Source organism: Saccopteryx bilineata, chromosome 4 (assembly GCF_036850765.1).
Source record: "Saccopteryx bilineata isolate mSacBil1 chromosome 4, mSacBil1_pri_phased_curated, whole genome shotgun sequence".
Classification (NCBI taxonomy): Eukaryota; Metazoa; Chordata; class Mammalia; order Chiroptera; family Emballonuridae; genus Saccopteryx; species Saccopteryx bilineata.
The window spans coordinates 68818999-68938520 of NC_089493.1; the positions used below are offsets into that span (position 1 = coordinate 68818999).

At 40.9% G+C, this 119522-nt stretch overlaps 2 protein-coding genes and 1 non-coding gene across 4 annotated transcripts; 1 reads left to right on the forward strand and 2 right to left on the reverse strand.

The window, feature by feature from the left end:
* The first annotated feature begins 4196 nt into the window (after nucleotides 1–4196).
* Nucleotides 4197–24135, forward strand: LYSMD2 (LysM domain containing 2). 2 transcript variants are annotated; one of them, XM_066273898.1, is made up of 3 exons: nucleotides 4197–5840; nucleotides 21883–22214; nucleotides 23598–24135. In XM_066273898.1, the coding sequence occupies exons 1-3, from the start codon at nucleotides 5565–5567 to the stop codon at nucleotides 23638–23640; spliced, it is 651 nt and encodes a 216-aa protein (XP_066129995.1). In that variant the 5' UTR covers nucleotides 4197–5564; the 3' UTR covers nucleotides 23641–24135. The 2 variants fall into 2 exon arrangements, with proteins under 2 accessions (XP_066129995.1, XP_066129996.1); XM_066273899.1 differs by lacking the exon at nucleotides 4197–5840 and adding an exon at nucleotides 5956–6084.
* Nucleotides 24136–32545: 8410 nt separating this feature from the next.
* SCG3 (secretogranin III) lies at nucleotides 32546–90198 on the reverse strand. The gene is made up of 12 exons (XM_066276896.1): nucleotides 89795–90198; nucleotides 89065–89117; nucleotides 88238–88283; nucleotides 87926–88141; nucleotides 82788–82930; nucleotides 81750–81899; nucleotides 79345–79522; nucleotides 75350–75466; nucleotides 70961–71044; nucleotides 69502–69633; nucleotides 39296–39376; nucleotides 32546–33137 (listed from the first exon to the last, which is right to left on the reverse strand). Exons 1-12 carry the CDS (start codon nucleotides 89883–89885, stop codon nucleotides 33019–33021), a joined length of 1410 nt encoding a protein of 469 aa, XP_066132993.1. The 5' UTR covers nucleotides 89886–90198; the 3' UTR covers nucleotides 32546–33018.
* A 15265-nt stretch (nucleotides 90199–105463) lies between these two features.
* On the reverse strand, nucleotides 105464–105571 carry LOC136337005 (U6 spliceosomal RNA). The gene has a single exon (XR_010731728.1). It is a non-coding gene; the product is annotated as a U6 spliceosomal RNA (small nuclear RNA).
* Nucleotides 105572–119522: the final 13951 nt, after the last annotated feature.

Consider the following 119522-nt stretch of genomic DNA (forward strand, 5'->3'; position numbering starts at 1 on the left):
GCTGGGAATTGAACCTGGGACTTCCACACACCAGGCTGACGTTCAACCACTGAGCCAAGCGGCCAGGGCTAACCTTTGTATTTTTAATGTTGGAACTTAATGGAGCCTGACCGGTGATGGTGCAGGGGATAGAGTGTCACGGGTTCAAAACCTGGGCTTGCCTGGTCAAGGCACATATGGGAGCTGATGCTTCCTTTTCCCTTCTGCCCCCCCCTTAAAATGAATAAATAAAAAAATCTTTAAAAAAAGGTGAAAATTTAAAATTGAAACAGACATCCTAGAGTTGGAAGGGACCTTGAAGATGATCTTGTCTAGTCTTTTCTTCATGCAGATAAGGAAGCTGATACATCAATAGTAAAAGTCACTTGGTAGAAAGTGAAAAATTCTGTGTGGTAGTTATAAAGAAGTGTTTTTGTTTTCACCATGGTAAGTGTAGCATACTTCATTAGAAACATGTAGTAGATAGGTTTTCTTGCTTTTAAGCAGAGAGTTGCTTGACTACTCAACATTCATTCCACCCTCTTCTTCTTCACAGGAGCCAGTACAAGTGTTCACCCAGTAGGGAAGGTGACCCTATTACCATCTCAGAGGTATACTCCTAAATCATGGGCAAGGGGACTGGCTAGTGAGAGATTAGAGGTGGGAATGTGACCTCATTCTGGCCTGGGAGACTGAGGAGAGGCCTGCTGAAGGCCTTCAAGGAAAGGTTTTCTTGCTTTTAAGCAGAGAGAGATACAGGGAAATATGCCACCATCTCCACTGGATGCTTTTGCATATAGCTGTCTCATCTGATACTGTAATAGCCATCCTAGAACCATCAAGGGATCTAGCCTTAGGACGAAGTCAACACACTGGTGATGGCAGAGTAAAGAGATAGAATGAACCTGGGTCTGTGATGTTGTTGTTGAGTCAGTAAGTCAATCAGCCCTGATCTGCCCTACTTCTGGATTTCTTGTTATGTGAGATAATAAATATCCTTATTGTTGAGTCAACTTGAGATGGAGTTTTCTGTTACTTGAAGCTGAAAGCATCCTAAGTGTTACAGATGAAATGTGAAAGTAAGTTCTTTGGGTAGACTGAAAGACTGCTTCCCAGAGTTGATAAAAAACAAATAAGAACCACAACCCACAGGCAAAAGATGGGGATATTATCATGTAATAGAGAGAGATATGGGTTTTAACATTAGTCAGACCTGGGTTTGAACCCAGACATTTACTGCTTGCTTGACTGTGACCAAGTCTCTTTAACCTCTCTATGCCCATTTTCTTCATCTCTAGACTGGGTATAATAATATTATACTTACCATATAGAGTCAGTACACAGATTCAGTTAGATAAATTGTGTCAAGTATGCTACAAAGAATATGGTAAGCACTACAGCATTGGTGACCATGTTGATGAACCATGAATTAAGTCATATTTATAGTGTAATTGGCAGCAAGCATCTAAAAGTGAATCACTATATCATGTTAAATGATGTCACAGTAATGCAATCAGCATAAAACCAAAATTGAAGAAGGAAAAATAAATATACAAAAAATTCAATATAAGACACAAAATGTAGATAGTAACTTTTATTTTTTGGATTAGGGAGAAATCAATATAAGAGTCACAGGAAGACTAGATATTTGGAAACAGCCTAGGTATCTAGGGGGATACAACTCACAAAGAACCCTAACTATAAAATATCAACAAAGTATTAGTTCAAGCTGATTATTTTCTTAGATTTAGAGAAAACTCCAGTGAAGATCACAAAAAGGAATTACGGAGAAAATTCTGAGAACCGTGTAGGATTTATTTCAGAATGTTTTATAATTGTTTTGGGTATGTTTTATGACCCAGGATTTATTATGACTAGAGAAATTGAAAATAACTAGAGGCAGCTTAGAAATTAGCCTAATAAAGAAATGGGATGGCTTTTGAGTCTCTATACATGTTTGGTGGTAACTTCTTCCTGCACTTTTACAGAGGCCTTGGTCATTTCTTTAAAGGAATTAAGTGACCATTACCTGGACTTTTTCCTACTTGGCTCATTTTCTGCCCCTTAACTTTATTTAGATACATACTGTTCTGTCTTTTGGTAATCTCTGACTCCTCAAAATCACTTTCCTGGTCTCTTATTTAGGCCTGTCTCCCCCTTCCTTTTAATTTAGCATTTCCTTAATTATACTAATTCTGAGGGGGGAAAAGGGGTTCCATGGTCAAATGAATTTGGGAATTAAGGTGTCAAGCAAAATTTAATAGCTTACTTTACAGTAGGACTTCTAGAGCCTTCAGTATTCTTATATGCATTGTGAATCTCCAAAAGGAAAATAAAGCTTGCAATGTTTTACTGAATAGATGCAGTTGTGTACAAAAACCAACTCTGTCTTTGTGTTCTGGCTCATACTGTGATCTTTGTGTTCTGGCTTATGCTGTGATCTTTAACCACCCTTACTGTCCTATGTAAGCATATCTAAAAAGTCTTCTAGTTGATGATTATCTGTGTTCCATACAATGTAGCCATAAATATGTTTGTTAGTAATTGCCAGAATAGCATCAAAACCAACCTAAATATATTATATTAAACTGGTGATAGAATTGATTATAAATTATTCTCTATCATAAGACCACCAGGAGGTATGGCCCCTGGTGCATACTGCATTCTCTGTCCCTTTGTCTTGTCAATCATCAGTACTTGAGTTATATTGTTAAAAATATATATATATATCAATATATATTTATATATATGGCCTGTTTGGTGGCACAGTGGATAGAGTGTTGACCTGGGATGCTGAGGTCCCTGGTTCAAAACCCTGAGGTCACTGGCTTGAGGCACAGGATCATCAATATGATCCCGAAGTCGCTGACTTGAGCTCAAAGGTTGCTGTCCTGAAGCCCTGGGTCGCTGGCTTGAGCAAGGTGTTGCTGGCTCATCTTGAGTGCCCTGTCAAGTCAAGTAAGTCATGTATGAAAAGCAATCAATAGATAACTAAAGTAAAGCTACTATGAGTTGATGCTTCTCACTTTCTCCTCTCTCTTTTTTCTTTCTCTTTCCTTTTTTCCTTCCTTCTTTTCTTTCTTTCTTTCTCTCTTTCTCCCCACCTCTCCTTTTCTTTCTAAAAAAATGTACTGTAATAGGGGTCTGTTAGAGGAGAATAATTTGTACAGAAATGCTGGGTCTGTCTGCTATAACCCTACATTCTTGTATATAAAAATATATTGTACAAATAAATTCTATTATATTTTATGGAGTTGTCTGCATTGTTCTTCAATCTGAAAATACCTTATAATAGCTGCAGAGGCTATTATACCTTTGCCCCACTGTTGGACATTATCCAATTAATTGATCATGAAACACTTTCCAAAGAATACCTAATGACACATCATATAAATAAGTTCATTAATCTTCAAATAAAAACATCAAAGTTCGCCTGACCAGGCGGTGGCCAGTGAATAGAGCATTGGACTGGGATGCTGAGGATCCAGGTTCAAGACCCCGAGGTTGCCAGCTTGAGCACGGGCTCATCTGGTTTGAGCAAAAGCTCACCAGCTTGGACCCAAGGTCGCTGGCTCAAGCAAGGGGTTACTCGGTCTGCTGAAGGCTCGTGGTCAAGGCACATATGAGAAAGCAATCAATGAACAATTAAGGTGTCACAATGAAAAACTGATGATTGATGCTTCTCACCTCTCCATTCCTGTCTGTCTGTCCCTGTCTATCCCTCTCTCTGACTCTCTCTCTGTCTCTGTAAAACAAACAAATAAACAAACAAAATCCAAGTTCTTCAGTAAACTTTTCCTTAGTGGAAGACATGTTATATGCTATCTCACTACTAATTTGTAAACTCTTAAGGCAATTTCTTCTATTTTCTTGAAGTATTACCTTATCTAATCTATATATCGAAACTCTGGGGTTCTCTTAGGTCCTGAGATGGGCTCCCTGAGTACCACCCGAGAGTTGTATGGAAGATCCTTGCTAATTTAGTTTTCATGATCTTTTTACTACACCTCAAGTCAACTAGTTTTGAAGCTTAATTCAAGGCTTTAAGCTAGACACTGCTGAGTTAAAAAGATGACTAAGATCTAGTTACACCTTCCAGGAGCATTATAGAGGCGATAAGACAAGTATATGACACAAAACACAAGTTAAATGCTAAACAAGAGGTACAAACCACCTTGGGATTCAATGGAAAAACCATAATTGAGTAGTAGGGAAAGGGCACAGGTGAGATGGATCGGAAACTTTCATGACGAATGTATCATTTGGGGTAAGCCTTAATTTAAAAAAATGTACACAGAGAACATTGGAATAATAGCATTAGAAGTGGAGGGTATAGTAAATGCAAGGCATGAAGATAGAAAGAGGGGCAAGTCCATGTGTGTTTGGCAGGAGCATATGGAGTGTACAGGATGAGCTGTAGGTTGGTGATGACCAGAGCATGGAAAATAAAAATGTAAAGAATAGCTCGAATGCCACTGAGAATTATGTTAATTCTGACCACAGGGAGCCACTGAAGAACTTTTGCTTGGTAGGGTGATGTGGGGACGACTTGCTCCTTTCCCATCCTTTACTCTGTTTCCTGAGTTCTAGGGCATTTGTCTCTGTCCAGCACTGGAACACAAGGAGACTTCAGCCAATGAAACAAACTTCCAGTCTCCTAACCTGCCTCTGTGTGGAATACTATCGCGTGCCAGAATATTGAGGAGAGTGTGTTCAAGATGAAGGATACAGATAAGAGGTCATTGGTAGATTTGATGATAATACTTTGGGGAAGTTATGATTTCAGTATTAAAGAGGAAAGCAAACCAATGAAAAAAAATGTGTGCAGATAGTAAATTTTAAGCACTGAGCCGGTAAAATAGACACTACCTAGTCAGACTTTAAGGCAGCCCAGGACTAAAATTGGTACTGGTGTGCAAAGACAGGTGAAACCCAAACAACTGGAGGTCTTAGAAGCACTCTCCTCCTGGTGTAATGTTGAAAGGACCGGACCGTCCAGGTTGTTGACATGGCATGGAGAGGATATTTGTTTAATGGAGTTAAGGTTTTCTGAAATATACTTAGAGGTCACCAGGTAATCGAGTGGGGAGAGGGAAGTAACGTTGGCATGGAGAGAGCCTGAGATCTGAGAAAGCTAGCGCCTGCTGGGGAATCAATGAAGGGGGCAGAGCAAAGCTTGGGTTCTTTGCTCTGGTCAGGGCAGGGCTCTAACCAGGCTCAGTCGGCCTGGCGCAGGTTCCAGATGGGGCCGAGGACACCTAAGGATTGGCCGCTCAGAGCTCGGTTTCTTCGCACCGCAGGGCCTCCCGAGGCCCGGCGGGAAGGGTGGAGCGCAGCAGTCGGCAGGGCGCTGCGGGAGCTGGTTTCACCCTTCCCCCCGCAGGTGCGCCGAGGGGAGGCGGGACGCGGGGGGGGGGGGGCGCCCGCCATGCCAGGCCTGCATCTTCCCGCCGCCGCATCCACCCGCCGCCCCCACAGCACCGCCAGCCGCAGCCTCAGTGAAGAGGAAGCAGGGGCGGCCGCGGCAGAGGCGGAGGCACCGCCCTCTTGGCCCGCTTCCCGACCCGGCGGCCTCCGCAGGACCCATGGCGGATTCCTCGCCCGCGCTGGCTCTGCTCCGGGAAGGCGGCCCCCGCGCGCCCCGACCCTCGGCCCCCTTGTCGCCGCCGCCATCGTGCACGGGCTCCGAGCCGGAGGAGGCCGAGCTGTCGCTGAGTCTGGCCCGCACCAAGACCCGCTCGTACGGCAGCACCGCCAGCGTGCGGGCGCCGCTGGGCGCCGGCGTCGTGGAGCGCCTAGTGGAGCACCGGGTCCGCGCGGGCGACACGCTGCAGGGCATCGCGCTCAAGTACGGAGTCACGGTGAGCACCGCGCCGGCCGCAGCGATGGTGGTGCGGGAGCAGCGGGAGGAGGGAGGAGGAGGGAGAGGAGGAGGAAGACAGGCTCGGGGCGGGGCATACGAGTAGTGGGGGTCGAGGAGGCTGCCATCTGTCCCCCGAAGGCTCGGCCTCAAGCGCTGGCCCTGTGCGCGCTGCCGGCAGCAGCAATGGTTCCCAAAGCTGGCCCTGTAGCCAGAGGGGCGGGCCGCCCAGGCTTCCTCCCCAGGTAGGTGCATCGGGTTCTCAAACTCGGACCAGATCTGTCGCGTGAGGAGGGCCAAAGAGGACCGGCGCTTTGGCATCACCGTCAACCAGGGTCACCCGATTTCTAGTTTCATTTATACCACCGCTTACATAGTTCGTTACGTAAAGCTGAACTGTCCTGTGGACTTGGGCAAAGAATTTTGTTTTCTGGTGTAAACAAGCACTGTGATGAGTCACGAACGGTAGTTGTTCCCGCAGGATGCCCTGGTTTTATCGATTATGCTTCTTTATTTAGAAGTGAAATTACACCCCCGGCAACTGTGAATGTGACACCTGTCGCTAAGCAGCAGCCAAGACCTGTGGTCTAGGTGAGCTGGAGAGCTGTGTTTATTATAAATTTATAAGTGTGTGTGTCTTGGGCATATTCCATTACACTTCTGGGAAGAACATGGAAACCTGAGGGAACATATTGTTTCATTAAAATTACTTATAATTAACTCTGAGCTATGTGATGGCCTTTTTGCATTTGAGTTCTGTATCAGTTTTCAATGTTCTTTCCTGAAGCACTTTAGTCAGTGATGGGAAGAAAGGTGATCTTACCTATATCTTTCTCTTAAAGTGAAACTCTTTCTGGCCTTTCACTGAAGTACAGAAACTGAGTACTCGCTTTTGCACATTCAAGCTGGTATGTGTTTACCAAGCAGGTCCTTCCATCATTTAAACATTTTGAGAGCAGGGATCCTGCTCTGCCTGTGTGTACTAAAATTTTCATAGTCCCATTGTACCCTCTTGGGAGTTTCTAAATGTGAACTTAAAACTATTATTCTAATGTGCATTAATGGGGCCTGGTTTGGGTCAAAGCCAGAGGAAAGCAGAGTTGGCAAATAAGAGTAACTATCTTCTGCTGAATGCCTGCTGTGTGCCAGGCATTGCATTTGTCCTGTCCCATCTTGTTCTTATTCAATTTGATTTTCATAATAAGCCTTGAGATAGGTGCAATTAATCTCCTCTTTACAGATGAGATGCTGGATGAGAGGTAAGGATGTTCCAAGTATGCTTATTCACTGAGACTAGCTTGAATCCGCACAGTGCTAAAGCATTTGCTTTTCTCTGGGTATTACTTCTGATTTCCATACATATTTTTATCCTAGTTTTATCAAGGTCTCTCTTAACATCTCAGTGACTGAAGAAGGATCGTCTTTTCTGTCTGGTACCTACGGTCTTACCTATTAGGCCAGGATGACTGCACCCTAGGAATTTATGATATCCAGAAAAGTGATATTTTTCTGGTCACTACCCACATCAATCTCTCTGCCACCCACCTTCCTCCATGGTTTCACTTGAGTTACTTAGAGCTTCTAAACATCTGCTCACTGCAGGTCTCCACCTTAGATCAAATGCTTTCTAACTTATGCTTTTTGTTAATATATTTCTTGTTGTTCATAACCCTATCACCCCTTTCTGTTAAAGTATAAATCAGATTTTTCATTACTTTTATAAAGACTTGATTTTAAAATGTTAAGCTCAAGTATAATGAATTGAGGATTATAATCTATAGCCACGAATAGTCTGTTACAGGGTTTCTCAATTCCAGCACTATTGATATTACAGACTGTATTTATAAATATTTTATGTTGTTGGGGGTAAGGAAGCTGTTCCATGCATTGTAGGATGTTTAGCAGCATCTCTGACCTCTGCCTATAGATGTCAGTAGTCCCCCACCCCCATCCACACATTGCCAAATGTTTTCTGGGAAGAAACTCACTCTTGTTTGAACACTACTGGTTTATGACATATATATGTCATAAACTATATAGTTGATTAAATTTTTAGAGACTCATCCACTGATTATGTAGAACCAGCGAAAGGGATAATACTGTAACAGTAAAGTGATATTCTTTTGGATTAAAAAGCAGTGGTACATATATACAATGGAATACTATGGGGCTATGAAAAAGAAGGAAATATTACCTTTTGCAACAATATGAAGGGACCTGGAAACTATTATGTTGAGTGAAATAAGCCAGGCAGAGAAAGAAAAATATCATATTACCTCACTCATTTGAGGAATCCAAGGAATAATGAGAACTGAGGAATGGAATTGAGACAGAGTAGGGATCAAAGGGACCAGAGGAAAAGAGGACAGAGGGAAAGGGGATGATAGGATGGGATAAACCTGAACGGAAGGGGGGAGGGCGCAGTAGGGAGGAGGGCAAGGAGATGTTGAAGGGAATAGGGGGGAGGGGGATGCATTTGGGGTGACCCTAGAATCTATGTAAACACAATTAATTAAATAAAAAATTTATAGTGAAAAAAGTGATATTCTTTAATTACTATCAGTAGATATTAAATGGATTCACTCATTGTAAATTGAGATTTTAGGTGGATGCTAAAAAAGCAGTAAAGTTTTCATCTTTCACTGAGCAGAAAGAATTTGAGTAAGTTTCTAATATTGACCACCAAGATCATCAATACTGTATATTCAAACTATTGTAAAGAAGTAGGTGGTAAGGTGTTGGAGATTTAGAGACCCAAGGCATTGCTCCTGGAATTTAAGAGTAAGCCCTCCCCCCCCCCCCCCCGACACACATACAAAATAGTGATCCTAGGCAAACATTTGATTTGAACATTTCATGTCTGGCAAGAGCAGAGCACAGCTCCACGATCTTACTCAGTAGAGCAGGAACTCTCTGGGAAGCCTGTCTGCCAATGTCAGCTCCCCAGCCACCCAGCTGGGAGCCCAAGCAGGACCTCAGTCCCTCCATGGGGGAGACTGGTAAAAGCCTAGTATTTTCAGTATAAGAAGGTTCTCTGCCCTGGCTGGATAGTTCAGTTGGTTAGAGCATTGTCCCAAAGTGCAGAGGTTGCCGGTTCAATCCCTGGTCAGGGCCCATACAGGAACAGATTGCTGTTCTTCTCTCTCGTTCTCTCCCTCCCTTCCACTCTCACTAAAATCAATAAGTAATTTTTTTTAAAGTGGTTCTCAGAACAGAGCCTCTGACATGAAGCAAAGATGGAGATGTGGTTGCCAATCCTGGATTATTAGGGAAAAAACTTGGAAACTGGTTCTCTGAAGTAGAACTCAGTGGCTAGCAATGTACATCCGAGATGTGAAAACAGGTGTGTTCCTCAAACTTGCCTGGGAAGGAAAATGCCCTGGGACAGTCTAAAAAGAAAGGTTCTAGTTGACCATGAACATACTGGATCAAAATATCCAGAAAAAGGACCCAGGCATCATGTTTTATATGCGTGGCCTGTTTGCTTTCTTTTGTGAAGGACGGTCCCTTTTAGGGGCCTTTGCATTTGCTGTTCCATCTGTCTAGAATACTCTTTTTCTGAGAGCTGCATGCAGGGCCCCATTCATGGGTGTGTGACCTGTGCAGTCAGAGAGGCCCCATGCTTCCAAGAGCCCTGCACTTGGTTTAATGCTCTGCTGTTAACATCTTGAAATGTTTAATAATTTATGAACAAGAGCCCCATACTTTCACTTTTCACTGGACCCTATAAATCATGTAGCTGGTCTTGGCTGTGCAACTTCCTCCCTCGTTGCCTTCAAATCTTTGCTTAAATGGCTCCTCCATGAGATCTTTCTGACTACTATGTCAGATTGCAACCCTCCATCCCTTCCTGCCCCATTTTCCTGACAGTATTTATCACTCATCTAATTTTTCTTTTCTTTTCTTTTTTTTCCAGTTTCTATGTTTCTGGGGATACATTAGTGAATAAATAAAAACCCATGCCCTCATGGAGCTAATATTTTAGTCAGTGGAGACAGTAAGTAAACAACATATGTTATATTTCAGATATTGATAAGCAAAAAAGAAAAGAAAAAAAATATTAAGCAGAGAAAGGAGATTGGAAGGGCTGGTGGAGGTGGCTGCTGGCTGCAATTTAAAATAGTATGACCGTGCCTAACCTGTGGTGGTGCAGTGGATGGGGCTTCAACTGGGAGTGCTGGGGTCACTGGTTCGAAGCCCAGGGCTTGCCCTGTGAGACACTTACAAGAAGCAACCATTACGAGTTGAGGCTTTCCACTTCTCCCTCCTTTTTCTCTCTCCTGTCAAAATAAAATATAAAATAAAATAATAAATAAGATAAAATAAAAATAATAAAATGCCATGGCAGACCTCACTGAGGAGGTGAAGGAGGAAGCCACACAGATATCTGAACACTCTAGGCAGAAGGAACAGCGAGTGGTGCAAAGGCCCTGAGGTGGGAATATGATTGATGAGTTTCAGGATTAGTTTGGCTGGTGCTCAGAATGCAACAGGGTATCTTTGGACTAGATCACTTAGGACCTTGAAGGCAATTGTAAGAACTTTGGCTTTTTCTCTGAAAGTGTTGAGAAGCATCAGAAAAGTTTGAGCAGAAGAGTGACATGATCTAACTTATGCATTAAAATAAGGTGACCAATCGTCCTACTTTAGGGAGGACAGTCCTTCTTTTGTAAGTTCCATCCTCCCTTGAAAAGTGTGCTCCTACATGTCCTCCTTTCTGATATTGGAAGACTAATCTGTAAATGTCCGTATTTGATCGATGCAGAGTCGACCCATTGCGTGTGAAGTGATGTATTTGTATCTAAATGAGTACTTTTTTCTTACAATTATTATTAAAAATTAATAGACATGTAAGCATAATTACAATATAAAATATTACAAATGTTTTTATTATGCATTTATCATATTATAGTGTATTATTGTTACAATGAATAAAATGTTTCTTTTATTTACGATATCATTTTCTTCTATTTATTTTTGTCTTACTTTTCATTGTAAAAAAGTTTGTCACCTTAATTAAAAGGATCAGTCTGGCTGCTGCTTTGAGAATAGCCTGGATGTGAGGTAACAGTTGGGGTGAGGGTAGCAGAGGTGGGGGCGGTAAGTGCCAAGGCAGGGAGACCAGATAGGACGGAGGCTTTGCAATAATGTAGGTGAGAGCATTGTAGTGTGGACCAAAGCAGTAGGGAACGAAGTGGTGGAAATGGTTGGATTCTAGGTGATTTGTTGCTATACATTTTCTGCTTTTCTGTTTACTGTTTCATTTGAGCATCTCTGCTTCAGAGATGGGCCAAGGGATCCAGGAGACTTCTTTGTAGGAAAGAAAACTGTGGACGTTTAATAAGCTGGCCAGGTATGACTCCTGATAGACACTAGTTCTTCTGCCAGTGACTTAGAAAATATCTTTACGTTTCTTTCCATCGTCCCCTTAAAGTCATTCATAGTTACTAATGACTGACATTCATTATTTTTTTAACCAGCTTTTGTGGGGCCTGGTTTGTCTGAGACCTTGTGCCAGCTGCTGAAGCTACAAGATAATATATGCTGTCCTCTTTTCAATCATAGTGAGTTTATCAGCGATTGTTTTCTCTCAGCCTAGAGCTACTTGAGAAGCCAGGTTGCTTGTGTGGTTTATCTCTGTATATTCAGTCTAGCCTAAGTCTGGCACATGGTGGGCCTTACTCATATGTGTGGATTTAATTTACAGGAAAGCCTGACTGGTATGAAGTCACTAGGCCCTGGAGTTGAGCAAATGCTTAAAGATAGGGACCAGAGTGCATGTTACGTGAGGGGGTGCAGCCTGCTTGACTTGAACTGTAAAGTCTGATGTGAGGCCAGCTCCCTACCCTGCAGACAGGAGGCACTTGGTGCCTCTTTCCTCCCCTGCCCCCCCCCCCCCCCCCCCCCGAGCACTGGGTCTTTATCTTGAATTATATGTGGATTTAGAATTGAGCATCTTTATCAGAGTAAGAGGCATTTGAGAAAGTGGGTCTGGGAAACTGAAACTCTTTGGAGTGAGTTGAGAAACTATTGAAGTTCAGACCTCAGACATGAACTTGCTTGGGCTGGAATTTCCCTGGCTGTGCTTATCTCTACTGAGACATGAAGTCCCCTTACCTAACCTGGGTTTACCTATGGCTTTGCAGTGATCCTACTCTTAGTTGGAGGCAAGCCTCTGGAGGGAAGTAACCAGCTTCATACAGCCACTGAACTGTTTGGAAACCCTGGAAAAAACGTTCCCAGAACAGTACAGAAACTGAAAGTGGGTAGGAGGTAGTGAGGGGATGGACCTATTATTTGCATAAACATTTTCTTCGTCTCTTAGCTTTCCCCTGGCAAGTTGCCAGTCCTCTGCCCTCTCCAGAGGCCTTATTACTTCAATGCCCTCAGTCACTTCCTGTCTCATTTTATTAGCAGAGTCTTCTCTTTCTCCTCCAATGAGCTGCTACGCCCAGTCATTTCTTAACACTTCCTCTAACAGAAATCACCACGCTGAGAAAAGGTGAAATGATGGTCATTTTAGAAGGAACAGTGTTGGGAGTTAGAAATGTAAATGTATGTAAATCTTTCCTGTTTATAACTTTAGCCCCTGCTGCTGTTAGAAATTGTTGATCCTTGCTGGTCAAAAGAAAGAGAACCATAAATGAATAGTGCCACTTGTAGTGAAAGGCATGGTAAAGCAGCTTTTGGGACTTTGGGGTTTTAATAGATTCTCTTGTATTCTTTTTTTTAAAAAAAAACAGCCTTATTGAGGAATAATTTACATAGCACAAAATTCACTCATCTTGCGTGTGCAATTCAAGGACTTTTAGTAAATTTACAGAGTTGTGCAACCATCACCAGAATCCATTTTTACACCAGTTCCATCACCCTGAAAAGATCCCTGTGCCTATTGGCCTTACTCCCTGTTTTCTTCTTCAGCCCAGGCAATCATGAATCTACTTTCTAAACATGTAGGTTTGCCTGACCTGTGGTGGTGCAGTGGATAAAGCCTTGACCTGGAACGCTGAGGTCGCCGGTTTGAAACCCTGGGCTTGCCTGGTCAAGGCACAAATGGGAGTTGATGCTTCCTGCTCCTCCCCACCTTCTCTCTCTTCTCTGAAATGAATAAATAAAATAAAAATAATTTAAAAAAATAAACATATAGGTTTGCCTTTTTTGGATGTTTCTTGTACACGGAATGCCATGTATTCTTCTGCAGTAGCATGGAGAAGATATAAATTCTCCTCCCCATTAGCACAGGTCAGTGGATGAGTCTGGTTGCCACCAAAACCTAGAATTTAACAAGAGACAGTGGGTTGGTGAACCTAGCACTTACTAGAAAATGACCTGAGAGAATCCTATAATATTTAACTCTGCTTTCTTTTCTATAAAATGATAATCAAATGAGAGTTGTATGTAAATGAAAATAATCTGCAAGCCACACATTTACATAGTGCTATCTATGTAAATGTTAGTTATTCTGTATCCTGAAATGTCTTTGGAAGGGTGTGTCATTTTTAAGAAATGGAGAGTGTTAATCTAAAAACAAAAAGGCCTTTCAAAATGAGAGGCGACATGCATTTACTTGAGATCAATAAGAATATCTATTATATTTGGGAAACATTAGGCCCTAATAATGTTTCAATTAGGAGACAGAAGCAGTGGGTATTTATTTATGAGAACCGGAAGAGGAACACTAATGTCAGTAGGAGGAAGGTATTCTATTGATGCAGAAAATCTAACATAGTGATGTTAGTCTAAAAAAGTTATAGACTTTTAGTCCAGTGGTCATCAGTCCAGTAGTCATAATAATCATAATAACTGCTTTCTTGTTATCTTTGCAAACGGTGTTTTAGGAAACAACATTGCTTTAGGCTCAGTCCAAAGGTTATTTGGCCCTGTTTTGAACATTCTAAGGTTTGAGACATACGATATGCACAGCAGTTTCTCTGGCATGGCAGTCCCCAGCTCCACTTTAAAGTGGCCCTATGCATATCACTGTTTACAACAGGAAGAAAAAGAAATTGTGAATGTGGCATTCACCACTAGGCAGGTGGACTGATGACGCCTACCAGAGTTGCTTTTGGGGAGAGAGTTCTTGGCTATGCTCAGCAGCTGCTGATAAGCTACCTTTTGTGGGGGAAATCCATAGTAAATTCACCTTTACCAAATGCATTCACAGGAGAGTCATTTTAAATAAACTGTTGTTAAGTTGTTGATAGCACTCATTCTACCTAATTTCATCATGGCCGATCTTGTGACCATCCTGTTAGCTCTCAATTATCCCATAATCTGTTTCTTGATGACCAGACAGTAAACTTTATTGAGTCATGCTATTCAATCCTTATGAGAAAAGTGTTTTGAAATGAAGGCATTTGATTGCTAGACCTCACCCCTACTCATCTGCCCCCAAGAAAACAGAGGCTAGTTCTGTGTCACCTTGAAAAGGTCATACTTTCTATTCCCTGCATTGATTGAGTATTAGAGAATGTTGAGCCTAGAGCAGGTGAGACAGCTATAGAGGTTTCCAGGTCTTTCCGTGAATTGGGTCATGATTTGTCTTCATTTTTGTTTAAGTGAGAGGAGGGGAGATAGTGAGACAGACTCCCCCGCATGTGCCCTCACTGGGATCCACCTGGCACATACACACCCCCCCCCCCCCCTTGCTGTCTGCTGCCAGTGCTCGGTCTGCTTGGACCAACTGAGCTAATCCTCAGTGTCTGGGGCCAACACTCAGACCAACTGAGCCACTGGCTGAGAGTGGTGAAGAGAGAGAGAAGGGAGAGAGGAAAGGGAAGAGAAGCAGATGGTTGATTTTCATGTGTGCCCTCACTGGGAATTGAACCCAGGACGTCCGCAATGGCTTTTCATCGTTTTACGTGAGGTGAAATTCCCAGGACATTAGACCAATCTGAGCTCGGATAAAAGTATAAAATGTGCTACTGCCGTGTCCTCCATAACTGGGCCTCCTTGTTTCCACTGATGCTGATCCATTTTCCACAAAGCTGCTGGAGTGATCTTACCTAGGATCAGATCATGTCACTCCTTTCCTTCACCATCCAATGGCTTTCCAGCACTTTTAAAAGAAAATCCAAATTCCTTACTTTAGCATCCACGGCCCTGCATGGCCTGCAGTGTGTTGTTCACCAGCACTTCAGCCACACTAGTTTTTCCTGCTCTGGGGCATTTGCAGTTATTCTTTCTGGCTGGAATCCCCCCCCCCCTGCATTTTGTAGGGCTGGTTTTATTCCTTCGCTTCACTATAGGTAACAGAGTTTAGAGCCTATGTAGTTGGTTCAAGTCCCTGCTTGTAAAGGAGAACAAGTTAAGATCAAATTAATTACCTTTGAAAACAAACAAGGTCACACCTCAGGGCAGTGACAACATACACTTATTCATCCAGGCTTGTTTATATGAAATTAAAATTTTTTTTTTTTACTTTGTGGGAGAAATATTTTTTATTGGGAGAAATTATTACTTTTTTCTCATTTGGTGAATATATGTTAGGATCTGCTCTTACCTGTTGCTTTCTCACTTTTAACCAAATTTAATGATAATAGTTGCTAACATTTTTGAGTGTTTCCTGTGTGGCCTGCATGCATTGCTCTAAATGCCTTATATGAATTAAATTATTTAATCCTCATAATGATCATTTTGTGTGTGAGGTACTATTATCCTTACTTTACAGGAAGGAAAACAGACATAGAGAATGGTTAGAAAGTAGCAAAGCCAGGATTTAAAACCAGGACGTGTGTTCCCAGCACCTATGTTTCTAAGACTCATTTACCCTTTTCATCTTCAGACTCAAAACTGCCCCTCCTTAGATTGGTTCCTACCTTGATGCTAACTATGTTGGATAACTCTAATGTACTTGATGTTGGTATCTCATGTGTCATTTTAGAATCTAGATATAAAGGTCAATATGGACCTTAAATGCTTGCTGACAATGTTGAGATGATGCCAGTGCAGTCCCCAACATAAAGAAGATTATGGATTAAAGAGGCGATTCTGCCTGACCAGGCAGTGGCGCAATGGATAGAGCATCAGATTGGGATGTGGAGGACCCAGGTTCAAGACCCCGAGGTCGCCAGCTTGAGCGCAGGTTCATCTGGTTTGAGCAAGGCTCACCAGCTTGAGCCCAAGGTTGCTGGCTTGAGCAAGGGGTCACTCACTATGCTATAGCCCCAGGTCAAGTCACATATGAGAAAGCAATCAATGAACAACTAAGGAGCCGCAATGAAAAATTGATGTTTCTCATCTCTCTCCCTTCCTGTCTGTCTGTCCCTATCTGTCCCTCTCTCTGATTCTCTGTCTCTGTCACACAAATAAAAAAGGATAAATCCCTACTCTTTAAAAAAAAAAAAGGCGATTCAATCTGTGAACCAATTGTACAAAACACGCACAAGAGCCAGAGGAGCCCTGCCCTTTGATCCCTGTGGACTCCTTGACCATACCCCCTCCCCAGCCTTTGACTTGGTCATCTTCTTATGCTCCCTGTAATTGTGTCCTTGCTTGGCTGTGAATGATGGATGTATCAGGCAGAATACAGATAGTGGACTCAGAGGGTGTGGCCAAGAGAGTTTAATAAGGGTACATTTACAGATGCATGAGCAGGGTTAAGGAAACCAACCTTAGAATGGTGAAGCATCTGAGACTGACAACAGTAGGGACATACTCTCCCTAGGTCCGAAGGCCAGAGGAAGGAACAGTGTACCAGACACCAATGGACGAGGGGCTGCCTGGCAGGAACTCTGCCACAGAGGGATGCAGCTACCAGAGTCAGGTTGTGGTTGCTCTGCTGGGGCCTTCCTTTGGAACACCAACTGGAATTCCAAGAAAAAGGGGGCCTGGGTAGTGCTGTGAAAAGGTCAGCCTTCTGGGGTTCAGAACAGGCTCAAGAAGAGTAAGAAATATTTGGGAGGTCAGAGTGGGTATAGAGAATAATCAACACAACAGATAACTTACTCTCCCTTTCTGACTAGTTCTCTGGGTTCATCTATTACGCCTTTTCCTCTGACCTGTATCCATCCATCCACCCAGGAATTCAGTTTACGGATTCCCAGCTCTGCCTCAGTGGTCAGATCCTGGTGTTTCTGACTATTTCTGTCTTCCATCATGATTCCCAGACTATTAGCAATTGTAGGTCCCTGCTAATAAACATTTCAAAGGGCACTGGATGAATGAGGGCTCTTTCATTGGCAAACGACAGAAAACCTAACTCAAATTGGCCTAAACAAAAAAACAAAAAACAAAATGGCATTTATTGGCTAATGGAGCCAAAAGATCCTTGGGTATTCCAGCTTCAGGCTTTCATGCAGAGATCTGATTGCTCTCCTCCAAGATGGCCTCCTTGTCAGGTTCCAGGAAGTGAGAAGGATGATTGCTGGCAGCCCTAGGACCATCTCCTTCTAGCAGAAAAAATAAAGGAGCTTTCCCCTGCCAGACCCAGCATCTGTGAATTGTTCGAAGATGGGACTGTGACCTATCATGAAAGCCAAGGCACTGTGACGCACCAAAGGGCAGGAATGAGTCACGTGCTCACCCTGGAGCCAGGGGAGAAGTCAGTGTCATTGGCTAGAGAGATGGAGGAGGTGGATACTAAGTGGTAAATACAAGGGATACTAAAGGCAGATTAGACTATATGGGAACCTGCTGTAGATCAAGTATTCAAGTTATTCAACTCTCAAATCTAAGCCTAAACTAGACCAGAGATACTTAGGATTTTTAGATTTTAATTTTATCTCTAAAATGCAACAGCCCATTCTCCTTCTTTCTTTCTCACTCTTGCCTTCTCACTTTTAACTAAAAACTAGAACACAAAAGACCACCCACCCTTTACAAAAGATACTTTTTTTTTTTCAATCTTTCTGAAGCTGGAAACGGGGAGAGACAGTCAGACTCCCGCATGCGCCCGACCGGGATCCACTCGGCACACCCACCAGGGGGCGACACTCTGCGTCGCTCTGCCTTGACCAGAGCCACTCTAGCGTCTGGGGCAGAGGCCAAGGAGCCATCCCCAGCGCCCGGGCCATCCTTGCTCCAATGGAGCCTCGCTGCGGGAGGGGAAGAGAGAGACAGAGAGGAAGGAGAGGGCGAGGGGTGGAGAAGCAGATGGCTGCTTCTCCTGTGTGCCCTGGCCGGGAATCGAACCCGGGACCCCTGCACGCCAGTCCGACGCTCTACCACTGAGCCAACCGGCCAGGGCCCAAAAGATACTTTAATGTAATGTCTTTAAAAGAAAAAAAAGGCAGCCTGACCAGGCTGTGGTGCAGTGGATAGAGCGTTGGACTGGGATGCTGAGGACCCAGGTTCGAGACCCCAACGTTGCCAGCTTGAGTGTGGGCTCATCTGGTTTCAGCCAAAGCTCACCAGCTTGGACCCAAGGTCTCTGGCTTGAGCAAGAGGTTACTCGGTCTGCTGAAGGCCCGCTGTCAAGGTACATATGAGAAGGCAATCAATGAACAACTAAGGTGTTGCAATGAAAAACTGATGATTGATGCTTCTCACCTCTCTGTTCCTGTCTGCCTGTCCCTGTCTATCCCTCTCTCTTACTCTCTCTGTCTCTGTAAAAAAAAAAAGAAAGAAAAAAAGGCAGCTATAAATGTACTATTTGTGTGTATTCAGCTTATAGTAAAAAAACAGGAGGAACAGAATCCATTTATTTAACTAATTTTTTTTCAGGCTCTTTGAAGTAGAAATCTTTTTCACTCAATCAGTTTGGCATTAAAGGAACTTTGTAATTTGTTTCCATTAGTCATGCACTTTAATTTTGGTGTTGTATAGACCTCAGAGTCAGATGAAAATTCTGGCTCATGCATTTAAAGGGCCATATGCACTTGGCCCTGTTGTAAGGTACCAAAAAGCTGGAAATTGATATTGATATTCTGGGAGGAAAAGTAAGGCTTTCCTATTAGGCTTTCCTGTCCTGTCCCTCCTTTAGGGAGGGGAGGGAGAAGAATGTAGAAGTTTATGGCTTGCAAGAAGAATGGGTCATTCAGTTTTAAATCTAAAATAAAGGTTAACCTAGAAACAACTTCTCTTTTGGTAGGAGGCAGAATTTACATACCACCTTGCATTGATTGTAGTTCCTCCCTCTTCCTGGAATCTTGAGGGTAAAATACCTCTAGGCTAGTGAGGGAAGATGAACCCTGAAAGATTTGTAAACATCTTCCATAGTGTTACCTTGAAAGTCTTAATGTTTCTGTGTATCCCCTAAACAAATGTTGCCTGCTTGTACCGTGAAGTCATACTCTTCCCCGCCCGTGTGTGATCAAAGGGTATATAAGCAGCTCCTGAGCTATTTTTGGGACTGCACGATTTGAGTCTGATGCCCTGTGTCAGCCATATGCGTGCGGCATATTTGGTAAATCTCCTCTGATAAAACTCTTCAAAATTCATCTGGACTGGGTGTCTCTACATGAACTCGATGAAATGAGGTACAGTGCCTTTCTGAATCTGGGGTGCGGTACTTCATAACAGCCCAATCAGTCATCTCTTGTGTGCCTTTATTTCTTCACTGGGAATGGAGAGGAGTAAGTACCATCCACTGCCAGGCGCTCTGCTAAAAAGTCTCTATCTCTATTCTGTCTCTATCTCTATCTATCATCTATCTATCTATCTATCTATCTATCTATCTATCTATCTATCTATCTATCTATCTATCTATCTATCTACTTATCCAACTATCTTCCCTGGCTCGGTAGCTCAGCTGGTTAAAGCATCATCCTTATACATCAAGGTTGCCGGTTCAATCCCTGATCAGGGCACATGCAAGAGTCAATCAGTGGATGTATAAATAAGTGGAACAACAAATCAATGTTTCTCTTTCTCCCTTCCTCTCTCTCTCTCTCTGAAATCAATCAATAAATAAAATTTTTAAAATCTGTCATCTATCTACCTATCTATCTATCTATCTATCTATCTATCTATCTATCTATCACCTATCTCCTCTCTGCAAGTATGTGTATAAATTCTCATTTAATCCTTCCGATACCCTGTGAAGAGTAGATGATACCTATTTTACATGAGGAAACAGGCTCAATGAAAGAAATGACAAACTCATGTTCACATATATTCTTGTTGGTGGAGCTGGGAGTTGAAACCAAGTCTGTCAGATTCCCAAGCCTATGTGTGTAACTATTGTACCAAACTGTCTGAGTTACCTACCTTACAAGAAAGAGTTGTGGTGACAAAATAGATGGTTAAGTGAATGTAAACAGCCTAGCATGGTGTGAGTCCCAGGCTAGTTGGGTGGAGAAGTCTGCAGATACCTTATAGCAGTGGTTCCCAACCTTTTTTGGGCCATGGACCGGTTTAATGTCAGAAAATATTTTCACAGACTGGCCTTTAGGGTGGGATGGATAAATGTATCACGTGACCGAGACAAGCGTCAAGAGTGAGTCTTAGATGGATGTAACAGAGGGAATCTGGTCATTTTTAAAAAATAAAACATCATTCAGACTTAAATATAAATAAAATGGAAATAATGTTATTTATTCTTTCTCTGCGGACCGGTACAGGTCCATGGCCTGGGGTTGGGGACCACTGCATTATAGTATGGTGGGATGGACAAAAGAGTAGGCACTTCTACAAGGTGCTCAGTACCAGCATAGTTTGAATCCTGTGTTCACTTACCAGCAGTGGGGTCTTAGACATGCCACTTAACTCTCTTGACTCTCTGTTTCATTTGTAAAGAGGACAGGCTAATATCTAGATTGCAGAGCTTTTATGAAGGTTAAATCATGTGTTTATAAAAGGGAAATTCCATTTCCCCTTTCACCCCTCAGCTTCTATCCCCATTTCTGTGGTTTGCGGGAGGCAGTCACAGGATATGAAAGAGTTTGAGGGTATAGAAACCTGTAATAAATTCTAGCTTCTTCATCTGCCAGTTGTATCATGACTCCATGGGACATAACCTCTATGAACTTTGTTTCTTTTATTTGTGAAGTGGATCCGCAGGGTAAAAAAAAATGAGATATTGTATGTGAAGTGCTTCCCACCTCCTTTCCTTGCCTGTCTGATTTCTACCCGTTCTTCAAGGTCCATTTAAAGTTAAGAGACTCTAAATCAGAACTGCATCTTCTGTATGAGTCCTTTCTTAATGACTGCAGCCCTAGCCTACACCATTCTTCCAAAATCTCTTCGTACTTATCTCTGTACCACCTCCTACATCCATTAGGTTTACCAAATATAATTCAAGAGGCACAGGAAACACTCCCTAAGCAAAATAACAGCACTAGTAAGATTTTTAAAAATCAAATAATAGAAATGGTAAAATAAGGATGGAATTTATTAAATAAGTGCTAAAAATTCTCTCTCTCTCTCTCTCTCTCTCTCTATATATATATATATATATATATATTTATTTATTTATTTATTTTTGCACTTTTCTGAAGCTAGAAACCAGGAGAGACAGTCAGACAGAGTCCCACATGCGCCTGACCGGGATCCACCCGGCACGCCCACCAGGGGGCGATGCTCTGCCCACCAGGGGGCGATGCCCTGCCCCTCCGGGGCCTCGCCCTGCAGCGACCAGAGCCACTCTAGCACCTGGGGCAGAGGCCAAGGAGCCATCCCCAGCGCCCGGGCCATCTTTGCTCCAATGGAGCCTCGGCTGCGGGAGGGGAAGAGAGAGACAGAGAGGAAGGAGAGGGGGAGGGGTGGAGAAGCAAATGGGCGCTTCTCCTGTGTGCCCTGGCCGGGAATCGAACCCGGGACTTCTACACGCCAGGCCGATGCTCTACCACTGAGCCAACCGGCCAGGGCTAAAAATTCTATATATTTTTAAGGCTGCTTGGTAAAAGCTGCCTTGTAGGGCAACTAAGGTAATAGAGGGAAAACTAGTTTTTCTTTTTTTAAAATTGGGAGTCAGAATTTCTTCACATCTCTTGAAATAACTGGGGGTTTCTGGGGAGATGACAAAACCTGAATTAAGTATCTCAAATCCAGAGAAAGCATCACACACATTTTGCTCCTGAATATTTTTAGTTCTGTGTTGTGTAACAAATCCTACTTTCGGATTTATTTATATGTAATACTGTGTTTCCTCTTTTATATTTTAGATGGAGCAGATTAAAAGGGCAAATAAACTGTTTACCAATGATTGTATATTTCTGAAGAAAACGTTGAACATCCCAGTTATCTCAGAGAAGCCTTTGCTGTTTAATGGACTTAATTCAATTGATTCTCCAGAAAATGAAACTGTTGATGGCCATTTTTCTCATGAGGAAGAGCTGGTAGTGGCGGCAGAAGACCTGTCTCCTACCAGTCCTCAGACATCTGAGGTTCAGCCTGTGCCACCTGAAGAAGTGTCAGCCAGAGATTTCCTGCAGAGACTCGACTTGCAGATTAAGTTATCAACACAGGCAGCCAAGAAACTAAAAGAAGAGACCAGGTAAAAATATGTTAGTGAAACGTCAGAGGCTGAATAAATCACTCTTAAGATGTATTTCACTTGGCCAAATTTTCTTTCCTTTTCTGTCTATAAAAAACTATATTTTACTTCCAGAAAGGCATTTTTTATAAAGTCTATTCAAAGCCACTGTATTCTGCATAAGGCTTTATATGTTGTAATGCTTTGTCTCTGTGATTTATTATAAAAAGTTTTCTTCTTTGATTTAATAGTGTAACTGCCTAGCTAGCAATTCTAGATACCAGCCAAGTAGAGACATCTAGTTGACACCTTCAAAGGAAGCAGTGCCCTAGAGAATACTTTGTAAAATACTGATCCTTATAATATTTGTCAAGGACATTGCCCATTGGTTGTTCCCAGATGTTTCTTACATAAGATCTAGTGTGAGTTTTCTTCTTTGTTACTTAATTTGGTACTGGGGCAAACCTTCCTTTCTTGTATAGAATTAGTTTCCTTCTTCCTTTATGATTCCAAGAATGGCACAGTGTTTACTTTTTTGCCTTGACTACCAGAAAGGTTGTAACTAAAATTGATGCTTGGTTCAACCACAATAATATTTCTATGGTTAATATATTTGTATCCTTCTCTCTCCTTAGTCTCATTTTTTTTTTATTTGTTTGTTTTTTTAGTGAGAGAGAAGAGAGAGAGAGACAGAAAGGGAAAGAGATGAGAAGCATCAGCTCCTAGTTGTGTCACTTGGGTTGTTCATTGATTGCTTTCTCATATGTGCCTTGACAGGGGGCTCCAGCCGAGCCAGTGACTCCTTGCTCAAGACAGTGACCTTGGGCTCAAGCCAGCAACCTTTGGGTTCAAGCCAGTGACCATGGGATCATTTTGATGATCCCACGCTCAAGCTGGTGAGCCTGCACTTAAGGCAATGACCTTGGGGTTTCGAACCTGGGACCTCAGAGTCCCAGGATGATGTTCTATATACTGCACCACCACCAGTCAGGCTGTTTTTAGTCCTGATTTTTAATTTCTATTTTATTTAAATTACTATATGTACCCCTTTGTTGTAGACATTTCAAATTCTTTTGAGAAAAAGGTGAAATATTAAAAATATAAACAGTATAAATAATATAATTTATAATTTAATATAAATTTCATTGTCTTATTTAAATGTAATATACATAAATATGAATATATAGCAAGTACCATTCTTTCTTCCTATAACTGAGACACCAATAAAATGGAGTCAGTAAGGTAGACTTAAACAACTATTTGTATTTTGTGCAATAAGTTGACACATACCTGCACTTCTTTGGCAAGTGGATATTAAGTTGTATAAGCATATGTGTTAGTTTTCTGAATACAGTTTTTAAACAGTGGTTTATGCTATATTTCTTTTATTTTTTTTCTTTCCAGAGATGAAGACAATCCCTATGCACCTTCACTCTATCACAGTTAGATGATCAGGGGACATCATCTTCACCTAGATTAAGAGATGGTTGGGTCATAAAGAAACCAACAACTGAAGGTTCAAAAACATCCCTTTGGATTCTCAGAGTGTGCATCTTTAAGTCACAATTAAGTAGTTCCACCCACTGCTGTTGCATTGAAGTGATTCTTTCCCTCTGGCTTTCTGTCCCTCTGGCATTATGGCATGATAACAAAACTGTATCCTGAAGCTCATCACTTTTGTAGGTGATGGTAGTTTTTAGACTAGCTGACTGACATGCAGCAACGAAGACTACAGAGTCAAGCTAAAAACAATGTTTATCTCTTGAGAATTCCTAATTATGTGAAAAACATGGTTGCTGTTTAAGTGATGCCGATTTTGCTATGTGTTTATAATTAAGTGCGATATATATATTTCGATATGTATTACATATTGTGTATTAATATAAAGAACCAAATTTTGTCTGCTATTTTGTAAAAATAAACTACCAAAGCCTGAAAAAATAAACTATGTTTTTATATTTGGAGTCTCCAATATTTTTTTAACAAATGAGAAAAAATTGATTTTAAGTTATACATTTTTTTATTTTTTTATTTTATTTCATTTATTCATTTTAGAGAGGAGAGAGAGGGGAAGAGAGAGAGAGACAGGGGGGAGGAGCTGGAAGCATCAACTCCCATATGTGCCTTGACCAGGCAAGCCCAGGGTTTTGAACCGGCGACCTCAGCATTTCCAGGTTGACGCTTTATCCACTGCGCCACCACAGGTCAGGCCTTAAGTTATATTTTTGAAAGTGACAGATTTACCTTCACTTGTATGTTTTTTATTTTTATTTTTTATTTTAATGGGGTGACATCAATAAATCAGGGTACATACATTCAAAGAAAACATTTCCAGGTTATCTTGTCATTTAGTTCTGTTGCATACCCATCACCCGAAGAAAGGTCGTCCTCCGCCACCCTCCATCCAGTTCTCTCTGTACCCCTCCCCCTCCTCCTCTCCCTCCTTCCCTCCCCCCACCCCCCGTAACCACCACACTCCTGTCCATGCCTCTTAGTCTCGCTTTTATGTCCCACCAATGTATGGAATCCTGCAGTTCCTGTTTTTTTCTGATTCGCTTATTTCACCCCGCACAATGCTACCAAGACTCCACCATTCCGCTGTAAGTGATCCGATGTCATCATTTCTCCTAGCTGAATAGTATACCATGGTGTATATGTGCCCCATCTTCTTCATCCAGTCCTCTATTTTTTTTTACAGTGATTAAAAGCCTTTAAGAAAACTCTTGGCCAGGCCTGACCTGTGGTGGCGCAGTGGATAAAGCATCAACCTGGAACACTGAGGTCGCTGGTTTGAAACCCTGGGCTTGCCCGGTCAAGGCACATATGGGAGTTGATGCTTCCTGCTCCTCCCCCCTTCTCTCTCTCTCTCTCTCTCTCTCTCTTTTGCACTCTCCGCCCCCCCACCTCTCTAAAATAAATAATTAAAAAAAGAATGAACTATTGCCTAACCTGTGGTAGCGCAGTGGATAAAGCGTCGACCTGGAAATACTGAGGTCGCCGGTTTGAAACTCTGGGCTTGCCTGGTCAAGGCACATATGGGAGTTGATGCTTCCAGCTCCTCCCCCCTTCTCTCTCTTTCTCTTTCTCTCTCTCTCTCTCTCTTCTCTCTCTCTCCTCTCTAAAAATGAATAAAAATAAAAAAATAAAAAAAAAGAAAACTCTTGGCCAATACAGCAAGAATCCCTAAAAGAGTAGTGTCCTTAACATGTTCACCAAGTCCAAGTTGGCCCCATCACCATGCCAAATCCCTGAAAAATGCAACCCAACCACAGTTCAGTCTGTTAGGAGCTGTCACAGGGAGCAGGAGTCCAGGAAAGTTCCCCACAGGAAAAGTCCACATGGCACTGGAATTGTCACCATTCTATACTTTGCAGCTCACGTCCAAGTCCCAATGACTGCTGCTTCTAGCTGGTAATGATTCAGGTAGACTGGAAAAAGCCATTTGCAGCATGCGTGGATATGGATCTTCTGTTCTCCTCTGCCTGGAGAGTTGAGACCAAGTTGCTTTTCCCTGGAGCTCTGTGACTGTGGCCTGGTAAAGAGAACCTTGGGATACACTAAGCTGGGTGGCAAAGGTAAATTCATAATACAAGTTGGCAAAAGGAGGAAAGAGAGCTCTAAATTAGGAGTAGGTCCCAGCCTGAAATATGAGTGGGGCATTGAGGTAGGAGGGATAAAGGAAACACTATATTTTAAGCAAAGCAGCAGAAAATAGGACTATGAACACCCACAACAGAGATCTTTGAGGGAAGAATAAAAAACCTGACTATTCAGGCAAAACATAGTTAAGTGGCCCTTGTGTGACTGAGATCAGTTTACCTGCTTCTTGGAAGAAATACCCTAGGCTCGTCCACAGTGTCGTAGATGGGGCTGACGGCCCTGGGCACCTTCAGCCTTCAGTGGCAAACCCCAGCTTTCTGGGCAAGGTTAGGTCATAGGTGGCTGGAGCAGGGCTGGAAGAGACTGAACCCTCCCTTAGAGGAGCGAGGGAGAAACCCACCTTTCAGTGTCCCTGTTTCCTCACAGCAGAGGCGTGTAAGCCTGGCAGGCTTTAGCTCAATGACCTTCCTTTCCACTATCGAAGCATGTGGAAAGAGTAGATGGCATCTTATGAGACCCCTTTGGGGCGTTGGAGCCTTTAAGGGTGTATCCTAAAAGCTGGTAGTTCCCCTGATCTCTATTGGGCTTTTTCTGCCTCTAGGTATCTTAAAAGCCATTCTCAGAAGATCTCGCTGAGGAGTTTGAGGATCCCCATCCGCCTATATAAATCTTTTCCATATATCTGGAGCTATTTGGAAAAAAGACAGAACAGTGTTATTAGCTAGATCTAATAAAGAAGGTAGTAGTTTGCAGGCGAAAAACATTTGGTGTCTCCTGTTCATCAGCATTCAAAAGAAATGTAAATTTTTTTTTTTAAGTAAAAAGCATGATATGGTAGACCCGTCGGAGTCATTGGCCTGGTGTGCAGGATTCCCGGGTTCGATTCCTGGCCAGAGCACACAGGAAAAGCGCCCATCTACCTCTCCACCCCTCCCCCTCTCCTTCCTCTTTGTCTCTCTCCTCCCGCCCGCAGCCAAGGCTCCACTGGAGCAAAGCCACCCTGGGCACTAAAGATGGCCCCATGGCCTCCGCCCCAGTCGCTAGAATGGCTCCGGTTGTAACAGAGCAACACCCCAGATGGGCAGAGCATTCCCCCCTGGTAGGCATGCCAGGTGGATCCCAGTCAGGCGCATGCAGGAGTCTGACTGCCTCCCCATCCCCATCCTCAGAAAAATACAAAAATAAATAAATAAATAAAAGAAAAAATACTAAAAAAAAAAAAAAAAGTGGGCCTTCCCTTGTGCTAAAGCTCCAAGGAGCATGGAGTGAGCTTGAGTATGTCCTATGAAACATGGAGCTCTATGTTGACATATAACTCTTTGAAGAAGGAGGAACTGCTGAAATAGTTTATCAGAATTTGTCCCTAAGACAGCAGTCTTTATAGTGGGAATACCATACGTAGATATTTGCTGTCTGTCTATAGATTAAGGGGGGAATATGGCAAATGCTGAAAAGCCATGATCTTTGTGCCCCTCCCCTCCCCTTTCCCCCTCCCTCTCCTCCCCCCACCCTGTAACCCCAACACTGTTGTTCATGTCTCTGAGTCTCATCTTTATGTCCCACCTATGTATGGAAACATATAGTTCTTAGTTTTTTCTGATTTACTTCTTTCACTCAGTATAATGTTATAAAGGCCCATCCATGTTGTTGTAAAAGATCCTATGTCATCATTTCTTATGGCTGAGTAGTATTCCATAGTATATGTATACCAAAGCTTTTTAATCCACTCGTCCTCTGATGGACACTTGGGCTGTTTCCAAATCTTTGTTATTGTGAACAATGCTGCCATAAACATGGGGGGTGCATTTCTTCTTTTCAAACAGTGCTATGGTGTTCTTGGGGTATATTCCTAACAGTGGTATAGCTGGGTCAAAAGGCAGTTCGATTTTTAATTTCTTGAGGAATCTCCATACTGTTTTCCACAGTGGCTGCACCAGTCTGCATTCCCACCAGCAGTGCAGGAGGGCTCCCTTTTCTCCACATCCTCGCCAGCACTTATTCTGTGTTGTTTTATTGATGAGCGCCATTCTGACTGGTGTGAGGTGATATCTCATTGTGGTTTTAATTTGCATTTCTCTAATCATTAGTGATGTTGAACATTTTTTCATATGCCTGTTGGCCATCTGTGTGTCCTCTTTGGAGAAGTGTCTATTCATTTCTTTTGCCCATTTTTGGATTGGATTGTTTGTCATCCTGGTATTAAGTTTTACAAGTTCTTTATAAATTTTGGTTATTAACGCCTTATCAGACGCTATGTCAAATATATTCTCCCATTGTGTAGTTTGTCTTTTTATTCTGTTCTTATTGTCTTTAGCTGTGCAGAAGCTTTTTAGTTTGATAAAGTCCCATTTGTTTATCCTGTCTTTTATTTCACTTGCCTGTGGAGACAAATCAGCAAATATATTGCTGCGAGAGATGTCAGAGAGCTTACTGCCTATGTTTTCTTCTAAGATGCTTATGGTTTCACGGCTTACATTCAAGTCTTTTATCCATTTTGAGTTTATTTTTGTGAGTGGTGTAAGTTGGTGGTCTAGTTTCATTTTTTTGCAGGTAGCTGTCCAGTTTTCCCAACACCATTTGTTGAAGAGGCTATCTTTACTCCATTGTATTGTCTTACCTCCTTTGTCAAATATCAGTTGTCCATAGAGCTGTGGGTTTATTTCTGAGTTCTCTGTTCTGTTCCATTGATCTATGTGCCTGTTCTTATGCCAGTACCATGCTGTTTTGAGTACAATGCTTTATAATATAACTTGATATCTGAAAGTGTGATACCTCCCACTTTTTTCTTCCTTTTCAGGATTGCTGAGGCTATCCATGTTCTTTTTTGGTTCCATATAAATTTTTAGAATATGTATTCTATGTCTTTGAAGTAAGTCATTGGTATTTTAATCGGTAATGCATTGAATTTATAAATTGCTTTGGGTAATATAGACATTTTAATGATGTTTATTCTTCCTAACCATGAGACTTGTATGGTTTTTATTATTTTAATTGCAATTTTGAAAGAAGTTTCAATAATCTAAAAGCAGATCAATTGCAGTTAACTGCAATAGTGAGAACACAGAATGCGATCAAAGAAAAAAAGCAATACCATGTGCTGACACATTGAAGAATCCTAGTTTAGAGTTCATTGATAAATCACTTTATAGAGTGTTTTGTAGTCACTGTGCTTATTTGAATTGAAGGTTAGGTTTTTATTCACATAGTTTCATCTTTTATTATCTGTATGGGTCACAGCAGGAAACCTTAAGCAATATATTATTTATAGTTACTGTATTTCCCTATGTATAAGATGCTCCCATGTATAAGATGCACCTTAATTTTGGGGCCTAAAATTTGAAGTAAAATGTATTACATAAAGTTATTGAACTCAAGTTTTATTCATCATAAAATTCATACAACTCAACAAGCACGAAAAAGCGGGAAATGCAAGTAAAAATACTACCACCACTGTATAAGATGCACCCAGTTTTTAGACCCCAAATTTTTTTAAAAAGCATACATCTTATACATGGGGAAATACGGTAAATATTTTTTGGTCTCAATTTCTATTAAAATGCTGGATTAAATAAATCTTTAAGCTTCCACAAAAATTCCTCATATTTATTCTTCCCCAACATCCCCAAAGGGGCCTGCTTTCTGAGAGGCAAAGAAGACCTTTGTTTCCTGTCTTCTTTCCCTTTTTCTCTTTCCTCATCTTTTTCTTCCCATCTCAATCCTCCAGTTATTCCTTCCATTAAGCAGGAAACAAGTGCCCTCAGGTGTTAATGCAGCAGAGCTTGTAGAACCAGAACAGCACGTAGCCAACCCTTGATGCATGAATGGGAAACAGTAGCTGTCTCTCCTTGTCTTGAATTTCTTGTTTGTTCATAATGTACGTGATTGCTTGTGGGTTTTTTGTTTTGATTTTAGTGAGAGGATGGGGAGGCAGAGATAGACTCCTGCATGTGTCCTGAGAAGGATCCACCTGACAAACCTACTAGGGGGTGATGCTCTGCCCATCTGGGGCCCTTGCTCCATTGCAACCAAAGGCATTTTTTTAGCACCTGAAGCTGAGGCCATGGAGCCATCCTCAGCACCCAGGGCCAACTTGGTTTATTGAGCCATGGCTGTAGGAGGGGAGGAGAAGAGAGAGAGAGAAAGAGAGAGAGAGAGAAAAGGGGGAGGGGAGGATTGGAGAAGCAGATGGGCACTTAACCTGTGTGCCCTGACCCAGAATGGAACTGGGACATCCATACGCCAGGCTGATGCTCTACCACTGAGCCAACTGGCCAGGGCCTTGTGAGGTTTTTTTCTCATTTTTTCCCTTCATGTTACCATCTTTGATAGAGGGTGACCTCTTGATCATGCTTTGCTGTTTTCTTGTATCCTATTACCTGAATGATAGAAAGTTAATTGGAAGAGGAGAAAACTAAAATAAATGAATAAATGAAGGAAGGAAAACAGCTGTGTATGTAAGAAAACGCTCAGGCCTCTATAGAGGCTCAGGAACTTTAAAAGTTGTAAAGTTATCATGCTGTTCAACATAAAATTATCTGAAATTTGAGAGTTATCCAAAAGGCATAAATCTAAAACCACTATCCAAAAGATATAACAAAAGCTGGAAGGTGAAATGAAGACCACAACCTCAAACACATTTTTCTGAGTATATTTTATTTTTGCCTGTCTCTCTTAGCAATTTCTAGCCAAAACATCTCTCCCCTTTTTTAAGTTGTTAAGAACTTTGAATTTGTTATGGCCACAGTGAAACTGTCTGGAACTAGATCTCTGGTCCTTGCCTTGCACATGGAATCACTGTGGAAGAATGGATTGAGATAAACCTGGGTTACAGTTTTACCTTTACCACCTCTTGGCTGTATGAGTTTGAGTGTATCCTGTATCCATGTTTGTTTATTTATTTATTTTGTGAATCAGTTTTCATATGTATAAAACAAGACTGATGATCTTTCTTTTGTCTTGGTTATCAGTTGGAGCTAATGAATGTCATGCTCAGAAAGCTACAATAAACTAACTAAATGAATTTTTTATTTTTAAAAATACTGCATAAATATTTAGCTAAATTACAGAAAAGCAAATGGATAAGATGCTTTAGTCACAGCCAGTGTTTTATCTCTGATGTAGAAGCAGCCTATATGGACTACAGGGCATAGGTGAAGTACAGTCAGTCACGTTGCCAAAGGTGACTCATCAAGCCTGACCTGTGGTGGTGCAGTGGATAAAGTGTTGCCCTAGAATGCCGACGTTGCCAGTTCAAAACCCTGGGCTTGCCTGGTCAAGGCACATACAACAAGCAATCAATGAACAACTAAAGTGAAGGAACTACATATGAGTTGATACTTCTTGCTCCACCTCCCTCTCTCTTTCCTCTCTACTAATAAAATCTTAAAAAAAAAAAAAGATGACTCAAAAATAAGTCTGATTCATCATGTTTTGGCTAAGTGTAGTTTGGGCAAAGGTGTTTTTAGCTACTTCCCACCACTTACCAATGAATGCTGGCTTCTCTGAAATTTACTTATTTATCTAGTATTTTTCTGAAGTGAGAAGTGGGGAGGCAGAGACAGACTCTCGCATGCACCAGACCAGGATCCACCTGGCATGCCCACTAGGGGGCGATGCTCTGCCCATCTGGGGCGTTGCTCTGGATTTTTTTATTGCAACTGGAGCCATTCTAGCACCTGGAATGAGGCCATGAAACCATCCTTAGCACCTGGGCCAACTTTGCTCCAATGGAACCTTGGCTGTGGGAAGGGAAGAGAGAGAGATAGAGGGAAAGGAGAGGGGAAAGGGTGAAGCAGATGGGCACTTCTCTTGTGTGCCCTGGCTGGGAATCGAACCTAGGACTTCCATATGCTGGGCTGATGCTCTACCACTGAGCCAACCAGCCAGGGCCCTGGAATTTATTAAGAGTAGGTTTTTTGCACATAAGGCCTTGGTCTTTATTTATTTTTGCAACTCTAGGGAGGATGTGAGGAGCAGCAGGGGTCTCCTACTCATGAAAAAAAGCCTCTTTCATTTTCCCTGTAAGTTCCCAGTCCTTACAGAAAAGTGAATGCCAAGTAGGGGCATTTAAGATAGGTATTAGAAGGTCGTTTGAAGTAGTGGCAGCTAATACACAAAGTGTTATATTATTTTTATAATTTTCCAACTGAAATAGTCAGAAAAATATCTAATTAATTTATATGAAATAACACATTTTCAAGGCGTTCTTTGGTTTGGGAAGATTCCCTGTTAACGTTTCAGAAGGACCTTGTGTGACTGTGTGTTTCCAGGGCTTGTTTGTGGTGGTGGCTGAGGAAGAGGATTTGAAGGCACACCCAGCTGGTTGTCCTCTTCCTGCAGGGAAGCTCCTCTACCAGTGTCAGTTCACAGGGAAGGGAATGGTTTTTATCTGTTTCTACCCTGCTGTCTGGTCCTCTTGCTCACTGTTGAGAAATCTTGGCTTGAATCAAGTCCAGTTTATATAACTCATATCTGGCATACATTTGAAACATACTTTATGTAGAGTTTATGACCTTGTTTTCTGTTTGGAGAGTATGTAGTTGTCCCTCTTAATAAACAAAACCACTGTCTGAAAACTCACTAATAGAAAATATTAAGAGTGGAGGAAACTGATGATAAATCCAGGAAATCCAATGCCCATTTTTCACGTTCTTTTTTTTTTTTTTTTTTTTTGCCTTTGGGCGTGATAGAAAACCAGCAGGAACTGCCTTAAGAAAAAAAAAAAAAAAAAGCAGATAGCTTCCTTCAAGCTATAGAGGCTTTGAGGAAACATGAATTTATTTCAACCAAAAAGGATTGGTAGTGGAAAGGACATCGTGACAGATACATGCTATGAGGTGTTTAAGTAACTGGCCTGTCTTGAAAACAGAACCCCCCCAAATCTTCAGGGGTGCTTATCTGTATGACACAGCGGGAAAAATGGAAGTTTTATAGTCAGTCCATTACAGGTTTTTCCAAAGCAACATATCTCTGATTATAAAATGTAAATCTACTTGGAAATAAGGATTCTATATGCAAAATCTCAGCTTACATACAACTTTACTTTTCAGATGTTTTTACGCCAAGAAAGCTATGTTTTAACCACTTCTAGAGGGTTACCTACAGTAAACCCAGCACTTTCTAATAATTCTTGGGTCAAAATAACTTTAATCACAGAATTAGGTGAGTTTTAAGCTATATCATGTTTTCTGAAGTAGTGGAAAGACGCTTGGACCTCTCTGCATTGTTACAGGCTGCTGTAAATACGCTTGATGGCCTCGGCTTCGTCTTTATCAAGGATGCCTTTCTCCACATACGCATCGGTTTGCTGGTTGATGAAGTCCCTCATCTTTGAAAGGTCATAATCTGGAAAATATCATTATGGCAGCATGAGAAAGATCAGGAAAGAGCAATCTCATTAGGGTGATTAGTATTTACCAAGAAGTGCTTTGTACAACACTGCCACAACCAGCTCCATCTTTCACATCAAGTCTTGGCATTTGTGCAGTTTTGCAGCTTAAAATCCCATGCATATGCATTATATTAGCTCATCTGCTGTGGAGCATCACACTTGCTAGGTGTTCTGGTGGGAAGTACCACCATAATCTGACTACTTTGGGAATGGGCTTGGAGACCAGGGCTTCACAAACTTGACTGTTTATACCAATCACCTGGGGCTCTTGGGAAGTTGCAGATTTGCATTCAGTAGATTCGGGACAGGGGAGCACAGATTCTACTTTTTTAAAAATTTATTTGTTTATTCATTTATTTAGAGAGAGAGAGAGAGATGAAGGAGAAGAGAGAGAACTAGAGAGAGACACATCTATTTGTTGTTCTACTTATTTATAATGTCATTGGTTGATTCTTGTGTGTGCCCTGATCGGGGATCAAACCTGCAACCTTGGCATTTAAGGACAATACTCTCTAACCAAATGAGCTATCCAGTCAGGTCTTTGCTTTTTTTTTTTTTTAATTTAAATTTTCAATTACAGTTGACATTCAATATTATATTAGTTTCAAGTGTACAGCATGGTGGTTTGACATTTATATAACTTATGAAGTACCCCCCTGCCACCACACATATTTATTACAATATTATTAACGATATTACCTATGCTATAATTTATATTCCCGTGACTATTCTGAAACTGCCAATTTGTATTTTTTAATCCTTTCACCTTTTTTACCCAGCTCCCTAACCTTCGCTCTGACAATCATCAGTTTGTTCACTGTATCTATGAGTTTGTTTTGGTTGCTCATTTTTGGTTTTGGTTTTTAGATTTCACATATGAGTGAAGTCACATGGTATTTGTCTTTCACTGACTTATTTCACTCTGCACAATATGCTCTAGGTCCATCCATGTTGTGTGAATGGTAAGATTTCATTCTTTTTTTTAGGCCAGATAATATTTCAGGGTATATATGAATATAGGTACCACATCTTCTTTATCCAATCGTCTATTGATAGACACTTACATTGCTTTCATATTTTGGCTATTGGATATGAAATGTCCTTCTTTGTCTCTTATTATAGCCTTTGTTTTAAAATCTATTTTGTCTGATATTCTGATATAAATATTGTTACCCCAGCTTTTTGTTTTCATTTCTATTTGCATACGGTATCTTTTTCTAGCCCTTTACTTTTAGTCTGTGTGTGTCTTTCAATATCAAGTGAGTTTCTTGTAGGCAGCATATGTAACAGTCTTATTCTCTTTCTTTCTTTTTTTAAACTGGTTTCAGAGAAAGAGGAATGGAGAGAGAGACACCAACACTGATCCGCTCCTTCCTATATCAGGATGATGCTCCAACCAACCAAGCTACCTGGTCATACGAATCATCTCTCTCCTCCTGTCTCTTTCTCTCTCTCTCGCTAAAACAACAACAACAAACTTATGACACATATCCCTCATGGGTGAGCACGTAGGTCTTCCATATCATAGAGTACTCAGGGAGACCCCTCCAGATGTGAGTTGTTTGAGGCTGAGTTCCTTGAGGACAGTACCATTCTCTTGATGGCTGGCAGCCCCTGGACAAGAGCCCCGCCTTTCAATTTGTAAAGGGAAGAGAGGAAAGAATGGGGTAAAAGCTCAGAGCCTTTAACCCCTTTACCTAGCTTGGGTCCCTTGGGCATTTTTAAGATCTTGCATTAAAAAAAGAAAGGAAGGCCCTGACCAGGCGGTGGCGCAATGGATAGGGCATAGGATTGGGATGTGGAAGACCCAGGTTCAAACCGCTGAGGTCGGCAGCTTCAGCACGGGCTTCTCTGGTTTGAGCAAGGCTCACCAGCTTGAGCCCAAGGTCGCTGACTTGAGCAAGGGGTCACTCGGTCTGCTGTAGCCCCCGGTCAAGGCACATATGAGAAAGCAATCAATGAACAACTAAGGTGCCGCAAAGAAGAACTGATGTTTCTTATCTCTCTCCCTTCCCGTCTGTCTGTCCCTCTCTCTGACTCTCTCTCTGTCTATGTCACCAAAAAAAAAAAAAGGGAAGGAGGGAGGGAGAGAGAGAGAGAAAAGGGAAGAAAGAAAGAAGAAAGAAAGAAAGAAAGAAAGAAAGAAAGAAAGAAAGAAAGAAAGAAAGAAACTAAGCATGAAGGACCACGCTACAAGCACCATGTGTTCATCACATCAAGATGACTGAGGCTTAGAGAGCTGGTTTCCACCAGGGAAGGCAGTGGCTCCTTGAGGATTAAAGAGATAACTCTTCATTGAGCACTTCACAACCATCATGCAATCTGCTCCTCACAAACCCCCATGAGGTTAGCATGAGTATGTCCACCTCAGAGGTGAAGAAACGGGACAGAGGAGGTAAGTCCCGTGCTCAGGTCATGGTAGAGTCAGGTTCTGAACCCACGCCAGGCTGTAGTCACTGCTTTGACCACTCTGTGGCCTCTATTTAAGTCATGAGTGGGAAGCATCTACTTGGTGCAGAACAAATGGTCCGTAGGTGCTTGGGGTTTCTGTTTTTGTTTGATTTTCCCTTTCTCTCAGGTACAAAATAGAGAACCAAGCTAAACATGCATTATTATGTGTGCACCTTACAAGCTGATTCCTGCCCAACTCACTAGTTCACATTAACACCCTTCAGACTTGGTTGCAGGGTCAACATCTTTAGTGGGACACAAGGCAGTCTCCCAAGGACAGATATGAAGAGGTTGAGGCGATTGGAATGGACAAATGGAAAAATACTGTGCTTTCTTTTAAGTGGAAAACTATCTTTATGATGCAGCTCTCCCCTTGTGCCAGGAGAACCAGCCTGGGGCAGAGGAAAGGCTGTTGGCTGGTTGTGAGAGTACACAAGTCAGTACCCTCTTTGCTGATCTTAAAACAGTTCTTAAGGATCTTAGGTACAAAAGAGACTGTGCTGTGATTTACTTTTTAAAAAATTTTTTTTATTTTTCTGAAGTGAGTAGTGGGGAGGCAGAGAGACAGACTCCCACATGCGCCCAACCGGGATCCACCTGGCATGCCCACTAGTGGACAATGCTCTGCACATCTGGGGTGTTGCTCTGTTGCAACCAGAGCCATTCTAGTACCTGAGGTGGAGGCCATGGAGCTATCCTCAGCGCCCAGGTCAACTCTGCTCCAATGGAGCCTTGACTGGCGGAGGGGAAGAAAGAAAGAGAGAGAGAGAAAGGAGAGGAGGAAGGGTGCTTCTCCTGTGTGCTCTGGCCAGGGAATCAAACCCAGGACTTCTACACGCCAGGCTGATGCTCTACTACTGAGCCAACCAGCCAGGGCTGGGATTTACTTTTTTTTTTAAAGTATTCTTAAAAAAAAAAAAAAGGCTGCTTAAGATTTTATCATCCTTACTATCACATGACATGCAGCTTTCTTTCCTGGATTTGGGAGGAGATTCAGGTCCTGGGGGCCGCTGCCAAACTAAGGGCATCAGCAGACATTAAGGAAGTCAGAGCTAATACTAAGACTTGCCACTCGGATAGCTGCAGCCATTACATAGGCCTGGGACTTACATCCCCACAGGCTTTGACAGACACCCCAAGTCTAACTGAGCATATACGAAGGCAGTGGAGACAAAGCTCTGTGCTTCTGCCTTCACAAGGGTGTGCTGCATGTCACCCTCACTTCCTGGAGTCAGAAGGGAGTATCAGACTCAACCTTGTCATTCTAAGTCTGCTCGCAGAGCCTTCAATATGCACGTACCATAGTTCTATGGTTTACTAGGTTGGTTGGTTCTTTTTTTTTTTTTTTTTTTCATTTTTCTGAAGCTGGAAACAGGGAGAGACAGTCAGACAGACTCCCGCATGCGCCCGACCGGGATCCTCCCAGCACGCCCACCAGGGGCGATGCTCTGCCCACCAGGGGGCGATGCTCTGCCCCTCTGGGGCGTCGCCATGTTGCGACCAGAGCCACTCTAGCGCCTGAGGCAGAGGCCACAGAGCCATCCCCAGCGCCCGGGCCATCTTTGCTCCAATGGAGCCTTGGCTGCGGGAGGGGAAGAGAGAGACAGAGAGGAAAGCGCGGCGGAGGGGTGGAGAAGCAAATGGGCGCTTCTCCTGTGTGCCCTGGCCGGGAATCGAACCCGGGTCCTCCGCACGCTAGGCCGATGCTCTACGGTTGGTTGGTTCTTGAAGTGAAAGATTGAATTGCAAGATGTTGCTGGTTATGACCAGGAATTTGATTCATATGTTAATTAATGAAAGAAATAACATCAATAGTCCCATTTGTTGAACCATGTAATTTACATTTGTTTCAAAATGCATTTTGGTGCCTACTGTATTATTATACTGATACTAAGATAAACATTTTTTTTTTTTTTTACTTTCAAGTCTTTGCAGTCGTTGATGGCTTGTTATACTTTTTTTTCCTTAATGGGGCATTAAACAATTGTGCATTTTCAAATCAATGACAGATTTGATGAAACACAGTTCATGTGAATTTTAATCGAACTGACAGCTGGGACATTCACACTATGTTGAGCCAAATAAAATGAGTATGTGTTAAGACCTGATCATTGTTTCCATTTTGCTCCACTTAGAAGACCACAGACTAAAGCGGGCTGAAAATACCGCTTCCGCCCCCTGTGCTCTCTCAGTGGTTCTCAAAGTTGGCTGCACAGTGGAAAGATGGGGGGAGGTCGAAAAATTTGGATGCCTGGGTCCTGCTCCAGGATATACAGGAGCTCTGTGTGTGTTTTGAATGCACTTTAGGGTTTGAGAAGCACTGCTCATCTCATTTTTAAAACATCACTTTGCAACTGCTCTGGCCAGACACCCGGGAGTCATACTGGACTCTGTCCACGTAGTTCTGCAGTTTCTTCCTTCTTTATTTCCTCTGCCTTGCCCTGGTTTAAGCCCCATCATTTCTGCCCTAGATCCTTGCCTATCTCTCTCCAGCCTTCTGGGGTCTTATTTTTCAATCTGTAACCACACTGCATGCCAGACAGATTTCTCGGTTCTTAACTGAATTCTCAGGGTTTAAGTAAGCCCTAATTTAGGCCCTCCTGGCTAAAACGAGCCTCCTATGCAAGGTACACAAGCCTGTTCCTGACCTGCCCACTTGCCCAGCCCTGTCCATGGCCCGCCCCACAGATACTCAGTGTTCCTGGGAAACTGAATAGCTTCAGTTCCCAGAGTGCATCACTCTCTTGTGTCCCTTTACTGCACATGTTGGCAACCAGCATCCCTTCTGTCTCCTTTTCTCCTCATTTACCTTTCCAGTGAAGGCTTCTGGCAAGCCCTTTCTCCTAGTGATTGCTGTCTCTGTAAGATATGCCTCCTTTGCAGCCCCTCGCCTGTCTGGGCTAGCACCAAGTAGGACCCACCCTTCTTTACTGAGGCTGAGTGACTTGGAGGGCGGTGTGCTGCATTTTACTGTGCTTCACATTTCTGGCACTTGGAACAGAGCCCCGTTAGTGCCGTGTTTTAAGTGAGTTAGTGACTGCCTCGTATACCCAATATGTGTTCAGAAAATGCCTCTCTTTAAAATACTCCAAATAACGACTGGAGTAGACAAAACAAGATTGGCAAAATGTTGTTTTGGGTTTTTTTAAGATTTTATTCATTCATTTTAGAGAGAGGAGAGAGAGACACACACACAGAGCGAGCGAGAGAGAGAGAGAGAGAAAGACAGAGAGAGAGAAGGGGGGAGAAGCAGAAAACATCAACTCCCATAAGTGCCTTGACCAGACAAGTGCAGGGTTTTGAACTGGCAACCTCAGCATTCCAGATTGACGCTTTACCCACTGTGCCACCATAGGTCAGGCAAATGATGATAATTATTGAAGGTAGGTGAGGGACACATGGGGATTCATTTTGTTATTCTCTCTACATTAGTTTGACATTTTTTCATCATAAAATGTCAAAGCAAGGGGAAGTGCCTTTGCTTGAAAGGCTGGCTTGAAAAATAAGGGAACGGAGGTTCCCTTCTGTATCCGAGAAGCGCTAGAATCTTCTTGGGCTCTGAGAGGAGACTTCAACCTAATTCGATTGTAGGAATACTTATTTAAGAAGAGCCCTGGACAATGAGTGATGTTTGCAATATATAACCACACTAAAGACTTACCTTCTTTATTTCCTTTTGTGTTGTGTTTCTTCAACCACTCAATATTTTTTCTGATGGCTTCCAAATAGGCTTCTGTTTTCCCTGGAAAAGGCAACAGAACCCATATCAAACACTCATAAAATTTCACTGCATCTCTTTTTAAAGACTGCACTTATATTTAAAACAATACACAAAATATTGGAATTATCAGCCCTGGCTGGTGGCTCAGTGGATAGAGCGTTGGCCCCGTGTATGAACGTCCCAGGTTCGATCCCCAGCCAGGGCACACAGAATTAGAGACCATCTGCTTCTTTCCCCCTCCCTCTTCTTCTTTCTCCCCTGCAGCCAGTGGCTCAATGGGTTTGAGCATCAGCCAGGGGTGCTGAGGATAGCTCAGTTGGTCTGAGCGTTGACCTCAGGTGCTGAGGATAGCTAGGTTGATTCAAGCATCAGCCCCAGATGGGGGTTGCTGGGTGGATTCCAGTTGGGGCACATGCGGGAGTCTGTTTCACTATCTCCCCCTCTTCTCAGTTAAAAAAAATTGAAATTATTGAGCACTTGTGAGGTGGTATCCCTAATGAGGTAGGGTGCAGATTTGTGTGTGTAAAGGTGGGGGGAAATGTCAAGGAGAATGGGTGGAGATAAGATTCTAGGAAGCAGGGCCATCAAGCTTGTAAGTGTCAAGGAGCCATTATCCCCCTATGCAAATAACTATAGTTTGCTGTCCTAGTGGAGAAGTGTTTCAATTAAATTCACTAGAGAGGTGGGTCCTTATAACTGTAAGATTGGGTCATTTACGGTTAGGGATGGTTCTTCCAAACCAAGTAGCATTGTCAGGTCAAGACCTGAATCAGAGTTGCACATACTTAAAAGAATTCATCACTGAATAAGTGATGTTATGTAAGTCCAAATATGTGGCTTTGTATAAGCTGTTATGCAAGTCTTTAGCTCAATTCTGGTAGGAACTATGTAAAAATCTAAGGAAAAGATGGCAATCCAAACCTAATTTCAAGGTTTTGATGTAAACTTTATAACTCATTCTAGAAAAACTCTCCTGGATGTAAACCATTCTCTGATGGACCTCAACTGTGGTGGGAGAATACCAGGTAACACCTGCTGTTTGATGGCCTTTATGAGCCTTGGTGCCTGCAAATCGGTGTTTTCATCAACTTAGAGATAAGCAAACTAAGGCACAGAGAGGCTGAGTGACTTCACTGAAGCCACACAGGAAATAACATAGCTGGAATTTGGATTCTGATCTTGCTAAGTTTCTGCTACTGGGACCATTTTGAAAGATTACATCTGTAATCAGACATGAACATTGATGTATCCTTGTCCTGTCTCAAAGAAATCAACCATTCCCTTAACCAAATGAGGTCCCTAATACTCAGAGTGCCTGCACCAAGAGACCAGGGCGTCTGGAGAGTACCACTGAATGGCCTAAGAAAAGAGGCTTTCAAAGTCTAGGGCCTCTGTAGAAGCAATGGGATGCCAAGGCTTAGTGTGAGCACCTATTCTGAGCCCCCTTTGAGCCTATTACCTCTAGTTTATTGCTTAGACTTCTTGGTGAACTACCTGTACTGTGTGCTTTTTATGTGCCAGGGGTAATACATTGTGCTCCAAAATGCATTATCTCTTTTACTCTTCACAGCAACCTTTTGAGGCATTCCTATTTCACCCCCGTTCTACAGACAAAGGAACCAAGGCATAACAAATAAAAAATAATAAGCTGAAGATCACATGGCTAGTAACTAGTAGATCCAGGTTTGAACATAGCCCATTGTAATATTGTGCATCTGAAACCTATATGATTTTATTAACTAATGTTACCCCAATATTAAAAAAAAAGATTTGTCAATATTCTAAACAGAATATACTCATAGATACAGAGACTTAGACTGATGATGGTAGTCAGGGGGAAAGGGGTTGTGGGACTGGGTGAAAAAAGTGAAGAGATTGAAAAGTACAGATTGCTAGTTAGAAAATAGTCGTGGGGATGTAAAGTACAGCACAGGGAATATAGTCAATAAATTTGTAGTAACTGTGTATGGTGCCAGGTGGGTACTGGAAATAGCAGGAGGAACAGTTGGTAAAGTACATGATTGTCTAAGTCAGGGGTAGTCAACCTTTTTATACCTACCGCCCACTTTTGTTTCTCTGTTAGTAGTAAAATTTTCTAACCACCCACCGGTTCCACAGTAATGGTAATTTATAAAGTAGGGAAGTAACTTCACTATATAAAATTTATAAAGCAGAGTTACAGCAAGTTAAAGCATATAATAATAATTACTTACCAAGTACTTTATGTCAGATTTTCACTAAGTTTGGCAGAATAAATCTTTATAAAACAACTTACTATAGTTAAATCTATCTTTTTATTTATACTTTGGTTGCTCTGCTACTGCCCACCATGAAAGCTGGAACGCCCACTAGTGGGCGGTAGGGACCAGGTTGATTACCACTATGGTGTATTCCTGAAATTAATACTAAATAATACAGAATGTAAATTATAATTGACAAATATTTTTAAATTTTTAAAAATTAAAAAGAAAGTTCAGATGTCCTGATGGACACCTTAAGGAACTAAAATATCTGTGACTTCGAGTTCCAGACTATAGAAATTACAAACCTACCACGTGATTAACAAAAAAAAAAAAAAAAGAAAGAAAAAAAAAAAGAAGAAGGTTTGATGATGTTCTAATTGCCACCTTTGCATTTACCTAAATGACTAGATGAGAATCTTTCTTCTTGATCTTATAAACCCAAGCCCTCATCACTGGGGCTCCATGTTATCTGGTCCCTAAAGAAGCACAGAGACGCTTTTGTGCAAAATTTGGACAAAAGAAGATATTTGCCATTTTAAGCTTCTATTTGCTTCAATTGCCAGTGTAGGGAAAGCCTTGGTTTCAGTGCCTTGTTCTTAAGAACATTAGACCATGTGAAACACCGATGTTGCCCGGGTTGATGTTATATAATTACAGCACAATGAATATAGAGATTTTCATTGTCTGTTGTCTATTTGCTGAGAAGGTCAACCAGATTTGGTAATATAAAAACTCTGTTCTCTATTTCAAATTAATTCAGTTAGAGAGGCATTTGAAAGAAATCTTAGTGTAGACTATTTCTAAAGAATGTAGCTTTGTTATTTTTAGCGTTTAAATCAATTTAGTGGATCTCATAGGGCTTGGTTTAATGAAAATAATAATTTGTTATTAGCACATTAGGTAATTAGGGTTTCTGAATCTTTTGAGAATGTGTGAAAATACAGGTAGTCTCATTCTTTAAGTAGGTTTAAGCATTCTTTCCACAATCTTATCTATGATACTGGGTCATAATGTGGAAACTTTATCTGAGAAAGGAAAACCAGAACTTAGACTCTACGTAAATACTGTAACAAAAATTCTGAATTAGGAGCATAAAAAATAAATATAAGGGTTTTGCTACAGTGTAGCAGACATTATTGGTTTCTTACTGTGATGCCTCCCTTATTTACATATGCTAATAGAGAGGTCCTTAATAGATGATGAACACAATTGGTAAATACTCCAGCTTCCTGACTCCTCATAGTCTCTCAAAGGCCCTGCATGGGACTGAGCCCCAACTGTCCATAGCTGAAGACTTTAGTAACATACTTTATATTGGTCTCTTTCCCAGTGGTGGGATTCAAATAATTTATAACATTTTTTTTTTTTTGTATTTTCCTGAAGCTGGAAACGGGGAGAGACAGTCAGAAAGACTCCCACATGCGCCTGACCGGGATCCACCTGGCATGCCCACCAGGGGCAACGCTCTGCCCACCAGGGGGCGATGCTCTGCCCCTCCGGGGCGTCGCTCTGCCGCGACCAGAGCCACTCTAGCGCCTGGGGCAGAGGCCAAGGAGCCATCCCCAGCGCCCGGGCCATCTTTGCTCTGATGGAGCCTTGGCTGCAGGAGGGGAAGAGAGAGACAGAGAGGAAGGAGGGGGTGTGGAGAAGCAAATGGGCGCCTCTCCTATGTGCCCTGGCCGGGAATTGAACCCAGGTCCCCTGCACGTCAGGCCGATGTTTTTCCGCTGAGCCAACCGGCCAGGGCCAACATTATTTTTTTTAATTAAGTGAGAGGCAGGGAGGCAGACAGACTCCTACACGCACCCTGACTGGGATCCATCTGGCAGGCACCCTATGGGGTGATTGATACTCAGCCCAGCTGGAGCCACTGCTCCGTTGCTTGGGCAAATGAACTATTTTAGTGCCTGAGGCAAGGCCATGGAGCCATTCTCAGCGTCCAGGGCCAACTTGCTCGAACCATTTGAGCCATGGCTGCAGGAGAGAAAAGAGAGAGAGAGAGTGAAAGAGAGAGAGAGGGATGAGGTGGAGAGTTGGAGAAGCAGATGGTCATTTTTCCTGGGTGTCCTGACTGGGAATTGAACCCGGGACTTCCACATGCCAGGCTGACGCTCTACTTCTAAGCCAACCAACAAAGGCCAAGGGATTCAAATAATTTAACAACTGGTTCTCTACCCTAATGACTGTTTTAAGTATAAAAAAGTGATATACTGAAAGGTAGTTTATTATTTCTTGCATTTAATACTTAAATAAGAACAATAAAAGAGGTATACAAAACTAAATTGTTATAAGAAAGTCAATCATCAGATTTATATGGAACTATAAAAAACCCCAAATAGCCAAAGCAATCCTAAAGAAAAAGAATGAAGCTGGGGGCATTACAATACCTGACTTCAAACTATATTATAGAGCCACGACAATCAAAACAGCATGGTATTGGCAGAAAAATAGACACTCAGACCAATGAAACAGAAGAGAAAGTCCAGAAATAAAACCACATATATATGATCAAATAATTTTTGATAAAGAGGCCAACAACACACAATGGAGAAAAAAAAGCCTCTTCAACAAATGGTGTTGGGAAAACTGAAAAGCCACATGCAAAAGAATGAAACTCGACTACAGTTTGTCCCCTTGTATTAAAATTAATTCAAAATGAATCAAAGACCTAAATATAAGACCTGAAACAATAAAGTACATAGAAGAAGACATAGGTTCTAAACTCATGGACCTTGGTTTTAAAGAGCATTTTATGAATTTGACTCCAAAGGCAAGGGAAGTGAAGACAAAAATAAATGAATGGGACTACATCAGACTGAGAAATTTTTGCTCAGCAAGAGAAACTGACAACAAAATAAATAGACATCCAACTAAATGGGAAATTATATTTTCAAACAACAGCTCAGATAAGGGTCTAATATCCAAAATATACAAAGAACTCATAAAACTCAACAACAAACAATCCAATAAAAAGATGGGAAGATGACATGAACAGACACTTCTCTCAGGAAGAAATACAAATGGCCAACAGATATATGAAAAGATGTTCATCTTCATTAGTTATTAGAGAAATGCAAATCAAAACTGCAATGAGATACCACCTCACACCTGTTAGATTAGCTATTATTAACAAGACAGGTAATAGCAAATGCTGGAGAGGCTGTGGAGAAAAAGGAACCCTCATACACTGTTGGTGGGAATGTAAAGTTGTACAACCATTATGGAAGAAAGTATGGTGGTTCCTCAAAAAACTGAAAATAGAACTACCTTATGACCCAACAATCCCTCTACTGGGTATATACCCCAAAAACTCAGAAACATTGATACGTAAAGACACATGCAGCCCTATGTTTATTGCAGCATTGTTTCACAGTGGCCAAGACATGGAAACAACCAAAAAGCCCTTCAATAGAAGACTGGATAAAGAAGATGTGGCACATATACACTATGACTATGGAATACTACTCAGCATAAGAAATGATGACATCAGATCATTTACAACAAAATGGTGAGATCTTGATAACATTATATGAAGTGAAATAAGTAAATCAGAAAAAACCAAGAACTGTATTATTCCATACATAGGTGGGACATAAAAATGAGACTAAGAGACATAGATAAGAGTGTGGTGGTTAGGGGGGGGTGGGGAGAGAGGAAAAGGGGAAGGGGGAGGGGCACAAAGAAAACTAGATAGAAGGTGACAGAGGACAATCTGACTTTGGGTGATGGGTATGCAACATAATTGATTGACAAGATAACCTGGACATGTTTTCTTTCTTTTTTTTTTTGTATTTTTCTGAAGCTGGAAACGGGGAGAGACAGTCAGACTCCCGCATGTGCCCGACCGGGATCCACCCGGCATGCCCACCAGGGGCAACACTCTACCCACCAGGGGGCGATGCTCTGCCCCTCCGGGGTGTCGCTCTGCCGCGACCAGAGCCACTCCAGCGCCTGGGGCAGAGGCCAAGGAGCCATCCCCAGCGCCCGGGCCATCCTTGCTCCAATGGAGCCTCGGCTGAGGGAGGGGAAGAGAGAGACAGAGAGGAAGGAAGGGGGGGGGGGGTGGAGAAGCAAATGGGCGCTTCTCCTATGTGCTCTGGCCGAGAATCGAACCCGGGTCCCCCGCACGCCAGGCCGACGCTCTACTGCTGAGCCAACTGGCCAGGGCCTGGACATGTTTTCTTTGAACATATGTACCCTGATTTACTGATGTCACCCTAGTAAAATTAATTTTTTTAAAAAAAGGGGAAAAAAAAAGAAAATGTCTAAAAAAAATAAAAAAATAAAAATCTGTATTATTATAAAAAAAAAGTTAGGATTTTTTTTTAATAATTTGGTTTCTTTTTCTTTTTTTTTTTTTTACAGAGACAGAGAGAGTCAGAGAGAGGAATAGATAGAGACAGACAGGAATGGAGAGAGATGAGAAACATCAATCATCAGTTTTTCGTTGGGACACCTTAGTTGTTCATTGATTGCTTTCTCATATGTGCCTTGACCGTGGGGCTACAGCAGACTGAGTAACCCCTTCCTTGAGCCAGGGACCTTGGATCCAAGCTGGTGAGCTTTGCTCAAACCAGATGAGCCCGCACTCAAGCTGGTGACCTTGGGGTCTGGAACCTGGGTCCTCTGCATCCCAGTCCGATGCTCTATCCACTGAGCCACCGCCTGGTCAGGCTGTTATAAGAAAGTTTTAAAATATTAATAAAAAAATATTAAATAATACCTGACAAAAAAATAAAACTGTTATCTAAGATATTTCCAATGACAGCTTGTCACCCCCTGGTTGTTTGGGACCTTTTCTATTTATGTTATATGTTTGTTTACTACAGTAACAAACACAAGGGAATTAAAATGTAGTATTTCATCAAAGGTATAATGAGTTTTATGAAATTAATAAATAAATATTACAAGCATAATTCCGTCAAATTTTCCTACCTATGGATGGAATGAACATTTCCACGGGTGCTTAGAATATGCTGTTACACAGATGAATGTTAAAAAAAGTAAGGAATGTAAATTTGTGATTTCCACATTGGGCAGCTGCCCAGGCACCCACCTTAGAGAGAACCCTGATTACTGTAGGAATATGCTATGAAGACATACAGGATTAGGAAAGCAATTAGAGACAGCAAGGCATGCTAGGGTGAAAGCCCTGAGTGGACAGGAGTCCAGGAGCCTCTCTGACCCTGTACTGGAAACAGCAAAACAGCAGGATAAGATTCAGTAACAGAAATGTTTAGGGTCTCAGAACAGAGATTAGAAGTCAGCATGTTCCCTGTCCTTTATTCACCCCCTGAAAACTTCTAGCTGCTTGCTTGACTTATTTGTACTGGCTAATAAATATCTGAGTAAGGCTGGGGATGGGGCTTCCATTCTTTGGTCTGCTGATTGGAGCTGTTGCCTCTCCTCGGCCCCTCGAAGCATGACATCTGGTCTCCAAGCAGTTCACTGTTGCAGTGACAAGTGGTTCTCCAAATGAGGAACCAGACGAAATGATCTTTCAAAGCCTGGCAAAGGAAAAGGACATCCGCTCAATCCTTTTGATAAGGGACACATGCAGCAGGGGAAAAGTTTGCAGCAAGGTCACTTTTAGGGAATTTCCCTTTCCTTTCATCTCTCCTAAATCATAGGGAATTCCCTTTCCCCTGAGCAGTGGAGTGTCAAGTTACAGCTACAGGTACTCCTTTGATCAGATCAGAATTTAACTGCCTTCTTGCTCACAATCTGACAATAATGCCCTTGGTATCCAAAGGAGGGAAGCTTAGACTTAGAAGACTGGGAAAGCACTTTCATGAAGGAAATGGTTGAAGCAGTCAGGATGGGATATGAAATGACCCTTTGGGATTAGAAAGGGCTTGTAAAAACTGCCCTCACCACCAAGCTCGAACCTCAGACTAGCCTCTCCCCCTAGACGTTTCATCAACCCTAACCAGCAGGAAGTAGCTATAGAAGAAGAGACCTTCGACCCTTTTCCTTAAACAACAAAAGGCTGGAATGTTAGGATTGGGTCCAGGGTGCCATTAAACTCAAGGCAGTCTATAAAAATGGGAGGAGTCATGCCAGGAGCTCAATGAAAAGAGAAAAAAAAATAAAGGGAACACTTTTTAAATCTAAGTGGCTCAGTCATCCATCCCCTCCCTTTTCTTCAGTCATCCTGGAAGGCTGCCAAGGACAAACAGTCTTGCCTTCTCTGCAATTATTAAAAATACTGTAAAATATAAAGTTATGCCAAATTTTTTAACCAGGTTGTCTAAAGGTCTAGAAAAGCATTTGCTATTACTATTAGTTTAAATTTGATTAATATCTGTTGGGCAGATGGAATGTATTATGCTCACTTTGTTAAAGAGGCCGTGGCCCAGGTGATGTTGATGTGTGTTGGGAATCCTTGTAGCCTGGGGCTTGGTTTTGGGATTGGACCTTTCCCACCCTTTTTGATGTGGGGTGGTACAATCCAATTGGAGGTTGTGAAGCTACAATATAAAATGGGGGCAGAGCGAGAGTTTGCTCTCTTGGTTCCTGGGATGATTAGCATGAGAGAGCAGAGGGAGCAGAGCAGAGAGCAGAAAGAGGCCATGTGGCCAGGAGAAGCAGCCAAGATGGCGGAGAGCTGAGTGAGATGCCAGTTTGTGTAGTGTTTGTATCTGGGATAAGGAAGGAGATGGGGAACTGAGGAGAATAAGGCTGGTAAGCTAGGAACCTTTGATTCTAGGAAACTCGGATAAGTCAGTAGCTTTGTGAGCACTGAATGTGAGTGGGTTTTGGAGCCCAGTGTGTATTTTTACTTGCCCGCCGGGTGCAAGCTAGAATTAAAGACTATGGCCCATCAGTTTTTGGCTCCGCTGTTTCTTTACCGACTCTGAATCCAATGCAAACCTGCATGAGCCGGGCTGCTGTGATGGTAGTTCTGGCTTCTGGCTTTACAATATCTTTTGAAGTTCTTAACAAAAAATATGTTTGTTCTCCCTAGGTTTACAAAAGGTTCCTGTTATCTCTGTTATGTCTTTTAAAATACGTTTGTTTGCCAATGAAAGAACCTGTTTCTAAGTAAAGGTAATGAAATATGTTCATAAAAGTATCAATCTAAAATTGCTTATTACTGATTTAGTTGTCACTGAAACTTAAGGTTTTTAAAAGTTGAGAATTCTGATTAATTAGAAAAACTGCATGGTTTTAATGATAAAAGGTAAAACGTATGGAGGTATTTTTGAAAGGAAAAGGAAGAAAATAGATAAGTTCTGAAAGCTAGTTATTTCTGAATAGATAAGAAACTTTATGAAAGTTGCAGAAGGTTTGTGTAAGTTGCAGAAGGTTTGTGCAGGTTGTAGAAGGTTTGTTCAGAGAGAAAAAGAGAGAAAAGGAACTGAGAATGTAGACAAAGGTAAGAAAAAAGGGGAGTAGGAGGAGAGACTCACCCCACAAGAACAATTGTTTAAGGCTCTTTTGACTCTTTATTTTTTAAACATTTCCTCATCTGGACTTACTGCAGCCAAGGGGCATTTTATACCAGCCTAAGACTCTTGTGTTGTACTGGGATGTATTAGCTGGCCCTGAGTGGCAGAATCCAGTCCAATTACTAACCTGGGGATGAGGGTACGTTCCAATTTTGTCATCAACAGGTCCTCTTTAAATATCAGTGAGAAATATGAAGCCTTATCATGAGTTGGCATCAGCCACTAGAAAGCAGCCCAGTTCCAGAGATCCTGAAGCTGATAGTGAATCCACCTCCAGAAATGAACTCAAAAAAGAGGAGAACTAACTTGCTCCCAAGCACTCAAGGAGCGCCTGACATCACCTGGGATCTTTAAAACATCTAACCAGGAATGCTAAATAAGTTTTGCAGAATGCAGACATGCCTGTAACCCCTAAAAACCTGTTTCTCTCTATGCTTGCTTTTCATCTTCCACTGTAACTACCTAACCTCTCTGTTAATCTTTACTAAAACAAAAAAAGGGAATATGTAGGAATATGCTATAAAGACATGCACAGTTAGGAAAACAATTAGAGATATCAAGGCACCCTAGGGTGAAAGCCCTGAGTGGATGAGAGTCCAAGGCCTCTCTGAACCCATACTGGAAACAGTGCATGCTGGAAACAGCAAAACAGCAGGATAAGATTCAGTAACAGAACTGTTCTGGCTCTCAGAACAGAGATTAGAAATCAGCATGTTCCATGTCCTTTACTTCACCCCTTGAAAACTGCTAGCTGCTTGCTTGACTTATTTGTACTGGCTAATAAATATGCGAGTAAGACTGGGTTGGGACTTCAGTCCTTCAGTCCCCTGACTAGGGCAGTTGCGTCCCCTCGGCTCCTCAGAGCATGTCATCTGGTCTCTGGGTAGTTCATTGTCACAGTGACAGATTGCAAAACAACCAGTTCACCAAACTCAACAAAAAATTAGGTATCGGTTCTGCCAAACCGGTGCAAGCCAGCTGAATCCCACCACTGCTCTTTCCCTTCCCTGTGTGAAGTACCTATACCACCATTAGTGCTTCCTGGGGTCACCTCTCAATTCAGCTACTTGCCCTCAAATCTTTCTTACATGCTTTGCCTTGGAGGAAACCCAACCTAAGACAATTTGAAGTAGGGAAATCAGCATCATCTTTTTGGTTGCTTTTTGCTCAGGAGACAATTACCTATAAAAATAATGTTGAATATATGAATGCATGAAAAGTAATTTATTCACTATGTTGATTGACATTATAAACGCACAACAGAGAGTGAGTTTACTGCAACCTAAAGAAAACTAGACTGCAATTTACAAAAAAACAAAAATGAAAAATCTCCACAAACAAACTAACTTAAAAAATCCACTATCTTGTGGATCAAAACATATCTAATTAGGGAGTATCTATAATTTGATAGAATCACCCCCAAACACCTTCACCCTCCCTTTTCTGCTTTATTTATTTATTTATTTTCCAGTTTTTTGTATTTTTCCAAAGTTAGAAGCAAGGAGGCAGTCAGACTCCTGCATGCACCAGACCAGGATCCACCCGGCATGCCCACTAGGGGACAATGCTCTGCCCATCTTGGACATTGTTTCATTGTGGTTGGAGCCATTCTAGCACCTGAGGCGGAGGCCATGATGTTGTCCTCAGTGCCTGGGCCAACTTTGCTCCAATGGGGCCTTGGCTGTGGGAGGGGAAGAGAGAGAGAGAGAGAAAGGAGAGGGGGAAGAGTGGAGAAGCAGATGGGTGCTTCTCCTGTGTGCCCTGGCCAGGAATCGAACCCAGGACTTCCACATGCTGGGCTGACAGTCTACCACTGAGCCAACCGGCCAGGGCTCTGCTTTATTTTTATTCATAGCACTTAGCACTTTCTACCGTAAAATATAATTTATTGTTTGTCTTCCTCCCTTAGAAATATTTCTTGTTTCCTGATATAGTTCTATGCCTAGAATAACACCTGACTCATAGTAGGCTCTCAATAAATATTAGTGGAATGAGTGACTGGATAAAAGCTTTTTATGTAATAGCCAAAATTGTAATCAGAAAACTGCTTGGTGAGCATGAAATCAGAACTAGAGAAAAAAAAACAATTTTTAAAGTATAACTTGTATCGATTTCTTTCTTTTTTTTAAATAAAAATAAACTTTATTTGGAAGACTTGAAATTTAATGAATTCTGAATTCAAATGAGGTTATAGCAGAAACATTTAAAAAATACCTCTGATTGCGCTAGATATCATAGACATCCCTATGTCAGTGAATCTCCACAGAGCTCTATGAAATACGCATTGTTATTCCCACTTTACTCATGAGGGAGCTAGGGCTCAGAGAGGTTAAGCGATATGCCCATGGAGACACAGCTGAGTAAGGGTCCGAGTCTGGTCTTGAAACAGAATGAGCCTCTAATAAGCAGAGCTGGGGAAAATCCACCTTTTAGACCAATAAGGCAGCAAGTCTCAGACTTAGCTGCACATTAGAATCATTTCGGGGAACTTTCAAAAATCCTCACGCCCAGGTCATCCTTTCCCTATACCAATTAAGTCAGAATATCCGAGAATAGAAACTGAGTATCTTACCCCCACCCCCCTCCACAAACAATCCTGAGATGATTCCAATGTGGGCCAAAGTTGGGGACCCGCTGCTGCTGGTACTGGACCTCCCATTTACAGGATCACGGCAACAATGGGAGTAAAGTCAGGTATTCCTCTGCTCCTGGAGAGAAGTAGTTGGTTCCTATTTACATTTCCTCTTCTCAGAAGCTGGAAAGCAAATCCTTTATTTACACAGTGTGTACTGAAAGCCCATGAGAGTCCACTTTGGAAAGTTGGACTATTTTTTTTCAAATTTATTTCAGCTTCCTTTGGGAAAAAATAGCTCATGGCTGAGGTAATATGGCACAAGCCTTAAAACATAAGCTGAAGCAGATGGGAAGAGGGCCAGAGTGAAGAAGCAGCCCTGCTTCCTGGCTGTTCTTGTTCTCAGCACTGCAAAAGAAATATCCTTTTATATATGAATTTGTTCTGACCCTGATATGCATCCTCATCTAGACCCCTTTTTAAAAACTGGAGAAATCAGTAGAGTTAACTATTGAATACTGGATGTACTAAATATATTACACCTTCTAAATGAGTGTTTATAAAAATTAAGTTTACTAGATGATGCTTAAAATTCATATAGTAAAGATTGTGATTACAGTTTTGGACTGCATTAAGCAAAGCAATTGATATTGGTATTATGGATGCCAACATGGGCCCGAGAGCCATTCAACTCAAGAATTTCTGCACAATGATAAAATTTTTTTATGCTCAAAATATGCAACTTGAGATACTGGGGTGAGCACTGAATGAGGGTCAAGGGATAGGAGTTCAAGGCCCAGCTCTTAGAGTCTCGCAACAGCAGATGAGCGAGCAGGCAGGGAAAACTGCTTTTGTCTCTCTCTTTTTCTCTCTCAGGACTCCCAAGCAAACCAGGAGGTGGTGAGGGACTCCTTCTCTGGCAAACAATAGCAAAAATGGCCCCTCCCAATGGCAGCAGGCAATCTGCAATTTATAATCTGCCGCCCTGAGGGCAAGTACCTGCAGCCTTACATAGACTATACACACATGGTGCTGCCCTGTGCTCGTGCACCAATCAGGCAAAGTACAAGCGAGCAAGACTAACACACTTGTAACACACTTGCTTGTCCAACAAATATGATTTTAAATATGTCTTTAAAAATAAGTACACCCATGTGAGTTAGTCAATTTATTAATTTATTAATTAAGCAGGCTGCCTTTTCTTTTCTGGCTTCTGTAAAGGCATGGTAATGATAAGAGAGGTGAAAGGGCCTGACCAGGCGGTGGCGCAGTGGATAGAGTGTCAGACTGGGATGTAGAGGACCCAGGTTCAAGACCCCGAGGTCCCCAGCTTGAGCGTGGGCTCAGCTGGTTTGAGCAAAAGCTCAACAGCTTGAACCCAAGGTCGCTGGCTCCAGCAAGGGGTTATTCGGTCTGCTGAAGGCCTGTGGTCACATATGAGAAAGCAATCAATGAACAACTAAGGTGTTGCAACGTGCAATGAAAAACTAATGATTGATGCTTTTCATCTCTATTCGTTCCTGTCTGTCCTTGTCTATCCCTCTCCCTGACTCACTCTCTCTGTAAAAAAAAAAATAAATAAATAAAATTAAAGATAGGTGAAAGGTATCTTAGAGGTCACTTTGTAAGCCCAATTTCACTATCTGGCCATAAACTTGACAAACAATAGCACTGGAATGAGTTTATGGGTATTATAATGTTTATTTCATTCCTTAGAGGACTTAAAAAAATTTTCAGTGACTCATAAAGCACAAGAGAATGAGTAAGCATCAAACTGGCAAAAAAAAGAGCAAGCTTAGATAATGGAATAAAGTTTTAAAGTACTTTTTTTTGGTTTTCAGAGAGCAATTTACTTGAAAAGTCAAGCAACTTTATAGATAGCATTGAAATTTGAATAAATTTGATTTTATTGCCACATCCCTAAGTTTAGGAATAATAATTGAATCATTCCAATATCTGCACCAATTAGAAATCAATATTTTTAAATATTCTTGATGTGAGCCTTTATAGAAAACAAAAGTTTAAATAGTTTAAATCAACAATATTCAAAAGTGAATGTGTCATTTTTCATCATTGGTAATTAAGTTGGATTTTTTTACATTGTCTGCCTGAAATTAGATATGTGTAAACATGCTCTGTAAGTTGAAGAGTGATATAAATATAGGGTATTATTATTATTATTATTCCTTTTCCAGAAGGGCCCAACATATACCTCGTATGCTTAATAAATATTTGCTGTCACACCTCACATTGCAAGACCAAAACAGACTCCTTATAGACAATACTGTTGAAATGTCTTGCTTATGATTAATTCCTTAAGTGATTTAACTGCGCCATTACCGCATCCCCTGCTCTGCTCTGTGATGTCCTCCAACTTTTTCTAGAGGGAGCCTGTTCTCATCCTCCTGGTTCATCAATAAGGGATATGACTTGTGCTATTTGCCCACACATGGGTAAAGAACTATCTGAGGTCATTTCAAAGCTTGCTTGAGTCCTCCAAGTCAGGCATTGGTTCTTATATTTCTTCTGTAGCTCTACTTCCTTAATACAGTGCAAGGCAGGCCATCAGAATAAATGTTTATTTGTTGATGCATAATTGCCTCAGAAAACCCAGTGAACCCTACCTTCATCCACATGGATGCTTTTATTTTTCTGCCTAAAAGCAAGCATTTCCTCAATTGGGTTTTATAAATAGTTTTTGAAAAAAGTGCAAATAAAGCATTTGTGAATACAAAGGCATATATCATAATATGTCCTTTTGAGGATTAATTACATTTTTTCAAGAAATGTTTCTGTTAGGTTTAAGTTGGCTCCTTTAAAACTCAAATTCTCCTTACCCAACTTCCACTAAGGCAACTTCTTCAGTAAACACCTCCCTCACCCAACCTCCCCCTCTCTTTTTTTTTTTTCTAATTTTATTTTTTTAATGGGGCGACATCAATAAATCAGGATACATATATTCAAAGATAACATGTCCAGGTTATCTTGTCGTTCAATTATGTTGCATACCCATCACCCAAAGTCAGATTGTCCTCTGTCACCTTCTATCTAGTTTTCTTTGTGCCCCTCCCCCTCCCCCTTTCCCTCTCCCTCCCCCCCTCTCCCTGTAACCACCACACTCTTATCAATGTCTCTTAGTCTCACTTTTATGTCCCACCTACGTATGGAATAATGCAGTTCCTGGTTTTTTCTGATTTACTTATTTCACTTCATATAATGTTATCAAGATCCCACCATTTTGCTGTAAATGATCCGATGTCATCATTTCTTATGGCTGAGTAGTATTCCATAGTGTATATGTGCCACATCTTCTTTATCCAGTCATCTATTGATGGGCTTTTTGGTTATTTTCATGTCCTGGCCACTGTGAACAATGCTGCAATGAACATGGGCTGCATGTGTCTTTACGTATCAATGTTTCTGAGTTTTTGGGGTATATACCCAGTAGGGGGATTGCTGAGTAATAAGGTAGTTCTATTTTCAGTTTTTTGAGGAACCACCATACTTTCTTCCATAATGGTTGTACTACTTTACATTCCCACCAACAGTGTATGAGAGTTCCTTTTTCTCCACAGCCTTTCTAACATTTGCTATTACCTGTCTTGTTAATAATAGCTAATCTAACAGGTGTGAGGTGGTATCTCATTGCAGTTTTGATTTGCATTTCTCTAATAACTAAAGAAGATGAGCATCTTTTCATATATCTGTTGGCCATTTGTATTTCTTCCTGAGAGAAGTGTCTGTTCATGTCCTCTTCCCATTTTTTTATTGGATTGTTTGTTTGTTGTTGACTTTTATGAGTTCTTTGTATATTTTGGATATTAGGCCTTTATCTGAGCTGTTGTTTGAAAATATCATTTCCCATTTAGTTGGCTGTCTGTTTATTTTGTTATCAGTTTCTCTTGCTGAGCAAAATCTTCTTAGTCTGATGTAGTCCCATTCATTAATTTTTGCCTTCACTTCTCTTGCCTTTGGAGTCAAATTCATAAAATGCTCTTTAAAACCCAGGTCCATGAGTTTAGTACCTATGTCTTCTTCTATGTACTTAATTGTTTCAGGTCTTATGTTTAGATCTTTGATCCATTTTGAGTTAATTTTAGTACAGGGGACAAACTGTAGTCCATTTTCATTCTTTTGCATGTGGCTTTTCAGTTTTCCCAGCACCATTTATTGAAGAGGCTTTCTTTTCTCCATTGTGTGTTGTTGACCCCTTTATCAAAAATTGACTATATATATGTGGTTTTATTTCTGGGTTTTCCATTCTGTTCCATTGGTCTGAGTGTCTATTTTTCTGCCAATACCATGCTGTTTTGATTGTCGTGGCCCTATAATATAGTTTGAAGTCAGGTATTGTAATGCCCCCAGCTTCATTCTTTTTCTTTAGGATTGCTTTGGCTATTTGGGGTTTTTTATAGTTCCATATAAATCTGATGATTTTTTGCTCCATTTCTTTAAAAAATGTCATTGGAATATTGATGGGAATTGCATTAAATTTGTATATTGCTTTGGGTAATATGGCCATATTGATTATATTTATTCTTCCTAACCAAGAACAAGGAATATTCTTCCATCTCATTATATCTTTTTCGATTTCCCTTAACAATGGTTTATAGTTTTCATTATATAAGTCCTTTACATTCTTTGTTATGTTTATTCCTAGGTATTTTTTGTTGTTGTTGTTGCAATCGTGAAGGGGATTATTCTTTTGAGTTCATTCTCAAATGTTTCATTGTTGGCATATAGAAAGGCTATTGACTTCTGTATGTTAATTTTGTATCCTGCGACCTTACTGTATTGGCTTATTGTTTCTAGTAGTCTTTTTGTGGATTCTTTGGGGTTTTCGATGTATAGGATCATATCATCTGCAAAAAATGATACCTTTACTTCTTCTTTTCCGATATGGATGCCTTTTATTTCTTTGTCTTGTCTGATTGCTGTAGCTAGAACCTCTAGTACCACATTAAATAAGAGTGGAGAGAGTGGACAACCCTGTCTTGTTCCTGATTTAAGGGGGTAAGACTTCAGTTTTGTGCCATTTAATATGATGTTAGCTATTGGTTTATCATATATTGCCTTTATCATGTTGAGATATTTTCCTTCTATACCCATTTTGTTGAGAGTCTTAAACATAAAATTGTGTTGTATTTTATTGAAAGCCTTTTCTGCGTCTATTGATAAGATCATGTGGTTTTTGTTCTTTGTTTTGTTGATATGGTGTATTACATTAACTGTTTTACGTATGTTGAACCATCCTTGAGATTCTGGGATGAATTCCACTTGATCATGATGTATTATTTTTCTAATATGTTGTTGTATTCGATTTGCTAGTATTTTGTTTAGTATTTTAGCATCTGTATTCATTAGAGATATCGGTCTGTAGTTTTCTTTTTTTGAGCTGTCTTTGATATGAGGGTTATGTTGGCCTCATAAAATGTGTTTGGAAGTATTGCTTCTTCTTCAATTTTTTGGAAGACTTTCAGTAGAATAGGCACCAAGTTTTCTTTGAATGTTTGATAAAATTCGCTGGTATAGCCGTCTGGCCCTGGACTTTTATTTTTGGGGAGGTTTTTAATGTTTTTTTTTTTTATCTCTTCTCTACTAATAGGTCTGTTTAGGCTTTCTGCTTTTTCTTGACTCAGTCTAGGAAGGTTGTATTGTTCTAGGAATTTATCCATTTCTTCTAGGTTGTTGAATTTAGTGGCATAAAGTTTTTCATAGTATTCTACAATAATTCTTTGTATATCTACGGTGTCCATGGTGATTTCACCTCTTTCATTTTGGATTTTGTTTATATGAGTTCTTTCTCTTTTTTCCTTGGTAAGTCTTGCCAAGGGTTTGTCAATTTTGTTGATCTTTTCAAAGAACCAGCTCCTTGTTCTATTAATTTTTTCTATAGTTTTTCTGTTCTCTATTTCATTTATTTCTGCTCTGATTTTTATTATCTCCTTTCTTCGGCTGGTTTTGGGTTGTCTTTGTTCTTCTTTTTCCAGTTCCTTAAGGTTTTAAGTTAAGTGGTTCACTTGGGCTCTCTCTTGTTTGTTCATATAGGCCTGAAGTGATATGAACTTCCCTTTTATCATTGCTTTTGCTGCATCCCATAGATTCTGATAAGTCGTATTGTCATTTTCATTTGTCTGTATATATCTTTTGATCTCTGCACTTATTTCTTCTTTGACCCATTCATTTTTTAAAAGTATGTTGTTTAGCTTCCACATTTTTGTGGGATTTTTTTCCTCTTTTTTGCAGTTGAATTCTAGTTTCAAGGCTTTATGATCAGAAAATATGCTTGGTACAACTTTGATTTTCTGAATTTGCTGATGTTGTTTTTGTGGCCCAACATATGGTCAATTCTTGAGAATGATCCATGTACACTGGAGAAAAATGTATACTCAGTCACTTTGGGATGAAATGTCCTGTAGATGTCTATCATATCCAGGTGCTCTAGTGTTTTGTTTAAGGCCACTATATCTTTGTTGATTCTCTGTTTGGATGACCGATCTAGAGCCGTCAGCAGTGTATTGAGGTCTCCAAGTATGACTGTATTTTTGTCAGTTTTTGTTTTAAGGTCAATAAGTAGCTGTCTTATATATTTTGGTGCTCCTTGGTTTGGTGCATATATATTAAGAATTGTTATGTCTTCTTGATTCAGTGTCCCCTTAGCCATTATGAAATAGCCATTTTTGTCTCTGAGTACTTTTGCTGTCTTGTAATCAGCATTATCAGATATGAGTATTGCTACGCCTGCTTTTTTTGGATGTTATTTTCTTGGAGTATTGTTTTCCAACCTTTCACTTTGAGTTTGTTTTTATCCTTGTTACTTAGATGAGTTTCTTGTAGGCAGCATACAGTTGGATTTTCTTTTTTAATCCATTCTGCTACTCTGTACCTTTTTATTGGTGAGTTTAATCCGTTTACATTTAGTGTAATTATTGACAGTTGTGAGTTCCCTATTGCCATTTTATAGATTGCTTTCTGTTAGTTTTGTGTCTTGTTTGATTCTTCTCTTTCGTTTTTCTATCTTTTGTTTTTATTTGGTTGTATTCCATACATCTTTCCTCTGTTGCTATCTTTTTTAAATCATGTGCTTCTGTGGTGGTTTTTCAATGGTGGTTACCTTTAAGTAATGCAAAGGGTTCCTACCCTGTTAATTGCAGTGCACTATTTTGTGCGTACTTTTGTACTCCATCATCCTTTGCTACTGTTAATCTCCATCCTCTCCCCCTCCCTTTCTTTTTGTTGTTGTCACAGTTTAAATTTGGTTTTATTGTGTTCTTCTTGGAGCTTTTACTTGTGGCTTTGTTTTGTTTTTTTTTTTCTTTGTATCTGATTGGAGAACCCCCTTTAGTAATTCCTGGAGTGGGGGTTTTCTGATGATAAATTCCCTCATCTTTTCTGTATCTGTGAATGTTTTTATTTCTCCTTCATATTTGAAGGATAGCTTTGATGGGTATAGTATTCGTGGCTGAAAGTTCCTCTCTTTCAGGACTTTAAATATTGGGGTCCACTCTCTTCTAGCTTGTAGAGTTTCTGTTGAGAAATCTGATGATAATCTAATGGGCCTTCTTTTATATGTTGTATTCTTCTTTTCCCTGGCTGCCTTGAGAATTTTTTCTTTGCCATTGGTTTGTGCTAATTTCATTATGATGTGCCTTGGAGTAGGTTTGTTGGGGTTAAGAAAACTCGAAGTTCTGTTTGCTTCTTGAATTTGAGGCTTTAGTTCTTTCCACAGGCTTGGGAAGTTCTCATCTATTATTTGTTTGAGTATGTTCTCCATTCCATTTTTTTCTCTCTCTTCTCCCTCTGATATACCTATTATTCTTATGTTATTCTTTTTGATGGAGTCAGATAATTCCTGTAGGGCTATCTCATTTTTTTAAATTTTTGAGTCTCTTTCTTCTTCTCTCTATTGTGCCTCAAGTTGCTTGTCTTCTTTTTTTTTTTTTTTTTTGTATTTCTCTGACGCTGGAAATGGGGAAAGACAGTCAGACAGACTCCCACATGCGCCCGACCGGGATCCACCTGGCATGACCACCAGGGGGCGACACTCTGCCCACCAGGGGGCGATGCTCTGCCCCTCCGGGGCCTCACTCTGTCGCAACCAGAGCCCCTCTAGCACCTGGGGCAGAGGCCAAGGAGCCATCCCCAGCGCCTGGGCCATCTTTGCTCCAATGGAGCCTCAGCTGCGGAAGGGGAAGAGAGAGACAGAGAGGAAGGAGAGGGGGAGGGGTGGAGAAGCAGATGGGTGCTTCTCCTGTGTGCCCTGGCCGGGAATCGAACCCGGGACTTCTGCAAGCCAGGCCAATGCTCTACCACTGAGCCAACTGGCCAGGGCGCTTGTCTTCTATTTCACTAATCCTACCTTCTATCTGGCCTGTTCTATTAGCTAAGCTTGTTACTTCGTTTTTCAGCTCGTGAATTGAGTTTCTCATCTCTGTTTAATTTGTTTTTATAGTTTCAATTTCCTTGGAAATATATTCTTTGTGTTCATTGAGTTGTTTTCTGAGCTCCCTAAATTGCCTTTCTGTGTTTTCTTGTATATCTCTGAGTATTTTTAGGATTTCTATTTTAAATTCTCTGTCATTTAACTCCAAGGTTTCCAATATATTAAATTTTTTCTCCATAGATTTTTCCTCATCTATCTGTGTTACCTCTCTTTCTTTTGTATCCATATTTGATTTTCTCTTCCTTAATGGCATCTGAGGGTGGTTTTGTTGATAGTATTAATGAGATTTAATAAAAAATAAAAAGTTAAAAAAAAATCGAAGAGTTGTTTTTTTTAAAAATTAATAATTAAATAAAGAAAAATAAAATAAAATAAAAATTAAAAAAAAAGAAAATTATTCCCCCCTTCCTTTTTTCCTCTCCTCTCCTCTCCCCTCTTTCTTGAGAAAATGTTGTGAACTGTGAATTATATTGTACTAAATAGAACAAACAATGCCTGTAATGGAGGGCCTGAGTTGGGGAGAAGTAATAAAGGGGCAAAAAAAAAAAAAAAAGAAAAAAAAGGGGGTGTGGACCCACAAAAAGCAAATAAGGAAAAAATTTGGGTCAAGAATAAAATGATTTGCTTTTAGGTGTTGGTTGACTAAGAGTTATGATGAGAGGAAACAGGAAAATGGGGGGACAAATTAAAAAATTACTATTGTATTTAGTGGAACAAGAACTAGATAAAATGAAGAGCCAGGGATGGGAGCACTGCTAGTGAGTTAAAAAGGTGAAGTAAAAAACTCCTAAAATGCCACAAACATAAGTTTGAGTCCCAGATAAGGTAATTTGTTCATTATTGAGGTTTTAATGAGAGGAGACGTAAAGGAGAAAGGAAGAAACTAATACAGAGGAAGAAAAGAAAGAGAGAGAGAGAAAAAAAGAGGGAACCACTAAAAGAAGAAAAAAGAAAAAGGAGGAGAGAGAGAGAGAGTTAAGGGTTTTGGAGTGCAACCCTCATAGAGAGAAAAGAAGAAGAAAGAAAAGATAATGGGAGATGTAACACTTATGGGTAGTGTAGTTCAAGGAGAGGAGAGAGTAAGACCGGCAGAGAGTTAAACGACCAAATTGGAGGATGAAAAAAAAATCAAGAATGAAGATAAGAGAAACAAACGAACGAATATAATAAAATGGGATAGGTTATAAAGTCTGCGGATTATTCTTGATTTTGAGAGGTTATCTTCTTGCTTTCTCTTTTCTCTTCCTCTTCCTGGTTGGTGACTCTGTACCCCGGGTTCTGCCCCTTTGGCACGCTCAGGTGGAGGTTTACAGTTGATAAGTCTCTATGGCGATGTCATGTATTGTGCTTCAGTCTCATTGGCAGTCGAGGCTCATTAGCATTTATAGGCTCCGACAGTGAGAGAGTCCGTGTTCCTGGAGCCTCTCTCCTAGTCTTTCCTTCCTCAATTAGTAGCCTGATAATCCAGCTATGGGGTTGCTGCTGCCCCTGCCTGGATAGTAAGAGGCTCAAAGAGCTGGCAACTCCCCACTCTATTCCCACTCAGCACAGGGCTCTGGGTAAGGCTCAGTCAGTCAGAGCTGTTAGCATAATCAGGCGGGGCTTCTGCCCACTCAAAAACCTCTGGCTCTGCCACTCTGTCCGGTAACACTGGCGGGCACCCACTCCTGGGGCGCTTGGAGGAAACTCTAGCTCACTATCTGCGGGTGCAGACCAGGATATCAGGCCGGAAGATTCACACTCTGAATGAAATCCCCGCCCACACGGAAAAGTTCCAGCGTTGGAATTGGCTCTCACTCCCTCCGCGTGTGTGGCTTTTTCAGGGCGCTGGGGCAGCCCGAGATTTCGCCTTTGGCCCACACAATGGCCTCTGACTCTGCCCCTCTGTGGGATAACACAGGCGCCCACTCCCAGGGCTTTGGAAGGAACCTCTCGCCCACTATCTGCGCACACCGACCAGGAGATCGGGGAAAATGGCTGCCCCACTTGTCTTTCTTTGTCTGGGTTTGGCGCGAGTGTTAGCTTGTATTGCCCGGGTTGCCACAGGCACAGGTTTTCCTCGGCTTGGATCTCCATACCACAGCCTGGTTCGGCTGTTTGTGCCACGGCCTGGATCTTTTCACCCCCTTTGCCCGCCTTAGTTTCTATATTCTCAGTTCCCAGTGAAAGCAGCCCTGTTTAGGTTAGTGAGGAAGGCGGAGCATTTCTTATTCCCTATTTCCTTCGGGGTTTGATTATATATTTAGCCAATTTTTCGCTCGACCATACCTTCGAGTGTATTGCGAAACATCTGGAGGCTCCAAGGATAGGTTTTTCTGTTTCTGGTTGAAGATCTTGTTGTGTTTTGGGGGAGATTTATCGGTATTGCTTCCTACCGTGCCATTACTCTGATGTCATCTCCTCCCCCTCTCTTTAAGTAACTCCCTTTAAGTACTTTAAGCAAATGTACTTGACACAAAGCAATCATGAGGGGCTTGAGGGTTGCGAAAAGGAGACAGTCTGTAACCAAGGCAACCAACCCCGATATGCTAATCTAAGTATGTCTAGGTACAGAAAACCCCATGCCAGCAAATACCTGAACCCCTTTATCTACTGCTCCCTCCTGCAGCTCACTGCTGACACCCTTTTGCTGGCTTAAGCCCACCTGCACCCAAGGGCTTTTAAAATAAACTTTCCTTTTGGAACACACTAGCCTTGTGTTTTCCGTTCATCCCACGGTTTCTGCCTTTCAGTTCGCCCTTGGCTTAGAGTTCAGTTTGGTATTTTCTACACTGTGCTAGGATCACTTTTCCTTATCTCAAAGTAATAGGGATTATGAGTAGCATGAATATATTAAATCTCTAAATAATGGGGTGGAAGGGGGGCTAATTTGAGTCCCAAATCCCTACCCTTGTTTTAGTGTTTCAGGAGAGCCTTCACAAAGAGTAACACTAAATGGATAGTTTTACTATCCTTTCTGCCCATTATTATCTGATGGAAATCTCATCATCATTCTCTAAACAACCACATCCTAAATAGGCAATAGTTGGCTACCAAGAATAAACTCCTTCGTATTCCTTTTTAGCACAATATTTTCTTAAAACAAGCAAAGAGAGCTGTCAGCAACCTTTCCTAGGAGTATTTATTTGCACAGCGATATAAAGTGTTGTCTTAGGCACCAGGCATGCTGCCTCAGCAAATCAAAAGACCTAGATGATTGCTTGCTGTATTCTAGGGAAATATATTCATTACACACGGGCGGCTCTTATAGGAGACGATTCAGGCATACTGGGTTTCTGTTGGGGTGAGCTGGAGTGCTCTGTGCTGCCCAATTCTGGGCTCTATGTTTCAGGCCAGAGGACCACTCTTTTCCTGGTTAGCTATCTTTCAGAAGTTGCCACTCACCTTCCACTTCATATTCATTATAATGGCTACCATCAAAAAAAAAAAAAAAGAAGAAAATAAAAGTGTTGGTGAAGATGTTGAGAAATTAGAACACTTGCACACTGACAATGGAAATATAAAAGTGTGCAGTTGCTATGGAAACAGTTTGTATTGGCTAAAACAGGGGTCCCCAAACTACGGCCCGCGGGCCACACGTGGCCCCCTGAGGTCATTTATCCGGCCCCCGCCACACTTCTGGAAGGGGCACCTCTTTCATTGGTGGTCAGTGAGAGGAGCATAGTTCCCATTGAAATACTGGTCAGTTTGTTGATTGAAATTTACTTGTTCTTTATTTTAAATATTGTGTTTGTTTCCGTTTTGTTTTTTTACTTTAAAATAAGATATGTGCAGTGTGCATAGGGATTTGTTCATAGTTTTTTTTTTATAGTCCGGCCCTCCAACAGTCTGAGGGACAGTGAACTGATCCCCTGTGTAAAAAGTTTGGGGACCCCTGGGCTAAAAGAATTAAAAATAGAATTACCATATGATAATAATTTCACTTCTGAACTATTCTCCCCAAAATTGAATGTAAGATCTCAAGGATATATTTGCACACCCACATTCACAACAACATTATTCACACTATCCAAAAGATAGAAGCAACCCAAGTGTCCATAGACAAATGGATGGATAAACAAAATGCATATATATACAATGGAATATCATTCAGTCTTAAATAGGAAGGAAATTCTGGCACGTGTTACAATATAGATGAACCTTGAAGACATGATGCTAAATGAAATAAGCCAATCACAAAAGAACAAATACTGTATGATTCCACTTATATGAGATGCCTAAATTAGTCAAATTCAGAGACAGAAAATAGAACGGTGGTTGCCAAGGGTGGGGGATAAAGGGAGGAATGAGTAAAGTTTTAGTTTTGCCTGAAAGGAGTTCTGAAAATGGATGGTGGTGATGACAGCACAAGAATATGAATGTACTTTACACCATACTCTGAATTGTACATTTAAAAATGGTTAAGGTGGTAAATTTTATGTTATATGTACTTTAGCACAATTTCCAAAAGATATTAAAGAAAAGTTTATCATTGATCCAAAGTACATCTAAGGTTGAGTAGAAGTGTCAAGACAGTGTGACTGATCTATAGAGCCAGCAAATATGACATGTATCTCATCATTTCGCCCTTCTACTGCCTACAACAAACATTATTATTCAATTATTCCAATATTCTTTCCTCTTGAGCCCAGAAACAATGTCATAATTTTTCTTAACATAAGCTACTGCCAAACAATTAGAGTTGATATGTCAGCTATGCCAACAGAGGAGATAATTGTCTTTGAACCATGCCCGAGAAAAGGAAGGTACAATTATATAAAATTTCATAAGGTAGGAAAAATCAACATGAACTTGATATATTAAGAAAAAATTTCTTTTTCAGCCCTGTTTCAAAAAAGTCCCCAAATAACTGACATTGAAACAGTACCTTTGGGCAAAATCACCACTCATTTGAACCCATAAAACTCAGATTCAGATCTCCATATTTTTACAAAAAGGAACCAGAACACCTTGAAGGGGAATTGATTTCAAATCTTGGGACAGGAAAATTCAAAGTGGGTGAAGAATATTCTATTTTTTTCCAGAGAACAAAGATGCTTTAAAAAACCACTGGATCCTGACCTGTGGTGGTGCAGTGGATAAAGCGTTGACCTGGAAATGCTGAGGTTGCCAGTTCGAAACCCTGGGCTTGCCTGGTCAAGGCACATATGGGAGTTGATGCTTCCAGCTCCTTCCCCCTTCTCTCTCTCTTCTCTCTCTCTCCTCTTTCTCCCTCTCTGTCACTCTCTCTCCCTCTCTCTCTCCTCTCTAAAAATCAATAAATAAAAAATAAATAAAAAAACAAAACAAAACGAAACAAAAATAAAAAAATAAAAACCATTCGATCAGTGCTAAAAGGACAAAACATGAATTTGAGGAGGGGAGACTCTACTGCCCAAGCTATATGCATGTAAACATAAAATTATCATCATCATCATCATCATCATCATCATGATTTCTAGAACAACATACACAAATGGAAAAAGTTAATATAAAGTGTGAAAGGTAGCAGCAATATAAAAAAGAAATTATAGTTTTATTGCTCTTAGGTTGCAAAGTATTGACTACATAGTTAATTTGTTTCTTTTCTACGTAATACACAGGCACTATTAAGCATGGATTTATCAAGTATGAATGTGGGCCTGTTTCTATCTATCTGAGCAGGAAAGATTGGTAACTGTAAGTGGGCCAAACAGTCACTTCAAAATTAAGAGCTATAGCCTGACCAGGCAGTGGCGCAGTAGATAGAGTGTTGGCCTGAGACGTTGAGGATCCAGATTTGAAATCCCAAGGCACTGGCTTGAGCACGAGCTCACAAGCTAGAGTGCAGGGTCGCCAGCTTGAGCGTAGGATAGTAGACATGACCCCATGGCCGCTGGCTTGAGCCCAACGGTCACTGGCTTGGCTGGAGACCCCCCCGCCCCCATCAAGGTATGTATGAGAAAGCAATCAATGAACGACTAAGGTGCTACAACAAATAATTTTTTTTTTTTTTTGTATTTTTCTTAAGTTGGAAACCAGGAGGCAGTCAGACAGACTCCCGCATGCGCCCGACCGGGATCCACCCGGCACACCCACCAGGGGCGACGCTCTGCCCATCTTGGGGCGTCGCTCTGCCGCAATCAGAGCCACTCTAGTGCCTGAGGCGGAGGCCACAGAGCCATCCTCAGCGCCCAGGCAAACTTTGCTCCAATGGAGCCTCGGCTGCGGGAGGGGAAGAGAGCGACAGAGAGGAAGAAGAGGGGGAGGGGTGGAGAAGCAGATGGGCGCTTCTCCTGTGTGCCCTGGCCGGGAATCAAACCCAGGACTCCTGCATGCCAGGCCAACACTCTACCACTGAGCCAACTGGCCAGGGCCAACAAAGAATTTTTTAAAATAGATTTTTTAAAAGAGGAGAGGGAAGAGAGAGGGAGAGAGAGAGAAAGAAAGGAGAAGCAGGAAGTATCAACTCATAGTAGTTGCTTCCTGTATGTGCCTTGACCAGGCAAGCCCAGGGTTTTGAACCAGGCGACCTCAGCATTCCAGGTTGATGCTTTATCCACTGCACCACCACAGGTCAGGCTGCAACAAAAAAATTGAAGCTTCTCATATCTCTCCCTTCCTGTCTGTCTGTCTTTCTCTCTCTCTCTTGCTAAAAAAATAAAAATTAAGAGCTATACTGTAAATCATATAAATCATATACAGGGGTCCTCAGGTTATGACACAGTTCTGTACCTACGGCAGTGACATAACCTGAAGTATGTTGTAAGTTGAAACACACCCTAGCCTAAGTCACTTACCTATCTTAATACATTTGTAAAATCATAATCTAGAACATTAAAAGACAACTAAGCCACAGAAAAAGGAAAAGGACATAAATATACTATATACTATACTGTAGTAACAGAAAAAATGACAAAAAATGAGTGTAAAAAAATTCCTTACCTTTATTCCTGTGGTTGGCTTGCACACTGGTAGGGGCATTGCAAGGTGGGAGAGAGTGACCTATTGGGAGGAGGAAGCTGGAGAGGCAGGAGAACCTGCAGAAGGTGCTGGAGACACTGGGTCAGGTGAATCAGGATTGCCTAAGGAACATGCAGGAGACGCTGGAAATGATTCTACCAGTACAACAGGTGTTTCATCTTCAGAAGATCTGTCACAGGCCTCTCTACCTTCTTAAAGAATTGTTCCAGGCTGGTCAGGAAGGTTGATGACTTCTTCTCTTCCAAAATCTGCCTATAGCATTGCAAGGCATCCATAACAGCTCTGTAGACCTTACTGAGTCTGTCAGCACTGGAGTCTTCAGCTTAAAATTTCACCAACCCATCCTCTACCATAGAAAAACCTTCTGCCAAACCCTTGGTAGTAAATCTCTTGGGTTCTGGGGTTTCTAACTCTTTCTCTTCAATCAGCTGCTTCTCCAGCTGAATGAGGTCCTCAGGAAACAGCTCCTCTCCAGGTGATGCCAGTAGCTCTGTGACACCCATCACGATGGCTTTTCTCTTTTTGGAAGCACTACCATCTGAAGACTCTGACTTTCACTTAGGAACCATGATAAGGGCCCAAAAGTCACCAAACAAGCAACAAAAATGAACACTTGCACTTTTAACCGTCCAACATGGCGTAGATAAGTGTGCTGGAGGACGCCAGCTCCCTCACTCATATGCCGCCTTACTGTGTGTTCCTCCACCATGTGCAGCCAAACTAATTCACCCATGTGGTCCATAAGTATGACACTAATGGCGTAAGCCGAAACACTCAGGTCTCAATTTTTAAAAAGTTTTTATGGGAGTGAGCGCAGTAAACTTGGAACGTCATATGTCAAGACTGTCATAACACGAGGACCCCCATAGTATGATATAAAGTCATATGATCGGCTCTATGACCTCATATCATACTATAGCAAGAAATAAGCAGAGCCCATCACTTTATTGCCCTTAATAATGATACATAATAAACAACAAAAAGAGAACCCAATGGTGTGTTTAAATGATAAATTAGCTGTTTGTCATGCCCACTCCCCAAGAGAGAGCCTTGATCCACCCCTTCAACTTTCAGGAGAAAAAACCTTTAGGTGACCCTACTGCTGAGACACTGAAAAGACATAAGTAAAGTTCTAATTATTCCAAAGAGGTCAACATATCACAGTAATAGAAAAATAAGGTAAGCTTTTGCCATCCATTCACAATTCTTGATAAAAAAACACTGAATTTCGGAAAAAGGATATCTGTCTGAGAGACTGGGCTGTAAATGTTCCATGATTTAACTAGCACACTTTTTAATAATTGAAGCTTAAACTACTGGATTATGCAACCAGATCCTATATAGCCTGTCCTAAAATCAAAGGTTAACAACTTATAACTTGCAGCATTACAGGGTCTTTTTCTTTCAGGGTATGAAAAAGTTTCTAAAATCTTAGGAAGATGTAAATTTTATATTTTGTAGACTTATTAAGGTAGAGTAAAAAATTGAACCCCAGGAACATGGGAGAATAAAGATGAAAACATAAGGTTTGTAATTATTGAACTAGTTTAATATGATCTTTTGCTTAGTAAGATATTTAGCCTATTTAAGGAAATTTGATATAGCGAGCTTATGATTTTTAATCAAGTCTTTAAAAATGTTTTTATTTATTTATTTATTTAATTTTTAAAAAATTAAGTGAGAGCAGGGGAGGCAGAGAAACAGACTCTGGCATGCTCCAGGATCCACCCTGCAAGTCCCCTATGGGGTGATGCTCTGCCCATCTGGGGTGTTGCTCCATTGCTCGGCAACCAAGCCATTTTTAGCCCTGAGGTGGAAGTCATGGAGCCATCCTCAGCACCTGAGGCTGATGCACTTGAGCCAATTGAGCTATGGCTGTGGGAGGAGGTGGGGGGAGAGGAAGGGGAAGTAGAGAGGAAGGGGTGGAGAAGCAGATGGTGGCTTCTTCTGTGTGCCCTGACCAGGAATTGAACCTGGGACATCCACACACTGGCCAACACTCTACCACTGAACCAACGGACCAGGGCCTAAAAATGTTTGTCAGGTTGCAATAACTAAATATACAATTAAGGAAATTTGCTTTGTTAAATCCACAAATTTTAATAACTTTGTTGAATAAGTAGAATGTAACTTAGAAGAGTGTCAACAATTACATTTAAAGAAATATTGTTTAATAAATTCCTAAGATTATAAACTGGTCATTAAACAATACACAAATGGTCATGAATATTCCTCTCCAAGCACAAAAGACAACTGGACACTAAACATCATCAAAAGGATAAAACCAATTTGCTATCCCAGGAGACTCAAGACCATTAAAAAAAAAAAAAAAGATTGCTATTTAAATAAAGATACTACATGCTCAATCTTTTCTATGCAGATTGTGTTAATTTCTCTGATTTGGTGGGATTTGACTTTTGGATCACCCATCCAGGTGTGGTGAAAGTTTTGGCTTCCCCAATTTCATTGCCAGCCTAGAGCTGTCAATTCCATACCTTTTGGCTCATCTGTTTTTCCTCTCGGGTTATCATCTTTTGTGGAATCTTTCAAGGTTACGTATTCCTTTTCCATCTTAGCTGCTTCTTCCTTGGTACTATCTGTTTCTTCATGACCCTTCATTGATGGCGCTGTAATCAGATTATGCACTGTTGTTATAATCCTGAACTCCCTATCTGTTAATTAATTCCTCATGTAGACATAAACACTATTGAAAAGGTACAGTTTGAGCTCAGATCAATTTTTTTGAACTGAAATAGATCTTAGCGATTATCTACTCCAGTTCCCTCCTTCCATTTCACAGAAGAGGAAACCGAGGCTCAGAGGCAGAAGAGATATATGCCAACCTCTCCAGTGAGTTAGGAGAAGAGCTGGGCCAACCCACCAGCTTTCTGGATTTTGGTTTAGTGTTCTTTTTATTGTGCTACACTGTGTCATTACAGCATAGATTACTTTTTTTTTTTTTTTTTTTGTATTTTTCTGAAGCTGGAAACGGGGAGAGACAGTCAGACAGACTCCCGCATGCACCCGACCGGGATCCACCCGGCACGCCCACCAGGGGGGGCGATACTCTGCCCCTCTGGGGCATCACTCTGTTGCGACCAGAGCCACTCTAGCGCCTGGGGCAGAGGCCAAGGAGCCATCCTCAGCGCCCGGGCCATCTTTGCTCCAATGGAGCCTCGGCTGCGGGAGGGGAAGAGAGAGACAGAGAGGAAGGAGGGGGGTGTGGAGAAGCAAATGGGCGCTTCTCCTATGTGCCCTGGCCAGGAATCGAACCCGGGTCCCCCGCATGCCAGGCCGACGCTCTACCGCTGAGCCAACCGGCCAGGGCCAGATTACTTTCTTTATTGTAATTAATGTAGGCAATCAAGTGGGATATGTTAGGTCCCAAAGTAAATTTGAGTTGTGATTCTAAATGAAAATATGTTTATAGTTGCCCTCATCTCTTCTTTATGTTGTATTTTGGAAGAACAGTTTATTACTCAGAGAAGCACCTAAGATTTTGGGACTATGTCCTGGCCAGATAGGTTGATTGGTTAGAGTGTCATCCTGAAGCACAGAGGTTGCCTGTTCGATCCCCAGTTAGGGCACATACAGGAACAGATCGACGTTCCTGTCTTTCTCTATCTCTCTGTCTCTCCACCCCTCCCATTCTTCTCTTGCTAAATTCAATTAAAAAAATAATTTGGGATTATGGCAGCTGTCTGGGGCTATGGTCATCTCCTAAGAATCTTCAGTAAAGGTGTATACATTGACTTTCAATGCTTCTTGGGATCAGATTTCTGTGCCAAGATTGGCCACAAAATAACCAAAGGTGTAGCTATTTAATCCTATGGTAGGATTTCAGATTTTAAAACCTCTAAAATCTATAATTCTTTATCAATGCGTATTGAAGTTAATTATCACTCAAAATGGCTGTTGTGCTAAATGCTAGAAAAATCATTAAATAAGTGATACCTGGGAAAAGCTTGCTTTTATTGTCAGTAACATTATTTTCTAGCTTATTCTTGGTCTGAAGAGCAATCGTTTCATCCAAGTTTTCTGGAGGGAGGAAGGAAAGAAACATAATTTTATTTCTTGAAAGATTATGTCAAACTTCTACTATAAATGTTTAAATTTCACTAGAAACATCACAATAGCAATTCCATAATATTAACACCATTAGAAAGATGCTTTGATGTGGAGTATAGTTCTAGAAATCATAGCTTCTAAGGATAAAAAAGAATACTATTTGAAATCCTCAAGTTCAGCCTCCTACTCAGTTAATTGCTGAAGTTATTTCCTTTTTTTTTTTTTTTTTTACAGAGAGAGAGAGTCAGATAGGGACAGACAGGCAGGAATGAAGAGAGATGAGAAGCATCAATCATCAGTTTTTTGTTGCAACACCTTAGTTGTGTATTGATTGCTCTCTCATATGTGCCTTGACCATGGGCCTTCAGCAGACCAAGTAACCCCTTGCTCGAGCCAGTGACCTTGGGTCCAAGATGGTGAGCTTTGCTCCAACCAGATGAGCCGCACTAAGCTGGTAACCTCAAGGTCTCAAACCTGGGTCCTCTGCATCCCAGTCTGACAATCTATCTACTGCGCCACCACCCAGTCAGGCTATTTCCATATTTTTGTGGCAACTGCTAGTAGAACATGCCCAGGGTTGAAACTAGTAATGGACATGTGGGGTTTTGGCCTACTCAGCACCTTCTGGGAATTACACCTTGATTTCCTTTGGAGAACCCAGGTCTCTCCCACTCCTAGCACATCTGGCTTGAGTGGGGGCTGAATTACACAGGCCTGGATGCTTAGAGTCTTCCACTTCCTAGGATACAGTGATTGACTCAAGCCAGGCCAATGAGATTCAATGCTAGAATCACTGGGAGAAAGAGGTTGTCTTCCCATGAGGATTATTATACTATGAGGATGTGAGATTGGGACCACACTAGCCATCTTGTTCCTATGAGGGAACAGCTTGTCTGGAATGAATCAACACATGGAAAGTTAGACCTGTAGCTGTGAGATGGGTAGGGATAGATTCCTCACACTACTGGTGGACTTCACAAACCTGAAGCTAGACTACCTCCAACTCTGGATTTTTCATGTACAAGAGGCAATTAAAATTTTTTTTTGTTTGTTTAAGCCAAAGAGTTGGATTTTCATCATTTAGGGTCCTCATTAATTCAGGAGGCAGCCAGTTCTGTTGTTAGGTAGTCTTAAGGTGAGAATTTCCCTATTCCTATCAAGATAAAATCTGTACCCTTGTCTTTATTCTAACTTTGTCTATGGAATAACGTCTTATGGGTGTTATTAGACATGAATCTAGACTGCAACTACCTCAAGGAAGACAATGCATTAGACTCTACACTCTTTGTATTCAGCTATTCAACCAGCCATATAGCCATATCACTAATAGGGAAGGCCTTTTTTGCTATTTGCAAACAAGCATTTCTTTGCAATTAATCTGTAAAGAATACATTATTATTTTGCATTATTTCTCCCCAAGTAAACTCCTTGTTCCACCCTATCCCTTTCTCTTTTGAGATGACAACCAGCATATTCTCTTGTGTGATGCATTCAGCTTTGTTTCAGATAATATTTTGGTATATTTTCTTCCAGCTTTCTATACATATATTCATTTTTTTAAATTAATTTATTTTTAGAGAGGAGAGGGAGAGACAGAGAGAGAGAGAGAGAGAGAGAGGAGAGACAGAGAGAGAAGGGGGAGGAGCTGGAAGCATCAACTCCCATATGTGCCTTTGACCAGGCAAGCCCAGGGTTTCGAACCGGCGACCTCAGCATTTCCAGGTCGACGCTTTATCCACTGTGCTACCACAGGTCAGGCCCATATATTCATTTTTTAACACCAAAGTTGAGGTCACATTCTAAATGGCTTTAAGCATTCAACAGCATATTATGAACATTTCTTCTTGTCATATATAACATTATAAACATTATAAACAATATTTATATTGTATATGTAATAAACATACAATTACTAAAAAAGACATTAAGAAGTAAAATTTAAATAGTCTAACTCAGGGGTCCCCGAACTACAGCCTGAGGGCCGCATGCGGCCCCCTGAGGCCATTTATCCGCTCCGCCCCGCACTTCTGGAAGTGGCACCTCTTTCATTGGTGGTCAGTGATCTGAGAGTAACTGAACGAGAACGAGGCACCACGCAAAGGATTATGTGGCTGCACAATGGAAGACGTCCAAAAGCAGCCCCATAGTTCCCATTGAAATACTGGTCAGTTTGTTGATTTAAATTTACTTGTTCTTTATTTTAAATATTGTATTTGTTCCCGTTTTGTTTTTTTACTTTAAAATAAGATATGTGCAGTGTGCATAGGGATTTGTTCATAGTTTTTTTTATAGTCCGGCCCTCCAACAGTCTGAGGGACAGTGAACTGGCCCCCTGTGTAAAAAGTTTGGAGACCCCTGGAAAATTTATTTTAGATACACTCCTCTTGTGGAGTATCTAGGTTGTTTCCATTGTTTTTTTCCTATAAACCAGTATTGTCCAATAGAACTTCCTGTAGTGATGGAAATATTTATTTCTCTGTTGTATAATGTGGTAGCCACCAGGTATGTGCGGCAACTGAGCATTTAAATTGTGCTTAGTGTAAATGAAAAACTGTATTTTAAATTTTGTTTAATTTTGATTACTTTAAGGTTTAATAGCAACATGTGGTTAATGGCTACCATATTGGAAAGCACAGACATAAATAATAGTAGAAATATCTACCTTGTACATACACCTTGTAGCATCTCTAATTTTTTTCCATAGGATAAATGACTAACCTGTAGAAGTTCTGAGTCATGGGATATTGATTTAAAACAATGTCTCTGATCTACTGTTAAGTGAGTAAGTAGGCCATGAAGCAATGTGTGTGACATAAATCCATTTCTTTGTTGTTAAATAAGATAAAAGAAAAGAAAATGACATAGGGATACATACATATGTGCCTGTGTGTGCACAGACACACACAAACAAAATATCTGGAAAGACATAAACCAAAATGTTAACCTGAATGCTGGTATTGTGAGTGATTTTTACTTCCTTTTTTGCATTGACTGATTTTTAAAAAATAAATATGCTCTTTAATAATCAGGAAAAAAAACCCAGTAAAATTCTTATATAGAAAAAAATGGAGTTCATATAAAATAATTCTACATTACTTTGTCTTATGAGATTTTTCTCTTCTGTTTAATTCTCCCTCCTTCATCAGAGATCAGAGTAAAGGGTTATGAAGTCATCCTGCTCAGAGGACATCAAGGATGAATGTTATTTGTAAATTAACTAAACCAAGCAGGAAAATAAAAGACTTTAAAACAACAACAACTTACATGCAAAATCAAAATAGTATCTAAGCTTATTTATAAAGTTTCAGGAATCAATGGTTGATAAACTTTTTCTGTGAAAGGCCAGATAGTAAATACTTTTGGCTTTTCAGGCCATATGGTCTCAACTAAAAACTCTTCCATCGGATCACAAAGGCAGTCATAGACACCAAAACAAACATGACTGGTTATGTTCCGATAAAACTTTAATTACGAACACTGAAATTTGAATGTTACAGTTTTTTTTCATGTCAGAAAATACTACTCTTCTTTTGATTCTTTTCAACCATCTGAAAATGTAAAAGCCATTCTTAGCTTGGGTGCTATACAAAAATAGGTCATGGGCCAGATTTGGTCCATGTGCCATAGTTTACTGGCCCCTATTATAGATAACAAAGTCCTGTATTTAAAAGATGCAGAAACCAAGGCATTTGCCTTCATTCACATGACAGAGCTGGTCTGAGACAGAACTCTGATTTGCTGTCCAGTGCTTTCCTTCTTATCACACACATGCTTCATGAGTTAAAATCAAGACTCTCTTAGCCCTGACCATTCAAGTGCAACTGAAAAAAAAAAGAAGTCCAATTTTAATAAAATTTTCTCCATGGATATTATTAGAAAATGTTAGTAAGACAAAATATAACAAATGTGAAATGTTTGTACTCAAACTAGTCTGTAAAGATCAAAAGTTGAGCCTGACGGGTGACGGTGTGGATAGCATGTCCATCTGGGATGTGGAGGTCCTGGGTTCAAAACCTTGAGGTCCCTGGCTTGAACTGATGCTTCTCAGCTCTCTCCCTTCCTTTCTCTCTCTCACAAAAAACTATTAAATGTTGAGAACTTCTGGGTTAATTTTATTTGTATGCATTATCAAGCTGGGCAATTCTGGTTACCCAGATGATTCAGGCTATTTTGGTGTAAATTATCAGATTAGCGAAATAATTATTGCCAAATCCCTTACTCACTTTGGACGATAAAAACTAACCACAGTAAAAGCAAAAAGGATAGGACTCTCACCAAGGTAGGAAACACCTTCTTCTGGAGATATTGTGCCATACTTGACCATCATCTTCACAAAGTCAATCAGTGTTTTCATGATAGTAATCAGTGTTTCTTTCTCCTTTGCCTCTTTTTCTATGTAAAAGGACAAAATAATTATAAAAAAAAACACTAGTAGAGCTTCACCTTCAATGTCAATTTATGAAATACAGTACTTTATTAAAATATTTTCCCCTAAGTTTATACCTAAAACTACTTATATTTAATCTACAAAAAGCCTTGATTGGGAATACAGGACAATGCACAGGTATACTAAACTTTTCCAGAAATGGACAATTATAACTTCTCCAAGAAGATTTACTTTAATAGAAAACATTTTATTAATGGAATAGATGATACAAACAGTTTAGTGCCTGAGACAATATGAACTCAAAAGGAAAGTTAGAAAATTGTCAACCCAACAACAATGCTCTACTCAGGTTGGACATTTTTGAGGGCAAGAACAGCTTGTTTTCATTAACCAAGCATAATATTTTAAATAAGAACATACATGTATCTTTATTTTTTAAATATAAGGTTTATTATTAACAGTAGTATATATTACTTTCTATATTTTATTTGAAAGAATATACATATACTGTAGAAATATTCCAATAGTACAAAAGTAAATATGGTCAAAGTAACATTCAGTTCCTCCTCCCAACTCTTACTCCCTATAGATAACTACTAGTAAGAGTTCCTTGGGAACACTTCCTACTTGACATACTGTTTTTATTTATTTATTTATTTATTTATTTTCATTTTTCCGAAGCTGGAAACCGGGAGGCAGTCAGACAGACTCCCGCATGCGCCCGACCGGGATCCACCTGGCATGCCCACTAGGGGGCGATGTTCTGCCCCTCTGGGGCGTCGCTCTGTTGCATCCAGAGCCATTCTAGCGACTGAGGCAGAGGTCACAGAGCCGTCCCCAGCGCTTGGGCTATCTTTGCTCCAATGGAGCCTCGGCTGCGGGAGGGGAAGAGAGAGACAGAGAGGAAGGAGAGGGGGAGGGGTGGAGAAGCAGATGGTCTCTTCTCCTGTGTGCCCTGCCCGGAATCGAACCTGGGACTCCTGCACGCCAGGCCGACCCTCTACCACTGAGCCAACCGGCCAGGGCCCATTGACATACTGTTTTGCATCTTGATTCAACAAGATAGCCAATGACTCCATAGGAGTTCAATAGATATATTAATTCCAAAACTAGAAAATCTATTTCCATTTTTGAAGAAGAGGAAAACTAAGATGCTAGAGGAGAGCTCATTTTCCCTATTCTTTTAGCTGCTATGAAGTATTTTCTCTCATACTTCCAGCCTTTTCCCCACCTTTCCATCCTTCCCACCCATGAAATTAGTAGCTAATAGACATTAGTTTACATTTCTCTACCAATGTGGATGGGAACTTTTTCTTCTTTCCGCTCCCCTGGATCAGTGGAAGGCAGAGACTTGAGAAAAGCACCTGATCTGCAGACTCAAACTACCCGTTGGATTGGCTGTTTCAAGAGCTAGAGTGATGGGGTGGGAGCGAGTAAGTCCACCATGGTCTCTCAGAGTGAGCTACATTCTACAACCCAGTCTTTATCACTGTCACAGATAGTCTGGGCTTCTACCTGCTTTATTATTTCTCAATTGGTTCACACCTTGGGTGAGAAAAATGGATACTACCAAAGACCTCAGTATAAATATTTAAATTAAAAGTCTATCAAGCCCTGGCCGGTTGGCTCAGCGGTAGAGCGTCGGCCTAGCGTGCGGAGGACCCGGGTTCGATTCCCGGCCAGGGCACACAGGAGAGGCGCCCATTTGCTTCTCCACCCCTCCGCCGCGCTTTCCTCTCTGTCTCTCTCTTCCCCTCCCGCAGCCAAGGCTCCATTGGAGCAAAGATGGCCCGGGCGCTGGGGATGGCTCTGTGGCCGTTGCCTCAGGCGCTAGAGTGGCTCTGGTCGCAACATGGCGACGCCCAGGATGGGCAGAGCATCGCCCCCTGGTGGGCAGAGCGGCGCCCCTGGTGGGCGTGCCGGGTGGATCCCGGTCGGGCGCATGCGAGAGTCTCCCTGTTTCCAGCTTCAGAAAAATTTAAAAAAAAAAAAAAAAAAAAAGTCTATCAAAATAAAAGCAATGCAGAATGAGGTAAAAGAAACTAGATTAAAAATAAACAAAATAAGGAACATGTCATACAGTGGAATCTTTAGAATACCGTAAAAGTTAAAGGTTGTGAGAGAGGAAAGGCAGGAGAGGTGGTGCGGGGAGAGATCTGGGAAAAAGGGCTGGTAAATAACTCAGCCATCCATCCTGTTATTTGCTCAAAGTCGTATCTATATAAATATTTGGTATCATGCTGATGTTCTTCACTGACAAAAAGTGAATCACCAGGATAACAGAGGTTCTGAGTTGGGCACCTGCCAACCAATGGGGCAAAATGGCTCAGAACGGACCTTCAAGATTACAAGCCCTGAGACACCAGCAGAGGGGCTGGTGCCATGTGGCCAGTGTCTGGAATTGAAGGACAAGGGATGTTCTCTAGTAATGAAAGCTCAACTCTCAGGTTACTTCTTGGGGGAATATTGTTACAATTACAGAAACTTTTATCACAACTGTTCAATCTGGGACTGGATATTTGAATAGGGAGAGGAAAAGCCATTATGACGCTGCGGGGCAGTTGTCTGGACGATAAGGACAACAGAAAATTTGCCCAATACTATCCTCTTCACAGATTAGCCAAAAATAAACATAAAATGAAATCTTCAGTTAACTTATTTTGGTACACATATAACAGAAGAGATCAAGACACATTAAGGACTTTGTTTTTAAAAAACAAATTGCGCCTGACCAGGCTGTGGTGCAGTAGAAAGAGTGTTGGACTAGGATGCCGAGGACCCAGGTTCAAAACCCCGAGGTTGCCAGCTTGGTCATGGGCTCATTTGGCTTGCAGGGGTCCCCAAACTTTTTACACAGGGGGCCAGTTCACTGTCCCTCAGACTGTTGGAGGGCCGCCACATACAGTGCTCCTCTCACTGACCACCAATGAAAGAAGTGCCCCTTTTGGAAGTGTGACGGGGGCTGGGTAAATGGCCTCAGGGGGCCGCATGCAGCTCGCGGGCCGTAGTTTGGGGACGCCTGGGTTGAGCATTAGCTCACCAGCTTGAGTGCCGGATCGCTGGTTTGAGCATGGGATCACAGAATGACCCCATGGTCACTGGCTTGAGCAGAAGGGTTTCTGGCTTGAGCAAGGGGTCACTCACTCTGCAGTAGCACCCTGGTCAAGGCACATATCAGAAAGCAGTCAGTGAACAACTAAGGTGCTGCAGCAAAGACTTGATGCTTCTCATCTCTCTGCCTTCCTGTCTGTCTATCCCTAACTGTCCCTTTCTGTCTCTCTGTCACACACACACACACACACAAAAAAATCCCTTTCCAAGTGTGTTTTGTGCTCCTGACTTCCTTTAGTCCGATGTTATTTCGCTGTAACTCATTTGAAGACTGAATTTGAAAATGTCTAAAAAAAAAAATTCAGAATCATTTTAAAAATAATCAATTATGTTCTACACACTGTTCCCACTAAGAGAAGAAAATAAACAAAGCCTTTAAAAAACATTTGCAATAAGAGTTGAGGCTGAGCTGCATCCGGCTGGGACACTGATTCATCTATACACCTGCACAAGGTTCACTCCAGGACCATGAGTGCAGCTCGTGTTCCATAACTGTGTGTTGAACAAATAAATGAGCCCTCTGCTAACAAGAAGATGAAATTGTCCAGAAACTCCACCTTTCCTGATTACCCTTTCCTAAATATTTCCATGACTATTATAATTTGTTTTTTTTAGAAAAAATTTGATATGAACTATTGTCCCCAAGGCCACACTATACGTCATTGAGGATTGCATTTGGAAACTGAAAACAGGAAGAAAAAAAAACCACCCACACATTTCCTGGAATTACTGTTTTGGTTTGGTTCCACAGGGTCAGAAAAACAGTTCTTACCTGAATCAATACTTTTCAATAGTGCATAGAAGTTTGGGAAATATTGGAGTTCCTCAAAGTTGTCTTCACTGTAGGTTTTAGTTCTCCTTTCTAAGCCATTTGTCAAGGTTAAGGTGTTAGATACTGTTTCATCATTTTCTCCATTAGCGAAGCCATCTTGAGTTGCTGCCAGTGAAGTCTCCAGTGGGAATAAAAAAATCAATAAAAAATAAACACTTTGTTAGAACTCATGGCACTCCAGCTTAATTATTTTACTCTGTTGTGCCCTTGACTGTCAAGTACAGGACTACCTCCTCCTTTGCCTGCTTCCACAGGATCAAACCCTTTTCTAGGTATGAGGGTGGCCATCTAGTCACATAGAAAAGTCATTTAGACATCGAGACCGAAGACTCTGGATCTTGGAATTTCTGGGTTTCTACTCCAGCAGAGTTCCCCTCCATTGATTCTCATGTGTCTCCTGGTAAAACTGCCTTTCACCAAGGAGGGGAGCTTTGAGTTCACAGACTCTACCAAGAAAGACGGTGCAAGGAATAGGAAAGCTTGTTAAAATACCTAACACAAGCAGAGCAGTCACACCCTGGAGATTTCTGGGTGACATTTTAAGGGCTGTCTATAAGAGAGCACAAGACTCTTTTTCCTAGATCTGATCCATGTGCAGGGTTCCTCATGTTAATAATCCATTCTCCATTTAGTGAAATAGACAGAAATGTATGAGCTTCTTTTACTTCTTCTTCTTCCTTTTCTTCCATTCAATCCATCAGTAGCCCTTTTGGTCCTACTTTTTAAATTTATCCCTAATTCATACATTTCTCTCTTTCTCTCTACCCAACTCTAGTCCAAGTTGCCTTCATTTCTTGCCTTCTAACTGGTACACAGCCCACCTCCAATCTATTCTGAACACTGTATTTTCACATCTGTAGCCAGAGTTGTCTTTTTAAAAAACTGATCGTGTAACTCCTTTATTTATACTCCTTTAATGTTTTTCCATTGTTGTTATAAAGATCAGAATCCATGCCTGGCTCATAAGGCCCTGCCTGGTCTGGGCTGGGTCGCCCTCCCCAGTCTCATCTCTCATTGCTCTCTGTGTGCCAGCCACATGGGGCTTGCTTTAGTTGCTTGGATACTCCACACATCCTTATTTACATGCTGCCTCTCATGGTCACAAGCTAACTTCTACTCAGCCTTCGGTTTCCAGCTCAAGACACTTCTTTGACCCTAACTCCAGGACAGGTTCTCTTTTTTATAAGGACTCATAGAACCATGTTTCTCTCCTCAGAGCACTTAGTGCAATTGTACTTAAAATACAAGACTATTTGAAGACCATCTACCTCTTCCATTAGATCTTAAGCTTCTTGGGAGCAGGAATTATGTCTTTTGAAATGAGCATTAAAAAAAAAAAAGAAAAATGAAATGAGCATTGTATCCCCAGTGCTTTGATATATAGTTGGTATCTCAATATTTATTACAAGAATATTATATTTACATTTTATTAGCATTGATGCATTTAGATAACATGAGTGAACAGGTAGAGAACCTGGACATTTTAGAGATGGGGAATAAGGAGTACATAATTGGAGTGAAAATAGTTATGTCAGTGTCAGTTCAAATTGGTAAGCTTGAGTGAAAGTTGTAAGTTCTTTGATAAAGTTAGAATTTTTTATAGTAAGTAGATTTTCAAAAAATGCTTTGAAAGATGACATCTTTTTTTTTTTTTTTTTTTTTTTTAAAGAATGAGATTGGGAGGTCTTCTTTTTTTATTTTTTTATTTTTTTTATTTTATTTATTCATTTTTAGAGAGGAGAGAGTGATAGAGAGAGAGGGGAGAGAGAGACACAGAGAGAGAGAAGGGGGGAGGAGCTGGAAGCATCAACTCCCATATGTGCCTTGACCAGGCAAGCCCAGGGTTTCGAACCAGCGACCTCAGCATTTCCAGGTCGATGCTTTATCCACTGCGCCACCACAGGTCAGGCAAAAGATGACATCTTTTAAACTTTGGGGGCATAGGATATCCACAATGCACAGAAGTTGGATACCAAAAGAGCTGTAAAATGTTTAATTTCAGTATACTGAAATTATACAAATAGTTGTTATGTGAAATAATCATTTTATATAATATAGTATTATTATACTGTGGGGTATAAGATGAAATCTTTACTCTGTAATATATCACATGTATTTCTAAATTATTTTCAAACTAGAGTTCATTTATATCTTTTAACTTATTGGTTTTCATATTTAAGTGGGCTAAAAATTTCACATACCCCAAACCCTTTTGGCAACACATGAGGTAGCAATTATATACAGATTGTATTAATTATATTCAAATGTGAGCATACATATGCACACACACTCATGTACATGTCCGTGCACACACGGCGCATTCAGGTACGTTCACATATACATACCACTTTCTCTGGTATATTTCCAGCCTGACTCTCCGTCTTGCTTGTGGGTTTACTGGGGTTCTCCTCATAACTGTTGGCTTCTTTAGATATTAATTTTTGTAAAACCTCTGCCACTTCATCTTCCAGTGTGTGTGCCTGGCTTTCTGTGATCTGTTATAAAGAGTCAAAACATGTATAACTGTTATTCTCACTTTTATAGTAAAAAGAAAAATCTAGACTAAACTCTGTAGTTGAAGACAAGAAAATCTTCTGATCTCTCTTCTGGACTATGCTTGTTTATGCCTCCATCCGTGCTGGTCCTCACAGGGACTGACCAGCCTCCTGGCAGAAGACTCTTTGGGCTCACTGCACAAGTAGTAGGCCTATCTGTCGCAACCCACAGAACACTTACTTTGAGACACATCTTGAGGATCATTTCTCAGCCCTCAGCTGTCATGGTCAGGTAACCCTGGAAACCTGCAAATTTAGCACCTTTCTAAAGTCTGCCAGGGCTGTGAAGGGCTGCGAGCCAAGCTGAGGCAGGGGCAAATTGGGTTGCTTGGGTTTCCCAAATACTGTGTGACTCCGTTCATGTTACTGCTTTCTCACCTCACACATGTCTTTCACTTAAGTTAGTTAAATCCTAACCATCCTTTTAAGCTCACTTCAAACACCTCCTTCTCTGAAGCATTTCCTTATAACTCCGCTGCATATAATTTGTCCTCTGGCAAACTGAACTGATCTTATAGTTCTTACACAGCTTCCACTATATGTATGTGTGTACTTGTCTAAGCCCTCTGACAGACTATACATTTCTGGAGGGAAAGTATGGTGCCTTACTTGTCCTAGAAAACCGTGGTGCCTGAATAAATAAAATATACTGCTCACAAAAATTACAGGATATTTCAAAATGAATATGAAGTGATAAAATATCCCCTAATTTTTGTGAACAGTGTAGATGCATGATAAACACTTGGCTACTTGAATCAAACGGCTTGGCTTCTTAACATATCCCAAACCTTACTAAAAAGTTGGTTTACTCTCTTGCGTGTGACTCACTAGGCCAAGATTCAGGAGTTTAGAAACAATCTTGTCAAATACTCCTCTGTCGTTTTCCTCATAAATCCTGGTAGCAATTTTCTGCACAATGTCTTCAGCGGTTAAAGGAGTTCCGTCCAGCTGATGAAGACCATCAGGATCATCTAGACAGAGCAATCACGAGTACACATCATGGCGAGAACATAGATCAATTTCTCGGATCATATTAGATTTCTAATCAATACCATGCTCTTGTACACTTAGATATATTTGCAATATGTTTATAGTCGTGCTTGATTCACATAAACTCTTGGTTTGAAATAAAACCAGACTTCAAGTGAAGAACCTAGGATGACAATGAAAATTCTGAAAGCCTCTTACGCGATTATAACAGGCAGGAAAATCTGAAGTCAACAAAAAGCCCTGTCTATTTTTTATTATCGCTAATAATACAAACAATATATTATTATACTTTTTATTTGTATAGTATGTCATATTGTTTAAAGCACCCTTCTACATATTATATAGTGATATTCCATTTCCACGCGAGGAGTAGATTAGCAGTATGCATACATGCACTTCATTTGCAGGCAAATTCCTGGCCGAGGGTGAGGGAACTTGCCTCACAACCAGAATCAGAGATTGTGTACTGAAGATTGTATGACTAACCTAGAATAAACATTTACTTCAAAGTGAACGTATGCCAGAGTGCCTTTATATAAAGCAGTTTAATACGACAAGCCTCTTTCTCCAGAGAATAGGGAACTTATTTTATGTGCCTGGAATTAAAACTTTTAACATGTGACGACAGATTTGCACAAAGCAGTATGTAAATCTATGTAAATCTCTGCAGAGAGGATTGCAAATATATCTGCTTGGCTCTCCTGGGAATACTTTGGGCAGCACTACTTCAGGGAAGAGGGATGCAGTAGGGTTGGTGACAAGGAAGCACTGCACCTCATCCACAGAGAACTCCCAGGAGTCAATCAGTCCTTTCAAGCCTTATTGCATGGAGCAGTATATTCATATGTGCAAGTTTACGAGGCACTTGACTCCCCTTGTCACCTCTAGGCAGATTGGAAAGATCAGAATTTTAGCCCCAGTATATGTCTTGCTATCTATATAGCCTTGGACGGCTGTAGCGGCATATATGAGTATCTATTTCTTGGGATTGTGAGGATAAAATGAAATAAGATGTAAAAGCGCCTTTTTAATTGCAAAAGCATTATGGGAAAGTTAATATAGCATTATTATGACAGTGGATTTGTACCTAAAATAAAAGAACTGCAGTTATCTTCTAGAGAAAATAAACATTGAATCCCTGGCCAGATTCTGCCCAAATAATTCTGACCATATTCACTTAAAGAAGGAAGAACCTAGTATTTCTATTCTGATTCTGTCTTTTCCCCCCTTGGCTTCTGGGGATGCGAACAAGAAATTTCGTCCGTGAACTTTCTTCCAGATTCTATGGTGATGGAAGTATATGCAGCCTCAGACAGATTGTTTTCTTGTTGTTTGGAAAGAAACTGAGGAAAACAAATAGGGTGATGATGTGCAGAGGACTAGAAGTTTCCCGGCACTATGTCGGGTTGCTTAGCTGCGGATCTCCCATGAACTCTGATTCCTTTGAGCCCTGGGAACCAGAGTGACTGACGAACACAAAGCCCTGACAAAATTCCGTAAAACCAGTTCCCTCCTGTCTGACTGAAAATTGGGTTCATCATCATTTTATTTTTTCAGGAGCAGATACTCATTATCAGTTAGGTATGATTTTTTCCATTTGCGGGTTGCAGGTCAGATTCTTAGGAACAGGTGGAGTGGAAACTGCCCAGATCTATGCAGAGGTGGAAGAATTTTCTTCCTTTCCCACTTAACCCTCAGGATTAAAAAAAAGGAAGACTATTCTATTTGTTGCTGGCTGGAGCTACCAATAATCTTCCTTTCCCAGATATCAGGGGATAAGTGGGAAGGGAAAGAAACAACCGGGTGACTGCCTTTCAGTTCATTTACATCTAACAGGGAGAACATTAGCAACGCTGAAGACATGGCCAGTTTCTTCTGCTTCACTGCTGTCTTGTCTTGGACCAGGAACTTAGGCCTCCCCTAGCAGAGCTTTGCCAGATGCGGTTAAAAACTGAGCACCTGGGCCTTGTTCCTTACCTTCCACTGATTTCCCCTAGTTAAAATGGACAGAATTTCTGTCTAAAATGCAGAATTTCTGTTTAAGATGGACAGAATTTCTTAGAATGACTTCTCTAACACTCATGAAGAGTTATTTCACCCTCTTGTACAGACCATCAGGAGGAAGCCAAACATGAGTTCACATTTATAACTTTTTTAAAGCTGCTATAACATTCTAAGGTGATGTAAAAGGGCTATGTTCTGTGTGCTCACGTTTTGCCCAGTTGTGTTTTGAATCTGCAGCATCTAATACAGCACTTGACATTCATTTGCTCAATACATTTTTTTTTTTTTACAGAGACAGAGAGTGAGAGAGAGGGATAGACAGGGACAGACAGACAAGAACAGAGAGATGAGAAGCATCAATCATTAGTTTTTTGTTGCAACACCTTAGTTGTTCATTGATTTCTTTCTCATATGTGCCTTGACTGTGGGCCTTCAGCAGACCGAGTAACCCCTTGCTGGAGCCAGCGACCTTGGGCTCAAACTGGTGGGCTTTTGCTCAAACCAGGCAGGCCTGCGCTCAAGCTGGCGACCTCGGGGTCTCGAACCTAGGTCCTTCCGCATCCCAGTCCGATGCTCTATCCACTGCACCACCGCCTGGCCAGGCTGCTCAATACATTTTAATGAGTGTCTTAATATGAACCAGAACTGAAAATAGAGTGATGAGTAGTTTAGGCTTGGCCCCTAACTGCACAAACCTTATTGTCTAGTTCATGGTGTGATATAGATTACTTGCTCAATAAACATTTGTTTGGTGAATGTACACAGGAGCCTGAAAGCACTACTTCATTAAAAAAAAAAAAGCCACAAACTTGGCAAAAATCCTTAATCACACATACTGCAGAATACACTGCAAAGGAGAACTGATGGGCCCTATAACACAAGCCCATCTGGAGGTTTCCTAAAGATGTGAAAACACCCTGCAGAAGTTAGGTTCCCTTGCCCCATTGCCTTTCTGGGATGTTAGTGTGCACGCCTCTGAGTTCTAGTCACCTTGGTGGAATCGAATGCTCGTGCTCCAGGATTTCCAGGGTATGAGAGGAGACCAGCAATTCACTCACAAGTCATTTCTCTCTAAAAATCTTCTCTGTGATCTCAAGTGGATTTCAAATGACTCCTAAGGGAAACCTAGAGCCATTAGGACTAACACTTGGTAGTTAGGAAAACCCATCTGTGATGGTAATAAAATTTTGAGGAATTTAAAAATAAGTTGCTCAAGTTAGTGATCAGATTACAAATAGATCTGTGCCTCTGCCCGAATGTATAACATTCAGTGAAACAAGCATTAGACCATTTTTTATTTTATTAAATCAAATGGTCAGTTCAAAGTTGTTGAATCATTTTTGTATGCAGCTGTGCCCAATGTCTACATCTAGCCAAAATATTTTAAGCTAAAGTGTAGAATTCAAGAAAAAAAATTTCCCAAGTTATATAAATATGTCAAAATATAAACCATCTTTGCCACCCTATTACATGCACAACATACTTCTGAAATCTCCTTGGGCTGTTATACCCTGTAAAAGTAAATTTTAATTGCCAGTTGTTTTCTGGTAGAGATAATTGACATAATTCTCTTATGGTCATGGAGCAGAACAAGGACATGTAAGAAAACCTGCATTCACTTCCTTAGTACTGTATTCAAGATAGAAAACAATCTCTTCCTCCATGCCTAAGTAAATAGTTCATTTATTCTCTCATGTATTCTTTTATTTGTTCATTCACTCATTTATCAATTCATGCAATAAATTCATGACCATCCAGACACTGGGCTTACAATGTCTCTGTTCTTATAAAGGTTTTCAGTTCCATTTAGGAAAAAGAAATAAATTGTTAGTCACACTTAGGAGCGTAAAATTACAAACTGCATTAAAGTGCCAGTTTGTAAGAAGGAAAGAAACAAGGCTTTTTATCAGATCACATGTGCAAGGTAAACTTAGAAAAGTAGAGGAGAACCAGTCTATGCAGGACTGTAGAAGTTATGTTAAGGATTCTGGTTTTTATCCCAAGAGAAATGGTAATCTATCAATGGGTTTTCCTCAAAAGAGTGACATGTTTGTGTGTTGAAAAGATCACTCTGGCTGCTACATGAAGAATAGTTGGAGAATGGAAGAGTGGATGCTGGAAGATCCATTAGAAGATTTTGCTGAGTTCAAGTAAAGACATGATTAGAGAGTAGTGATTAGAAATAGAGAAAAAAAATTTGACAGATACAGGAAGTGAAACTGATATTATTGGTGGATTACAATTTGAGAGGTGAAGAAAAAGAGAAATAGTTTTATTTCTAGATTTCTGTCTTGAAAAATTGCATAAGTAGTAGTGTCTTTCTTAGAGAAAGATCACTCTAAGAGGATTAGGTTGTAAGGTATAGAGAAATTATAAGATTAATCTTGGCCATGTTAAATTTGAGGTGCTTCTGAGACTTCTAAGGAAAGATATTAAGTAAATAGACAAATATATGTATCTACACATCTGTATATAGACATATGTATGTATGTATGTATGTATGTATTTATCTAGCTATCTGTAGCTCAGGAAAATCTAAGCTACTGATATGTATATCAGGCTACAGATGACCTAGGGAGAAAGGTTATAGCTAGAAAAAGAACCCTGAAAAGGAGGTAATGGGTATTTCACCTTAGGGACGAGGATATTTTATGGCTTTAATTATTTAAGAATTATAACATTTTGTTGGTACTAATAGTCAAAATAGTAACTGCTAAGTATTAAATAGTATAAAATATAGACAGAAGATTTAATTTTTTTTCAAGTATCAGTAAAGTGACCTTTAAAGAAAAAAAAACTGGGCTTCTCTGGGGTTTGGACTATGTCAGTAAATTTGGGCTTTATTGCAATTTTGGACCTGACTAATAGAGGATTTAAGAGATATATTTTTAAATATAAGACTTTCTCCTAACCCATAATGGGAAACTCTAAATTAAAGAAAATAAAGTAGTAAAGTGTTTTTCTTCATTTACCTTGAAATTTATGGTCCAGTCCACTCTTAGTAGAATCATAATCATCGATCAGTCTTCGATTCTTGGTTGAATCAACATCTTCCATGTTCAATTTATTATCATATGAAGAGCTTTTTATGGATTGTCTTTCTTTCTCAATTTTTTCCTTTTCTGTTATTGCCTTTAGCAGGTTCAAGTTATCAACAAAGGAATAATTGCTTTCACCTGGCTTGTTTTCTGGAAGAGAAGCCCCCAAACCCAAAACATCCATTTTAGTTAAGATTCTCATAGCCTATATCACTTAAATTAACATCAATATAGTTTCTTTTTTACCTGGAGGGTATGTTTTTTTAATCGTGTCTGCTTCTGCTTCAGCAATCTGTGAAATAAACAGGGGATAGACCAGGTTATATTTTATTTTATTGAATTTATTGGGGTGATACTGGTTGACAAAATTATTCAGATTTTAGGTGCACAATTCTACCATACATCATCTGTACACTGTATTGTGTGTTCACCACTCCAAATCAAGTCTCCATCCATCACCATTTATCCTCCCTCTACCCTCTGCCTTTCCCTACTCCCCCTTTCTGGCAATTACCACACTGCTGTCCCTGTCCTTGAGTTTTTTCCTTCTCTCTCTTGCATGTGCTCTCTTTTTTTTTATTCAATCCCTCCGCCATCCCCCAGTAGACCAAGTTTTAAATCACTGCTCTACCACTTACCAAATATGACAGCTAAATGAGTCAATCTCCACTGGATTTAGTTTTCTTGTTTGAAAAATGTAGATAATTTCTATCTCAAAGCATTGTCATATGGATTAAATGAGATAAAATAAAGGGCAGATGGTCTATAAGTATTAATCTCCTCTTACAATATTGGTGAAAAATAAATCTCTGATAAATTAAACAAATTTACAATAGAGTAGATTTGATATGGACTTTACTGGGTTATTATATAGTCAGCTTTATGTATTATACAGATATTACATAGATATTACTGAAATTATATTTCCTATCCTAGTTTCTGTCAATTTATTATTAATCTACTAAAAGTTTGTGAATTCAAAATGGCTAAAATGTCATAGCATAAATTATATTAAATTATAGTTTTAACTAAATTAAATTGATATAGCATTTATACTTTTATTTTTTACCTACCTGTTCATTTAGAGGTCTTTCTGCACTTAATTCTCTATTATGCACTGATTTGTCTAGAATAAACACACAAACAGAAATTTAATTGTTCTTTTGAAAGACAATATATCTTTTGTGAAGTTAAAATATTCATAAAAGAAAAACAATTATTGGGAGACACATTTGGGTAACAGTGAAACAAAAATAGATATTAACAAAGATTATCAAGATTGTACAACAATGACCATCATGTTGCCTTGCTTATTATCCTGCTGTATTTCATGAGTTAATAGAACTTTTTTTTTTTGACCAGAAACTAACATATACTTCTAACACTTGGCTTAACAGCTGTTTCAACTAGACAGAGCATAATTTGGAATGGTATTATTAGCACATTAAAAGCTCTTTTATCATACACTGAGCTGGTAGGAACAGAGTATCTGAGTAGGATTGTAAGACAACTAAGAAAAACAAAATAAAACAAAACCCCAAGCCACTTTATTAGGCAGAAAAGTTACCCTCTCCCAATTTTAAAAGAAAATATTTTAAATCAACCTAGGTTATTCCTCTACCATATAAAAAGTGTCGGGGGGGGGGGGACCTGTCTCTAAATTCGAACTGATTTCTCTGTCAATATGCACGGATATGATCTGATCAGAAAATGAGGCAAGGTGATTTACAGCTCATGTATTATTCCAACATTGACCTTTTCGTGGTGAATAAAAGGGAGGCGGGAAGGAAAGTGTTTACATACCTTGGCTGCTTTCCGGTTTGGGGAAAGCTTGAATTGGGCTGCTGTGGACCATCAACACCAGAATCCAAGTGCCGGTCCAAAGGAGCCCCATTTTTCCACTCTTGGCTTCAGAAACAGCCTGCCGTCAGGCTCCCGGAGCTGTAGTTTTTGTTATGAATGAAAAAGAAGAGTAAAAACAGGAAGAGCGAGGAGGGTGGGTACGGGAAGGAAGAGTGGTGGGAACCCAGCGGCGGGCGGAGCTTGACGCGGCTCCGCGTGAAGGGATTAGAAAGGTTTAAGGCGCTGGGGAGTCGGGGAGTCAGGTCCTCAGGTGGAGGAGAGCGCTGTCCGCCCGTGGGTGCTGAAGTTGCTGTGACGCGGAGCCGGCGGATCGGGGCGTCGCCGTACTCTCTCTCCTCGAGAGGAAGTGAGGACGGAAGCGCATGCTCCCTGTAAGCCAGAGGCGGGAAAGGATGGCGTCAGTGACTCCAGCGCTACTCCAATCCCCTGGGAAAGGAAGGGGGAGGGGTGACAGATGGGCTGCTAGCGTATTCTCTGTGCCGCAGTCTGAGGGCTTCTCCTGTGCTCAGGGTCACCTGGATTGCCGTAAACGTGGGCATCATTGTCGTAACTCCCCAAGTAAACGCTACTTCAAGGACCAAATCCCTTCTCTGTCCGTGTACCTTTCAAGGAAAACTACATAACCTCCGTGAAGGGCTTTGCTCTGGGATTATTCTGGGTTATCTGCTCCAGAACCCCTTCTTTCCATTCCACCTTTTGTTGAAAGGTAGAAATAATCCTCAGAAAAGCCCTAAGGGCCTTTTGTGATTTGGGTTGACATATCAAGGGTCCTTTGATGATCTTTGTTGTCTCAGTTCTGTGGAACCTTTTAAATTGGGAAATTCCAGCAACATTCTTTCAAATAGATTACTGCAACACACCCTCACTCTGAAACAGAACTAAAACAATCACTGCCTGTTTCCCTAAGAGTGAATGTTCTCATCAGTCCTGGGTAGGTGAGCAACAAGGGCCAGTTTTATTCTAAAATTTCCCATTCCCACTAAGGAGGACAACTACACCTTCCCCACCATCACTACGAAAAACTAAACAAGAACCACAACAACAGAAGAGCTGCACTTCTGTAAACTTCTTCCTCAGGACTCAATTATGCTTAAAAGCCTGGTTGTTTCAGGGGTCTTTGAAGAAAGGAGATAGTAATGAAAAGCATTTTTCATCATAATTAGGTGAAGAAGGTGCTTCTTATATTCTGAGAATATTCTCAGAAATTTAAGATTAATGTATAAAAGACTTTTAAAGATGAAAGCAAGCAACACTAATGTGAGCAGGGTGCTGCGTAAGCTCTTTAGTCTCTGATTTTTAAACAGAGCTTGGACCCTTTCCTTTGGACTGCAGCATGCTGGGAACCAGTCTGAATAATGACAAAAGAGAAGGAGTCAGCACAATCAGGCCTTTGATTTCTGCACCCATGATTTTAAAGGAGCAAGTTAGTCATTGAGTACCTAAAAACAAACAAACAAACAAACAAACAAACAAGTTGACAGACAAATATCTCTTCTTCTGGAGGTTTTTAAGTTTGGAAGTCACTCAAATACTTCCTTTAAGAATCTAAAGAGTATTTTTACTCTAACAGTTACTTTAAAACAAATAGTTGTTTCTTGGCAGGAATAACACAGCATTATTATTCCAGTATACTGTGTTAAAAAATTTTAGATCACAGTTTAAAATCCCAGCTGAGTTAAGAGTAAATTTCCTGTATTCTCTTCTTTAAAATAGAGATGGCAGGCTCTGTGTACCTTACAATGTTATTGTGAAGTTCAAATGGATACATGTTTAGATCAAGTAATTCTCTCTCTCTCTCTTTATATATAAAGAGAGAATGTGTACTAATGACACATTTATATATATAAAGAGAGAGAGAGAGAGAGAGAGAGAGAAATAGGCAGAAAGGGAAAGAGATGAGAAGCATCAGCTTGTAGTTGCAGCACTTTAGTTGTTCACTGATTGCTTTCTCATATGTGCCTTGATGGGGTGGGGGGGCAGGGAATGGCTCCAGCTGAGCCAGTGACCCCTTGCTCAAGCCAGTGAGCTTGGTCTTCAAGCCAGCAACCATGGGGTCATGTATATGATCCCCTGCTTAAGCTGGCCACCCCGCACTCAAGCCAGATGAGCCTGCACTCAAACAGGTGACCTCAGGGTTTTGAACCTGGGTCCTCAGCATCCCAGGTTGATGTTCTATCCACTGCGTCACTGCTTAGTCAGGCTACATCAAGTACACAATTCTGATGCCAGGAATATCTTGACATAGCCTAAAAAATAAGTCCTGAAATGGTTTCAGCTTTTAAGAAACATTTCTAAATATGTGAAATAGCCATTACTGACTCTAAATATCTATCGCTGACCTAATCCCTCAGCCTTGCTTCATTCTTTGTCCTGTTCCTAACTCACCTCTCCCCTCTGCAGTAGGGAGAGGCTCAAGATGGAACGATGGCTATTGAGGACACCGTTTTGCTTGCCAACAATAAAAAAGGTATTTAACTTTTTTCTGTCATTTGAACTCAAAGTGACTGGGTTAAATAGACACTAAATCTAGGAATATATTATGTTTCTGATCAAAATGAGTTAATTGGAAGGTGTGAGTTAGTACACATTCTCAGTCTTTAAAATGTTTTGCTGAACTTAGTATGGGTCTATCAATGGAGTAATTCTAAATTTTATTTATTCACTCATTCATGCAACAGATATTTATTGAGTAGTTGAAATGTACAAGATATTTAGACAATTTCTGTATATACAAAAACAACTAAGATATGATCACTAGTCCTATAGTTTAATAGAGAGAAAGGACTGTGATTATAACAATAACAACCACAACTATTTACCGAATGGGTTTCATGTGCTACACATTGATCTCATATAAATATAAATGAACAAATAAGCACAAGGGTGTGTTATATGTTCTCTGTTGTACATATGTGTGAAGTTCAGGTGAGGTGCAAATAATGAAATGAGTGGTCAGGAAAGATTTCAAAGAAAAGTTGCCTATTTTCTTAATAATAAAAAGATTAAAATATTTAATTATTGTGTGCAAGCACACTATAAAGTTGAATAATAAAAAAACAAGTGTTGAAATTATAACACAAGTGTCATTGACACTGGTCAGATGATCATAAAATAGACAACATACAATGCCCAGTGAGTTGACTGTTGCTTATATATGCATCAGCACACACAGGGATGCTGATGACTATTGTTTGCTCATTCACTCATAAAGATGCCTTTTGAGCTGAGACTTGAAGATATATTTGAAGGATGCTTTTATTTATTATGGAAAATATTATTATGTCAATTATTATTATTGCATATTTTACTATAAAAAATTTCAAACACAAAGTAGATAAACTATTGAAATATACTCTCATGAATCCATTACCCAACCTCAATAATCATTAACTCATGACAATTCTTTTTCTTTTATATTTCTAACCACTTTGCACCCCCAGTGGATATTTACCCATAAAAATCCAAGACTTCATATCACTTCATCCATAAGTATGTCAGTATATTTACCTACAAGATAAGGATTCTTTTTTCCCCAACATTATTGTAATATCTTTATCATACCTCATAATAATAATAATAATAATAATACTATCTTAGTATCATCAGATGTCCAGTCAGAGTTCAAATTTTCCAACTTGCCTTATAAATATTTTTACAGTTGGTTTGCTTGGACCAGGAGCCAAATAAGGCCATGCATTGCATTTAGTAGGCATGTGAAAGACACATATGAATGTAAAATGTTAAAGGCAGATATTGCCAGGTTTTCTTTGACTTCCCCAGACAAATTAGTTGTTTCATCACAATACTGTAGACACTTCCAAAATAGCATGTATCCCATTGTGCTGCCTCTGGTACATGTTTTTTGTCTTCTTATTTCAAAAATAAGCAATGTACATCAAAGGGAAAATCTGAAATACAGATGAACAAAAAGGAAAAAAAATCATCTACCAGAGATAACCACTGCAATATGTAATATGCAGTACTGTAATATGTACTGCAAAATACTGTAATATGTACTTTTGGTGCACGTATTATTTTCTAAGAAATTATTTTATACATATATCTATAAAATTGTATCTATCACTGTAATTGTCTGCTTACATATCTTGCTATCTATCCCACTAAACTGTGAACTCTTTCAGGGAAAGAATCTTGTCTTACTTATCTTTTATTTCTCAGCCCTTCTTACAGCATCTGGAAATCCATTTGCTTAAATCAATGAAGTGACAGGAGCTTGTCTGTTTACCTTTGGTCTCCAAATGCTGAAATTATTTTGGCTGTCTCACACTGGAGAATCATGACAGTCTTGCAGTGCCAGGAGTGGCTAGCTCCTTAGAGAGCTATTAGCTACTCTGCCAGTGATTCTCCACTGGAATGCCTTATTATCAGGGCTCAGTCCTTTACATACATATTTTTGCTAAGAAGGCATGTTTTTAGGAAGGACTACTGTCTGAGGCTGGGTTCCCCAGGAAGCAAATCCTGAAATGGAGATTACGATGCAGAGAATTTATTAGGGTGTTCTTGAACCAACAACTATGGAAGGGAAAGAATGGGAAAGATGTAGGATTCGCAAAGGGGGAAGATAAGTTGGAACATAGTTTCAGTGGAAACTTCAGCCAATCTGTCCTGTGTTGGGGCTAGAGGTTTAGGCATTTATACTCTTGCATATATCAGTCATTGGGTATGTAAGCATTCCCAGGAAGAGGTCACAACCTTGGATGAAGTGGTTCTTTCTTTTTTCTTTCCTTTTTTTTTTTTTTTTTTTTTTTTTTTTTACCGATACAGAGAGAGAGTCAGCGAGAGGGATAGATAGGGACAGACATACAGGAATGGAGAGAGATGAGAAGCATCAATCATCAATTTTTCGTTGCAACACCTTAGTTGTTCATTGATTGCTTTCTCATATGTGCCTTGACCGCGGGCCTTCAGCAGACCGAGTAACCCCTTGCTCGAGCCAGCGAACTTGGGTCCAAGCTGGTGAGCTTTTGCTCAAACCAGATAAACCCGTGCTCAAGCTGGCGACCTCGGGGTCTTGAACCTGGGTCCTCCGCATCCCAGTCCGATGCTCTATCCACTGCGCCACTACCTGGTCATGCGGATGCAGTGGTTCTTTTCAGCATCTGGGGGAATAAGTCCTTTGGTCCAGAAGTGAGATCTCAGCAGTGTATTCTAAAGTTCAGCACATATAATCCGACCCCCTTATTTAAAGTTGTAACCCCTGCACCTGCATTCTCCCTCCTCTCCCCTGCCTTATATTTCTCCATTGCACTTATCAGCTAACATACCATACCATTCATTTATTGATTTTATTTTTATCTCTTTCCCCGACTAGACTGTGAGATTTTTGTGGACAGAGATTTTTGTCTTTATACTTTTTTCATTGCTGTATTTCGAGCATCTAGAATAATCTCTGACATATAGTAAGTACTCAACACATATTGATGCCTAAAATATGCTGGGGGAAAAATTAGATGTAGTTAGAATAATAGAAAAATATAATTGGCCATTAGTTGATAATTATTGAAACTAGGCAATGAGTACCCAGAAATTCAATATATTATTCTCTCAAATTTTGTATGCCCTTGAAATTCTTCATAATAAAAGTCTTTAAATAAAGGCTTACTTTAAATTTACTACTCTCGCCTGACCAAGCGGTGGCACAGTGGATAGAGTGTCGGACTGGAGATGCGGAAGACCCAGGTTCAAGACCCCGAGGTTGCCAGCTTGAGTGCAGACTCATCTGGTTTGAGCAAAAGCTCACTAGCTTTCACCCAAGGTCGCTGGCTCGAGCAAGGGGTTAATCGGTCTGCTGAAGGCCCGTGGTCAAGGCACATATGAGAAAGCAATTGATGAACAACTAAGGTGTTGCAATGAAAGACTGATGATTGATGCTTCTCATCTCTCTCCGTTCTCGTCTGTCTGTCTCTGTCTAAACCTCTCTCTGACTCTCTTTCTGTCTGTAAAAAAAAAAAATTACTACTCTCAAGTGGAGAGAGTAATAAGAGAGGCTGTTTTTCTTCTCTCTTTTTCTCCCAAAGGTATTCTGAAAATACAATTAAACATCTTCCTCAGTGGAACAGAAAATCAATATCTTTGCTCTCGTGCTCCAAAACTGTCCTCCAGCCATCCCAGGAGGCATGCTCTGCTTCCATAGAGTCCCCCAAGTCACTGAGCCCCTGTAGGGGGTTAATGGTGCAATTTTAGTTTTCTTCTCTCAGGATGCCAATATTTTACAGATATTAGAGAATTAGGCCAACCTTTTTTTTTTTTTTTTTTTTTTGCTAGACACTGCATAGATACAATTAGACAGGACTAATGCATTCTGAGAAACTAAGAGTGATTATCGTGCTTCCCCTCTTGTCAGTCATGGAACAGTGGATAGAAGGCGACTGTGTGAGAGTGCTTACCCCTCTCCAAAGTGGAAGGTGAGTTGACCCACCACGTGGAGGAGAGGGGAGAAAGGAGCAGTAACCCCTTTTCTGCTGCTCTTCCCCAAACAAAGACCGGACATGATATTGCTTCTAACCTTAATTCCTTCCACTCGCCCTGAGGCCCCTGAGTTCTAGCTACACTGGCCTCTGCTGCTCTGACATGGCCAGACACGCCCTTGAGTTGGCGCCTTTACAGTGACCTCCTCCTCTGCCTGTAACAGTCTCCACATGGCTCATTCCCTCACCTTGTCAAGCCTTAGCTCAAATGTCACCTTCTCAGTGATGAATTATTTAAAATTGCACCCACTTCTACCATCCCTGTACTCCCAACCCCATTACATTGCTTTAGTTTTCTATTATTCCTTGCCACTTACTCTTGCAAATATATAATTTATCTATTTCTTCTTTTTTTTTTTTTTTGTATCTTTCCGAAGCCAGAAACGGGGAGGCAGTCAGACAGACTCCCGCATGCGCCCGACCAGGATCCACCCGGCACGCCCACCAGGGGGCTATGCTCTGCCCTCTGGGCCGTCGCTCGGTTGTGACCAGAGCCACTCTAGCGCCTGAGGCAGAGGCCACAGAGCCATCCTCAGCGCCTGGGCCATCTTTACTCCGATGGAGCCTTGGCTGCGGGAGGGGAAGAGAGAGGCAGAGAGGAAGGAGAGGGGGAGGGGTGGAGAAGCAGATGGGCGCTTCTCCTGTGTGCCCTGGCCGGGAATCAAACCCGGGACTCCTGCACGCCAGGCTGACACTCTACCACTGAGCCAACCAGCCAGGGCTCTATTTCTTCTTTTTTAAAAGACTTTATATATTCATTTTAGGGGAGGTGGAGCAGGAAGCATCAACTCCCATATGCAGAAGAGGATTAAGATCAGTTGAGGCCCTGGGAGCAGAAGAAACTTTTGGGCCCCATAAAAGAAAGAGAAAGACAGGGAAAATAAAAATACATTTTAACCATTGTTGGGCAAATGAATTTGTAAAATTTGTATTTTTTGAGTTTGCTTACTTTTATTGTTAAAAAATGGTGCTGGGCAGCCACGTGTGTACTTGCCCTCAGAGCAGGGCAGGTGATTGCAATTGTAGATGGCATTCCTTCTTGGGAGGGGCTGTTGTTTTGGTAATGCTTGCTGGAGAAAGGGTTTTGTGGCCAAGTCAGTTTTGCAGGGAGAGCAGAGAGAATGCAGAGTGCTGAAGAAGCCAGTTTTTAAAAAAAATTTTATTTATTCCTTTTTTATAGAGGAGAGGGAGAGACAGAGAGAGAGAGAGAGGAGAGGAGCTGGAAGCATCAACTCCCATATGTGCCTTGACCAGGCAAGCCCAGGGTTTCGAACCGGCGACCTCAGCATTTCCAGGTCGACGCTTTATCCACTGCGCCACCACAGGTCAGGCCAGAAGCCAGTTTTTTTGCAGAGAGAAGAGAAAGTGTGCAGATGGGGAACCAGAGCTGAGGGGCTTTGGGAGCTCCACTGAGACTGGTGGGGGTCTTTGATTCTAGGGGAACCAGAGAAGATTCTCCTGGTTGTGGCACCATATAACACATTAGGGCTTTGGGAGCCCTGAATGAAAGGGAAGTGTTTTCCCTGTCTGTTTTCTCATTGGCTGGTGTGAGGCTTTAAAAAAGGAATAGCCCACCGTTTTTTGGCTCCACTGTTTCTTTACCATCTGCCATAATGTGAACCTGCATGGCCACGACGGTGGTGGTCACTGGCCATACACTCCAGTTTATACTTTAAAACAACCAGAGTGATCTTATAAAAATGTAAGTCTGACCACAGGTAAGGGTGGCAGTGGGCGAAGCAGCATGGAAGGTGCAGCGCCCTGTGCCTAGTCACAAACAGAAGCCATAATGCCACTGTAAGGTATTTTTCCCGCCAAGAAGGAATGAAGGGGGCTCAGAGCCACAAAGTGTGGAATAACAAAAGGCTTTATTAAGTACAGAGCGCATCCTGCCCAGCAAGGTTCCCTGGCCCCGAGGAAAGAAAAATGGAGGGGATGGAGGCCAGGGAAGTCGCAAGGATTAAACCACCTGGGAGATATTTGAAGGGTCCCTCTAGGGAAGTCGAGCTAATATGACGTGTTGAAATCTCACTGGCTGGCAGATGGTCGCTTTTTTCCAAAGGGTTCCTGTGAAGCCTCTTTTGGCACTCTTGGTTGTGGGCGGTCCTAGCCAAAGTTCGCGGGTCTGGGTTCCCCATGTGACCATCCCCCATTATCCACCGACCTTACAGCCACCCATGGCTGGAGAGCTACACAAGAAATCTGCTTGACAGGAGCTGTAGCCTTCAGTAAAAGATGAAGCCAAGAAAATAAATCTGACCACTTTCTCCCTTCCTCTCATCTCCCACCAGTGCCCCCTGTGGCTGAACTCAGCCAGAAACCAGACGGTAGGGGAGCCACTGATGCAGTCCTTAGAAGTCAGCCTCCCTGGGCACAGGGAGGATTTGGATTTGGATGGAGGGAGAATATTGAAAATACCCAGTTTTTTTTATCTTCTTTCATGCTGTTTATATCATTCCTAAAATATGACAAGTTTTCCCTCAACTCAGGACTTTTTTTTTACTTGCTTTTCCTTTTGCCTGGAGTGCTCCTTCACATAGCTAGCTCCTTCTCATCCTGGTACAGGTCCCTTCCTCAGACAGGTGTTCCCTGATCAGTGTCCTGTCTGGAAGAAATCAGCTGTAGCTGGAGTTCAAAACAAACAAAAAAAAATTAATAAAAAATTAAAAAAGAGAGAAAGAATTATCCAAACATTTTTCCAAGAGATAGTTTAATAAATGAAGAAATATAAATAATTTTTAGAATTTCTGAATTTCATAAAAAAAAGTTATCAAGTTCTACAGTGTACAAGAAAATGACAGCCCAAATATTACTGAATTTTGTATTGCATTTCATAAAACATTGTTCTTTTTAAAATAAAGGTAATTTAAAAAATATACAGTGTGTCCATAAAGTCATGGTGCACTTTTGACCGGTCACAGAAAAGCAACAAAAGACTATAGAAATGTGAAATCTGCACTAAATAAAAGGAAAACTCTCCCAGTTTCATACCTATTCAGTGCAGTTCAATGTGGGCTCATGCACAAATTTTTTAGGGCTCCTTAGGTAGCTATCCCGTATAGCCTCTACAGACTCGTCACTGACTGATGGCCTACCAGAACAGGGTTTCTCCACCAAACTGCCGGTTTCCTTCAACTGCTTATCCCACCGAGTAATGTTATTCCTATGTGGTGGTGCTTCGTTATAAATGCACCGATATTCACGTTGCACTTTGGTCACGGATTCGAATTTAGCGAGCCACAGAACATACTGAACTTTCCTCTGTACTGTCCACATCTCGACTGGCATGGCCGTGGGCTGCTCCACTGTATACATGGTGCTACATCATCATCTGCACGTGCGCACATGCTGCCACATCATCCTACAGAAACTGGGAGGGTTTTCCTTTTATTTGGTGCAGATTTCACATTTCTATCGTCTTTTTTTGCTTTCCTGTGACCGGTCAAAAGTGCACCATGACTTACGGACACACTGTATAACCACGTATCTAATTTCTATACCTATGTGTAACTTCACACACATAAATTCACAAGCCAGGAAAAATCCTTTATTATATTATGATCCTTACATTGGGATCACAAAAGATGATAATTTTAACCATATGTAAAAGTTAAAAAAGCATTACATTTTTGAAATTCTAACAGAGGTCAACAGACAGCAGTACGAAAAAGGGAATTTGTTATGAATTTCCTGACATACTGATCAAGTGTTTTCTAGTCCAGTTGCCTCTCTTGTTCTCTCCACTCAAAGATGTCCATCTCATTTCTGGTTTCTTATCATTCATATGATCTGGGAAGCAGAGGCACATGGTCAGATGATCTCAACTGTTAGTTGTAAATGATAAATGAATGGCTTTTTTACCTTACTTCTATTCGAGCCACTGCTCTTACTGAAAGACAGACTTACTGTGAAGTCAATGAAATATACTTAAGCTTATAGAAGCCTCTTCCAAGGACCAGAGAAAACACCTAGCTCTTGTTCACATATCCATAAACTTTTGTAAAACATGAAATGTCTTTAAAATACAATTGGTTGAGATCTTTGCCTTTGCACTACCAACTTTGTATCAAACTTCCCATCACATTGATGGATATTTATGGAAGTCAAATAAAGGAAAGTTGAGTTGAGGATTCATTGAGTTTAGTGAAATATGTTAAGTGATTCATAGTCACTTCCATGTAAAGTTATTTCTAGTCTGCCCAATATAGGATCCAGGAACACACCTACTGCCAGCTGGGCCAACTGATCTGGTGTTCTGACCTGAAGGTGCAGGGACAGAAGTCCTATCACAATGTAAATGTGTCCTACAGCTTCTGGCACCAAAGTATGTCAGTAGTGGATGAGAAACAAAGTCATCGGTATGATGGAGTGACTTGGGGATGATCAATGCTGCTGAAAGTACAACCTGAAGAACATGCACATAGAGTCAACCCTTCAATTAAAAGGCGAAGATGATCAGACTGGGTGAAAAAAAGCAACCCAACTATATGCTGCTCAGAAGATACATGCTTTAAATATAAAGACATAAAAAGGTTGGCCCTGGCAGGTTAGCCAGTTGGTTAGAGCGTTGTTCCCATATGCCAAGCTTATGGGTTTGATCCCTGGTCAGGGCACATAAGGAATCAACTAACGTGTGCATAAATAAGTTGAACAACAATTTTCTCTCTCATTCCTTTCTCTCTAAAATCAATCATAATAATAAAAAGACATAGAAAAATTGAAAGTAAAAAGATAGAACCATACTGAGCCAGAGCTGGCACTGAGAAGTGTAAAATTATAAATGGAATATTCAACCTGACCAGGTTGTGGCACAATGAACAGAGTGCCAGCTTAGGACTCTGAGGACCCAGGTTTGAACCCCAAGGTCACTGGCTTAAGCGCAGGCTCATCCAGCTTGAGCATGGGATCATAGACATGACCCCATAGTGGTTGGCTTGAACTCAAAGGTCACTGGCTTGAAGCCCAAGGTTGCTTGCTTGATCAAGGTGTCACTGGCTCAGCTGGAGACCTTCCCCCCCATCAAGGCACATATGAAAAAACAATCAATGAACAACTAAGGTATTGCAAGTATGAGCTGATGCTTCTCATCGCTCTCCTTTCCTGCCTGTCTGTCCCTGTCTGTCTGTCTCTTTCTTTTGCTTAAATGAATAAATAAATGAAAATTTCAGTTCTCCATATCTAGTCAAAATGGAAGCTTTCTCTTTTTCATAATATACTTGCTAATGCTACATAAACAGTTTTACATATATACCTTTTTTCCTTACACAATAGATTTTATTAGAATCCCTGTTTGTGAGGCATAAAATAAATCTGTAGCAGTACTAAGAGTGTATGTGTGTGTGTGTATGAAAATGTATGTGTCATGTATCACAATCAAAAATAAAAAACAAGTTTTGATCATCATGCCATAGGAAAGATTGACTGCTCCTCCCATTTTCTCTATAGAAATTGATACTATAAAATTAATGTCACGTTCCCTGGCTGGATAGCTCAGTTGATTGGAGCGTTGTTCTGGAGCATGGAGGTTGTACCGAGGTTGCTGGTTTGATTCCCCGGTCAGGGCACATACAGGAGCAGCTAGCTCCATGTTTCTGTCTCTCTCCCTTCCTCTCTCTCTCAAAAAAAAATTTTTTTTTAATATCATGTGAAAAACTTGAAGCCCATAAATATGCAGAAGAAAGATTATTACAGGTATGCCAGGCAGTTAATGAAAATGTTATGTATTTTTTAAAATTTTATAATGTTTTTGGTATTTGTCAGCTTTTCTAAATGTGTAATTTTCTATGATTTCTTTGCTCATTCAAGTAATTATTCACCTTTTGGTATACAACAATACTACAATTTCATATTGTTATTCTTTTTTTGAAAAGAGGGCCTCAAACATTTAAAAAGTTTTAGGTGCCACCTTCCCAAACCGGTTCCCTCCCTGCCTATATGCCTATCAATGAACTGTATGTACATTTAAATTAAACAAGTCAGACTGATTTTTTACTTGAATCATGTAATTAAACAGCTTTCACAGTTGAATAGGCTGTGTTACTCTGAGCATTCAGCTTAGCACAATTCCTCTGAGAGGCTGAAAAATATTGTCTTTCCTGTAGACTTGCAAATACGAAATTCTTTGCACTAATTGTTGAAGCCATGTCCAGAGCCTCTTCCTACACTTCTCATTATAGTTGTACTCATCTGATGTGATGAAAGCAGACAGTGGACAGTAACAAGGGTACAGCTGGTTTCTCACCTGCATTCATACTCAGAATGAATATGGAAGCTAAGTAGGTTCATGTTACCCCTCTTTCTCTCATATGCCCAAAGTTGGTTTCATATTTTCTTTCTTTTTTTTTTTTTTACAGAGATAGAGAGTGAGTCAGAGAGAGGGACAGACAGAGACAGACAGATAGGAACGGAGAGAGATGAGAAGCATCAATCATTAGTTTTTCATTGCGCGTTGCAACACCTTAGTTGTTCATTGATTGCTCTCTCATATGTGCCTTGACCGCGGGCCTTCAGCACACTGAGTAACCCCTTGCTAGAGCCAGCGACCTTGGATTCAAGCTGGTAGGCTTTTTGCTCAAACCAGATGAGCCCGCGCTCAAGCTGGCGACCTCAGGGTCTCGAACCTGGGACCTCTGCATCCCAGTCCGACACTCTATCCACTGTGCCACCGCCTGGTCAGGCTATTTTCATATTTTTAAAACAAGTTTTTATTTTATTTTTTTACAGAGACAGAGAGAGAGTTCAAGAGAGGGATAGAGGGATAGACAGGGACAGATAGATAGATGAGAAGCATCAATCATTATTAGTTTTTCGTTGCGCGTTGCAACACCTTAGTTGTTCATTGATTGCTTTCTCATATGTGCCTTGACCGCGGGCCTTCAGCAGACCGAGTAACCCCTTGCTCAAGCCAGTGACTTTGGGTCCAAGCTGGTGAGCTTTTGCTCAAACCAGATGAGCCCACGCTCAAGCTGGCGACCTCGGGGTCTTGAACCTGGGTCCTCCGCATCCCAGTCCGATGCTCTATCCACTGTGCCACCGCCTAGTCAGGCTTCATACTTTTTAAAGTATGAGAGCCTTGAGCCTGACCTGTGGCAGCACAGTGGGTAAACCCTCGACCTGGAATGCTGAGGTCTCTGGTTTGAAAACCCTGGGCTTGCCTAGTCAAGGCACATATGGGAGTTGATGCTTCCTGCTCCTCTTCCCTGCCTTTCTCTCCTCTCTCTAAAATCAATAAATAAAATCTTTTAAAAAATAAATAAATAAAAGTGTGACAATCTTGGAAATAGAAAACCATTGTTAGAGCACAGAAATCCTTCCTTTTTAGGGTTTTTTTTTTTTTTTTTTTTCAGAAAGAGAATCAGACAGGGACAGACAGACAGAAACAGAGAGATGAGAGGCATCAATCACCAGTTTTTAGTTGCGCATTGCGACACCTTAGTTGTTCATTGATTACTTTCTCATGTGTGCCTTGACTGCGGGCCTTCTGCAGACTGAGCAACCCCTTGCTCGAGCCAGCAACCCTGGGTCCAAGCTGGTGAGCTTTTGCTCAAACCAGATGAGCCCGCGCTCAAGCTGGCGACCTCGGGGTCTTGAACCTGGGTTCTTGGCATCCCAGTCCGACGCTCTATCCACTGCGGCACTGCCTGGTCAGGCGAAATCCTTCCTTTTTAAAAATTATTTTTTAGAATAAACAGACAGCCAACTATATGGGAACTGATATTTTCAAACGACAGCTCAGATAAGGGCCTAATATCCAAAATTTACAAAGAACTCATAAAACTCAACAACAAACAAACAAACAATCCAATAAAAAAAATGGGAAGAGGACATGAACAGACACTTCTCCCAGGAAGAGATACAAATGGCCAACAGATATATGAAAAGATGCTCAGCTTCATTAGTTATTAGAGAAATGCAAATCAAAACTACAATGAGATACCACCTCACTCCTGTTAGATTAGCTATTATCAACAAGACGGGTAATAGCAAATGTTGGAGAGGCTGTGGAGAAAAAGGAACCCTCATTCACTGTTGGTGGGACTGTAAAGTAGTACAACCATTATGGAGGAAAGTATGGTGGTTCCTCAAAAAACTGCAAATAGAACTACCTTATGACCCAGCAATCCCTCTACTGGGTATATACCCCAAAAACTCAGAAACATTGATACGTGAAGACACATGTAGCCCCATGTTCATTGCAGCACTGTTCACAGTGGCCAAGACATGGAAACAGCCAAAAAGCCCTTCAATAGAAGACTGGATTAAGAAGATGTGGCACATATACACTATGGAATACTACTCAGCCATAAGAAATGATGACATCAGATCATTTACAGCAAAATGGTGGGATCTTGATAATATTATAAGGAGTGAAATAAGTAAATCAGAAAAAAACAAGAATTACATGATTCCATACATTGGTGGAACATAAAAATGAGACTAAGAGACATGGACAAGAGTGTGGTGGTTACCATGGGTGGGGGGGAGGGAGGACATGGGAGGGAGGGAGGGAGAGAGTTAGGGGGAGGGGGAGGGGCACAGAGAACTAGATAGAGGGTGACGGAGGACAACCTGACTTTGGGCGAGGGGTTTGCAACATAATTTGATGACAAAATAACCTAGACATGTTTTCTTTGAATATATGTACTCTGATTTATTAATGTCATCCCATTACCATTAATAAAAAATAAAAAAAAAAAAAAAAAAAAAAAAAAAAAAAAAAAAAAAAAAATTATTTTTTAGGCCCTGGCCAGTTGGCTCAGTAGTAGAGCATTGGCCTGGCGTGCAGGAGTCCTGGGTTCGATTCCTGGCCAGAGCACACAGGAGAAGCACCCATCTGCTTCTCCACCCCTCCCCCTCTCCTTCCTCTCTGTCTCTCTCTTCCCCTCCTGCAGCCAAGGCTCCATTGGAGCAAAGTTGGCCCGGGCGCTGAGGATGGCTGTATGGCCTCTGCCTCAGGCGCTAGAATGGCTCTGGTTGCAACAGAGTGACACCCCAGATGGGCAAAGCATCGCCCCCTGGTGGGCATGCCGGATGAATTCCGGTCGGGCGCATGCGGGAGTCTGTCTGACTGCCTCCCCGTTTTCAACTTCAGAAAAATACAAAAAAAAAAAAATTATTTTTTAAAGATATGGAATGATTCATGAATTTGCATGTCATCCTAGCACAGGGGCCATGTTAATGTTCCCCTGCAGTGTTCCAGTTTTAGTGTATGTGCTGCCAAAATGAGCACCAGAAATTCGTCCTATTTAAAATGAAACATTAGAAGATCAGTCTGTAGGGTGGCAAGGGATCGGAGTAGACTCAGCTGGCCTCTCTGTCATTTGCATTTCAGATTTCCCTGTGGATCTCTCAGATTTAGAGGCCCACTTCCTTCTGAAAGCTTTAAATGTGCACAGGAACCCCTGTGTGTTTTGGTTAAGAGCTAGGAGTATGGGCACTGGAGGGAGAACCGTGGAGACCCAGCTCTGCCACTCACTAACTGGGAGACCATTGGCAGATGCCCTAAACTCTCTACACTGCTCTTCATTCAATATTTAACAAAGGATTGTTTATATTTGTATTTATATCTATATATTAATGAGCAAATACTGGAAATACTAAACAAGACAGATGAGGCTTCTGCCTGTATGGTGCTTCCATTTTAGGGGTGATACAAATAATATCTCAGTAAATGTACAGTAGACTAGTGCCCTTCCTAGATTGCCATTCCCCCTTCACTGGGAACTGCCTTGCCCAAGTGTGCACCCCCTCTGTGGGGTTGGTCCATGGCCAATGACTAGGTCATGTGGACATGCAAAGGCCTGGCCCCCTTATCTCAATTTTGGACAAGTCTTAAGAGCGTTCTTAGCTCCAGAGCTCTGATAGGCTTGGCTGAGGCCTCCTCAGCGTTGCAGCCAGCTTCTCCCTCAACTCAAAGCTGCCTTCTTCTCTCTCTTTTTTCTTTTTTAAAAAAAATTAATTTAGGCCCTGGCCGGTTGGCTCAGCGGTAGAGCGTCGGCCTAGCGTGCGGAGGACCCGGGTTCGATTTCCGGCCAGGGCACACAGGAGAAGCGTCCATTTGCTTCTCCACCCCTCCGCCGCGCTTTCCTCTCTGTCTCTCTCTTCCCCTCCCGCAGCCAAGGCTCCTTTGGAGCAAAGATGGCCCAGGCGCTGGGGATGGCTCTGTGGCCTCTGCCTCAGGCGCTAGAGTGGCTCTGGTCGCAATATGGCGACGCCCAGGATGGGCAGAGCATCGCCCCCTGGTGGGCAGAGCGTAGCCCCTGGTGGGCGTGCCGGGTGAATCCCGGTCGGGCGCATGCGGGAGTCTGTCTGACTGTCTCTCCCTGTTTCCAGCTTCAGAAAAATGAAAAAAAAAAAAAAAAAAAAAAATTTAGTAATTTTAAGGAGAGAAAGGGATAGAGAAAGAGAGAGAAACATTGATATGTTGTTTCACTCATTCATGCAGTCATTGGTTGATTCTTGAAGTGCCCTGACTGGGGATCAAACCCACATATGGGGATGATGCTCTAACCAACTAAGCTACCTGGCCAGGGCTTGCTTTCTTCTCTTCTTTACAGTCCCTGATAAACCTTCTCCACACAACTGTACACTAGAGCTTGTTTTCAGAGAATTTGAACTAAAACAATAAAATACATCAGATAGAAAAATATAGATTGTGATAAGTGAAGGAAAACCCCAGGGGCTTAAGTTGAGCCCGGAGGGTTAACTCAGACAGTTGCTCATATTTATGTGAGCCAGGGAGGAAAGATGAAACCCCAAAGGGGTGATGTGGTAGAGAACAGGGAAAACCACTTTAATTAACTCTCTGGGATAATCACTTTTAACCACCTCTCTTAGAAATAAGTCTTTTTAACATTTTAATACATTTTATTTCAATATATTAACTTTCAGTGTGATTAATGCTAGGAGGAAATAGAAGTTAATTTCATGCACCGTTTAATTACAACTATAAAAATACGCTTAGAGAAAGAAGGATCAGAAAGGAATATAATATATTAACGGGTTACATGAGTAAAAATATGTGACTTCTTTCCTCTATTTAAAAAAAAATGTCTGCAACTTAATATTTTAATGAGAAAAATTAACGTTAGCTTTTTAAAAGAAGCTATTTGTTGAAGCAACCCCTTAAGAAACGTTCTAGAATTACCATACCTCTGTACTGACCTAGTGAGTATCTGCTGAAACAATCCTACCTTTTTCCATTCATGTGACATTGGACATCACTTTATGGGATTGTGTTTACATGGAAAGTACTCTTGAAATAAGAGAAGGTACTTATTTCTTCCCGGATATCATTTAGGAACATTTAGGAAATACTGCCACCGTGTGGATGGTAGAGTTTATTTTGAGTTCCTGTTGCTTAGATTCTATGTAAGAAGACTAGCAAAGGGTATATGTACATTTCTGGGGCTTGGGTTGAAACAAGAGGGTTAACTCAGAGTGTTGCTCATGTACATGTGAGCCAAGGAGGAAAGATGAAATCCCAAGTAGGCGGGAAGTTAAAGTAGAAATCTTCAAGAGACTGAATTGCGCATCTGGTACACGAGTAATAATACATCCTGAATAATCATGGACGTGCAAAGTTTTAACGTTGCTGTGTATCATGTTTTCTTTTTTCATAACCAGAAAAAACAAGATTGTAAGTGTCCAATTATTGAAGATGAATTGAATAAATAATGATACACTTCTACAATGAACTACTTACTCTTTGACCTTTAAAGTGATACTGATGCCTGACCTGTGGTGGCGCAGTGGATAAAGTGTCGACCTGGAAATGCTGAGGTTGCCAGTTTGAAACCCTGGGCTTGCCTGGTCAAGGCACATATGGAAGTTGATGCTTCCTGCTCCTCCCCCCTTCTCTCTCTCTCTCTCTCTCTCTCTCTCTCTCTCTCCTCTCTCTCTCTCTCCCGCTCTCTCTCCTTTCTAAAATGAATAAATAAAAAAATAAAGTGATACTGAAAATGTGTAGTGACAAAGAATGATGCTTATCATATGCAGTTGACACTTGAACAATGTGAAGGTTAGGGATGCCAAGCTTGCACACTCAAAAACCTGTGTGTAATTTTTGATTCCCCCCAAATTTATGGTATCTGAGGGAGATTGGTTAAAGGACCCCCTGCAGCCTGACCAGGCGGTGGCACAGTGGATGGAGCATCGGACTGGGATGCAGAGGACCCAGGTTCGAGACCCCGAGGTCGCCAGCTTGAGTGTGGACTCATCTGGTTTGAGCAAAAGCTCACCAGCTTGGACCCCCAAAAAAGTCACTGGCTGGAGCAAGGGGTTGCTCCATCTGCTGAAGGCCCATGGTCAAGGCACATATGAGAAAGCAATCAATGAACAACTAAGGTGACGCAACGAAAAACTAATGATTGATGCTTCTCATCTCTCTCCGTTCCTGTCTGTCTGTCCCTATCTATCCTTCTCTCTGACTCTCTCTGTCTCTGTAAAAAACAAAAAACCAAAAACCCCCCAAAAAACAAAAATAAAGGGCCCCCTGCAGAAACCGAAATCCTTGGTTGCTCAGGTCCTTATATATGGTGTAGAACAATGCATACAGTTGGCTCTTTGCATCCCTGGATTCTCAACAATGGATCAAAAAGACTGTTTCATGTGTGGTTGATTGACTCTTCTGATATGAAATCTAGGAATATAGTGGGCTGACTGTACATTTACTGAAAAAAATCTACATATAAGTACACTTGTGTAGTTCAAACCCATTTTATTCAAGGGTCAAATGTATTTTTTAGTAAAAAATGCAGATCACAAAGTAGCATGTATCACACACAGCTATAACACTACAAGGCTATACATCAAAATGTTAATAATAGTAATAATAATTTACACATATTTAGTGATTACTATGTGCCAGGCAGATTAAAATAGCTATGTTGGGTCCATTGACTCCTCTTTTCTCCAATGTAGTCTTTCTAATGCTTCCCTTTCCTTCCATCCCTTGCCTCTCCTGGACCTCTTTAGCAGGCTGGTCATGCATATATAGTCCAGAAGAATGGTTTTAAATACATGAACTAAAACACATTGCATTGAACAAGGAAAAATTACATATGAAACAGTTTAAAATAACTAAAAAACAAATTTGTGATATAGTAATATGTATGTATAGTATAGATATATTATATAGTATAGTAATATATATCTATATATTTTATTAATGCATACATAATCTATAGTAGAAAGTATAGTAATAATTTCTATGTAGAGATATTAATAAATAATGTTTCAAGATAATTGCAGCAACTGTGATATGATATGAAATATTTGTCACACAACATAATCAGCAGTTCAAATGCTATAGAAATGTTTACCTGAAACCGATATACTTATTGATCAATTCACCACATTAAATTTAATTTTTAAATTAAAAACAAATTTTTAAAAAAGAATTATTTGTGATTTCTGTTGGTGAAAATGTCACTGTGTTTTGTAGGCTATATTCATAATTGAATTAAATATTAAATTGCAGTTAAAACTTAGTGATAATATATATATATTTTATCTATCCATAAGACATTGGTTAAAGAACCCCTGTCCTTCAGTCTATTAAGCAGCCAACCATCAGATCATGTCATTCCCTTTTCAAACCCTTTAAACTGCTTTCTATCTCACTTAAAATCCTTACGCCAAGAAGGTTTGGCCCATATGTCCTTTCTGCTCTCACTTCCTGCCATCTTCTACCAGTCTCCGCTTGCTCACTGCATGGTTGATTGACTCTTCTGATATGAAATCCAGGAATATAGTGGGCTGACTGTACATTTACTGAAAAAATAAATCTACATATAAGTACACTTGTGTAGTTCAAACCCATGTTATTCAAGGGTCAAATGTATTTTTTAGTAAAAAATGCAGATCACAAAGTAGCATGTATCACACACAGCTATAACACTACAAGGCTATACATCAAAATGTTAATAATAGTAATAATAATTTACACATATTTAGTGATTACTATGTGCCAGGCAGATTAAAATAGCTATGTTGGGTCCATTGACTCCTCTTTTCTTCAACGTAGTCTTTCTAATGCTTCCCTTTCCTTCCATCCCTTGCCTCTCCATACTGCCTTCTGTACAGTTCTTTGAACACAAGTCAACCAAAGTCCTGATCTTTGCTATTGCCATTCTCTTTCCTTAGATATTGGCAGGACTTGTTGCCTTATATCAGAGGTCAATATTTTCCATAAATGGACAGGTAGTAAATATTTTAGGTTTTGTGGGCCATATCATCTCTGTGGCAACGACTCAACTCTACTGTGATAGTGCCAAAGCAACCATTGACAATGCATAAATGAATGGGTGTGATGCATGTCACTAAACCTTTGTTTCTGGACAGTGAATTTTTTTTAATTGTTCTTTTTCTTTTTTGAGAGAAAGAGAGAGAAAGGAGAGAGATGAGAAGTATCAACTTGCAGTTGCTTCACTTTAGTTGTTCATTGATTGCTTCTCAGATGTGCCTTGACCTGGGGCTCACCAAGCCAGTTACCCCTTGCTCAAGTCTGTGACCTTGGGCTGCAAGCCAGCGACTTTGGGATCATGTCGATGGTCCTGTGCTCAAGCTAGCAAGCTCACTCAAAATGGTGACCTTGACATTTCAAACCAGAGACCTCAGTGTCCTGGGTTAATGCTCTATCCACTGTGCCACCACCAGTCAGGCTAAACACTGAAATTTGAATTGCATATAATTTCCACATTACAAAATTATCTTCTGTCAAATTTTTTTTTTGCATTTTGATGATGTTAATTAGCTCCCTTGTCAGCTACCCTAGCCATCTACAAATTTGACAACTTTATTATTTTTTAGTTTTTTTAGTGAGAGAGACAGAGACAGGAAGGGAGAGAGATGAGAAGCATCAGCTTGTAGTTGTGGCACTTTAGTTGTTCAATGATTGTTTCTTATACATGGCTTGATGGGGGCTCCAGCCACACCAGTGACCCCTTGCTCAAGCCAGTGACCTGGGCTCAAGTCAATGACCTTGGGCTTCAAGACAGTGACCTTTGGGCTCAAGCCAGTGACCATGGGGTCATGTCTATGATCCCACACTTAAGCCAGCAACCCTGTGATCAAGCTGGTGAGCCTGCACTCAAGCCAGATGAGCTTCCACTCAAGCTGGTGACCTCAGGGTTCTGAACCTGGGTCCTGAGCATCCCAGGTTGATGCTCCATTCATTGTGCTACCACTTGGTCAGGCAAATTTGACAATGTTAATAACATCTTCTTCCAAACCTTTCAGAGTAAGGCAAAGAGGGGGGCTGACTTCACATGATTCCTCCAGGTGGCTGGAGAACCATCAACCCATCCTTATGGGTTAAATTCTGTAGGTGATGCTTTAGGTGAAGGTAACAGGGAAGTCCTCTACACTAGAACTGGGAGAAGAAGGAAGGTGGCACTTCAGATAATTTAACTAAATATCAACAGCTGAGACAGTCAGAGCATATTCTTAAAGAGGAAAATGCCTAAAATTAATATGTCTAAAGAGAAGATGTGTCAATCATAAGGATCTAGAATCAGTTGTGGAGAAACGAAGGAGAATCTCTGAGCCAGTATTGGCCTAACTCACCCAGCCTAACGTCAAGTCTCCTGACAGAATATCTCTGTTGAGAGTTGGCTATTTGAATCATGTAACAAATTCCCTTTGTTGTTGGATTCCAGACTCATACAGACACTTTCTGAAGATTTAACTTCCCATGTAATGAATCCACGAGGAGAACACATGCTGGTCAGATTGACTCCACTGTCTGGGCCACCAGCCTGTCACATTTCTCACTGAAAATTAATAAAATGGTGTCTGTTCCAATAAAGTATATGTTCATCAACAAAGTATATAAATTCCCAAATTCATGCATTGGAGAACTGCTTAGCAGTAAAAATATAACAAATAAACAAAAGGCACTTAAAAAATCACCACAGACAAGGACACAATGCACAGAGGCTTGTTTCCCCAACTGTGGCAAACTGGAACCAAGGGATACACCTTCCTGTCTGTGACACAAATTTAGGAGAAATACAGGACCCACCACAAGATGAAATGAAAACAAAACAAAGCAATCTGAGAAGCTGCAACAAAGAGTTGATGCTTCTCATCTTTCTCCCTTTCTGTCTGTCCCTATCTGTCCCTCTCTCTGTCTCTCTCTCTCTGACTCTGTCACAAATAAAGAAAAAAATTAACACATATAAAACACCTAGAACACTGCTAAAACAAACACCTAGAAGTGAGCAAAAACAAAACAATCCCAATCTGAAGCCAAAAGCAAGGCCCCTGCCTGCTGTGGGGACTGACTCTCACATAAGAAGCCTGGCATTAAGCATTCCAATCACATGCTGTATTAAGTGAAGTTCTATCACTTTAAAAGATATACAGTGTTTAAAAAAAAAGATATAGAGTGTTTGCCTGAGAGGGCTCAGTGATATGGACACCTTTTCTGCTGATCTAATTAGGAGGCAAGAACTAGATTACAGTTTTAGTATAACTTTCTATTCAATTCTCCAAACACATGAGGCAAAGGGGAAATGCCAATTTTTGAGCACTTGGTTCATAATAAATGGTCCTTTGATTACTTTTATGGTATTCTCACTAGGCTTTCTATGTGTCCTTAGTGATACAGATGTATTTGTTAGGTGAAATTTAATACTTTTTTGAATTATTATTAAATTTTATCTGAAACACTTATATAGCACTTACTCTGTGCTAAGCAGTGTTCTAGGTGTTTTATATGTGTTAATTTTTTTCTTTATTTGTGACAGAGTCAGAGAGAGAGAGACAGAGAGAGGGACAGATAGGGACAGACAGAAAGGGAGAAAGATGAGAAGCATCAACTCTTTGTTGCAGCTCCTTAGTTGTTTATTGATTGCTTTCTCATATGTGCTTTGATTGGGGGGCTACAGCAGAGCAAGTGACCCCTTGCTCAAGCCAGAGACCATGGGGTCATGTCTATGATCCCAAGCTCAAGCCAGCAACCCTGCGCTCAAGCTGGTGAGCATGTGCTCAAGCCAGTGTCCTTAGGTTTCAAACCTGGGTTCTCTGCGTCTCAGTCCAACTCTCTATCCACTACGCCACTGCCTTGTCAGGCAATTTATTTAATTCTTACAATAACTCATCATATAGGTGCTACTATTGCCCCCATTTTACAGACTAGAGAACTAGGGTGTGGCATAGTTAATTTGCTCAAGATCAAGTAACCGGCAAATGGTAGGTAGACCTAGGTTTTGAACCTAATATGTTTCACTAGTCTTTGTGTTACTTGCCTAAATACCAGGGGAACCTTACATGAGCCTACTCAAAGACAATCTCTAAGAGTAGGACCCATATAATCTTAGATTTTAACTAGCTCTCTAGCTGATGTTTCTGCAATGGACTGACATGAAGGAACCAGAGCCCCAGGTTCCTCTTGCTTCCTATTGCCACTGTTGCTCAGGCAACTATCATGACATAGTTGTTGTTGCCTGAGCGTGTGCATCAATTCTTTACAATGGGTTTCAGAAGCTTGGAGAAAATCCCAGAGACAATAATGAAACAGCCTGACCAGGCGGTGGCGCAGTGGATAGAGCGTCGGACTGGGATGCAGAAGGACCCAGGTTCGAGACCCCGAGGTCGCCAGCTTGAGCGCGGGCTCATCTGGCTTGAGCAAAGAGCTCACCAGCTTGGACCCAAGGTCACTGGCTCCAGCAAGGGGTTGCTCGGTCTGCTGAAGGCTCGCGGTCAAGGCACATGTGAGAAAGCAATCAATGAACAACTAAGAAGTCGCAACACACAACGAAAAACTAATGATTGATGCTTCTCATCTCTCTCTCCGTTTCTGTCTGTCTGTCCCTGTCTATCTCTGCCTATGTAAAAAAAAAAAAAATAATAAATAAATAAAATGAAACAGTATTGTAGCAATTCTGCAACACTAATGCTTTTGATGGCACAGAGAATGATATGGTGGGGGGAAACCCAATACTGACAATTCTGAGTTAAAGAGTGATTTGAAAGAGTTGAAGTCTGAATAAAAGTGAGTTTTAGAAAATTCTCACTTGTTAATTTTACTTATATTTTCTTTTTGGATGTATGCCCAAGAGAGATAAATTTGATAAAAATAAAGAGATATTTCAATAAATTAAAATACCCTTAGTCATAGTTTAATTGGCAGTTTTTGTTTTTTCCTTGTAGTCGATAAAATAACCATAATCTTAAAATCAGTATTATCTTAGATGACATGAAATAAAAAAAAATTCTCTAATCTTTCAGAATTACCCTTTTGTTTCTGATAAATAAATGAGAGATCCAGATTCCTTCTCAGTAAACTTGGATTTTCACTTGGAAAGAAACCAAAACAGTGAATTACAAAGTGAAAAGAAATGCCATGAATCCAAAGGACTAGATAGTAGAGTCTAGAATACGTCTTCATCTCCATCCCTTTCTTCTACATAATTTCAATTTGGTCGAGGTGTTTAAGATGGAGCTGGGACAAGGGAAATTGAAGGTAGAAGTAACACAGGCATACCTCGGAGATATTGTGGGTTTGGTTCCAGACTGCTGCAATTATGTGAGTCATAATGTTTTTGCTGGTGGAGGGTCTTGCCTTCAATTTGTAAAAAAAAAAAAAAAAAAGAAAGAAAGAAAGAAAGAAAACAAATAAAGAAAAAGCAGCATCTGTGAAATGTAATAAAATAAAGCTCCAAAAAATGAGGTAGGCATGAAACTGGTCCTCCACCCACCATGAATCAACTGAAGGTCTCTGTGTCCCAATTTTCTATTCTCAGCTCAGAGAGGAACCTGATTGGCTCTGCCAGCCAGTCTATATGTTTGTTCTTATTTGAGTAGGCATATAACCTTGACCCAACCAGCTGCTGCAAGCCTTTGTGGCGATCAGGTGGAACAAATGCGGTCAGTTCGGTTTTCCTTTATAGCAGAAAAGGTAGATGGAGACATTTTTGCAGAAAGGTGTATGACTTGGATTGGCAACCCAAAGTGGGTCTATTACATTTGTCGTAATTAATTATTTACCTGTAGTTCTTAATACCATTATCGTAGTGTCTGTGACTATGTGGTTTTTGTATTTTTTCTACTTCATTGGAGTCTCAGCTCCTAGAAGCCAAGATTTTAGTATTGTATGACCTCAATGTACTCTGTTTCCTCATTTATATAAAGGAGTTCAGAAAAAAGCATGTAGGTAGTTAGGTAGTTGCAAACATTAAAGATAATGTACTCTGTGACTATTACTATAAATATTATCTCAGCTTCTTCAGTCTTCCTGTTCCCCATATTCCTATAATGAGTGGCTCCCAAACACTTTTTTGTGTATGTGGTTGAACTGAATTATCAGTAGGTAAGTCTTGAGTGGGTTTTACCTTAGGGATGTATGGAATCACTTCTCTCCTAAGAATAATTCTAATTGTTCCCCTCTCCTAATTCTGTTTCACTTATAAATGTCACAGATTAATCTTCCTAAACTACATCACATATATTATATAAAAATATTTGTTTACATACCTTTAATATGTACTAAATAGGTCCCTGAAATCAGAGAAGATATTTTTCTGCCTTTGTATTATGTCCGTAGCCCCAGAATCTTCTTGGTGTCTAGCAAGAGAAACTTAGTATTGAACCAGTATTTAAAAATCTAGTTTTGAGCTCATATTCTAGCAGAATTGTACACAGATATCCAAACTATAATGGTTCAAGAAATATTGTCCAAGACATGGAAGTGGTCAAAATGAATTATTGGATGTCTTTCAGTGGAGTGTTTGGTATTAGCTAGAAGAAATTTATGAATTATCTGATTCTATTTGATTAATTTCTAGTTTATTTTAAAACTCGGTGACAGTAGAAGTTAAATTTTAGAAAACTGATAGAAATACAAATAATTCATGCTCATAACAATGCAAATGAACTTTGTCAGACAGAGAACATAAATCTCTGTAAGTCAAATTCTCATTTGAACTAGTTTTAACATCTTCCTAGTTTTCTTTCTTTCTCTCTCTCTCTTTCTTTCTTTTTGCTGCACTACTCTGCTTAACATCTTATTGGTTTTCTCATTAATGAGTGAATTGAATAAAATCTGTGGCAAAATTTCATTTTATATTTGCATGGGGGTATCACTTTGAACTTTGAAAAAGTATACTTTAATAGAAACAATGTGATAAATCCTTTAATGCAGGGGACCCCAAACTTTTTACACAGGGGCCAGTTCACTGTCCCTCAGACCGTTGGAGGACCGGACTATAAAAAAAAACTATGAACAAATCCCTATGCACACTGCACATATCTTATTTTAAAGTAAAAGAACAAAACGGGAACCAAATACAATATTTAAAATAATGAACAAGTAAATTTAAATCAACAAACTGACCAGTATTTCAATAGGAATTATGGGCCTGCTTTTGGCTAATGAGATGGTCAATGTGCTCCTCTCACTGACCACCAATGAAAGAGATGCCCCTTCCAGAAGTGTGGCGGGGCTGGATAAATGGCCCCAAGGGGCCACATGTGGCCCGTGGGCCGTAGTTTGGGGACCCCTGCTTTAATGGATGCAAAAGGATTTGTAGAAACACAAGGTGGGATCAATTTATTTGATATCACAGGGAAGGGAAGATTTCACTTAAGATGTGATATTTTAAGCTGGGGTTTTAAGAAAGAGTTGAATTGAGAAAGGGAAGAAAAATACTACAGATACTGGAAAGAAAAAAAAAGATACTGGAGATGTGGTGGGTCTGTCTTTTTGTCCACCAGTGCTTAAAAGGAATATAAGTCTGAGAACTACACTGGCTCCATACCAACCACTTTTCAAAGGTGATGAGATCTTGGGGTTAGGTTGCCTGACACTGATTTAGGACTATATCAGCTCTAAGATCAAAACCTAGTAGAGTCTCTGAACCCTTTACGTATCCCAACATATACTCTTGGTAGGCTTATTCAGAATATAAAGAAACCACTGAAATGTTCATGTTTAAAACCAATTTAGATATGGTATTAGCACTGCTGTTTGAAATTTTGTACGTTTGTGAAAAGTGTTGTATTTTAAAAATAGTGAAACATTCTATAAGCCACTTATCTTCACACTTAAAATTTAATTCTGCAATAGGAAAACTGTCATAGGTTACAAAATACTAATCATGAGCACAATTTCCTAGTTTCTATTTATTTATTAATTATTAACTGAAAGGGGGGGAGGCAGAAAGACTCCCGTATGCGCCCCGACTGAGATCTACCCAACAAGTTCCCAAGGTGCGGTTCTCTGCCCATCTGGGAGCCATTGCTCTTTTACTTAGCAACCGAGCTATTTAGGTACCTCAGGTGAGACCATGGTGCTATCCTCATTGCCTGCGGCCAACTTGCTTGAATGAGCCACGGCTATCGTGTTGTAAAGTACTGTACCTTAATCCATGGGTTACATAGAGACACCAGGCAGGTTACATAAGAAATTTGAGGAGTTTATTAATTAGCTGGTGTAAGGCCAGTAGCGGTGGCCACCATCACAGCCGCCTGGCCAGTGCAGGTTCGCATTAGATTTGAACAGTCAGTAATTAAACAACACAGCCCAAAACTGGTGGGCCATTATCTTTAATCCTAGCTTGCACCCGGCAGGCAAGTAAAAACACACACTGGGCTCCAAAACCCACTCATTCAGTGCTCACAAAGCTACTGATTTATCCGAGTTTTTTAGAATCAAAGGTTTCTAGCTCACCAGCCTTATTCATCTCTGTTCCCTATCTTCTTTTCCTGCACAAACTCTGCACTAACTGGCTTCTCCTTTAGCACTCTGCCATCTTGGCTGCCTCTCCTACTTCCTCCACGTGGCCTTTCTCGGCTCTCCTCTAATGCTAATCTCAGGAACCCGGAGAGAGCAAGCTCCCAATCTGGCCCCACTTTATAGTGTAGAAACCAAAACATTTAATCCAGCGATTCTCAACCTGTGGGTCGCGACCCAGCGGGGGTCGAACGACCAAAACACAGGGGTCGCCTAAAGCCATCGGAAAATACATATTTCCGATAGCTTTAGCCGCTGAGAAGCCGCACTGCCACGCTACCGTCTGCAGCAGCGCTATTCAGCTTGAATGCACGCTGTTATGGACCTGCGTTCCAAACTGAATGCCTGCGGTCATGCGCAGACATGATTGCATCATCCGACCGGGGCCTAAGGGGCAGCAGGGGGAATGCTCCACAGTCCATAGCAGCGCATTACGTGTGTCCGGCGCTTGCTGACGTCATCAGTGGGCGGGTGCAGCAAGCGCCGGAGGACAGAAGCCTAGGAGGCAGGGAGGCAAGAAGCGGAGAGCCAAGAGAGCCTGCGAGACAGCCTGCTGGTGTAAAAAAGGTTAATAATGTAAGAACAGTACACAGACCATACACACAATACTGTGTAAGTGTAAGGTGCTTTGTGTGTAATCATTACACAGTACACAAAGCAGCTTACACTTACACAAAGCACCATACATTTACACAGTGTGAACTACATCAGTCTTATACTATAAGAGACCACTGTAAGATGTAGTTCACACTGTTCCCCAATGTATAATTATCTCCCATATCTCCCACTATTTTCCCATATTCTGAATGAGGAAACTGCTGAAATCAGCGGTTTCTGGCATTGAATCTGCCTCCTATTGATTTCATTGGGAGTGCGGAGGATTTTGTGGAAGAGAGCTCCCGAGAATCTCGGGTTACCCCACAGTCTGCCGCAGCCTCCTTTTGATTTCAGTAAGAGGCGGAGAAATGACAGTTTCCGACACATTTCTTCCCCTCCTATTCAAGTCAATGGGAGGCCGCAGCAGATTCCGCTCAAATATAGAGCATGTTGCTGAATTTTTTCCATGCTAGAACTTTTCCTAGAGCAGAAAAATTCCAAAGGTGGAATCCGCCACCCCCAATAGACTGAAAGAGGCCTCACACTGAGGAATCTGCTGTGCGGATTCTGCAGTGTAAAAGATCTGCCTCCTATAGAAGTCTATTGGGGGTGGCGGATTCCACCTTTGGAATTTTTCTGCTCTAGGAAAAGTTCTAGCATGGAAAAAATTCAGCAACATGCTCTATATTTGAGCGGAATCTGCTGCGGCCTCCCATTGACTTGAATAGGAGGGGAAGAAATATGTTGAACTGCATTTCTGCCATATAGGGGATCGCTCTTCTGCGAATCCACCGGTTTCCCATTGAAATAAATGAGATGTGGATTCCACTGCAGAAACCGCTGCTTT

Bases quoted from the DNA above. Each gene is read 5' to 3' on its own strand.
- LYSMD2 (XM_066273898.1), top strand. From the start codon at position 5,565: ATGGCGGATTCCTCGCCCGCGCTGGCTCTGCTCCGGGAAGGCGGCCCC. The intron at 5,841-21,882 runs GTGAGCACCGCG...TTTATATTTTAG, and splicing joins CGCTCAAGTACGGAGTCACG to ATGGAGCAGATTAAAAGGGC. The intron at 22,215-23,597 runs GTAAAAATATGT...TTTTCTTTCCAG, and splicing joins AAACTAAAAGAAGAGACCAG to AGATGAAGACAATCCCTATG.
- SCG3 (XM_066276896.1), bottom strand. From the start codon at position 89,885: ATGGGGCTCCTTTGGACCGGCACTTGGATTCTGGTGTTGATGGTCCAC. The intron at 89,118-89,794 runs GTATGTAAACAC...TGTTTATTCTAG, and splicing joins CAAACCGGAAAGCAGCCAAG to ACAAATCAGTGCATAATAGA. The intron at 88,142-88,237 runs GTAAAAAAGAAA...CTTCTCTTCCAG, and splicing joins TAAAAAAACATACCCTCCAG to AAAACAAGCCAGGTGAAAGC.